A 141,154-nucleotide genomic window follows, 5' to 3' on the forward strand; every position below is an offset into this window, starting at 1 on the left:
TCTGTGACCAAAGCCATTGACTCATTCTATGGTTTCTCATTGCCGTGCAACAGGAACTTCTTCACTTGTTCACCATTGTCGGTAATGGAAAACTACAGTTAACAAACCTTGAATGCCTGGCTCTGAACTGCAGTGTCCAGCAGATATATTGGTTTAAATAACCTGAAAACATAATACCCATCTTTAGAGCTAGAGCAGTATGCAACCTTATTTTTGGTGCTGCTGGACACACAGTTGTGCCACAGCACTCAAGAAGCAGAGCCGACATTAGGAAAGCTTGTGGGAATACCATAGCGAGTTTGGCAACAGAACACTCTGCACCACCAAACCACATCCCCACATATAGGCATACACAAAGCCACCTTGCATTGCTTGCCAGTGCCTACCAGTTTGTGAACTGAGATAAACTCCACCGTATCATTCTCCCAGAACAGGCTTACCCATTGTTCCTTCCACATAAATCAATTCCTGAATATGCCATACAAGGTCTTTAACACCCTGAGTCAAAGAAAAGGTTAACTATAGTGCAAATTACATAACTGGGTGAGGATAAACTGGCTGAAAACATGAATGGTTCAAAGCAATGTATTTGTTAGCCTGCAGTTGCTATTTTTATTGTTTATAAGCATTCTCCTATAAACAACTTCTCACTGTAATACTACAAATAAAACCAACAGACATAAGTCAAAATGAATACAACTAAAAACTGAAAATAAAAATGAGGATCACTTTGCATGAGATACTTGTAGGTCAGGGGAAGCCACCAGTCATGCACACTTGGCAACAGCTCTGGGCTGCTCTGTTTTCAACTCAGAAATCTGTGTTCAAACCGTTCTTGATAAATGAGCTCAGCTCATTCTGTGCAGGAAACTTTGCAGAAGCCTGTTCTTTGCACATGAAAAAGAATCACTGCCAGCAATTACAGCAAGAGCAAAAGGTAATTTTAAATACTTCTCTTTTGACTTCGTATTCTGGACCTTACACACTCCGAGTCCTGACTGCTTCTAGACATGTTAGGATAAAAGTTTCTATTGCAGTTCTTTCACGCAAAAAGCTCCAACTCAAAATTTATCACAACTCAAGTAATAGAAATCAGAACACCAAACATGTACAGACAGATTTTATTTACATCTGCATTTTCTCACGTACTATCACTAAGAGACATTTGTTTCATGTAAAATCCTGAGCTCGCAGTCTTGAGAGCCTGACAGAAGTTTGCCTGTACTGCACAGGACCAGCAGAGCAGCTTCACTTGTTGAAGCTTCTACAGAAGTTGAAGTCATCTGATTAAAACTTACACTGTAGGATAACCTCATTCGCATGTTTTTAGAAACAAGAATGTTTTCACCAGCTTTTATAAATAAACAGTATAAGGTAGCTACAGTTATAAGTGTGTTACTTCTTACAGTACTTTCTTACCAGCTGAACTATTTGTAGTAGTTTCAGCTACCTGTTTTCTTTTGCATTTTTTAAGTCTTTTTGTTTCCACAGATTTCCAAGCACAATGCCTATGAAGAGCAGAACTCCAACAGTACGATTTGAAGCAAATTTCTTCCAACAGTCTTCAGGTTTGTCTATGTCCAAAGTGTAAATCTGCAAAAGCACAGTGTAACATTCTAGCATTAGTCTACAGACTTATAAATGTTTCACACACCACAAGACACAGTAAAGTCTGTACCTTCAAAAAGTGAATCTCAAATTCTAAAGTCTACCTTTTGCTCCACAAGAAACAGGAATACACTATGCTTACAAATGATTTTTTGCATAACTGGCATCTGTGTTTACTTCACAAATTTATTCAACATACAGCAGGAAAGTCAAGGATCACGTAAGAACACAATTCCCAGACTGTCTCCATGAAGGACTGTATAAACAGCCTGGTGTCTTTGGTTTGACAGTAAAAAATGTAAAAATATCTGGGCATGTGTTGTGGTTTAAGCCCAGTCAGCAACTAAGTACCACACAGCCACTCACTCACTCTCCCTGTGGGTTAATATGAGAATGGTTTAATAATGGAAATAGAGAGAAATATAATAATGACAACAGCAACAACAACAATAAAATTAAATAGAGAGAAGAACATAACGAACAAACAAAAAAGCCTAAGTGATGCACAATACAACTGCACAACATCTGCTGACCAATGGATGCCCGGCCCATCCCTGAGCAGCAATCAACCCCTACTTGCCAGCTCCCCCCAGTTTATACACTGAGCATGATGTTCAGCTGTCCTGTCTATGCTCCCTCTCGGCTTCTTGTGCCCCCCTTTACTGGCACAGCATGGGAAACTTCAAGTCTTTGACTTAGTATAAACACTACGCAGCAAAAACTAAATAATTGATGCATTATCAACATTATTCTCAGACTGAACCCAAAACACAGCACAGAAAATTAACTCTATCGCAGCTGAAACCAGGAGAGCATGTAAGTAAGTCTTTTTGAGATTTTCCTCTGTAGGTAGCCAACTAATTCTTCAATGGGAACTCTAAATAAAATTAAGCCCCCCCAAAACCTGCCTGCAGCTTTAAATCTCTGCTGCTAGGTGTTGCTCTATGTTCCAGTAAAGACAAGGCACTGGAGAGCCAGCAGTGACCCAGGCTAACTGGAATGCACAGGAAGGTGCTCAGCCCTGCCTACTCACACATGGCTGGTTCAGTCCAGTCCCTCTTAGCTATGTCCATTCAACTCTCTTGCAAAAAAAGAACCAGGATACCTGCAACAACAGCTAGAAGCAAGGCCTGCCCAGCTTGGTAGCTGTGTGCTGTGAGACAGGTAAAGGTGAAAAACCAACTCACACAATGCAGCCAGAGCAAAGTTACTGAAAAGTATTCCTGGAAACAAAACTTGGTGAAAAAGTCTCGAGAAGGATGACAAGAAGAAATGTTAAGCAAAACAAATGAAAAGGTTAATGGAAAAGTACCCCCAAAACCTCAAAACTTGCAATTCAGCCTCTGAAGAAGTAAAACCAGAATGTATTGGACACAAAGAAGTGGAATCTTCCTTGGAAAACCTGCTCCTCTGCCATGTGTAGTCGTACAGAGGCGACACGTCTGGGTTCTGATTAATCTGAAATGGTGCCACAAGCTTCTAAGACAGGATGTTGTCCACACCCTTGAGAACCTGTCAGCCCCTCAAGCACAGGGAACTGAAAACACTGAACTGACAAATGAAACCCAAGAGCAGCCAAACCATGAGGTATACCTTCAGAAATGCAAAGTAAATAAAAGATGTTATTTTTCTATCAGTGAACTTCTTGGGTGGGATAGAAATTTGACATCTTCATGACCCAAACTCCTGTCTCAGGCAAAAATTCAATGAATTAAGTAAAACTTAGTCCTCATGCAGCATACTCAGCTTTCTAAACTCAGATAGTTAAGAACACATTCAGAAATCTTCAACACGAAGGTAAGCATGAGAACGTTTGGCAGAACCAAAAATAATCATTCAAAAAGGAAGCTACTCTGTGGTACACAGAACCACGGGCTCTTGGAAATCCACACAATTGTTGTGCACATTTCACCACATACATTCTGCATTCTCATTTACAGAAACCCTACCTGAAGAAAAGTAATTTCCATTTGTGCTGAAACTACAATGTAAGGCCTCTCTGACAATTCAAACAGTAAATGATTGTGCAGCAGATACTGAGGTAGATCTAGCTTGCAGCTGCTACTGGAAACGAAATGAAAACCATTCCCTTGAGATGACAGCTTAACGTGAGGCAGAGTTTCTGGTTGGGAACAGACCGAAAAACAGTGCTCTACAGTCTGTAGACCAGTGGAGGTCTCTTCAAACAAAAGGTCTGCAAAAGGTATTTAAGTGAAGTAAGCTTATTGTCAGAAGACTTAAGTTCTCTATAAAGAGACTCCTCGTAGTTGGCAAATTGATGGGAGTTGAAAAGCACTCTGATTTCTTATCAAGAACTTCCACATGGAAAAAGTATGAAATACATCAAACCTGATGTGCTAGGTGAGCCCCTACAGCAGCCACAGCTGAGTAATATGGAAATGTCTGGTTACAGTTCATTCCTGCCATGCACAAACTCAAGAGCATTGCAAGGCTGAAGCCACTGAGCCACTGCTTCGTATCCTCCTTGAACTGTAATGCTGTTGACTTCACACCGACCATGATGTCGTCCCTCTTATCCTAGAATGAAATGATGAATCAGAAAAAAAAAAAAAAAAAATCACAACCCAACCACCACTTCATAAGGTAAATAAAAAGTGGGCCCTTGCTTAAATTTCCAATGCTTCTTATTAGGAGCCCAATTTAAGTTCATTTGTAGGTCTCTACATTAAAACTGAAATTAGAAGGTCAGTCGTTAGATCTGCTTTAGCGGCCAAGAGCTAATACCAACACTGAAGTTATTTATACAATGCAAATGCATAAGCAAAGTACACTATACTTCCAGCTTTCCACCTGATATATAAAACATTTGCAAGCAGCAATAAAAGGTCTGAGGGCTGGGGTTTCTTTGGTACCGTTTTAGCTCAGCTGAGGGTAAAGCACTGCAACACGTTAACACTGCTGTTTGACAACAAAGCTGTAAATTAAACACACAAACATGCAGTGATATCTTAAATTTCCCACTGCTACTCTACCTGGTGCGCATAAATGGTATCGTATACCAGAGTCCACATTACTCCAGCTAAGTACAAGGGCAAACACACAGACCATTCACATGACCCTCTGATGGCAGACCAGCCAAGAAGGGCTCCCCAGTTAAATGTAAGTCCTAAAAACACAGAAAGAGTAAAAGAAAAAAAAGTTACAAGATTGCCAGGAGCTATCTATATTGCATGTATATAATCCACTACTATTTGTTCCAGCGTATATCATAACAGTAGCTTTTTGTACATTACCAACATCTCTATTTTTCTACCACTTATTTTCAGGAAGGTAATAAATACAAGTAATTTGACATTAAATACTCTGGACGTACGAGGTGAAATACATACAGCCATGCATTTTCCCCCAGTATAAATTTTACTTCATTAGCACAGGGAAATATTTGTACAAAACTAGTCCAGCATACCCATACAACAGGTCTAAAGTTACAAAAATGTCAGTACAACAAAAGATGTCAGTGTAACTGACTGCACAGCAGCCAACTATGGTACTTCAAGGCTGAAAACGACAATTTTGGTTGAGAAAGCTGAAGGTAGCTGTGCCCTGGATTCACACAGCTGGAATGTGAAGGCTAAGATTCAAAGATACATTTTAGTAGCTCAACCTGAAATACAAGCACCATCAGTTTCTGCACAGGAATCATTTTAGAGGCTGAAGATTGAAATGCAGAACAAATGCATGTGTAAGACAGGTTCTGAGATAAGCCCAAAACTAAAGCAGATCCTCAAATGTCAAATATTTATTTTCTCCCTCCTTTTCTCCCTCCCCTCACTCCATCAAATTAAGGAACAGATTTTTAACAAAAAAACCCTAACCCAAACATCAACTCTTACATGCATTATAAATTGCTTAAGAAGCTTCTGACACAATAGAATTTCATCTATAAGGTATTTTTATTTTAATGTAAAGTTATACAAAATCAGACGGCTCAAGTTCAACTACTGATTTGTAAAACACCCCAAAAACTCAACCCAAAGAAAAAAAAAATAGCAAAAATATTTCCAGCTCACCCAAAACTAATTGTGGCCAATATGTTATTCTCTTCATCAGAGGGTAGGTGACCACAAGAGACAAAGAGGCTGCTCCCAGAGCGATACTGTAAAACATACCATGAGGTTTATTGTTTGCCAGTCTAAAGATGCAGTGTGGCATTACAGGAGAGGTAAAGATTACTGAACTAATTCTTTTACTTTGAAATACACCTCCACAACTAATAACCTCCTCCCCCTGCCCCCAGAGACTTTTCTGCTGAAAATCTCTGTGCTTGACTGTGGACCTAGAATCAAATTTTAAAAAGCAAAACATAACTTGTATGTCACCTATAGTAATTCAGACACAGAAGCACACAAAGTGCCAAGCTTAGTTGTCCACCAAGAAAAACAAAGGACTGGAAAGTGGAGATATCTCCAGCTGCCAGGGGCCTGCTTGCCGTCCTCGCCACCTGAAAATAGAAAGAATAATGTTAATACCAAATCCAACGTAACACACTCCAATGGATCTTAAAACTAAAAGTCACACCATTGGCATATAGCAGAAAAATAAACAGAAACAGGTCACAGAATGTATGAGATAGGGTTACTTCAAAGATACAAACCTAGTGTATCTTCACAGACACGACCTGTATTTCTAAACAGCAGTGCTTATACTAGAAGCATGCAGGCTTTAAAACCTACAGCAGGAATAAAGTGCCATTTATGTGTAACAAGGCTGACTAGCAACACTGCAGACATCTTGTATATGAACTTTATTACCTTAGAGGAAAAAAATAATCAGACTTAAAAACTGAGCTGACTATTCCAATTTCAAGGAGCACTTCTGTGCTCAAACACTTTAAAGTGATTACTATGCAAAACATTGTAAAGACGCAGGGCTCCTCTAACACATGTAACCATTGTTAATGACTATGAAAGGACAATTAATTTAATCCTAGTCTGAGTACAGTGGAGTTTAGAAACTCTGTCTGGAATAGGAAATCATAAAAGGTAAACTAAAAGAAGAAAGAAATATCTGAAGCAAGTTAAACTGAGGTATTTGCCAAAGGTGACCGCTGCCAAAAGGGAAAAAATCCCACAGAACCCAAACATCTTGCACATTGATGAAAATGGTGTAAAGTCTATTCAAAGAGGTTCAAAATCCAACTTTTTACAGAATACTCTGTGGGCATAAAGTGTTCTGCACATGCTTTAATGATGTGAATTTAAATAAAGTTTTTCAGATTAGGTTAAATGTCAAATTCTGCTGCTGCAGTTTAAACATGCTCTTGACATATCTGTGACCAATTCCACTGCATATTGCAGCCAAACATCGGATGTTTCATTTAAACAGAAGAAAATACTTACTAAATAATCCATAACATAAAACGTAAAACCCCAACCCATTACCACCAGCTCAAGACAACATCCTGCTACTGACCCAGCCCCTATCACGCTTGTTTTAAAGATATCCTTTAAGATATGTAATACTGTGACAGGAATGTCGAAAGCTTCACATTTAATCACATTAAGGCATAAATCAATTAATTATATTGAAAAGTCCCTATTACTAATCACACGCCCCACCCTGGCAAATATTTTTAGCATACGTAGTTGTTAGTAACCTCCAAACACTAAACCATCCAAAACTGCCACAAAACCTGAACTGATTCATTCACTGCCTTCCCAACAGCACAGATACACCAGTGCTGTAATAACTTCATGGGCTGGCTCATTCTCCTGTCTCTCACCAGCGCCGAAACCCAAAGCCCCACACAATATAGAAGCAGAAAACAGGACAAGCAAACAGTGACGCATCGCCAGGACACTCCCCTCCAAGCCTGCACCTGTGGACATTACAACATCTGACACCGGGCACTGCCTTCTGCTCATTTCCCTCTTCTGAACAAAAAGAAGAGGGAAACTACAGCACAATGGAAGAGGATTAGCTCCAGGCTGGGTATGACACTCTTAACAGCCATTTTCATGAACAAGTTAAAAATACTCAAGGAAACCTGGCTCCTGAAAATTAAATAAACAAAGTGTTTCTTGGGTAGATCGTAACTGGCAAGTGTAGCAAAAAAAAAGTGTTATTTTCTTGTGTCATGCAAAACTGTGCTGTAAAATAAACTTCAAGTACTACCTACAGCTGACAACCACATGTATTTTATCTTACACAGAAGTAAGTGCTCTAGAAGACTTACTACAGCCCTAGACAGAGAAGTGTTACACAAAAATGAAACTATTTCTACTGTTCTAGGAGGAGATGTAGACGAATTAATTGCACGCATCTCGGACAGAATGGAGGAATTACTGAACCTGGAGCCCTATGCCTGCACTCAGCAGGTACCCACTGGTGATGTGGGAGATGAGCGGACACGTACTTTGCACACAGATCTTGTCAAGCCCACGGGGGTCGCTCTACCTTTCTGTCATAGTCGCGATCCCACATGTCGTTGATCGTGCAGCCGGCTCCGCGCATGAGCACCGCCCCGAGGCCGAACAGGGACAGCATGTGGCAGTCGGGGAGGCAGCCCGGCTCGGCCGCCAAGCCGATGCTCCATGTGCACGGCAGGTACAGCAGCCACGTCCCTGAGGGGAGAGAAGACCCGCGGGTGGCCTGAGGAGCGAAACGAGGAGCGGGGTGGGGGGGGGCAGAGTCGCCGCGGTTACCGCGTCATTACGGCAGCGCCTCGCCGCGCTCACCGGCGGGCTGGTGCAGCCGCATGAGGCGCAGGTATGGCTGCAGCGGCACCGGCGCGGCGCGCACCAGCTCGGACGCTGAAAAGCTGAGCAGGCGCGGCCGTCCCGACGGCGCGGAGGGGCGGCGCAGAGGCGGAGCAGCGGCGGCGGCGAGAGGCAGGCGGGAGACGCGGAGGCCGGGAGCACCCCGACACAGCCGCGCCAGGAGCGCCGCCATCTTGCCGCCTCGCTTCCGGCGTGGCGGTGACACGTGGGGTCACACATGCGTGAACCCACCCCTCCCGTCTGAGGGAGCGGAGCGGGGCCGGGCTTGCGGTGCGGTGGGGTTGGGTTCGGAGGTTCCCTGCCTCGTCCTTCCTTCGTGTGCTGCCTCGCTCCCGGGAATCGAAACTGCGGGTCAGGCCGGGCGGAGCCCGCCCCCCGCGGCTCTCAGGGAGCTGTTTCCGCAGGGGCAAGCAGGGCTCAGCGGGGATCCGTCCTGGCGCAGGTACAAAGGGCGGTGGCCAAGGCCTGGCTCGGTGCGTGCGGGAGGCTGGAGCTTTGCCTGCCGTCAGGCTTCAAGAGGTGAATGCTGACAGAGCCCCCGAGGGGGACCGATCGCTCAGTGGCAGGATGCACACGTTTAATAACTCCTGTAATCTTTAGTTGCTGTACCTCAGCACCGCACAAGAAACACGTGTGCTGGTTTTGCTGTTAACATTTCTGTGAAGTCTCCCATGCTGTTCGTTGAAATCCCATAGGTGACTTTATATCGTCAAACATACCATCATGTTCGTGCATCCTCAGCATGTCTCGTCTGCTAAACCTCCCAGTCTGTACTTAGGAAAAAATACTAGGATTGTATAGGACCTTTTGTCCTGGATTCAGCTGGGACAGAGCTCATTTTCTTCGCGGTATCTGGTGTAGTGCTGTGTTTTGGATTTAGCCTGATAACACCGATGTTTTAGTTGTTGCTCAGTAGCTCTTTCCATGATCAAGGACTTTTCAGTCTCTCAGATTCTGCCCGTGAGAAGGGGCATGGGAAGCTGAGAGGGAGCAGAGACAGGACACCTGACCCAAACTAGCCAAAGGGGTATTCCATACCACAGTATGTCATACTTGGTGTATAAACTGGGAATTACCCGGAAGGAACTGATTGCTGCTCAGGCTGGGCTGTTTATCAGTCAGCAGGTAGTGAGCAATTGTACTGTGCATCACTTTTTTGGAGGATGGGGTTTATTCCTTCTTCTCTGTCTCTATTTCCTAATGTTGTTGTATTGATAAAATTTACTTTTATTTCAATTATTAAACTTTTTATATCAACCTGTGGGTTTTTAACTTTTTATCTGATTCTCATTTGTGTCCCACTGCAGGGATTTAGGAGGGATGGGGAGTGAGTGTGAGGCTGTGTGGTACTTAGTTGCCAGCTGGGGTTAAACTATGACATCTTTGGATCTCTGTCCTCATTCACTTAGTTCTCCCGGCGTCTTCTGTGAGTTACTGCATAAAAATGGGGAGGCAGAGGAGCTTTGGACAGAGCCATAAACACTTTGTCTTGCATGGTTTCAGTGATAAAATGTCCTCAAGTTTGCTGCTGAAAGATTTCTTGGAGAATCCAGTGACCATGTAGTGTGTAACTTCTCTCTCATTGCACATTTCCTTCAGTTGGAACACCTTGTACACTGACAAAAAAAAACAAGGGAAACCATTTTAGAGTTTCATTTCCCAAAAAGTTGACTGCCAAGAGGAAGTAAAAAACCAGTGTGATGGAGAAGAGAGTTTCACATTTTTCCACTTGCTGTAGCAGGACTGCACAGCAGTAACACAATTTGCTCAGGACCGTAAGAGAAACAGATGCTCAGCTCTGATGAAGTGTAACTAGAATATTTTTTCTTGTGTGACCTTGGCTGTTTCATTCTGTTGAGATCAGTCACTATGGGCTTTATTCAGGTATGGATGAGTGCTTGAGGTGTGTTTGAACAGTGTATCTTGGAGGGCAGCAACAGCCTTGCACGCTTACTTTGCCTGTATTTATATTCATTGTAAGGTAGCCTAGCTCCTCACTGAAGAAGAAAACCAAAACCCAAAGCCTCAGAAATCTAGAGAATATCACATTTCAGACCTGAAAAATCACCAAAAGCTATTAAGTCCCTACTGTCATTTTTGACTAATGTCTGAGTCAATGGTCAAAATGTCCCTGATTCAAAGGAGATTATCGGTTTCCTTATTTTTACAAGCATTAAATGATCCCCTATACAAAGGTCTCATGATGCAATGTACTCCACCTTCCAGGAACTGGTACACAGTAAATCCAAGGTGAGCAATCCAAGCTCAAAAATGCAAAAGCAAATTGGAACATGTGTGAGAGAATTGTTCCTGGTCTCAGATAAATCTCTGTGTGTGTGTGTGTGTGTGTATACACACATATTTAAGTTCAAGACCCCAAATTTTACAGCATTCACAGAGGGGAAAAAACCCTTGGATAAGGTGTTCATGGGGCCTGTGCTGCTGCAGATGTGCAGGTGGGGCCTGCAAGGGTGGTATTCAACTCTGGGTCTGACCATACCTGTCCTGCTATGCTAGGATCCAGTGTCACTTACTACGTTTGTCTCCCTCCTGCTTTGTTTATACAGAGCTAACAGTAGCTATCAGCTTAATATACAACACTTCGTAAAGAAAAGTCACTTTGTGAAGAAGCTCAACATGACCCAGCAGTGTGCTCTTGCAGCCCAGAAAGCCAACCGTATGCTGGCCTGCATCAAAAGGAGCGTGACCAGCAGGTCGAGAGAGGTGATTCTCCCTCTCTACTCCACTCTCATGAGACTTCACCTGCAGTACTGCATTCAGCTCTGGGGCTCCAGCATGAGAGGTATAGAGCTGTAGAAATGAGTCCAGAGGAGAGTCACAAAGATGCTCCGAGGGCTGGAGGATCTATCCTATGAAGAGAGGCTGAGAGAGCTGTTCAGCCTCAAGAGCAGAAGGCTCAGGGGAGACCTTACAGCAGCCTTCCAATGCCTAAAGAGGGCCTATAGGAAAGCTGGAGAGACATTTTTTTTTTATAAGAGCAAGTAGTGATAGGAAAAGGGGGAATGGCTTTAAACTGAAACAGGGGAGATTTACATTAGATATTAGGAAGAAATTCTTCATTGAGACTTAGAACAGGTTGCCCAGAGAAGCTGGGGCTGCAACATCTCTAGGAATGTTCAAGGCCAGGTTGGACAGGGCTTGGAGCAACCTGGTCTAGTGGAGGGTGTCCCTGCCCATGGCATGGGGTTGGAAATAAATGATCTTTAAGGTCCCTTCCAACATAAATGATTCTATGATGCAATGCCACTTGGGTGTGTGTAGAGCTTTTTAAGTCAAAAGCAGTTACACGAGCTGTGAATGATACCTCTCACCACCCCGCCATTTGAAGAACCAGGCTGTATGCTCAGAGGAGACGTATCTGGGAGGGGAAGCCAGAGCAGCTGTCACTTGCACACCTGGACCTCCCTGTACCGCTCCTAGTAGTTCTTGCATGCTAATCAGCCCATGTACTGTGTCTGAGTCAAACAGTGAGGTGGAGGTGACCCCTCTGTCTGACTCAGTGCAACTGAAACACACCAGCCTGGGTACGATTTAATTTTTACTTACTCAGGTTACTCTTGTTGAAAATCATGCAAAATGTAGATGATGTGTGACCAAAAGGAATGGAGGGATTTTTTGTGGTATCAGTATGTGAAAAAAAGAGTCTTGAGAAAAAGGAAGATTGCCAAAAACTGGTATAAATCATTTTAATTAAAACCGTCAAATATAAAAGTCACAAGCATTGGAACAAACAAAACTGTTAGAAAAGTTCTAAAAAGAAGCTACCAGGCAAACAATCATTTTGATGTCTTAGTTGTAAATTGTTATGATAATTCTATAATACTAACTTTAAGTAGACAGTATGTAAGACTTCCCACTTCATTTTATGCTATCTTATCTTATTGAACTTGGACAATATAAATTTAGCATTCCTTATTCTCATTTCTGATCTATATTACTTTCTGATACATAACTCTTTGGAGAATGTATCTGCACTGTGGGTGCAAACACTTCTTTGACATGCTGAACTTAAATATAACATCTTTATTGTGCAACTTTTCATCACAGCGTCAGAAGTTTGTCTGTTTTTAAAGTCTTCTCGTTAAAACATGTCCCCTCCCTCCCTGTGTTGAAACCCCGTGTAGCTGGTGGCATCCTCTTAAAGCTTAAGAAGTGAAATACAGTGGTGTGTTGTTGTTTTCCCCTGCTGTGCTCAAAATACCATGAGGCATTGACAGTGGCACGGGTTATATGCCTTCAAGAAAAGTAGATGCAAGTCAACACATGCAGGAGGAGCCCGCAGGTATTCTCTGAGGGGTTTTGCTCCCCTGCAGACCAGCAGCCGACAGGGCAGAGGAAAGCAGGCAGTGGCACAGTAAGCTGCAGCAGGGTGTGCATGGGGAAGGCACGGTTGGGGAAGAAAAGGCACCACCAACACAGCTTTCTGGCCAAAACTGCTGTTTGCCCTGCAAGAGGAATGTCAGCCTGATGGGCAGGTTTGTCCCCTGAATTGTCTAAGGCCACCGATGCCCCTCTGATGGTCAAGGGGTGGGTGGTTTGCTCAGTCTCTTTACTATCCCATGTCCTCCAGAACCTGAGCGATTTAGGGAGTGTGAAGCAGAGCTCCACCTACAGATAGGGTCAAGGAAGTCCCTTCCAGCTGAACCTCCTGCGGGGTGGTGGAGATTGAATGAGCGCTCATTTGCCGGCACGTCATTTATCGAAAGCTCGCCTTTGGAAAGTACGTAGCTATAGCTCCATCTTGTGACCGAACCTCCCAGGTTGGAACAAACGTAAAGCGCTGCCCTAATCCCTGCGGAGAGCCTGTTTTCTCGGCAAGGCGTTTTCCCCTGCAGCTAACCCCAACCTCGGTTTGCTTTGTGTCCCTGATTTCCATCCCAGGATGCCCTCAGCAATCACAGCCCCTCCTTGGGCTTCCCCACATGGTGCAGGCAAAATCATAACTGTACAGCTAAAATAAACCCCTTGCTCATCCTTTCTGAAAGCAAGCTTTCGAAGGAACTGCTTTGAAAACTGTGCTTGCAGAAATGAGAGGAGAGTGGAGGCTACAATTATTGCCTGGCAAAGCCCCAAGGGCAGCCTGAGAAGCTGATGCAGCTCTGCACATAGCGTGGAGAAGGGCCCCGTGCTCAAGTGCAATGATCCAGGCTGGATCAAGAGCAAAACCAACCCCTGCCTGGGCTTTCTCTACCTGGATAATTTTCCCAGGATCTTAACAAGCATCATTCATGTACCTATTACCCAGTGGGACCTCATGTCTTCGCCAGCACAGAGATCGTACTGGTGCTATCACACTTGCATCCCTTGCCAGAATTAAATCTCATGGTAGAAACGTGAATTTCTAGGATTAGACTTCCCTACTAGCCAAGTGCTTTACATTTATCCTGCGTGCATTAACCATTTAAATGCAAGCAACAGCTTTGGTGTTTTTGATAACATAAAAGCCATAAGAGAAGGCTGGAAGGCTGAGGATGCTGCCGGGACCAAGGGGTTTTTCAGTAAGCTCTGGCAGTGTTTTGTCATCCACCATCTGTAGCACACGGCTGTTCAGCTCAATAGACCTGGAGAGGGACAGAGACACTGTTTGGGCAGCTGTGTTCTGTTTGCTATCAAGCACAAACAGCTCTGAATCCGAGTATAAACATAAACTCAGCCCAAAGCCAAATTAAACTTCCCTTGAGGGTTTATGTGTGCTCACACACAGCATCTGCAGCACTCCCTCTGCAAGGGCTCCTTTAGAGTCATAAGCACATGCAAGTTGAAAAGTATATGTTTCTTACTCTTCTGGTGAGGGTAACAGCAGAACAGGCTTTGAAAAGTACAAGTTTTAATTGTTTTTGCTCCTGCAAATATTAAGATGTCTTCTATTCCCACAGAGCAGATCCTTCCTGTGCTGATGCATTAGCAGTAAGAATAAAAAGAAACCACACAAAGCCTGAACACCTTGCTGTAAATGAGGAGCCAGCACTTGGGAAAGCAATATACCTGTGCTTGTGCCAAAAAAAAGGACTTCAGCAGCTGGTCCAGACCCCTGAAGCCTGCTAGGAAAAAGCTTCCCAATTAACATCAAACAAGTATCTTCATACCTCAGCAAGCTTTCAGCAGCCTCATTTTTTTGAGAACTGATTTACCAGAAGTCAGACCTTATCAGAAAAAGCTCCAGATCGCCCTAACCATTCTGTGATTCCATGACTGAATGATAACCTCTTCCTGCCACCCCCCACCTTCCACATCAAACAAGGTGAGGTTTCAGAGGACACCGAAGTCTACTCACGATCCTTTCTACAGAGACAGGAGAAACTGCACTTACCTGGAAAGGATATTCGCTTTGCCATGAGGCAGTAAGAGGTACTGATCCACATGCTTGCTCAATAAGTAATTTGGCAGCTGCAAATGTTGGGTAACATTGTAGAGGTTTAAGGCAAACAGCGTCACATCCCCTTCTCTGTATTTTGGGCTGCAAGGCAAGAGTAGATGATGGTGTCAATTAGGAGAGAAAGGTTTCACAGATATAGGGCATCCTTCTGCTGTCCCAGATTGCTTTTGTTGGCCTGGGGATGGCCATGGGCTCAGGTTCTGGGATATTTCACCCTTTCTGATGGCTTACTGGAGGGGGTTTGTGCAGTGGAGGTAGACACGGAGCTTCCTCTCATCAGCTCCTGTCAGGCCAACCTGCAGCACCTTGGTACCCACCAGCTTCTTGTAGAGCAGTGAGAGCCAGTAGTCCTGGGAGGCACAAAACCACACGTGAGCACTTTTGTACATGCCAGATACTCCACACAGTGCTTAACAGCATTAATTTTGCTGGTAATTTCAGGATTTTTTTTCCCCCATACACTTTTTCTTTTCCAAGGTTTTCACTGTATCTGTTCAAGTTCCTACAAACAGCACAGCTAAGCAGAAAACCCTGTTCCAGGCTGCAGAGCAGCTGTGTTTACAAGGTACCTTGGAGTGATTTTCCACTTCACATGCAAATCTCTGTGGAGGAGAGACAGTCTGCATTCCAGAAACTCCCTTTTGCAAGGCACAGAGCACTGCAAGGCTGAACCCACAGGGGATGAGCTGCCCTGCCAGCAGGAAAGCTTGCACCCAGTTCACAGGCACAATGCCAGGAGGAGGCCCACAACAACTTCCATGCCTTTCACTAACACTGTGCTTTTGAACAGGTCTCAGGATTAATTGCTGAACACCAGTTATGGAGTTAATCCTCTGACACTCCAGGATAGTGCCTGAGAGCAGGGTGATGCCCAGTGCAGGCTTGTTTTCCAGGTCTGCTTTCTTTTACACCTTCACCACTACTTTTTCTCCATGAAGTCTGTGAGCTTGCATGCTCAGCTCCTCTGCAAGCCTCTTGACACTGCTGTGATTCTTCATTTCCCTGCTAACTAACACTGATGGAACTGAATTTAGATTTCCCTGCCTCTAAAGCATTATTCACTTGATTAGCGTATGTACTGCCTGTAGGTGAGGAACAAAGGCATGTCCTTTCAGTCCAAATTTAATCTATTTTAAATGAGGAAATAAAAACCCCAAAGTAACAAGCAACCCAGTCCCTGGCATAGGGACCAGATGAACAGGCAGGACAGAAAACCCCTGAATGCTGGGTTTCCTCTCAGATGGTCTCTATGAACCTGTGAAAATCGTGACTTGGAAGCAAAAGAATGAGTGGAAAGCTAAGAAGAAAGATGCTATCCTCTCACCCCAAGGTAAGTGTTACTAGCAGAAAGAAACATGCTCTTCAAATAATGATGTTTCATCACAGCAGAATGTTATTTCCTATTAAATCCAACTATATTAAATGCATGTTTTCATTTAATTATCCTTCAGCCACTACTGAGGGCTTAATGTGTTCATGACCTAAGAAATGGTTGAGTCTTGACTTGATATTGGCTTGCTTTCACATGGAATATAATTATTATAATATCTCCTATCACTTCTATTTAGAAACTACTTATTGCTCAGCTGAGGAGTACTCAAACCAAAACAGTCCATGCAGAAAAGCCTTGTGAACTCCAGAAGTGATGCTCTGATTTGTATGCAGACATGTCCCAGCAATCAGTCTCTGCTATGCTGAAGACTAGCTGCATCCCTGTGGTTACAGTAAACATCTTGTATCTATAGATATATAACACATGAACCTATAATGAAACATGAGCTAACTTTAGGTACAAGGATAACTGTGACTATGCTACAAAAAAAAAAGGTGTTGTTAAAGTAGCTGACTTGTATCTCCACATCCAGTGTTGCCTGTGCAGAAATACACACACCATTCAGATGGTATTAGCGGGGTTGCATACATACCGGCAAAGGCTCAAAGTTGGCATCCACCAGGTGATAGGTCCCTGCCCCGAAGAAAACCTGCCTCATCACCACATCAATCCCCTGCCTGGCTGAAAGCCCAAGTTTGTCCAACCACCTGACAAAAAAGATAAGGCAAACATCACGCAGATGGAATTGCTGACCTCAGCTGACCACCATTGCCCCTCTCCAACCAGAGCGGGAAGTAGGAAAGAAGGAATTAGGGCAGGATACTGACTTCCTTAAGAATCACGCAGCTGATTTCAGTTGAAGTCTTGCACTGATTACCTTAAAATACAGTCCCAGACCACCTCTGGAGGTCAGAGTTGGTGGGAACAGTTGCTCCTCTCCCCTATTTGCAGGCAGTGGAAACTAGGAGTGGCAGTGGATGCTCCTGAACTGGCCAAGGGCCTGAGGGCTGAGAGAAATCATTGCAACAGCAAGGTTGCCTGCTACTACCAGGCTTTGACTTGCTGACTCACAAGGCCCCGATGAGAATATCATCATGCCTCATAGGAGGGTGAAAAAATACATTGCATCTATGGTTTTGGTTCATTTTCAAAGCATGGACTATACATTTCCATGCAATTTTATCTCCCTCAATCTACAAACTGACCAAAGTGATAAGAAAAGCCTGATTTCTTTCACTTCAACGGGTTTCTGCAACTGGAGTCCTTGGGGAAAATGATTTTTATAGCTAAATTTCCATTGGGTTAGTTATCTCACAGTGATAAAACAATGACTGTGGAAAAGGATACCCATCCTGTGAATGACTTTCCATAATCACAAAAGGATGGAGTTTGCGTTTGCAGATTCAAGGGCAGAAATACAACTTTATAATGCTTCTTACCTCCCATTTGTTGTAGGAATCTGCTATAACTTGGGCCTACATTGAACCTTAGGCATGGGGGAAGCATACAGAGAGCAGTGGGAGGATTATGATACTCAACCCACTCATTGCCTGTGCTCCCCCGGAAGCCTGAGGGAAGCATTCCTCCCATGGGGCAGGTATAAACCCCCTTCAGCCTGTAAAATATGACATTTCCCCATACCTGTGACATGGTACTCACATAAAGCCAGCAATGTAAGTGTTGGACAGCCTGGGAGCTCCCCCTCCATAGGCAGAGCTCGTCTCTCCCAGCCAGACCTTCTTATTGGGCACAGTCCCACCAACAATCTGGCCAATGTGGCATAGGGAAGAAGAGGAAGGGACAACAGGTAAGTTTGCTGGCTATGGAAATATTGGGCAATCAAAATTTTATGCTTTAGCCAAATGCCTACATATGAGGTTTGCATTTAAGGGATAACACCAACTGGGGTGGGATGTCACACAAATTTTGATCAAAACGACTGGAAGCAGATTTGCTTTCCCCCCTCCAAAAATACCCAGATCTGTGCAAGCAGAATGAGGCAAACATTGCTGAAAGCCTGGTTCTGTAAGTCTTACGCTGTGTAGTGGTATACTCTAAGTTACACTGTTCTCAGGATCTCAAAATGCAAAGAAATCAGGGAGGGATGGAGTTATGACCATAAATTACATCCCTGAGTAATAAATACATTGATAAATGAGAATGTTGTAGGTTTATGATGCATCTGGCACCCTTCTTTTGGTTTTGATTTACAGTGGCAGCAGCACCCAGGCTTTGAGGATCCCCATTTATTGCTAGTGAGAAACCCTACTTTATTCTGGATTCTCTGCTAACACTCTGGAAATTGAACATGGGAATGAACAAACAGGACAAAGCACCTCCAGGACTTCATGTACAGCTGTGGCAAAGGTATCCAGCACTTTAGGGCTCAAGAAATCCTCCCTTGTTGCACTTCGTCCGTTCACATAGTAACTGGAAATGGAAAAAACCCACACAAAATGAAGAAAAAAATATCAGCACTGGCACAAAACACCACCAAAAGTATTCAGTTGCTTGATACATTTATTCACAGCACTGGTTTTCTGTTCAGTTCTTTTCCCAGATGTGTGTGTTGTTTGTATTTAAGGGATTACCAGGTATTACCTTGATGGAGCCAGGGTATCACAGAAGTAGCAGGGGTTTTTTTGCATCAACTTATTTAGAACAAGGAAAATACCACTAAAAGCCAGCTTCTCTAAGTCTTCTCTTGCTGAAGAGTCTGACACTCATATGTGATTACTCACTATACTGTATCAAGTTATATATTAAAAACCAGATCCCTGTTTCTGTCCCTCCATAGGAGTATTTTGGCTATCTACCTAGAGGGGAACTGGAATGAGGCATCCTTGTGGGATGAAGGTTGCCCTCCACCATGAGCTGAAGAGCTCTTAAGTCTGGTTTGTCCATGTAAAGAACAGGAAATTGGGATCCCTGCAGTTTTTACATTTCATCACACTAACACTCAGTCCTACCAGAAGTAGCTGAAGTCTTCCAACCGCAAGAGGAAGCTAAAACCTGATAATCCTAAATTAGTAAAGAAAATAACTCATGCCCATTTAAAGCAAAAACAACCAAAGGGCAAGAACAGCCCAGGAAAGGGAGAGGACACATTTTATGCCTGCTGGCTGCTCAAAAGAAATAGATAAGTCATATATTTATACATATATATAATATAAGCATGTGCATCTTTTTCTACTGTTACTGACCCCTGCATGTCAGATCTGCATTCAGTTCTGGGAATAAAACCACCTTCACATAGAAATCACTTTCAATCACATGGAGTTAATGGCAGGTGTCCTGGGGACAGCTTGCCCCATTGCGCACCTGAGCACTTTAAAACTGCTTCTCTAAGCCATGAGACAAGAGGAAAGGGCTTGTGCCAGCGCTGTTTGCCCTGCAGCTGGGATCTGAGGGCAAGTTATACACACACAGCCCAAACTGACTTGGAGAGCAAATGTAAGGGAACAGGAGAAGCTGCTAGCACTTTCCTATGGGTAAGGGTCAGCCAGACCTGCAGAGCTTTCTGTTTGTATCAAAAAGACATAAATATAGAGGGAAAAAAAGCAGCATGTAACACATCAGCTAACAGGGCTTCTGCTGTACTTTTCACAGGGAGTTGGGTGCATTTGCAGCAGGGTCATCAGTGACTCCCTGAATTTGTTTTAAGGGAGCAAAGCTTTCACTCAATCCGGTTCAACCTTTCTAATGCCAAACCACCAACGTTAGGGGTACTGACTCCATTTCCAAGCCCAGCCACCCATGGGTTGTTTAAACCTTGTGTTAAAAACCTTCTCTCATGCACAAGTTCAGCAGAGGCATCTCTGCCAGGTAAGTCTGAGCTACCCGCTTTTCCTTTTATATGACACCCCCTTCTTCCCATGGGAAAGTGCATTTTGTTTGCAACGGTTGGCAACTTGAAGCTTTGAGACAACTGGGACTGCTGCTCAGATCTCACCAGCTTTTGGTATGTCAAAACACAGCTTGTGCAAAAAGGCTCAACCGTTGCAGATACTCTCATCATGCAGGGGAAAGCTGTGATACCCCCTCACACTCTTCTGAGAAATAAAGCTGCGGTGCCATCCTTTTCTCCACATCCCACTTATGTTTTTCTCAATGCATATATTTAGCAGGCAAAATGACAGTCTGGCACGTGTTGCATTCCCTGCTGCTGTGCTTACGTTACAACCCCCCAGCACTGCTTTTGGGTCTGTGCACCAAGTAGCCTCTTTGGAGAACTTCTGCATTTCTGTAGCGCACTCCCTCAATCCATCTCTTATTGTGAGTGGAGCAATTTGAGGAGAGGCACCTGAGGAACTGCTGAGAGGGGTGTTGCACCCCCTCTTTCCTCTTGAGGTGCTCAAACTGACATTTTGTAAAGAAAACAGGCAGTAAGCAGAGCAAGGATGGTATCTGAGCGGTACTTACTGGTGCCATGTGACAGAGTCGATCACCTTCCCTCCTGATTTCAGGAAGCTGCAACCAGAAGGGATGAAGTGGAGAGCGGAGAGGTTAGTACTGGTGATGGGTCACAGCCTCCCTTGAGCAAACTGCCCTGCACAGCCTTCTCCTCTCCCCCCAGCTGGCAGTAGTGATGGCGAATTGCCTTGGGGCCATGCTTGTGATGGCTTTTAAATGGGCTTTGGGCAGCCCGGCTGCCTCAGCAGGTTGCTGGGAGAGTGAATTAATGCTTGTGTAATACACAGAGATTTCTAGTATGAAAAGCCCATGTCAACACAGCCAGTGCTCAGTTGAGAGGTGTGTGGATCACTGAAGTACTGCTAGCATTTTTGTTTCAACTGGCTGAGCATTTAAGCCTTGAGCTCATGCATGCAGGTAAGATTTTAGTCATCCCCTGTCCCTGTCAAGGGGAAAAAAAACAATCCATGCTTCTAATTCAAAGGAAAATCAGGAAATTAGTTCTCAAATAGGATGTATCCAGTTGTACATTGTTAGTATTGATTTGGAGCAGAAAACTCTCAAAACACTGCCCAGATGCCTCCTCATGTCCATACTGCATCTGGGTGCAGACAAGCCACTGCTACCCACAGCTGCCCACCCCGGGCGTGCTGCAGGGCCCCACAGCCCTACCTCCTCAGCAGTCTCTGTGTGTGCTTCCGGGGCTGCCCAACATCAGGACCATAGAGCTTGGCTTGCCTGTAGAGGGTATAGCTACTGAGGAGGTGGCGCAAGTGAACGAAGTCTTGCCCCAGCTGGAAGCCGTCGATGTAGACACCGGATTTCTTCCTGAAGCTGTTGGGCTCTGGGGAAGAAATGTGTGCATCAGCATCCTGCTCCAGTTTTGGGGCACAAAATAGGGCAGCTTGTTCCACTGGGAGAGTACCAACCCTCTATGCCTGAGCTGGCATGGTACAGGTGAGATGTCTGAAGGCAACGAGCATGACACCAAAAGCCTGGGTGACTGGAGAGTGTGCTGCTCTCCAGTACTCTGTCCAAGGTGACATCCTGTACCTTGAACAGCATCATTCACCTCATCTCAGAGCAAAATTATCTCAACTGGCTCATTCATTGGGCCTTCTGTGCAATCCCTCCTCGCAAATGAAGACCTTATTTTTTCCTCAATAAAGCATCACCTTGCCTTTATGGACTGTCATCCAAAACATCCAAAATTGCCAGCCCATAGCCTGTGGTGGTGCCTTTCAGGTGACTGCTGGCCTGGCCCGCAAGCTGGCTTCACACTCACCATTCCCGAGCTCCCAGGAGATGTTGTACCTCCGTGAGGAGCAGTAGTCCAGCAGTGCCTGGGCATTGGAGCTGTCCCACTGCAAGCCATCTTTCCGCAGCAAGGCATTGAGCCCAAAGACCAGGTGAAACCCTGAGCAGTTTGCAAAGCTGTAGAGAATGTCCAGGGTATTCCCTGCACAGAGGGAAAGAGGGGGATGTTTATATCAAGGTTATGGTGTGCTAGTTGAGCTCCAGCCAAGTGACGATCTTTACTGCCTGTATTTATTTAGCCTGGCACTGCAGATGTGCCTAGCTCTCCCAGCTGGACAAAACAGCCCAGACCTTGCTACACACCATCCTGCAAGGCGCTGAGATCCTCCCAAGTCCTGCAGCAGCAGGATGCTATTAACTATGAGGTGTCAGACAGTATAAGATTTCTTTGAATATTTTCTTCAAGACCAGGTTGGACGGGGCTTGGAGCAACCTGGTCTAGTGGAAGGTGTCCCTGCCCATGGCAGGGGGTTGGAACTGGATGAGCTTTAAGGTCCCTTCCAACCCAAACCATTCTGTGACTCTATGATTGTTCTAAGTGGGTGAAATGTTTATTTTACAGTGGCTTCAGCTCCTAACAGCCTGTGATCCTTTTACCACAGGGCAGAGATTTGCAACCCCCTGTTATAAACCCTAGCAGAGAAATCCATTGAGGTCTTACTTGTAATGGTGGTGTTTTTGTGCTTTTTCCGGTTATGCTCCGCAAGAATCAGCTTCTCCTGGCTGGGCCACTGGGCCAGCAGCAGCCTCTCAACAGCAGCAAATGCAGGCCTCGAGCCACAAGCCTCTGCAGGGGAGAAGAAGGTTTGATAGCAATTAAGCTCTCATGTTCACAGCCAGAGGCAAGCATGCAAAGGGATATATCCCTCAGGAGGAAGCCCAATGGCTTGGTGCCAGGCTGAGAGCCAGTTGTGCACTTCAGTGAAGTGCATCCCTACTTCCACAATGTTAACTATATAGAAAAAGAGGTCTGGCTTTGTGCATAAATACATATTATAAATATATGGTGCATAAGTATGTATGTGATGTATCTTTCCCAGTTTAGGGTGATGGAAATGGTAGAGTGGAGGAAGACCAAGCTCTGCTTCTCGAGGCAGCTACTGTGGCGTTGCTACATGATAAACTGTTTTAGCTGGAGCATCAGCCAGAAACCCTTGTTCCAGTGAGCTGACAAAGCATGGGCTGCCATGCCCGAGGAGCAGATAAGCCACCCCAGCTTGCAGTGGCACAGCAGGGCCCACCTTGCTGTGAGCAGATATGGTGCAATGCTTCCTGAACTGCCTGTCTCATGCAGGGGAAAGCACTGACTGCCTCGTATGGCTCTAAAAACACCACCAGCAGGAGTCATAAGACACCAGTTCTTCAAAGCTCATGTCTTTTCTCAGCATGTAAATCAGGAACAAGCCATAACCAGAGAGGAAGGCATGAGCTAGAGTCACAGCTCATGATCTCAGAGAGGAGGCAGCCACTCAGCAGAGTGGAACAGGGGTAAAAGTACCACTTGACTTCAAAACTGAGCATCACCGTACAGTGATGTACAATTGTGCTGTCATGCGGGAATAGATGGGAATCCTTTCTCCTTAAACACCTCTAGAAAGGTTTATGTGCCTTTGCTAAGTTTAAAGAATAAATGGACTTTAATGCAGTGGGAAACCTCACGCACCAGGACCAAGCTCAAGCAGTTGACAGTGTTCTGTGGGTTTGCACTTGGCATGTCGAAGCAACAGGAGTGCAAGGCTGTGCCCCCAGCCTAGCTCTGGCTTTGGCCAAGATAGAGAAAATGGACACTCTGTTCTCATCAGATTACTCCTTCTGTCCATGACTTGATTTTCACAATGAAACCACAGCTTTTGGGCTGGCTGTGTCTGTGTCCCAGGCAGCAGGGGAGCTACCAAGGCTGCTGCACGGAGCACGGGGCAGCAAAGGGGGAGTCCCAGCAGAAGCCAGGGTGGATGTGATATCCCCCCCACACCCTTCCTGGCTTTCCCATGGCTGACACAGCTCCTCCCACAGACAGTGCTGAAGATGCACAGACCTCTCCACAGAGAACAATGCTGACTTTGTAGAGGACTCCCAGCACTGCTGCTGTGCCCTTGTGGCATCCCCACCCTGCATCAAAGTCATCTCCTAAACCAAGGATGGTTTCGAGTCTAATACATTGATGCCAGCTTTACCTTGCTGGGCCTGAAGTTCCCAGATGATTCTTTCTTCCAATGTTGAATCCTTATTGGGATCAAAGATGAGAAAATCTGTCTCGGTGCCACCAAACCTCAGGAAGCCTGGGGACAGGGCTGTTGCCAGGGCATGCAGTTTGGGATTGCTGAGGAAGGGAAACCAGGAAACAGAAAAACACTGTATTCATGCAGACTATGTCTTTGGGGTAGAGACTAAACATGGCAAGTGCTCAGAGGAAGTGCTGCAGTAGGTGACCTGGGGTTACCCCGTAGCGAGGAGCAGATGTGGAACATCTAGGGAACACGGTCACAGACAGGGAATCAAATCTCTGGGCAAAGTAAGGCCATACTCCAAAATAGGGGTTGGGTTTTTTGTGCCAAGCATCCTTCTCCCCTAGATTTTTTGGTTTTGTTTATACCAAACTAACATACCTGTCCCATGAGAAGGTGGGTATATAACTGACTTCACACCATCAGTCCCGTTTCCATCAATGAGACCCAAAGCAATCGCTTTTCTACCCAAGAGAGATTAAAAGTCCATGCTGGACACTTGCTAGCTTTAGCAAAGCAGGTCCGTAAAATAACTCAACACGCAGCACTGACACCAGCCTTCACTGGGAGAAACCACAAGGCGTCAGAGGACACCAGGCACACCAGCACTATCTGCTTGGTGGTGACAGACAGCAGATTAGAGACCACCAAGTACTTCCCACTCCCCGTGGCGGCAGGGGTGGCCCCAAACCCAACCCCAAGGTGTTTGGTTGGGGTTGGAGACCCAAGTGAGCACTCTCCAATAAAGCTGGTGTCACCTTTCTCACTGGAAAAGTATTGTAGGGTTGAAAAATGGGATCAGACAGATGAAAAGGAAAGAATGAAGATTGCCCCATGAAAAGGTACAGTCAAAAGGAAGTGTACAAAAAAAAAAGTAGAAAAAAAGCAGGGAAGAAAAGGCAGGAGAGGTCAGAGCCAAAAGAACAGGCAGGGAACAACCATCACTTGGCAGTTTCAGCATTACCCAAGGGGATAAAAAAGGCTTCATTTTTAGGATCTCCTGATTCAGCTTTGATAGTGACAGATCTTCAGCATTTATTTGACTTTATGTTGACAGTGCCTCGCAAATGTTTGCAAAGCCGGGCGGCAGGACTAGCAGCTCTGCCACTTGTAACCCTTCTGCTCGAAGGCTGCCTTCTCTTTTTCTGCTCACAAAGCAGCTCCTCTCTCTTAGTTTATCCCCGTGCTGCTTCCAGCGAGTACCACCCGAGCTGCGCCTTCCCTCCACCCACCGGCCCTGCCGCTCATTCCCCCAGCACCCACGGCAGGGATGGCCTTGCTGCTGCTCCGGGAGAGCGAAATCAGGGCATCCTGAAGCAGGAGGTTGCAGCAGCCGGCTCCGGCTCCGGCTCCAGCTCCAGGGATGGGGTTCCCCCGTTTCCCCCCCGCTCCCCTCTCCGCAGCAGCAGCGCCTTCGCCGACTCCCAGCCGGGATGCCTGGGCTCTCTTCCCCGTGTCTGCGGAGCTTTGCTCCCGTCCTGGACCGCCGCCCTGGGGGACCCCTCTACTGCTCCCCATCCTCGTGTTCCTTTCTCCTTTGCCCAGAGGGGGCGGGAGACGGCTCACCTGAGCAGAGCGACATAGCGCGGGTCGCGGGCCAGGCTGGCGTCCAGGGTGAGGGAGAGGAAAGCGGGGCTCACCTCGCCGCGGGGGGTGCCCCGCAGCCCCAGCCGCAGCACCGCCGCCTGCCCCTCCGAGAGCAGCAGCAGCGGCAGCAGCCGCGGCAGCAGCATCCTCCGCTCCCGGCCGCCGCTCCCGGCCGGTGCCCACCCCCTAGGAGGGCGGGCCTGTGCCGGGGTGTGTGTGCTGGGTGGGTGCGCACCCTCCGCTCCCCGCCGGGACGGAGACACGGACGGAGGCAGCGTGAGCAGTGAGCGCCGGGGCCCGCCTCACCCCCTGAAAGGGGCTTCGGGATGCAACAGCATCTTGGAAGCGCAGCCCCGCTGCCGCGCGGTGTATCAAAGCAGCGCCAAGGCAGCTGAAGCGCAGGGTTACTCTGCCAACACCTTCAACCATTACAAAACAAACCTGGGATTCAAGCTGGTTCTTTGCCTGCTTTGACCTTTCGGGCATTGCAGCACGACCAAACAACTTCTGCAGCTTTCTGCGTTGCCTGTGCAACCCTGGGCAGCTGCGTGCAAAACCAGTGGGCTGGAAAATCACTGCACGCTGAATATTGCTACTGCTACCACTGAAGGTTGAGATGTTCAGCCTGACACCCCAGCCACGGGCCTCTGCTGCTGAAAACCGAGTCACAGCAGAACACAGCAAGCCTGTGACAAACAACATGGGGCAACCACGGCGCTTCAGGCTGAAGCTCACCTTCCCCCCCTCCCGCTGCAGCACTGTTGCAATAAGGGTATTTCTTAATTACAGCCAACATGCAACGTGGAATTGCTGTTACAACAAAAAAGACTTGGGCCTGCTTTGGATCTGTATCCCAGGGACTCCCTGCAGAATCCATCCCATGCCAAAAACTCTTCCCCTTTGGAAGCCCTGCTTCCAAAAACTCTTCCCCTGCAGCAGGGAAACAGCCTGCTGCAGATTAATATGCATGCTGTTGAATCATCAGCAGAGTTTCTAAACTCTGGAAGTGTTTATCCCTGGCAGTGTTCAAGGCCAGGTTGGACACGGCTTTGAGCAACCTGGTCTAGTGGAACGTGTCACTGCCCATGGCATCTTTAAGGTTTCTTGCAACCCAAACCATTCTATAAGTCTATGAAGCAATTACACTTAACAACACTATTACATTTCCCTATCTGCATCAGTTCATCCTGAAGCATAAATGTTTCTTATCAAGTTTGTTGCAAATTGTTCAGTCCTTATCTGCTACTTTATTCGGGCACAGTGCTTCCCACACTCACTGAGGCTGGGGTATTAATCAGTGTGGCTCAAGTGCTCCCTTGCCTGGCCCTTCCTGTTCCTACTTGCTCTATGTTTTTATACTATTAAGTAACTGGCCACCAGAACGAGAAGAACTAGACCAAATGAACTCTGCTTTTGATAAACACAGCCATAGCTCTGCCAGAAAGGAAACACCAGTGACACTCCTGACTGTCTCAGTATCTTAGCCAGCATAATGCTTCCCATTCCGGGGTACACCACCAATTATATGCCTACACCCACAGGAAGGGCTGGGGTGACTATCTGCCAGAGGAATAATTTATCTATCAGCAGATGACTGGATCACCATGCTGACTACCCCTGAGTGAACCAAGGATTTAAGAATGCAGCTCAGCACGTGGCAAATCACTGCTGCAAATCAGGTTAAGGTCATTACGGGCAGGTAGAGAAAATGTTAATAGCTGTCAGGCGAGATGCAGCTTGTGCACAATTGTTTTGTGCTGGAATTCACTGCTTTTCCCCTTATGTGCTTCCTTGAAGAGAAGCACTTAGAATTACTTGCCCCTGTACCGTATTTCTCATGGCAGAGGCACAAGGTGTGCATTTCAAATAATCAGTGCTACATTCTGGATTCAATTGCTGTGTGCACATGTGTGTACAAAAGGTGTAGCATGTGCTATGCTTTTAGCAGCCCACAAAACCTTTGTATCTGGAACATAATGCCTTCCACCAGTAACACCTGAAGAGCTACAGGTACTAAATGGGAATATGGGTAGCTTTTGCCTGGGCATTTTCCGCATTGTATTATACCCATTTTTAAATATGGCAAAGCAGGGGAGAAAAAAAAACAGAGGTATTTGGACTTTCATGGAAATGAGGGCAGAAACTGTGAGCTACAAGGGGAAGGTGTAAGGATCAGGACTAGGGTTAAATCCACATGCATGTTATTAGAAGCCAGCTCCGTACCAGCACCCCCTCCCGCTCCCGCACTCCACAGAAGGCCTAGCCCCTGCCTTGTGGTATTCAAATGCTGTGGTCACAGAGCTCCTATCAGTGCTTCTCCCATGCCAGCGATGTCGTTAACAGACACATTGTGCTCACCAGGTTTTCACAACTAGGAAGAGCTAAAAATAAAGCTTTCCAGGAATTTCAACTGTTAGCAGCAGTATGTTATTGCTAATAGCAACCTTGCTGCTGTTCCTAGGCAAGAACCAAGAACTGATGTATCTATCTATGCATATCTATACCTATCTGTGCATATTAAGGGAATTAGAAGGGAAGAACTGTCTGTATAAAAGGCAAACAATTCTTGCGACATAGCAGCATTTGGGCAGATGAACAGAGGTGGCCCATGTCAGAGTAACACTTAACCTATATTTCTGTGTGAGAAGCCTCAGGAAGATGAAATTAAGACTAAGATGATGCCAAGAAAGCCTGAAAACTGTAAAAACAGATGTATGTATCAAGGTGTTTTTGTAAGCTATCCTTACTCCCTGCCCCCAGATCCCCAACCAGACCTGGTCCTGACAGCGCTCTTTGGACTCCCAGCTGGTTTTATTTCTGAACCCAGCTGGTTGTGACTCTCAGCACACACTGTTTCTTCAGAGATGAAAATGACACTTGGGGTCTAGGTTTTAGGAGTTGTCTTTGAAGTGCACATAGCTTTATAGATACTGCTAAAAGACTGTTTCCACTGAGTCTGCAGCTGAGAAATTCAGGTACCAGGGGAGCTGCTGAGCTCCAGCACACAAAAGAGAGCACCACAAAATCACTCAGCCTCCCTTCCATCCACAACAAAACTTTTAAGTGATAATATCTGACTGTCAGTACAACCAATACTCAGTGCTAGACCACCATGCTGAAAAAGATCAAACGAAGCTCTAAAAGGATGAACAAAGTGAGAGCTGCCTAGGCAGGACTAGCTCACTGGAAGCAGCTTTCCAGAATATAGGAATACAATAGGTCTTTTCACACAATGAAAGTGAACAGCTAAACGTTAACCTAAGCCTGACCCTTTTACCAGGCTTTCCAGAGAGACAGTTTTCAGTAAGTTTTTACATTTCAGGCATTCCTGAAAATACAGAATTATGGACCCAGGGAAAGGAAGGGAAGGGAATGACATAAACTCAAGAACTAGTCTGTGCAGGCACGTCAGGAAGTAAATAGGCGTAAACACTAAGAAATATGCTCCAAGGTTTTTGGTCAGAACACTTGCTCTGTACTAGGTGCAGCCTGAAGAGACAAACACATAGTACTGATTCAAGTTACTGTGGGATATGAAGAAATTAGCATGAACATCTTACGGAGCATATTTTTACAACCTACCTTTGCTTTGAAGCATTTATCATTTCACATAGATAAGCCAAAAATTGTTCTTTCCCTTTAACACAGCCTTTAGCATATAAATATCCCATTAAAGCAAGAAATATTTGCCTTCCAAAACATTCTGATTCCATCCTTAGCACAAGCTTTCCTGTAGTACAGCCACCTGTAGCAGACATTCACCAAGCCCAACATATACCCATTCCGACACCTGCACATGATGCAGCATTGTAAGAACACAGGACTGCACTTGATGCTGCAGCGTATCAGCATCATACAGCAGCACAAAAATACTGACTAGCATCTGTTACATACTTTTTTCCCCTCTCTCAGGGAAAAAGCCCAGGTAACAGAGCTTTCCAATTTCAGAAAAACAAGGCAAGCTACATATAGCAAAGTTTTAGTGCAGATCACTGGAGTTTCACCTCTAACGTTATTAAAGGTCAAAGAAAAGCATTGGAGGAGTTGCACTCATCCATCTGGCAAAGCACAGCCTGTAAAACAGAGCAGCAGAGACAACAAATGTCATCCACTCCCTCTTTCCAGACCAGCATCACACAGACCTGAAGCCACCTACTTGTTTCAAACCAGCTTTTGCTACCATTTCAAAGGGAATCTACCGTTTGTAGGGAATACTTGACTTCATTCCTAAACATGCATTGCACCAAAACCTAGTCTTGCTACAGCGCTGGTAGTTTCAGTGATGTCCAAGTGTGAGGATAGGCAACTGACAACCAGCAATGGACAGCTGCCAGAAACAATTTTTCCTCCTGTTCCCCTCTACAATATAAAACTAAACCCATACACTTTAAAATTAGCATGCAAGTACGAATATCATGGGAAGTATTGTGAAACTCCTGTAATTAATGTAGCAATGAATGAACTATTTCCATAAGTTATTGTAATAACTCAGTACTCACAGTAAATAATTTTAGAGTAATTTGCTGTGGGTTCCCCCTCACCCCCCAGATCCATGCGTTTCAGTCTTTGGAGAAACACTCACATTGAGCACCAGTAAATCTTTACAGCAACTGGTTGGGCTTTACAGGCATCACTGAAATTTTCCTACGTGCATCAACTGCTTAGATACGTACTCACACTGGAGTGGGCATCATCTGTCTTTTGACAATAATGCAAATAAACCAATAGAGAAATTCTCATTATTTATCATTTGGTCAAAAATATGTATCTATCTTGATTAAAAGGGGAAGGCGTAAATAACCTCAAGTCATGGCAAATACTGCTTCTGCACTTGAGGGCAAATAATACCTTGCTGTTAGAGCCAGCTGAACATGTTCTCATGTTTCCAAAACCATTTCTGCCTCAGGCACTTCAATATCAGCACCAGGATTTCCCTGCAGGCACTGAATCTAGCAAGGCAAATGAATCATCCTGCCTCTAAAAAGTGCTGGTTTTAAGTTCTTAAGTTTAACAATAAATGCATTCAAATATCTCACTTATCCAAACTTTGTAAAAGCCTCTGTAAAGTATCATAATTATAGTCTTAGAGACATGATTCTGCTAAAGAAGGCTTATAAAAATCCATTCAATTGCTACTTATGATTTCTCTAATGCAACAACAAAACAAGCAGTAAAATACAACACAACCATAAATTGAGTAAAAAAAAGACAGTTTAACTAAGGTTTATCTTTCTCTTTACTGAGAAGGGACCCCCAAATTTACACAGAAATGCCGTATTTAATTCTGCCAGGGTGCTGGCTACCATGATTTAACTCAGCAGTCTATCACAGCTTTCTAGTTGTTCTTAACATGCAGGGCCCTAGCATTGTTACGTACTACAGAACAGCTTGGAAAAGGAATTCTCTGTATCACAATTAAGGAAGCTTCAAGCATCTTCAAAATTACTTTCACAAAGCCTAGCTTTATGCTAGAGCAAAACTGGTTCAGGTACCTTCTCAAATTCTAACTAATGTGACTGATATTGCCTATGGAGCCTCAGAACTTAAAATCATAGAATAGTTATGGTTGGAAAGGACCCCCATAGGCAGGGACACCTCACACAAAACTGTGTCACCCAAAGCTCTGTCCAATCCGGCCTTGAAAACTGCCAGGGATGGAGCATTCACAACTTCCCTGGGCAAACCATCCCAGTGCCTCACCACCCTCACAATAAAAAATGTCTTCCTTATATCCAATCTAAACTTCCCCTGTTTAAGTTTGAACCCATTACCCCTTGTCCTGTCACTACAGTCCCAAATGAAGAGTGCCTCCCCAGCATCCCTATAGGCCCCCTTCAGATACTGGAAGGCTGCTATGAGGTCTCCACGCAGCCTTCTCTTCTCCAGGCTGAACAGCCCCAACTTCCTCAGCCCGTCTTGATGCGGGAGGTGCTCCAGTCCCCTGATCATCCTCATGGCCCTCCCCTCTGGACTCATTCCAACAGTTCCATGACCTTTTTATGTTGAGGACACCAGAACTGCACACAACACTCCAGGTGAGGTCTCACGAGAGCAGAGTAGAGGGGCAGGATCACCTCCTTCGACCTGCTGGTCACGCTCCTTTTGATGCAGCCCAGCATACGGTTGGCTTTCTGGGCTGCGAGCGCACACTGAAGCCGGCTCAAGCTCAGTTTCTCATCGACCAACAGCCCCAAGTCCTTCTCCGCAGGGCTGCTCTGAATCTCTTCTCTGCCCAACCTGTAGCTGTGCCTAGGATTGCTCTGACCCAGGTGTAGGACCTTGCACTTGGCTTGGTTGAACTTCATGAGATTGGCATCAGTCCCCCTCACAAGCGTGTCAAGGTCCCTCTGGATGGCATTCCTTCCCTCCAGCATATCAACTGAACCACACAGCTTGGTGTCATCGGCAAACTTGCTGAGGGCGCACTCGATCCCACTGTCCATGTCACCACCAAAGATATTAAACAAGACCGGTCCCAACACCGATCCCTGAGGGACACCACTCGTTACTGGTCTCCATCTGGACACTGAGCCATTGACCACAACTCTTTGCATGTGGCCATTCAGCCAGTTCTTTATCCACTGAGTGGTCTCTTGATATGGCTTCTCAAAAATCAATTTCAAGCCTTTGTCTTTTAGTCTTCACATTTAGGCATGAAATTAAAAAATATTAAAAAAAAAAACCCATTGGCTTTGTTTGGAAAACTGCTACAGAAACATCCTGAAAATTCTCTCTTGGGAACTGCCAGAGACTGAATGTGAATTCAATATTGGCATCTTTTAACATGGCTTAAGCTAGGCATCATTTACAATTCCTTATACAAATCCGGGACCACTTTGTCATGAGTTGCAACTCACTCTCTCTTTCCATTAGGTTACACCTAGAGTACAGTAATTCCTGCAAATAGCAATTTTGGATGAGCTCACTCAAACATGTGTCCTAAAGGGAATATCCAACATATACACATTATTTAAGCCAGCTATGAACCCAGTCTCTAAGCAGAAGTACACACCAGGTAGTTAGTCCAGTCCTCAAAGCACTCGAAGGGCTATTTCTAAAACCAGGAATGAATTAAGAGGAATCTTTTGATTCTAGCCTCTTGCTCAACATGTTCAATCAAAACCTCCAAATGAAGTCAACTTCCCAAGACACATTCTGAACTCACACTAAAATGAGGTATACAAAAGATATAAATATTTATTATCATTACAGCAGCGTCACATAGCAAAGTTAAAAATTTTAAAATATGCCAATTTCTGCATTCATGATTTTTCTTCATGGTCAGTAGGTTGCTGGGATATCTGTAGGCACCTTTAAGAGTTCTTCAACTTCTTCTTGTAAAGCCTCAGCTTTTTCACTCAGCAGCATCTATAATGGGAAAAAATAAAATGAACACAAAAGCCCCCTGAAAAAATGAATATAAGCATTAGCTATAGGTTAGGTTAAAACATCAATGTTTCTTTCCAAGCTTGCATCTAGTCGGTAAAAAACTTGTATTGCTGCTGCTCACAGAACTACGGTACCTTTGCCTCAAAGGACTAACATTTTCACAAGTACTACCAGCAGCATTTTTTACTTTTTAGTGTATACCCATATGAAAAACACTAACACAAAAATTAATACTGTACACACAGCTGGTTTTCTCAGTTCTGCCATCACTTAATATGCTAAATAAAACAGAATATGAACAGCTTTGTCTAGAACTGTTAGCAGAGGCATCTATAACAGATATTTGTCTTCCACGCTGCAATAAACATCTGTAAGTAGTGCCTGCCAAGTTACCAAATTCTTGCTTTATACAAAATTTCTTACTACAGCATTTTACATCAGACATATAGGGACCCCTGATATTAGTAACTATTTAATCCACTACCCTGAGCTGTTTGTTGCTGACAGCTGGCGTATTAACAGTTCCCCAGTAGCATGCATAGCATAACACATACAAGTATTCTTAACTTCCCAGTTAGAGAAAACTCCATCAGTTTAATATCTGAGCATGAGAATAAGCTAGATTGCTGCATTTGGCACTGATGAGGAATCTGCATATATCCCTTTTTTTTTGGCTCATACAGCGACAAAAAAGCAGTAAGAAGCCTACAACAACTATAAACAGCCATGATCTAAAATTACTTTTACTCCGTGAGAATATATAAACCAAGACTTTGTTATTGCCTGCATAGTTTTTTCCACACTACCCACCCATTCATTTATTCTAGACATTCCCTTACTTTACCAAAAGCTTGAAGGTCAGCAACTGCTCAATTTGTTACTCTTAACCATCTTAAATAAATTATATTGTCAAGAAAATATTTCAATATTCTTAATACATATTCTTATTTGGATCACAAATGTCCATTAATGCCTTTATTAGTAATTTGAATCCTTCACTTTTAATGTCACTCAAACACCCACTTTCGACATACTGAAGTTCTGAAGCAGGTTTTTATAGCTTTGTTTCTAACTTACCTTTGCAGATGAAACAATTTGTTTGGCTTGACGTCGTGACAAATGATCAATCATCTTGACTAGAGTTTCTGGATCTGCATTAGCCAAGTGCGCTAAAGTTTTGTACCCTGCATTATAAAGCTGTTTTGCTCGTGCCTGAAAGTTCAAAGTTGTGTTAGCTTATTAGAATAGGCAATAAGAACTGCCATTAAGTGCCAGTCTGTGCCAACCTAAAACATATAATCTCTGCTTATTAATCCAATTCTGATTTATTTTCCTAAGAACACGAATACTCCCTGAGAATCATACCTCCCCAAAATACAGCTTTACTGCTAAGATTTATCTCCCAATAAAATCTCATCCAGCTCTTCAGAACCCAGTTGTCACCATTTTCTCTGAGCCTAGATGATACTGACTCTAATGTCCTCTCTTTGTTATCATGTTCTCTGCATTCACTACCACTGACAGGAATGATTGTCACATTATTTGATGATGTCCAAGTGAAAGATTTTGTCCATATTTTTTCCCACCCACAGAATTTTCACATAACAGAGCTTTCAGAGAATTCCAGAAGACTATGCTTCCCCATTTTAAGCTTATAAATTATTTCTTTTAGTTTAACAGTATCTTTTTTACTTCTCTAGTTTTGTGTGACGTCATTTCTGTGATCTCACACATACCAGAAAGATACACATACCAGAAGAGACTGTCTAGAACTTGATTATCACCAGTATAAGGGTTTGTGCACTACCTGCTTCTCTTGACTTGGCTTGATCCCGCTGTTATGTAAGGTAGCCATGCAGTATTTGCTTAACAGAGGGCCTTTGGGCAAACATTTCCTTTGCAAAACAAGTACTGCTAGAACTTCACAAAGTTTAAATTAAAATGCATTTCTACACTAGTAGTGGAGTAATTTGTATACCCAAGGCTTTCATATCCTGAGTTATGAAATAATACCCATTTGATGAGCAACTATTGCACCTCCACACATCTGGTCAATTACCTTTTGTCCCCCCCCCCCCCCTTGCCTCTTTTAGAGGCAAGAAGGAATAGAAAGACATTTATTTGATGACATATGTGTTTCTTCAGCATCTAACAGGTAATGACTTACAATACATTATCTTCCTCCAGGGTAACTGAGGACTATGCATGTTCACTGATGTGAACCAGGTGTCATTAATCTCACTACCAATTGCCAGCAAATATTTTCTGTGACCTATTTGGCTGCTATATGCATATTATGACTGATGACACAGAATCCTTCTTCACTAACGACTTTCTCCATGAAAAGGTTTTAGATTGCTCTTTGAAAACTGTACAAGTAAGCATGCCGAAAACTCTTTCACTACAGTAATCTCAAGATTGATTTTATCATTTCCTCCAAGGAAATTTAAGCAAATAATGTCTGTTCAAGTTGACAATTTAATCTGCTACAGGTATCAGCTGTGGCACAGTTTTAACTCCAGTGCAGAAATACTTTAATTATAGCAGTAATTTTCAAGAGTCATCTTTAAAATAAAATTTTCATAGAATCACACTGTTGAGGCTGGTTTAGCCCTTACACAGAAATATTCCCCTATGGAATGAGCCATCAAAAAGACTACTTGCCTCCTGCATCTAATTCAGAAAATCCAATTACAAAAGACACCATTAAGCTCTAAGTCTTCACTGTTTTGTTCCTTGGAATAAAGCCTTACTGCCACCAAATTCAATGGTTGCTGACAAACTGATTCTACAACAGGTAGTACAAGCTAGTTAGGTAATTTTGCAAAGGAGTCCAGTAATTATTTATAACCTTGCCCTGAAGCCCAAAAAGATTTTCTACTTTCATAGGAGTCTTAGATTCAGAGACCAAGTAAGCTTCTTACTTAGAACATATGCAACACTGCAAGTGATTGTACAAGCCCAAGTTCCCAAAAGGACTTCACATATTTCTGTGAGGATCTTGTAATGTAACTAAATATGTAAATTATTGTTCCTCTTTACGCAAGAATCCTTTACCACAAGAAACCTGGACTCTGTTTTCTAACAGAGTATACAGCTAGATTATTGTTCAAATACAGGATTTTTCACTGTTGGCTGTGGCAGCAGCCCGAAGAAAAACAGCCTTGGCTCCAGCTCACATTTCCTCAATAGACCACTTTTCCCCCAGCCTCCAGGACTGTCGTGGGATATCTGCACTATGCCAAATTCTCAAAAAAACAACTAGCTTGGTCTTCCAGATAAGGCACAGTAACATATTGCATACTAGTTTATATTGGGAAAATCTCATAAAGCCAGGTTTACTAACCTCTAGAACACCTGCTACCTCCATCAGAGGGATGAGTTCTGTCTTAACACAGTATGTCAGCTGCTTGGTAAGTTCTGTCAGCAAAGCTTTGTAAACCCAGAATTCTTCCAATTCCTGCAGAGATAAATAAAATTAAAAATCAAATCCTGAATCCTGTACTGGGGGGTATGACTAATAAGAGCTCTGCTATGGCAACATGCATATATTTGGCTTTCAGACAGGGGAAGCATTGCTGTTTCTAGTTATCCTTTCAGAGCTGCAGAGCTGTGTTCAGCACTCTTCAACTGAACATCCCAGAGCTGTTTTCCCGAGATGACATTCCACAACCAGATGGCCTTATTTCCAAGAGAAAGGTAAAACTGTCAGTGCACTGTACACTTTGTATATTTTCTCTGTATATAAAGCTTACTTTTAATGTAAGAAATATCACTGTATGAGCATGCTTTACTGAATAGGAAAAATAACTTTGAACAGGAAAGGTGAAATACAACACCTGCATTCAGTTCTAATGTAAGAGAACAAGACTCCAGGTCTTGCAAATCCCAAAGAATTTATTAGAATTTATTAACATGCTACCTCACAGAAGCGTAGAACACAGGAGGCGAATGAGGCAGCAGAATTAAGGAGATTTTGCACATATCCCCGGGACATATTAAATTTCTCTGAAACGCTCCATATATTGGTCTCTTTCAGTAGTGTGTAAAGGACAAATGACAGGTAGAGCCTGTTTACCACAGCACTGTCCACATTCTAGGAATAAAGCAAGTCAGAATTCAGAGCCAGTATCATATTCAAGATACTCTGTTAGTGCTACAAGGAAGTTCTTTTCCCCTCTACTCCTTCATGTCTTTCAAACATGACTATATTATACCCAATGACATTAAACAACACTAAGAAAATCAACCAATGAGGTTAAAAGAAACTTAGTAAGTACAATAGCAATAAAGAACACCAGCAGAAAAATAATCTAGAATTTGTAAATAACCAAATGAAATGACTTAACTGTGATATTAGGTATGAGAAATCTCCAGCCTACCTTTCTGATGGCTTGGCCAGAAGCTTTTTTTGTAATAAAGCTTTCGGGTACTCCCACAATATCTGCTACTTTTTGCTCTGCTCCACTTAGCTGGTTGAACTAAAACAAGATTTTATAAAGAATTTTCAGATACTTAATTCTCTTAATATTATAGAAAACCTAAGTCTACTACTTGAAGTGAATAATGTTTTGTAACATATATAGTACTTGAGTCACTAGACTAGTAGTCACTAAAGTCAGATCTGCAACTTCTTTGCCTACTTGTCTGAATTATCTGTAACTGTCAATCTCTGAATGCTACATTTTAACAAAACTAAATAGGTATTAGTGCTACCCTTAGTATACAGCACTTTACAATAAAGAGAGGAATTGAACTATGGCAGGATCTTACAGAGTGTGCAAGACTAGGTTAAGGGCTGTGCTGCTAGGCATAAGTAGTGTGTGCTGCTAGGCATAAGCATAAGTAGTCTGTAGGAAGGTATTGGTCACAGCGTAACAGTTACAATCATGGCTGGAGTTAAGCATTAGACTTACATCAAGGATCAAGACCTAACATTCTGTAGTGGATTTTGCTCCCAAAATTACAGATTAAATGAGAGAGCATTACAAGGTAAATATGGCTCTTGATGCATTTAACAGTGGCTTTCTTGCAGTCTACCACGATGTGGTTACATATGAAAAGCACTGATTTAGGATTAACCAGACCCCAGTGATGGCAAGGCTAGGCCCAAGGCTAGAATCAGGATTTGGAGTACTGGCAACTCAAAAGATGTGTTTCTGCCACTGTTTCCCCCAAATAGGATCAAATATTACAGATGCAGAAGAGAACTTAGGTTTTTATGCAATAAAAGACAGCACTTCTGCCCTGTGAGTGAAAATAAAGTAGCATATCTTAACTTTTCATCAAATTGCTACCCCACTATCTGCATTTCTTATATGTATAAACTTACTTAAAATGCAATAATCAGTATTACTACACATCCCGATGCATGTTTGCTAGTAAACTCTCACCTGCCTCAAGTATATCATCCAATCTGGGCTACAGTTAGAAGTTGTATCATACGGAGTTGTCAGGTACAGAAGATGAAGATTGCTCTCAAGAATCAGCCCTTCCAAACCTTTCTTCAGTTCTCTATAGAGAAGATTGCAGTATGCCAAGTCTATAGACCCTATAATAAGCACACAATGTACTGCAACTTTAAACAGGCATACACAGTTAACGTAATAGACTTTAACATAGAATCAACATCTCCTTTATCTTCCACAACAGCTTGTTATGCCGTCTGAATTGAAGATGGACAGTTGTAACCTGAATAATTGCCCTAACCTGAGCAGTGAAACAAGAACTGATGAAAGACAGTCATCTATTTCCACCTATGTCCATTCAGGGTGTGGTTTTGGAGTGTTTGTGAATTGCCTTGGCTTTAAAGAAATCCTGGAACAAACCTTGTAGACTGAAGGAATCTGTTTCAGAGACTTACTCTATTCCAATGGCATTCCATACCCTGTATCTTTATGCTATGACAGGAAAACAGAACTTCCTGATATACTCACTTCTTTATTACAGCTGGTCTACGTGTCACATGTTTCCTTTCCCTCCTAAGCTTCCCTCTAGGTCAAGATATCCCCCTGTTCACAATAACTGTCCATAACAATGAATTAAAAGATGAGGTTGTGAGGCATTTTGAGTACAACCACTAAATCAAATCTTTAAATCACTTTTTTGGGGGTAGAGTTCTGGTTTTACTCTCACTGTGATCAATGTTACTACACTTCATTCCCATCATGTTCAGCCCAGCACATTATTTAGCAATCAAATCTGTCTCTCTACAACTTATTTTTCATTACAGTTTCAGACCAAAGATGGGAAAACATACTAAATTGAAATAAGGCTGATATGAAAGGGTTTGTTGAAATAAAGATTATAACAAGAATCGAAAAAAAGTCTTACCTTTATATGTAGCTTTACCCAGCGGTGTGACTGTTAGTGTACATTTGGAAGGGTTGTCTTTCTCATATATTCTTCCTTTTAGGAGTCCTTTTTCCATTAATTTTTCTAGCCCATCCTTAATTATCTCTGAGAGGCTCCTCTCCTTAGACAGCAGCTGCTTCTGAACACCCAGCAATGTACTGCACATAAAATTGTTGACCTCTTCATAGGTAACAGCCATCTGCATCAGTTTTGCAAGAGATTAGAATGTTAAAAGGTGTCATTTTACACATTCTATAAGCTATATGAAAAAAACTCTACAGAAGCAGCTGGATATCCTGTTAATGTGTTTCTATAGAAATACATGGGAACAAATAAAATGATAGACAATTTATGATGGACCTGATGGATTGCTCTCCATCTGTTCTATTATTCTACCTACTGCATCATGTTAATTTGTTTCTAGTTTGAATCAAGTATCAGAAATGGAAATGTTATTAATACTATAATGTATCATAAGGTAGCTTTGTTTTTTACACATAAGGAAATTATCAATTAATTATGTAACATGACATCTGAGACTAATCAAATCTTTGTTCTTTTTATCCAACTAGAAGCTGTTCTGAGTTTGTAAGCCAATATGTTTAAAAGGTCTATTTTTTCCCCCTGAAGAATCAACAGATAAGATTTTCTTTGTATTCCCAAGCACTTAAGTTACTCACACAGAAGAGTTAACTGATACCTTCAATCCAACCAAAGACAATAACAGAGTCTGCATTCCCTTGGTCAACTCCAGCAGAAGATTGCTGTAACAATTCTCCAAAGGACTGTGAATTAAATCCTGAACCTAAAAAGAGCAAGAAATATAGTAGTTCAGAGAAAAGATTTATGCACTAGTTTCACACATTTAAAAATATTGATATGCATGATTCAGCTTTAAAGAAAATAAGTATAGGCATCTAAAAGTTTACAGTTCACATCTGAAAACAAACCACATAAAGGCAGGTTACAGGTATTATTACATAAGTCAAATACGTGCAACATTAAGAAGTGAAAAAAAACTGAGCTAGGCATTTCAGCTCCTCCTGTTTATCCCACCAGCTTAATCCAATAATTTAAATTATCAATAGCTTTATAAAAATTACCAAGTGTTTGTCTTTCTCTTGCACTATGAGAATACTTTCTCCAGCACTGTCAATACCAGCTCGCCCAGCTCTGCCAATCATTTGTTTATACTGGTTCTTCTTCAGGAAGTCATTAGCAACATAAGGAGCTCTGAGAATAACCCTGTGAAGAAGTCTTCAATAAGTTATGCTTTATATTAGAATTACTAAGTAGCAATAAAATTTTAAATACATTCTTTATATATGCCCCTTGCTTAATAAATAATTAAAACCAAATGCACTTGTTTGAACAGAAAACTCTTTAACAATTTAAGATTTACTGAAAAACAAGCCATGTTTATTACGTCTTGCAGAACCTTTGGAACTAGTCTTTACTCAAAGCCCTGAGTTTAAGATGAAAACCACTGAGATATGAAATAAACCCTACACAAAACATAAGCTACACTGATCATACAACAGTTATGCTAGTAAGACAATACTTGGCTGTATTAATTTTTCTGCCTCCCCTCAAGTGCATCATTCCAACATACATGCACACAAATATGAATTCTTAATAAACAGTCTTTGGTCAGAGTACAGCAGCCATGTCTTCAGCACTTGGTAAGAAAATATTAAATATTTTTTGTGTTAAAACATATTCAAACGGTATCTCCTTAGAAAAATGTCACAAATTAAACATTGTTCTTAGGACAATATCCAAGAAACCACCATGAATTCCTTACTCTTCTGGATAACATTATAAAATACTGAAGCATATCCTTGATTTCTTCACGTTTTCTTAATTCATTTATTTAAGTGCCCTTCAGCTATGCATTCTGAGCAACTTGATACTGATTCACATTTTCCTGTGTAAAAGCTTTGCAGTTTTGTGTCCCAAGTTGAACACTAAATCCCCTATGCATCTAACTTGTTAGTAAAAGCAGAACACACTTTAAATAGCATCAATATTTCCAACTTACTAAAGAAACCTTTTTATAAAGCAAGAAAAATCAATGCAACAATGAAATATGTTTCAGTTACTAACCTTCTGGCTGGCAGGTTGACTCCAGCAGCTAAGGTAGCTGTGCAAGCAAGCAGACACAGGACACCTGCAGAATATGCTTCCTCTATAATTTTTCTTTCATCGTTTGTAAGGCCACTATGGTGATAGGCAATACCAAAAGGAATTGTTTGCTTCAGAACAGGACAGACACTTCCATTTCCAATATACTTTAGGTTCTTGATGAGATCTTGTTTCTCTTTCTCCCTGTGAGCTCTAAATTCTCTTGGAGGAGGAAAAGCATTTACTTAGACTTATCTAGTTTTTCAGATCAATCATTAACTACTTAGAAAATAAAATTAAAAAATAAAATCAAGAGACATGCTTACTGTCTATTTCTGTTCATTATCCATTCCTCTAACACCTATGTCAGAGAAATAGTTATTCTCAGTAATTTTGAAATAGCAAGACACAGGACAGTGATTAAGTCACAACAGAACTCTTTTCTTGTTTGTAAGCACAGGTACAGAAGTGATTAAATTCTGACTGGATGTGAGCATCAAGTGCACTGAAGGAAACAGGGCCAGTATCAGCTTGTAGTGGATGTTACAGATACATCAAAATGGTTTCAACTTTAATAGTGAGGGAGAGTTATCATTTATTTGAATATAATTTGTTCCTACATAAAATTTAACTTGGCTAGACTATCATGAGTTGATCAAATCACAATTAAATGATACCATATGTGAGTCTTATTTTCTTTATTAACAAAGCCTGGTTTAGATTTTACAACTTATATATACCCGGCTATAGAGAAAATGTTAGTTCTCTAAGCCTGTAGAGACCGGGGCCAAAGGGGCACAAGGTTAGATTAGTGTAGTATGCTTTTCGTTTTTTATTTGCTCTCTAATAACCATTTTATTAACTAGTTGTTGTTTTTTTTTAAATAAGGGGCTTTGCTCGTTAAAACATTTGTTTAATAAGCCTTGAGCAGTTTGCTATCATTTATGCACTTAGTACCTTTACATGATTCCATATTCAAAATATTTACTTCTGATCACCAGGGAAAGTCACCTGCAAACTAGTGAAGTTACATTTATTCCATATATCTAATTTTAAAAACCATGAGAGATACTTACTTCTTGAGGTACTTGCATACCATTGAAGCCACATTTTCACAGTTCTTTTTGGTGGGACAAAAGATTAGGCAGGAATATTTAGGAATAACTTCAGTAACCAGGGCAATAATGTGGTCAGGATCTGCTTTCTCCAGATTACTAGAATACTGTCATAAATGGATATTGACAAACATTCAAACTTAGAAATTAAATCATAAACTAAGTATTCAATACTTGCTCTCAACCTTTGCTAGAAAACCGTATTTGCATTAACACAACATAAATGCAAGAAACTGCGGGATAAGTTCTCCAAATCCTCACTTGAAATAGTTTATTAACACATCTACCCGGAACTGAAGAATACATAGACGTAAGAATCAAACACTTTGCTTTTTCTCCTCAAAACTTCAAATTCTTTTAGCAACACCACAGTGATGTTACTTGTGTTATTACTGGCCGTCTACTATAACAGGCATTTTTCTTTTTAAAGGTTGAAATTAGTTCATGAAAGACAATAATGGAAAAGAAAACAAAACCCAAACAAACAAAAAAAAAAACAACCCTGAAAGATGTCTTCTTTCAGTATCAGGTCAAGTCCAAAAGATCAACTGGTGAGAAAATCTATCCCAAACCATAAAGCACTAGGTACATATAATACTCAAACCCATTCCTCTTCATATATCAAAATATTGAAGAAGCCTCTACCTTAAAGAGCAGTAAAGAAGTGAAAATCAAGTTAAGTATTCAGTGTTTTAAAGGAAATTTTTCTCCACAAAGCCTAACATTTTCTTTCTCATATGTATTACAAAAGAAATATCTTATTTAAATAATTTCTTTGTAGAATATTGTCGTGGTTTAAACCCAGTCAGGTAATTCGTTCGCTCACTTCCCCCCCCTTTCTTGCCCTCCCCCTGCTCTCGGAGGGATGGAGAGGAGAATTGAAAAGAATGCAACTCCCACGGGTTGAGATAAGAACAGTTTAGTAACTAAGGTATAACACAAATCACTACTGCTACCACCAATGATAATAATGATAAAGGAAATAACAAGGGAAGAGAATACAACACCTCAGCACCAGCTGACCGATAACTCGGCCCCCAAGCCCGACCAAGCTCCGACCGATACCTCCTCCAACCCTCTCCCAGCCCTTCCAGCTCACTCCCAGTTAGGTCCTGGGCATGACGTGCTGTGGTATGGAATACCTCTTTGGTCAGTTTGGGTCAGGTGTCCTATCTCTGCTTCCTCCCGGCTTCCCCTCCCCCCTGGCAGAGCATGAGGCTCACAAAGTCCTTGGCCAAACCAAAACATCATTGTTATCAGCTCTGTTCCCGAGCTGAAAGTCAAAACACAGCACTGCACCAGCTACCAAGAAGGAGAAAAATGACTGCTACTGCTGAACCCAGGACAAATATCTGTAAACAAATCTGTGTAAAATAGCACATTTCATAACTATACTTCAAAGAAACTATAAGCACTTCAGGTTTACCTTGAAATTAAGGAGACGTGAAAAAGTAAAGCCATTTTCCGTTTTGCTGTCAACTGCATAAATGGTGTCTCGTATCTTTATGTATTCTTTTAATTCTACCTAGGGAGAGAAAAGCCATGAACAAAAACTTCAGTTAAGCCTTCTCTAAAGGTTAAGCTATTACTGATGTCTTTTCTAAGGATCACATTTCATATACATACATACACGCATGCACACAAGAACACACTCCACCCATCAAGAATTTTTTAGAGTTCATTGTTTTAATTGCCTGCCCTGAGAAAACATCTGATTATAATGAAGAATACAAGAAGTGTTGTTTCCCATGAACTATTCATAAACCAGTCATGGCAGTGTTCAACCACCAGTAGTACAAATTCCAGTTCTATCAAATGAACTATAATGATTTATCAAAGTAGTTACAATTTAGGAATTGGTTTAGTTAAACTGACACAAGGGGCTTAACATGATATAAGGGTACCTGCATTTGTGCATTTAAAAGTGCATTGATATTAGTACAACTGCAAGCATTAGCAGGCATTATATTACACTGTGAAATTAAGCTTAAAGCTGTGATACAATCCTAAATAGACATGCTATAATTTTAATTTCAAATATCTTTACTAGTTTATGGTATCTTCTATACAGACCGGTCTAAAATTATTAGTATAGTACTCCGCTTGCAGGAACTTCTGCAGGTCTCCAACATTATTTAAGGTTGCACTCATTCCAATGATTTGAGTGTTTTCTGTAAAACAGAAGTTGACATGAATTTATTATTGCCATGCTCACAATTTTAAACACTTCTGCTCAATATTGAATTCAAAAGCCTGCTTCTTTATTGTTAGTCTTCTTAAATGCCAAAGTAGCAAGTCTGAAGTGGGATATAACTAAGAAATACTAGTCGAGATGTACACATAAAAAAGCAACCTTTCTCTATGGAAGCTTTTAACTGAAATGGCTAAGATACTCCTACAAAGAAATGGAAGGCATTTGTCAACCCTCAGGATTTCCCAGAGAAGTATCAAAAAGCTTCAGAAACACCTGGTCCACCATTACAGGGTCAAAGGACTAACAAATAAGTAAACACTGTCACTGCATGGAGTCATTCCTAGTTTTTCAAAAGCAGCCAGAACACCACAAATCCTGAAAGGCAAAGTATATCTCTCTAAAGATGCCATTGCTACAATATTTTAGTAACATTAACTGCAGCCGTGACTTACTACTAGCATAAAGAACTTTTGCAAGAGTCATTTCCAGTGTTGCTCCACGACTTCCCTCACCGAGCATATGCAACTGTGCACAGAAAGGAAAGAGAAAATGCAAGAATGTTACTGAGTTAAGAGTATTTCTAAAACGCACAACATTTTTTTAAAGTCCTAAATAAATATTACAGGATATGCCTATTACAGAGGGATTATCATGGACTTCCTCATTATATCCCTCTGGCAAATTCTGACTGCCAAGCTCCTTCCACAAGTATAGCCTCACTGAAACAACATTTAATCATCACAGAAAACCAGACCCAAGGGCAAACACAGAAAACAAGATTTACCTCCCATTTAATTAGACCATTAGTGATACACTTAACTCCTGATACTAAACAGTCAGCATAGAGATCTTTGGGCTCACCAGCCTCAAGCAAACTGTTTTAAGGAACGCTTACAGTGGAAGTTAATATAAAAAGATTTCTAGCAGTCAGCTACTTCCAGAAAAACAAGTTAGTCCTTAAACTGTCTTCTGTTTTGAAGCTACTGAAGTAAACTCAGTTAGGATGAAGTATTCCATGAATTAAACATCTCTGTTAGATGTTATACATGTGATGCAACCCTTAGCAGCACAACTTGGCTGAACCACTTAAGAGCAGAATAAGGGGCAATTCTCCCAGTCAAATATTACTTCATTCAGTCATTATCAGTACCAGTCACGTTTTCGACATTTAAGAGTCCAGTTGTGGGATTCATACAATACATTCTCCATTATTATCTATGTTTCTAATCAATTAGAAATGTCTAATTGACAAGTACCTATCAGTAATTCATCACTAACAGTAGATCTCTCAATACAGAATCCATTGTCCTGATAGAGCAACAAATGCTTCAGTTAAAGAAAAATAACTTTCAATATTACATGTTTACGTACCAATGCAGACAAGTTAAGTAGTGATGATGAACACCCAAAGCAAAACCAAGTAATCAAAAAATGCTCTTTGCTAATAATGGCATATTATAAAGATTAAAGTTTGCAGATTATAAACCTTAGTAAGTCTTGTAGCATACCTCATCTACTACAATGAGACCGAGGTCATCAATTCTTTCTGTTTCAATTAAAGAATTCACTAGAGCATGTCCTTTTTCTATAGTAGCAATATAAAGAGACTTTTTTATTCTCCTCTTGATTGGTGGAAATCTTCCTTTACTTCCCGCATATTCTTCAACCAGGAAGCCCAACTCTATCCCAAAACTTGATAAACCCCTAACCTGTTTAAAGAAATTTAAACAAACAAAAAAAATCAATCAGAGAGCAAACTCTGACTGAGCTGCCTGAAGAACTCAACGTGCATATAACCAACCCACACAGTAATCAACTGCTTGGATTAGTGAAAACATATTAGCTATGACCACCTTTTCCACCTGCAAAGCTGAAATGTTTACAAATATTATCAAGCTTGAGTTGCATCTATTCTCTAAATTAACTTTTCCTTTATGCCAAGAGGATAACTGCAGAACTACACATAACATTGTAACAAGCTATTATTTCAAAATTCAGCATGCTTTATTTTCTGGCTCAGCATCCTCACCTTTGTAAGTCTCTTTTACAACAAAATTACTGACCCTGTGAGCAGCATTTAGGAGAAAAGAATATATTTATAAAAGTCATGCAGTTTGCTAAAATTAGTGTTAAAACCAGCCAAGTAGGAAGGCATAGCAGAGAATATAAGCACTATTAGAAATACTGTATCCAGACCTTTTCCTGGACAATGGCAACATATGGCAGGATCATCAGAACATCTTTCTGTCTGCAGAGTAATTCTTGTAGAATTATTATTTCAGCTACAAGTGTTTTTCCACCACTAGTTGGCAATGAGTATATTAAATTCCTTCTTTGTTGTAGAGATTCTAACATTAAGCAATCATGCTGCCAATCTGCAAAATTAAGAAAGAAGTATTAGCAGCCCCAGAAGCATATTAATCAATATAAAAAAATGCCTATGCTTCCTATAGACTACTTTAAGTCCAGTGTTTGAGTTCTTCTTCAACAGAACACTAAAAGCTGTTAGTGATTGAGCCTTCTAAAGTATTCTATAGACTGTATCAAACTTTCCTACCCACCTAAACACCCAAAATTACCACTTAATAAAACAACCACTTTCCAACATGGTTTACATTAAATAGTACCTTAACTTAAATATTTTTACAGTGTTAAGGGTAAAACGGGCAACTCTTCACTAGTATTTCTTTCTCAACAATTAGTTACATTACCATAAAGCATCTCAATCCCTCGAAATTGCCTGAACAGATCTTTAACTTTGCTAGGTAATCCATAGAAAGGGCCTATATCAACAGAAGAAGATTCAATAGTTTTTCTAGCAACACAAATCTCTTCAGATAAAACAGCTTCTTGAAGCTGCTTGGTTTTAGAGACCTGCAGAGTCTGGGCTTTGGCATTTCCAGTCATAGCACTTTTTATATGATCTTTAAGACTTTCAGTTTTAAATAAATCACTCTTGGAGTCTGAGGAAGAGTCAGTAGGTCTGTTTCTGTGTTCAGCATCATGACAAAAAGATGATGTACTCCTGATTTTCTCTAAGGAAGAATTCACACATCTGTTCCTCCCTTCCGAGGCTGGAGATATTCTAGAAGCAAAAGATAGTTCATCCATTTTCTCAAAATACAAAAGTTGTGATGATGGCAATTCATCTAAAATAGAGTCAGTCTGCTCTTGATTGTTATCCACTACATCCCTTTCACTCACTTGGGAAACATCCTCCTTGTCAGCTTTAAGGATAGCCATATTTTCTGGAATAGAAAAATTATCTTGTTTCTTCTGTGGAAGTCCTGGCTGAAGATTCCCAGGTATGATTTCTCCAGGTGCTTTAATAACCAGCTTTTCATCCTGCAGGTATTTGTGCTCTATATCATCAACTTGAGCTAGCAAAGAATCATTTCCACAAAGGCTGTCATAGTCACCAAACATATCTTCTTCGCTATCATTATCACACTGTAAAAAAAATAAAAAGTATTAGTACCCCAAAGTAAGACCAAGGAAGGCAGCACATCTTGCACAACACATACGAGATGCAAACCATTTAAGCCTTTCCCAACTTCAGAAGAAACGTATATGATTTTCTGATGTTATGAGGAAAACCTAGCTTCACTTCTAAGTGAACTCGCAGCGAGTGAAGCTTAACCTACAAGTAGGCATAATGCCGGCTAAAGTCAAACTACATTCCCTCTCATACAAAGTAAGACACTCCCTGATAGACACCGCACAGGCTGAGGCTGGGCCAAGCCATCCTCCCAGGTGGTGTTCCCTCCACCTCTATACGCCCGCCCGCACCCTGCCACCCCCGTACCGAGATCTCCGCCGGGGGCCCTTCTGCGGAGCTCAGTCTCTTACGAGCCACCGGTGAGCAAACGGCGCTAGGTTGCACCGAGGCCCGGCTCCGCTTGCGGACAGAACCGGGGCAGCTCTTCCTCCGCACCGCGAGTCGGGGCTCAGCCATCACCGCCACCCCGTGAAGCTGAGGGACGTAGAGCCTCCGGCCGGCGCTGCGAAGAAGCGGTACGGAGAGCGTCACGGCCGCAGCAGATTACGACAAGGGACGGCCGAACAGCCAAGAACGAATGTGACCGCCATGAAACGACTAGCACCTCTAACAGAGGCAAACATTACTTCCGCCAATACCCTGCTAAGACACAGAACCCGCGGCCAGGCAACGACCAATTGGCTGCCTCCAGCTGGGCGGGCCGCGGTCCCATTGGCCAGCTAATCGCATCTGTGAGGGCGGTCGGGCAGGCGAATGACCTATAGTCGGAGATGACGCTTGTGGGCTGCAGGGGACAACATGGCGGCGCGGGTTTTGGCGGCTCGGCCCTGGCGGACACTGAGGCCTGGTGTGTTCCTTTAGAACGCTCCTTTAGAGCGAGGTGGCTGTGGGGAGGAAAGTTGCGAGCTGGTCTCTCCTGCTGTGCTGCCGCTAACTGTGACTCTTTATCCCTTACAGCGGCGTTGTGGGTGCGGCCGCACCGCCTCCAGCATGAGCAGCTGCCCGAGCAGTCCGACCAGGTGAGGTAGCCCCCCCGAACTCCGCGTCCTCTGCCTGCGCCCAGGCTGCTGCCGCCCTCGCCAAGAGGGGCTCAGGTCGGGCAGCGGAGGTGTCCGAAAGTGCCTTGGTTTTCGCGTAACTTGGGCTCCCGAAAAGCCCCCCTGAACTCAAGTAACTAGGGCTTCTAAAAGAAAACCGACTCTGAATTCAGTTACTTGGGGTGTTACAGAGCAGGGACCCAGTGCTGAGGGAAGACACCAGGTATTCCAGGTGAAGGTGCCGTTGAGCTATAGCCCAGGATCTTAACTGTGGTCATGTAAATCAGCTGTCCGAGTAACACAAATGTGGAGCAAAATTTGTGGAGCAAAAAGTTTGGCAGAACTGATTTCTTGCATGTAGCTGAGAAATAAGGGCATGTAGTGATAAGAGAAGGGGGAATGGCCTTAAGCTGACAGAAGAGATTTAAATTACATACTAGGAAAAAAATTCTTTATTATGAGTGTGGTGAGGCACTGGCAAATGTTGCCCAGAGAAGCTGTGGCTGCCTCATCCCTGGCAGTGTTCAAGGCCAGATTGGATGGGGCTTGAGCAACCTGGGCTAGTGGAAGGTATCTCTGCCCATGGTAGGGGTTTAGAACTGGATGGTCTTTAAGGTCCCTTCCAACACAAACCATTCCATGAACAGACTAAAGCGAATTCATTGCATGTAGTTATGTCATAAAAAAGTGTTGTCCTGTACAAGCAAAAACTTTTAAGATACTGTTTCTCTGCCCAATTCTACCTATGCCTGTATTTTTTTTTCTTTCTCATATCTTGTTCTGAAGCTTGATGAGCTATTCAGGGCTTAGTAAATATTTGAGAATCTCTCTGTTAAAGTGTGTGGACAGGAGCTCCCTCAGGCCATTTGCTTTGAATTTATATTCAGAAAAGTCTCTTCAGACTTACCAGGCAGAATTACCTTACTACCAGCTTCCCTGGATATTGTTTTCTAAAGTAAAGGGTGTAAGCACTATCTATTAATTAGACTAGAATATTTAGTTAAGGTTGGAAAGGACTTTCAGATCATCTAGTTCCAACCCCCTGCCATGGGCAGGGTCACCTCACACTAAACCGTGTCACCAAGGCTCTGTCCAACCTGGCTTTGAACACCGCCAGGGATGGAACATTCACAATTGCCCAAGGCAACCCATTCCAGTGCCTCACCACCTTAATTAATTGGCTTGTTACATTATTACTAATATATAAAAGGCTGTGTAGGTGTGTAAAGCCTTTTAGATTGCTAGATGACTGTGTTAAGAGAAATAGAGATAAGTTATTGAAAAACTTCATTGATGCACTAAATACCTCTTGCTTTCAAGGCATGTTTTGCCCAAAGAATAAAAATATAAAATATTTCTTAGTTTCTTGTGAAGCTTACAGGTGTTAATAGATCTCTTAATTTCAGCCCATACAAATGGAGAATCCCTATAAAGAGCCTCCAAAAAGATGTGTCTTATGTGGGATAAATGTGGACTACAAGAATGTGCAGGTGAGTTAAAAAATTCCTGTTCTTAAATGATGGAAACTGGTTTACTAATTTTAAGTGTGTATAGGAAGTCTACCATGATAAAAAAATAAGAATTTATTCATACGTGTAGGGGTTTAAAATTTAAGAGCAAGAATGTGTGCAGATAATGGTCAAATAATGTAGTTGTGCTAAACTGTTCAATCTACTAGACTTGTGTGCTGGTGTTAAAAATTTACTTTATCAACTAGTTCTTGGTTCTAATACCACTTAAATGCTGTGGCATAGAAAATACTGTAGCTCTAAATTATACTTTTTCTTGTCTCTAGTTTAAGAGCATTAAAGAAAGAAAACCAGAATGCAAGTAATAAACTAAAGCTGTCTTAAAGTTCTTAAACTGATTTTGGATTTCTTCATTTTAAGTAGCTTCTTTCCCAGTTTGTTTCTCCGCATACTGGCCGCATTTATGGCAGGCATATAACAGGTATGTGAAATATTAAATCACTAAATACTCATGTTAATGGGTTTGTGAGTCAGAGTAACTGTATACTGGTTATCTTTCCAGAAGTAACTACTACCAACTCCATACATTCTGTAAGAGTACTCCTCTGACTTAGTGGCCTGCTTCAAGGAATGAAAATAGTCCTTAATTATATGCATTTCGTATTTAATAGTATAAGCTCACATGCATTTGTCTAGGAAGACCTAGGCAAAGCTAGAGGGAATTGCCAGTAATATCCCTTTCACCCTTTAAACTAATGGTTTGGTAGTTGTTGATTTAAGAAGCTGACAATGATTCATCTCTTTAGGCTTGTGCAACAAGAAGCAGAAAGAAATTACGAAAGCCATTAAAAGAGCTCAAGTAATTGGTAAGTATGACTATGCTTTTGAATTTTCTCAGTCAGGCTTACTTTTCTATTAAGAAAAACCTCCATCTTATCTTTTTACAGGATTTATGCCAGTTATGTTTAAGAACCCAGCATTTCTCACAGACCCCAAGATATGTAATATTAAGTATCCAGAGTAATACACTGTAAAGAAATAAACAATAAAACTACTTTTTATGATCATATGCTTGTTTACTGGAAATGCAGTTGGCTAGTACCAATGCATTGCTGACTGAAGGGTGGATGTCAGTTTTTTTTATGTTTTTTTGTTGTTTTTTTTCTTTTTTTTTTTTGCTTGTTTTTATGAAGTGCCACATCTCTAAAATACATTGTCAGAAGTACAGAAGATGAAAGCAACAACAGAAATTGGCAGCTGCATGGACCGCTTCTTCCACTTAAAGTCTTGCCAAAGTTGAGGTGGCTGTTCTTTCCCTTGTAGGATTGGAAAGGGGAGGAATAAACAAGTACTAGATACCTAAAGAGAGATTAAAGTAGTTAAATTGTGACAGTTTATGCAAACAGAATTCTGGTAAGCATGTTACCACTTCTCCAGCAGCAGCTTCAAGTTGTATTACTCTGAGGCAGTATGTGATATGGTTATATGACTAATAACATACTGCTACTATAGTCTTTAAACCCTGAGAGAATACAGATCTAGCCCTGTAAGGCAAAATGAGGGAATGTCATCTGGACTTGTCTCTGTGCCAAACAGGATTCATCCATTGGAGTTAAAAAAAAACAACTGTTTTGCAAAAATGCACTATGATACTTTCATCCCTGCAGTACTATAAATCGATATGTCACTTGAGTACGCTGGCAGTAGCTCTTGGTGGAAGGTCTGGATCTGGACAAATCTTTAATGGATCAGAAAGTAGGAGATTGTGGGTATTCATTTGTGTCTGTCTTCTCAAATGAATCCTCATCTGTTCCAGTACTACTCAGTGTAAGCTTCCTTTCCTGGTCAGTGTCCTCTTGGTCTTGAAGTAATTTTTGGTGAAGCTGCAGTGATCTGGATTTCTTGAATGACTTTGATCCTGTTGTGGTCCACCTGACTTTACGCTTGGTTAAGTGTCTTGTTTCAGCTTCAGTGACGTCTTTTTCCTCTACCATGAGAGTTAGTTTGTCCTTGACATTAATGTTATGGTCAATGTTACAGCAGTTCTTTGGTATATGTTGGCCTTTCAAGGAAACAATACATGCCTGAAGTCCAGAATTGGGGAAAAAAGTTTGCAGTGCCTGACAAAGGAGAACATTCTCCTGTGGCTCTCCTGCGCAGTCTGTGACTTCTGGAAAAAAACGAAAAAGTACTAGAGTTGCAGTCCCTCTTGTACATTACTACCACTACTGTTTTGGCTGCCTCAAGATTGGAATTGGCTTCTGCCAATTGAATCCATTTTGGAAGTCTTACTGAGACTGGTGTTACATTTATTTAACTTACCTGAACAAGTCTGTTGCTTTTTCCTCTTGATTTCTTCTTTTAATTGGCTCACCTCTGCTAAGAGTTTCTCTACAGATCGTTCACTGACTTCTACTGTAGAGCATATTTTCTGCAAGGAAAAGAGCATTCAGTGGGATTAACAGTATCCACAGGTGAATTTAACCTTGTTGCAATACCCTTAACGGTACTTGCAAGTTGGACACAAAGTAGCGAAAAGTTTAAGTAATGAGGCAGATTCTAGAGGTAACTTAAACCTTGTATGAGGTGCAAGATACCTTATTTGTTCCGTCTAAGCAAAGGAGATGTAACAAACTACAGGTGATTAGTCCTTCAAAATAATCCTACTGTGAGAACTTAGTGGGCTTGAGGATTTGTCAGTGTACTTTTTCATCAAGTGCAAACTGAACTCTTCAGCTTTGAGAACTTGATAGCAAATGCACTTCTCTGATCTTTCAAAGACAGCTTTAGTTCTTTAGTGAAAGATGGCGTACCCTTTGCTTGACTTATTTTTGTAGTACTGCTGAAAGTAATGGTATTGGCAGATGTGCCTGACTTACCTTCAGTTCCTCCTGCAAGGTGGCATACATCTCATTTATCTTGTGAACCTCTTGTAAGGACCCATCTTCATGAAAGAATTCTGACCTGTAGACCAAGATGATAATTGTGTAATTGCAACTTTATGACCTCAGTGCTTGCTTAGTAGGAGATACGATATATAAAGAAGCTTTCTGAGCTTCAACAATAGGTGCCGATGTTGAGACAGACAGCTCTCATGACAAAGTATGGGACTGAACCAAGTACCTTAGAAAGGAAAATAGTTGCAGGAAACAGGTCAAAAAAGTGAGCAGGGTATGGCTGTAGCATTTGCAAAAGCACTTAAAAAAAATACTTCCATAGAAAGATGACTGAACTGAAATCTACAGCTATCAATGAATAAGGTATATATGGTACCTGTGTTGTCTCACTGCTCTCACAAACCCTGACGATACACAGGAGCCAGATACTGTTCTGTAACCTTGCTGTTCTGCCATACCCAAGTTGGTAACCACCAAAGGAACTTTCTGGAAAAGACTTAAAAAGCGGAAGTACAAAAATATGATTTATTAAACATCCAGAGGCCTCTCTGATAAAGTTTCTTGACCATTAAGCATCCCAGATAGTTTTACAGTGTAGTCAGTTCTTGCTAAATGCATTAGATAACACATAAATGACTGCTAAAGGCAAACTGCAAGAGCAATAAGATCTGATCAATGCCTCTAGTTTTTTTCCCATTTCTGTATGAGTCACAGAAACATGATAGTTGTTTGTTACACCCAGCCTAGGGGCAGCAGGTTTCTGAAGAAAACTGCAAGTTACCACCAGTTTAAATATTTCAGTGATATGTGAAGATGAACACCATGGATAGTTGAAGTCCAATACATTAAATTGATCAAGAACATAAATCGATCATTTATGTGCATAAAGTGTCTGCCTATTGACACTAGCACTACAAATAGTTATAAAGCAAAATCTCTGAACAGAGCTCCAGTGTAAGATTTCAGCTGGGCTCTAGCAATATAAGGAATAAAGTTATTTAATGTATAAGTTTCAGGGGTAAAATAAAGTGTTACCAGTAACTCAGCTGCAATGAAGAAAACAAACTGTGTTAAGTTATAGCACATCTGTGCTACTGCTTCATTAGAACCAGAGAACAAACAAGTTACCCTTCTTGTGGCCGATGTAAGGCATGTTCCAGTCTGTAAGTAGAACAACTTTCTGTCATAACACTAGAAGTTAATAACAGGAATACAAGGCCCTGGTTTGATAGGTGTGACTGTAAATTCTTATGAAGAAGTCTTTCCCGGAATGTCATGGCCTGGTCTGTGTTACGTCTGAATTTGTACCATCCTATTACATTCTGCAGGAAGAAGAAAATTTATTGCTGTTGATTAATGCTGCTTCTGTGTGTCAGGAAGCAAGTTAGATCATTCAGTACAAAATCACAGATCTGAACTATTCCATGCCTTGTACATATTCAAACATCTTGTTACCTTGAAAACCTTAAAACATCTAAGCTGAACTCTAGGATGACAACTTCCCTCTTTCCTTCAAAACCATGTGTTGAACTGGCCTGTTTTCTGAGCTTGTGCTCAAGCTGAAACTCTGCAAATTTTGTTCTGTTATTTTGCTGTGTGCCTCTTTCCAGCTTGTACTTTCACCTTGAGAAACTTTATTCTGTGGAGAAAACTAACTCTATTTTGATCAAGTGGTGCTTTAACCACTTGAATGAGCTGACTTCAACTGAGCTTAATCTAGAAGTCAGTAGAACACCTTTGGGATATTTGAACTGTTTACTTGAAAACAAATAAGAACAAAGTTGTGACATATGCAGGCAAACCATAGTCAAAAATAACCTCATCTGTTTGTTTTAGGGTTAAAAATGATGCAGCTACCTTGACCAGCAGTGTGAGTGACTAGATACAAAATTTTTTAAAAGGGGGGGAGGGGGAAAGCTTGATTCCACAGGTGTCCAGAATCGCCCTCAAAATCTGAGTGAGCTCCATGGTATGGTTTAAGCTTGAAAATAAAATACCTTCTTACAGCCTGATAATATTTTCTTCAGTGCAAGTTCGTCCAGTTCTCCTGCAGAATTATAAAAGCTAGAAGAAAATTAGAACAATTAGAGGAAAAAAGAATGCAACTGTAGAAATAATTATTCCCTAGCAGTCTGGCAGTCCTCTCAATAGCTTTTTTTACCCTGTTAGGCATAAAGATATGCTGACACAGCTTCTCTTATAAGACAGTACAGTTAATTTCATTACTCAAATAGCTATGTAGGTGGTCTTGTACAGCCCAGATGCTGTCCTAGCATCAGTGCTACTGGGACACGTTAAAGGTAGCATCTGTGTTCTCTCAAACCAAAATATGCCTTCAATTTGATATGAAATGTCTAATAACATCTGGGTTTATTAATTTTCAGAAAGATTTGAGGATGAGACTGTTGTGATTTTGCTCTCACAGGGGTGTAAACTTGCCCTGCTGTATCTAAGTAACTAGTCCTTGAAACTGCTCCTGCCACGGCTCTAACAAGCATTGTGTTTTCTGACCCACTTAAAAGCCTCCAGCTGATGCTTTTTCTTTTTTTTTTTTTTTTTTTTTTATGGTGACACAGTGGGATGTATGGTTTTTGAAAAGCAATGCATTTTATTTATTTTTTTTTTAGTATGTTGACATTATTGTGTAGTTTAGATGGTATCATAACTCACCAGAAGGTAGAGAATGGCATATCTCTTTCTGTATGCAGAGACAAACACCAAAAAGGGGCATGATACACCAGAATAGGAATAACAAGGCATTTCGAGAGGTTGATATGGCTACTGTAGTTACAGCCAGGTGATTTTCTCAGTAATGTAATGTAAGTTTAAATCTTGAAGAGTTCAAGTTAGAGTTAATTTAAAAATTTTCATATTTGCTCATTTAAGTGTCTCACCTGAACAACTGGTAGCATGGAATATGCTTCTGTATGTCTGGAAAGAGAAGGTAATATTACTTTGGGTTCATCAGTTCAAGATGTGTATTCTTCTGTATACTATGGTCAGAATTACACTGGTAGAAGACAAAGAATTCTATATAATTTCTTAAAATAAAATACTTTGGCATCTGATTAAATAAGGTTAAGAAAGGAAATATTTTAAAATATTCTAATTTTTCAAATGTAAAAGGAACCGTTTATGAACTATTTTTAATACATTTTAAGTGAAAAATCAAACTGGGCAGTTTATTTTTCCCTTTGTTCTGGCCAGTACAGGAATAGTATGTAATACAAAATATTTCACTTCAGTTCACTTCACTGCAGCAAGGCATGGATGCTCTTAGTGAGATGAGGCTGGGGAACAGAAACCTGTAGTGTAAATGGTGAGAACTGGAAGACTGACTACCAGAAGGAAAAACACTAAGTGATCTAATGGCATGATAAATCTTTTCCTTTACCTAAATTCACCACTTCCATTTTCACCTTTAACCTGATAAGATACTTGGCAAAGGAGCTGTTAAAGAAACTAAGAGCTAGTATTTTTGTTCAGTTATATTTTCTACAGTAAAATTGGCTTGGTGCTTTTTTTGTGGGTGGGTTATTTTTTTTATTGTGTAATTAAAATGTTACAAAATAATCCCTTTGGTGTTTGTTTTTTTGGGTTTGTTTTTTTTTTTTTTTTTCATCGACCTGGATCCCCGGTTCTAGCAGTTTTGATCACTTTCTAAGATGTTGACTGCCCTAATTGAAAACTAAGCAGTCGTATATTGTGTAAAACCAAGCATGGTATTAAAAATGCAGACAGACTGACCGATTGTATACACAACTTCGACATCATCCATTTGTGAGTCAGTAATGCTGTTCTTGGCTTCACCTTTCACATCTCCAAGGAGAAAACCTTCCTTTATAGGGGAAGAGAGAAAGAAGTTCACATTAACAGCACCACTGAACGGGACTTTGTCTAATGTTAACAGCGTATGTGCTGTCTTTCCTTCAGGAAAGTAAAAAAAACTGTCAAGATCAACTGTTTTTCTTAGATTCTCTCGCGTTTTTCTGTATCTGCTCATGTTTAAGGAAGAAAAAGGCTGGAATGTGCACTCAGCTGTTTCCCATTCCTCTTGTTTTCACTCGCAAGTGAACAGTTTGGGACTGTACAGGCGATGCCCAGCTCCGAGGCTTAGGCCAGGCAGCCTCACCAGCATTCCGGTCAGCCCTTGGCAGGCACGGCGCTGCTGCCACCACAGCAGCGTTCGGCGGCCTGCACCGCCTCGTTTGGAAACAGCCACGCTTTCCCGCCATGCAGCACGGAATGCAACCTCCACGGCAGCCGGGTGCACCGGGGAAGGAGAACGCTGCAACACCGCGTCCCAGCACAGCAAGCCGTGAGGACCTCCCAGCACCAGGGTCCAAGCAGGCAGCAGTGCGCCCGCCCAACGGGGACGGGAGAACCCGACGGTGGGCCCGGCCATGGCGGCGGCGGCGCCCCTCCTTCTGCTCCCCCCGCCCGCGATGTCCGCTTCGCCCCGCCCTGTCCCCTCCCGCCTCTCGTGACAGAGGTGGCCGTGGCACTCACCGTGTCCGAGTCGGTGCTGAGGTGTTGGAAGGCGAGGGCGCCGAAGACGAAGCCCGACAACAAGGCCGACGTGCTCTCGCCCTCCATGCCCCCGACAATGGCGGGCCGAGCCGCCGCGGCGGGAGCCCCCAGCGGCCGCCGCCGGCAGGGCAGGGCCGGAACGGGCACATCCCGTTGGTGAGAGCGCCGGAGGTGTGCGGGGCCCGGGCAGCGGCCTGGCCCGGGCCTATCCAGAGGGGCGCGGGCTGTACTCAGCCCTCGTCTCCACCGTGCCCGCTTCAGCGCTCCTTAATTGTCCCGTTCTCTTTCCGCCACCTGCCCGGCGAGGATCAGTGCAAACCTGCCGTTTCAGTTTGCCTTGAGTGGCGTAATTCTTAAGCCTACATTTCTGTTTTGTTTTTACCGTGTAAACAATGCTCAGATTTAGGAAGGCAGTTCAGTCGCCCTGCAGTGTCATGTGTGGCTTCTGGGGGTAAGGACTGCAGATGCAGCAGCAAGGGGTTGTTCCTGGGGGCAAGGTGAGGTGACCTGGCCTCAGTGGTGCCTGGCTGGTCACATGCCTGCAAGCCTCAGGATGTATGTCTCTGTCCTCAAGTCAGGATCTGAGCTTATTGGAAACACCTCACTGGTCTGTACTAAGAGGTTTAGTGAAGCATCAAACCAGCATTGAAACAGAACTGCCTGATCCACATTGCCTGTCTGGGAGTGTGGGTGGAGAAAGCTGGGTTCATGTCTTTGGAGTGGGAAGATTGTGTCATGCCAGCCTGCAATATGAAAAGGCAGGGCACTGGCTACTGGCACTCCTATCTGTAACAAGGTTGTACGTTTTGAAACAGGACAATGAAGCTGTATGTCTGTAGGTGCATTGTATTGTTTAGGGTCGTGGTGAGAGTCTTCTGAGTTAGTAACCTAATAAATTGCGATAAGGAAGTAATAAAGGGAGAGATAAAAGTGGCGGTGTGCTTTGAAACGTGATCAGAGATCTAGTCTAAACTCCCTTTCACTTCAGAAGAGCAATGTTTGATTTCATCCCTCACCAGGACTATAGCTAAGTATATTCTTAGCCTGACTCTTGAAATAGGATGTGTGCTCTTTTGGTCTTTCAAGAGGTATTCCCATGACTTTGGGATCTCATGGCTGTATTTTTAGGTTGCATATAAAATTGACCTTTTTAGTGCAGTAAGAAATCCAGGAGGTTCCTGGATTATTTCCTGGGTATCTTCCTTCTCCAGGTGATAGGGAAGCTAATGAGAAAAGGTGCCATGCTGGATCTTGTCCTCACCAACAAGGAGGAGCTGGTGGAGAATGTGGCCCTGCAGTGACCATGAGATGGTGGAGTTCAAGGTCCTTAGGGTGGAGAGGAGCATGCACAGCCAGCTTGCTACCCTGGACTTAGGAGAGCTGGCTTTGGCCTCTTCAGGGATCTGCTTGGTAGAGTACTGAGGCATAAAGCCTTGGAAGAAGAAGGGCTCAAGAAATCTGGTGACCCTGCACATGGCAGGGAGATTGGAACTAGGTGATCTTTAGGGTTGCTTCCAACCCAAACAATTCTGTGATCTCTGAATAAGGGGGTAATGAGTCTCCAGATGATACAGAATGGTGACAAGATTAATGGAAAAGAGCTGGTATGCATTTCTTGCGGTGCAGGCCATGTGATGCTAAACAAATGGGTAATAAGTACAACACAACCGAAGTGGTACATTGCAACAAATGACTCTGCTATGAGCCATGTTGCTGTGGTGGAGGCAACAAGAACATGGATAAGGCCAGTTTCCACAGCTGTTGGTGGACAAAATGGTGAATGCTGGCATCTTTCAGAATTGCCTCAAGTGACCCTGTGCTGTGGTTGCACTCACTTCTAAGCCAGAGCTGTGAGAAAATTTTACACATTTAATCAATTCAATAAATGTTGGGCAGGTGCTGACAGATTATTCTGTGGCATACACAAACCATATACAAGATTTATAGTGACAATGTATGAGATACATACTGGCCGTCATGTAATGCCTACACATCTGGTGTGTATCTATACACTCTGAGGCAAACATGCAGTGAGAACATGTAGTGGACTTCCCATTTTTGTGACACAAAGATGCAAGCTTGCAACGCTACAGAATATGATAAAAAAGTTTCTGTAATTGTTGCATTTATCTTGGGTGGAAACAATAACACTTGTTGTCATGTGTTGCAGTCATCCTGATAAGTGATACAATACTTAAACATACTTCTTCAGTATTTTCCTAGTTCAACTGTTGCTATCCAAAGATAAACCATAAATAGCACAATCTTTTTGCAGTCAGTTATAAACACAGATCTGTGTAGATGGGTGATCATTGTAGATCAGTGGTATAGATGGGATCTGTGCGGGCCTGAAGAGCAGCAGACATAGATCAGTTAGAGTATGAATGCAGAGAAGGGGGTATTTGCACTTTAGTGTGTGCAGACAGTGTGCTTTCCATAAATGCATATTGCACCTGACATTGCTTATCATGCAATAGGTGAGCTTCAAGGTTATTCTGACCTTTTGGAGGGTTTTTCACAAGTGAAGCATGAGCCTCAGTCTTGATATAAATGGAAACAAAACTACCAGAGATGTCACCCTTGATTAGCAATCAGGAGGAGTTTGCTGAATGTAAGGTTGAAACATTGAGAAGATATAAGCAAAAACTAAAAGGGCCTTTTTATTTGGTTGGTTAGTTAGTTTTAAACAGCAGGTAAAAATTTAATTGAAAAGGAGGTATTCTGAGTTGTTTTCATGTGTGAGTACACACATCACAATTACCAGAGTGTAGAATGCTCTGGTCTGTTTGAAAGACTTTCCTATCCTACAAAACATAATGTTGGTACCTCTGAATGTTAAGAGATGCTGGGAAATCAGCCCAGGTTTGCTTCCATGACTTTGTGTCATTGACTTAAAGGGCTTTTCTAAGTAGATCAGTCTGTTTTGCAGGCTTTGTAACATGGCAAAACTTGAATGGAAATACCAGGGAGCCCTCCAGCTGACGGCAAAAGAACAATTTTAGCAGTATTAACACCTTCGTGTACCTACTGACAACGCTAGGGTGTACTTCTAGATATAAGCAGCTTTTAATCATGTTACAGCTCAAAATGAGTAAACAATATACTGTGTATATTTGTGTAAAAAAAGTCAACTGATAGGAGATTGGCTATGATTGATAGTTGTGGAGCCTGTTTTCATTTGCCTCAGGTAGAAATACCTCTGTTAACCCGTAGAAGATGTATTACTTGAATGTCAGAAGCACCACCTGTGTTATTGATGTGTCAGTGCTCTTTTGGAACTGTATCTGCTAGGAACATACGGTGTTCTGGTAGTTTGATAAGAAAGGCATTACAAGAAAGCAGGCCGGTAGCAGCTGCAGACTCTCCTCTCTGTGACATCCCTCCGCGCAGCTTTTGGAGTCACTGGAGTAGCCACTCTTGTTTATACCTGATTTAATCCTTCCATATGAGGCACTACAGATAGCCAGAGGTCAGTGCTATGTTTGTTTCTCCTTGCAGTGAAAAAAGAAATGAGTCATAATTCCAGTTCCCTCAGACACTTGCAAAACATTGCCCAATAAGAAATTAATAGAATGACCTCAAGGATAGAGAGCCAAGAGTAGGCAGCTGACACCCACTCCATCTCATTTCTCTAGGAGACCAGGGATATCTTCATTGTTTCAAGTGAATTTCCTATGATGACAGATGTCAATTTGAGATTTGTTAAATTGAAGGGAGCTTTTCTCTTAAATTAGTCCTGTGTCACCAGCATCCCTTTTTTTCTTAAGTTGTATTTCATTCTTTCAAATGAAGACAGTTTTGCACATTGTCTAGTGACTTTTCCTGACATATAAGGTACTTCATCATAAAGAATTGTGTGTAGTTATTTGGTAGAAATTCATCAGCTGTTACTTACTGGATCTTAAAAATGATCAAAATTACATTCTGTTGTCTGTTTATTTGAATTATTTGCAACACCTTCACACGTCTGGATCAAGTAGCTCTTTCAGCTTCAAAACAGACATGATTACAGCAGGCTGGCTATGGGTAAGAGGGGTAAATGCGAGAAGGGTAGAGGAATGACATGGAGAAGCTCTGTTTAGTTGGTGGATGGCAGAGCTAAATCTTAAAGAAGTTACTGTGCTGAGGAATTTTGTGTAGCGCCATCACAAACTATTTATTCAGTCAACGTTCATGGTGTTGGATGCATGTCTGTCCATACTGGAATCTGACAAACATGTACATTTCAGTGGTTCTTTTGAAATAATAATAATAAAATAAATAAATAAATTAGTGATTGTGGTGGGAGCATAAAAAGCTATGCCAACTTTCTGACTGGAAAAGAGGAAGCAGTGTTATGAACTGCCTGAAGAAATAAAGAATTTCCTTTCTTCTTCACATTGAGAGCAAGTGCATCACCTTCATACAGGGCAGAGATACATTTCAAGTCCAGATTTACTTCTAATAGCAATCCTGAGTGCTTTGGAGTTAAGATGTAGACTTGCTTTGACCATTTGGCTCAGTTGTTTCCATGCTCATGATCCCAAGAGCAGAAAGATATTTTATAAGCTTTGCCATCTACTTTTGGCATAAAATTAACCAAGACTGAACTCCTGGAGTGCTGCTGGAGTGGCAGGGAATGTGACTTTGTATGGGTTAGACATGCAGTGCAAACGGTAATGTGTCACAGGATGGAAAACCATTCTCCCTCATACAGGAGAGGAACCTCTCCTTCCTCTCTCCCAGGGTACAGAAGGCTGTTTTTCCCTCTCTCCTTATGAGAAATATCCCTCTTTCGTGTGCTTAGGCTCATTGCTGAGGCGTCTCATTAGCACAGTCACTACACCTCCCTGGTGTGCTCCACTTCACCCACCTTTCCTGCCTCAAATCAGATCCCAGAAACTACCTCCACCCTCCCGCCTACGAAGTTTTTTAGTGCCCAGCTGACACACATACCAGTCCCCTGTGCCGAGGCTGAAGGCAGCTCTTCAGAGATGTGCTGCCTTGTGCCAGAGGGTCAACACCCACTTACCCAGCTTTCTACTCTATGGCACCCTAGGGAACGTGTTAGCAGGGCAGGCTGCTCGAGGAAGAGACCAGAAATGAGAATGTAAGGAATGTTAGCTAAACACAAATGGGTGAGTAAAGCTGTTGCACAATGAAACATTGTTCCTAGATAAGCCTAGAACTACAGCCTTTTGGTGAGGAAGGTGAGGAATAGTGGGTAATGGTGTGCCTGGCAGCAGAAGTGTAATGGGATAGAGGGGCTTGCAGTTGCCGTTGAGAGAAAAAGCAATGGGAAGGCAGAAAGAATTAAAAATCAAACCCATGAGGTTTTGTAGAACATACAGAAGGCTCAGAAACAGGTCAGCAACAGAAGGGAAGGTAAAGTAGGCAAGCAATGAAAAAAAAAAATGCAAAAGAGAAGTCAGATTGCTGAAGAAGATGTGTAGTTACAGAGACCTGAGGGATGGTATTCAGCAGCAAAACTGAAGGTACAAAAGCTACTTGACTCAGTATATGGCACAAGAAGCGCGTCATGGTATCCTGTGAGCTTGCAACATGTCAAGAGCCTGCTTGTTGGTGCCTGGGTACATGGTATAAACTAGAGGACTTAGTGGTGGTGCAGCTCACTCTGCTATCTCTGCTTCTGTTACTGACTTGAGAATGTTGGCTACTCTTTCTGCAGAGGATCTTTGCGTCTGCTTTCATTTCTAAGGAATCCAGTGTGTATGTACTGTGGTTGCTCCAGAACACAAGGCAAACAATGGTATGGGGATATTTGAAAAGGACAGCCCTGGCTTTAGACAGACATGCTAATATAAACATGTGCAAAGGTAAGATATTTCATGGACCTTTCGTAGGCTATCACGTGGATCTTTCATGGATCTTTCGTAGCATATCACTATCTTGGAAGTTATGCCCTAAATGCTTATGCCACCAAGGTTAGTTAATTTATTCCGTGATAAGGTGGTAAATGAGCAGCTGGTTGGCTCCTCTTAGGTTCCAGAGATAGTTATTCACCTTTGTTTCTTCTGTGATGCATACAAAAAGGCACAAGAGGGGTTGGTGTAATTGGCTGAACTATGTGTCTCCTAAAAAAACACTGAATGAAATTATTGGCATTTTATAGGATAGAAGGAGGCACCTGCTTATCTATTGTATTTGTATTATGTAATCAAATAGATATAAAGGTGGGTGACTTGTTACTTCACCACAGTGCATTTTGTAACCCTGTAATACAGTTTGGCTAATTTCTTGTAGAGCAGTGGAGGGAACAGGTTTTATTGTATTGTCAATTCCTGCCTGATGAAATTTACATCTTGATTACACAGGTGTTATTAAAATAAAATAGTTAATTTAAATATTAAAATGAAATTAAAAAGTCTGACTTGCACCTCAAGCTTCAGTTTGGTTCCTTTGGTCAAATACCAAAACAAGGCAGCTGTTTTGCCGTGAAGTAGAAAGTCTGACTAAATAAGTCGCCGATTTGAGCAAATGTTAGTTTGAGAAGTGTTTCATGTGTATTGAATGAGTTTTAGAAGAGAAGATTTTAGGCAATCTGAAAGCAACACCTACTTAATTCTGTATTGTAATTCACTGGTAGGACACCTTGTGAAAGCTAGTTGACACATTGACAAGTTACTTTATTGGCAGTACCTTATTACTTGGCATATAATATTACTTATGGTTTTTCTTTCTTCTCCCATGTATTATATCTGATGAATAAATGCTTATCAATTAAAAAGTGGGTGGAGTTAGGGCGGGACAGGGTTTAGAAATTACATTATCATTGAGAGCTTCTGTGGTGTCAGGCTTCAGAGGGCAGCAGCCTTCTCCTAAAGGCAGCTTGGGCTCTTAGAATGTTCACGTTTTCTTTGTCTCTTGGAGCTTGCTGGATTCTCCACTACAGATGATCTCATATTGTCAGGAAGGCAGCAGGTTGGCATTTTGAAGGGGCAAACATGGAAGAAAATACAGAGGGCCACGGTTTTGCAGAGGGCAAGATTTTGTTTATCTGGACAATTTTGTTTGTGGCGTTAGTTTTGTTGCCTTCAGTATTTCGAGTGTCACTGGGGATTGCTCATTTCTATGTGAAAATTCTAATAACAATGTTTGAGGTAAGTTGAGAATTGGGTTTAAAAGTTGTATGTTTGCCTCAGGACATGTTTAATAAAAAACCAAAAATCTGTACATTTGACATGGATGCCATAAAAGTCAGCAGAAAGAATTCCATTAATTTGGATGTTTTGTTTGCAGCTTTAACTTACAGGATGGTTCTTTGAATGGTGTCTTTAATCTAGTTATGCACCAGGTTATAACAAGTACTTTTCATTTTGCATCAGGCTATAGCATGTACCAGTTTGAAGTCTGCTTGGGTCAAGCAGAGATTCCATGTTATATTGGTTCTAGATAAAGCTGGCTAGAATACTTCATGACAAGTCAAATATAAATAAAAAGATGTATTAGTTTATGAGGATTGGTAATAAGAATATGTATTTTAGATGTAGATAAGTTTCAGTGTTTTTTGGGGTTATTTTAATGACATGGTATTAATGAATACTGTTGTAGGTAAGAATTCTAATTTTGTGTGTTTGCTTCTTCCAGTTAAAATCTGAGGCATCCAGCAGTCACAAGTTCTGCTGGTGATACTTGAGGAATCAATGCAGCCTTCTAAAACTGTAATTTTTCTAGAGATGAACAGGTCATGGCTAAGATCCTGATTCTGCTGATATCAGTAGAAGTGTTTTGGAGCTTTTACTAAGCCAGAACTACATTTAATTTTTGAAGTCTCACTTTTCATATCCATCAGTGGCCAAAAGTAGATGTTGTGAATTCGTCATATTGAACAGTGTTATATTTCCATTTTCCAGTTGATTAATATTGTCTTTTTTTGGCATAAACCTTCTTTTTGTGAATATACTTTCTGTTTTGTGGCAGAAAACATATTGCTAGTATTGTCACTATTATTAAGCTGTTTGAGCCATTCATTTGTGCAGTACAGCATGTCTGTAACAATGTGATATATTTAATATGATTGTCTTACCTTGCCAATTCTGTCTTATTTCTGTTTTATAATTATTCTCTCTCTCTCTCAATACCGATTAATTTAGCATAGTGTACCTGACAGTTAACTTGCGGGGTTACTTTTTTTCTGATACTGAAATGGGAAATGGGTCCCTGCAGTGGCTATATGTAATATCGGCTTTTATATGTAATTTTTTTTTGTGTTTTAGATCAGCCAGTGTTATGCTGATTACGTTCTTGTTGGTGCCCTGATTAAGAGGCTTGTGGCATTTAGAATTGATTTCATCAGGCGCTCTCATATCAAACACAAACCTGAGGTGTTGCTGGACAGCTTTGCTGCTGCAGTTGGCAGGCATGAAAATCATTCCTGTATTTTTGTTCCTCCTGTGTATTTTCCAGCTTTGAAGGACTTGTGACCCACTCAGTGGTACTTTATGTAGGCAGGTACTTCTCTTTGGAAAAGCATGTTAAATGTTTTTCTTTCTGCAGTTTTTCTAACAAGGTATGAGCATGAAGACTTTGTGTTCACACTGTGGAGGATTAATTTATCAAAAAAAAGAAGTAATTAAGCTGTTGCATAGTCACCTGAGATCTTGCTAATGAGGTAATGCACAAAGACCATCTTTGGTTCCTGTCGTTAGCCTAAATGGTGAAATAAGATGCCTTACTGGACAGCTAGCTCAAAATGCTAACACGGATGCTTAGTCATGTGTTAACACACTACTTACTATATTGCAGGAATGTCAGTGTTCTAGGAAGTACCAAACAACTGTTTGATGTTCCATCGATAATCCATCCTTGAGCACTATGTCAGATTCTCCATTTCATTGCAGTTATTTTAGTCCATTATGTAGACTAAAAAAATTAGTACCAAAGTTCTTACCTTACATTTTTTATTTGCTTCTTAGAGCTATAAATGACTATGCAAAATAGGAGGCAGAGGGAAAACATGTTTTATTTTCCTCATGTTTTGTCAATTTGAAAAATATGAGAGTAGAGGCTGAAATCAAGTATTTTTAAAATCAAAAGATATTTTTTCCAAACCTGTGTTTTCAAGGGAAGCATAGCTGTAGCCCTTTCGGAATTTGCTACGAGCTCCATGTGTTTTAGGATAAAGTCCAAGTTTGCAGATGTATTACTAAGCAATGAGTAATGGTGGCATATGATAAGTAATTTTGATTTCCTGACTTCACAGAAGTGTTTTAGCAGTGTGAACAGTGACTGGAGCAAACACTGGGTAATCTATGTATAGTAATGTTGTAGTGATAGAACAAGGAGTAATAGGTTTAAACCTAAACAGGGGAAGTTCAGGTTAGATATAAGGAAGAAGTTCTTTACTGTGAGGGTGGTGAGGCACTGGAATGGGTTGCCCAGGGAAGCTGTGAATGCTCCACCCCTGGCAGTGTTCAAGGCCAGGTTGGACAGAGCCTTGGGCGACATGGTCTAGTGTGAGGTGTCCCTGTCCATGGCAGGAGGGTTGGAACTGGATGATCTTAAGGTTCCATCGGGGAATCTAGATATCTTTTTGTTTTGTTTTGTTTGTTTGTTTTTGTTTTGGTTTCTTGTTGTTTTTTTTCTTAAGAGCAAACCAATTTTTTTACAAAAGCAAGACCTAAGGTTTGGAAAATTGGGGGGTGGTTGTTTTTATTTGTGGGGTTTTAGGTTTTGTGAGGCTTTTGTGTTTGTCGTGGGTTTTTTTTTTTCATGTTGTGGCTTTTGGGGGGCTTATTTTTCAGGTTATATGGATGGTATGATAGTAGAAGATCTCCAAGACAGTAATTTCTCAATTTAATAATTGCTAGCTCATAATTACTATTATTACCCTTCCTTTATCCATTACATATTTCTGGAAATGATAACAAAGAATTTAGTTTGTTTTCTTATAGGGTTATTCTTTCCTATATGATTGTAAGCTTTTATTGTGAAATAATGTGTTTTCTCTAAGCTTTTATTTGCTTGTCCGTAATGAGGTTTGGTGGAAATGACACTACTAGCAAAACTGTGCTAGGAACATGATTCCAGCCCTTTAGCACTGCAGCTGCAAAGGAAAATATGTTTATTAGGATGAAATCTACACCATGATCTTTTAGTCCTGTGGAGAGTCAAATGCACATGTTGAACAGCTGTAGCTCCACGTGCCCAGAATCTTCTGAAATTTCATGGGATCTGAGCTTCTGTAGGCAGTTGGAGTATTGTTGTTCCGTGAGAAATACGCACATGTAGGAAAGACATCAGCCAACTAATAATTGTGGATTTTCTTTGAGCTGATAGCTCACTTGTACACTGAGGTAGCTAATATGCTGTAAACTCCCATTGCAGCATGGGCACATGTTGCAGACATCTAAGCTAGTGGAAGAAACTCACTGCTGTGCTTTCAAATACATGGTTATCCTGAGCTAGCCAGTGCATCACAACCATCTCAAACAAATGTTTGGGACCCTTCTCAACCTGTTTCATTTCCCTCACTAGAATGGCCAGGAGATTTGTCAGTGCTTTTCACTCTTTGATTGTGGACAGACACTGCTTGCACTTCCTCTCATACATTCAGTATCATACAGAGATCATTTGATCTGGGTTCTCATCTGGGACCTGAGAGGAGAAATGACACCAGGCACAAAAGACTGTTGGATGAAAAGCTCCTAAGTGCTTGATCTTAGGTGGTGATTTTTACTGACTTTCTGTTTGTATAGGAAGACTTTAAATGGAGTAATTGCCCCAAGGCCTTTGTCACACATGAGAACAAAGCCAAGAAAAGGATTGAAAAATGCCAGTGTAATGAGTGATTAGAAAAAACCTCTGTGAGAAGAGAGAGAAGAGGCAGTAGAATGTGGGATGTAGAAGAAGAGAGGCAAAAAAGAATTATTATATAGTATGGAAAAATGGAATACCAAACAACACACTGAACTGTACTTAAAAGGAAAATGGGAGGAAAAAACAAATGCTATTTTAAAAAATGAACATTCCATATTGTACAGTTTTTCATGTCATGTCCTATGAAGAAAATAGTTTAATGAAGTATTTGGCACCCTTATTTTGTTCAGAACTTAATTACAGGAAGCCTCAAACAAATGGACTGTTCAAATTAAGCTGCCAAGGCTTCACAGTTTCAGCTGGCATCACTCATTGGATATTTGGACTTCTTGTGTCCTTATCACTTCAGAAATGGGAAGGAGAAAAGCACAGCACCTGAGTTCTCATTCGGTCAGCAAACTTAGGAAATTAAGTTGCTCTATTTAATGCTTAAATTCTGTGTTAGTTGCAACATCTCTGTTTTTGTAAGGTATTTAAAACATCCTTTCATTACTGTTTTGCAACAAAGACCAGCATGACAGCTGTGTCTCAATACTGTGCAAAACAAAGGTGATCACAAAGCCTTATTTCATTTTTAAAAACAAATTGAACATACAGATGCTACCAAATGCAGAACAGCATAGAAGCTGCTCTGCCGGGTCAGTGCGGAGTTTGACCCAGATGGGCAGCCTGGCTTTGACAGGCGTCAACTCAATTGCTTGATGAAAAGCCTAAGAGCTGCATGATTGTACAGTCCTATTGCCAGGAATGCCCTCCCAGCTGCTTGTTACTTCAGCCGCCAGTGCCAGTTCATGGATTTGGAGAGTTTTGTGTCCCGTGATGATTTTCATCTGAGTTTTTATGTAACTCTTCCCATTTCAGGTGATCTCTGGCAATATGTCCTGGACAATGCGCTCCATAACTTGTGTTTTGTGGAAAGATAGTACCTTTTTCTTGCTTATATATTCTGCCCAACACTTTCCTATGGTGCTCCCCAGTTCTTGTACTAGAAGAGAAAATGTTAACTGCTCCTTATGCACCTGCTTTGTGCCAGTCCAGATTTGCAGACTTTTGTTATATGCTGTCTTAGCCAGCTCTCCTCCAAGCAAACAAGCTTTGTGTAAGCATTCACCTGTTGAAAGCTCTTATCTACTTTGTCCTCTGCTTGGCTGACTATTTAATTATACACTGGCACTTTTGTCCCAGTTTCTCTGTGCTACAAAGCAGGAGCTTTTATTTGTGAACTTTATAAATTTTTGTTGGTTTTGACTTGTCTTGCTCATTTGAATTAGTTAGAATACATTTGGTGAGTCAGCAGTCAGTGATTATCACCCTTTTCTACCTGGGATTCAAAAGCCAGCCTCCTTGATGTATTCCAAATTGTTTGAGACAGTATGAACAAATTAATTTCTGGAGGTACTTGCCAACTGGCAGGTGCATAATCATGTAGGAGGACCCTGATGAGCAAGATAAGAGTGGTAGACAAGGGAACGCAAAGTAGAGAGTAAGGCAAAAGGCTTTATTTGTCAACCTAGATGATTTTTATTTTATTCCTCCCTCATGTCATACAACTCTCCTAGAGGATATTGGGAAAGGGTTGAGGGACAACAGTGCATTATAAAGAGGTTAGGTTTGCCTCATGTCTGCCTTTACTCTCTTTTGCAACATTCTTGTTCCTCTGCCATATATTCTTTCTTATCTCAGTGTGTGGGCTGCTGTTTTCATGACATCTTCTGACTCCCCAGTTCTGAATGACTCTCCATGTGTTGCAAAATACTGAGAGATGGCATATGGTTTGCCTTTCCTAGGGAACAGTTGGAAACTATAGACAAGGCGAAGATCTGTGGTGTTTGTTTGGTGGTGGGGTTTTTTGTGTTGTTTTCAATATGGTGCTGTAGTAGATAGTTTGCATGAAGCTTAAAATACCACATCACTACCTATTCTGCTTACTCTTTTTTTTTAATTTTCTTTTAAAATGGCAGGTAAAAAAAAAGTCAGCTAAGGGTAACGGTAATATCTTATTTATGCCATGATAAAATATCCGTTTTTATTACTGACTTAAACTTCAATAGCTACAGAAGGAGATGGTAGAAAGCATGTGAAACCTAATGATGGCAAAAAAGCTAGTTGGTGTTAGCATATGCAGCATGTTGTAATGTGGTGATGACTATTTGAGGTCAAGCTTCATGGTAACTTCAGTGGCTGCGCATGTCAGTAAGAGCGAATAAACTGTTTAGCAAGAGTTTATCCTGAAACAAACAGATATGTCCTTATCTGTTGTAGGTGGGAAGCCTTAATAGCAGGAATACAGGAATATCTAGTACTCATGAGAGCTACTATTTATGTCTATATAATTATGATGAAAATATTCCAAACTATGAAAACTTCAAAAATTAGTCATATTGGTATATTTGATTTTGCTAATGGAGGAGTTTTATGCTACTCTCCACAGGGAGGAGAAACTTGTTTTAACTCAGAAAGGTAAAAGACAGGGAAAGGTGAAAGCTACTTCAGAAATGCTATGGATACGAAATGCTCTCCTCTGTTTTCTGTTAACAGAAACTGCATGAATGCCCTAAAACTGAGGTAATCTTCTTTTATTATTCAAAGTTATTTTTTAAATCTATTTTTTCCGGCATGTCTGTAATGTCAGTGATAGCATTTCTCATCATTCTGTTGCCCGAAGGTAACTGGGGAAAAGAGAGGTTTGGACCCAAGGATCTCACAGAGTCTCTTAGGTAGCTCAGTAATTTGTGGGGCCCAGGGAAAAAAACCTACCTGCTTGTGCTACACCATTTTTCCTGCAAATGGCAAAATCTATGTAACAAATGAAAAGGAGTCATGCAGGGTAGTCTGTGCTGAAAATCTAAGAACTGGCTTCAATAAAAGAGGCTCAGACAATTCACCTAAGGTAATTATAGAATGTCTGGAAATAATGAAATGAAAACCATCAACATCTGCCTTTCTTGTTTTGGGAACAGTGGGCCACCCTGCAGATCGAGGAGGGAGTAAAAAAGCAGAAGGCGATGGCACTTGAAAATTTAATCTCCACTGGTAAGATCTCTGACTGAAGGTGACACAGCACTATTCATCTTGTTCAAAGGAAACTATTTTAAAATCTTACCTAGAAAAGAGTAAACAGGAATATAAATATGCATCTGATGTTTTTTAAGTAAGAAAACTGGAATGGTGAAAATAGAGTTTGATGGGCAAATAACTTCCGAAGTAACAAACCTACAAAAGAGATTTTAAGTACATTATAAGCAAGGTAATTGGTGAATGGGTGAGTCTTCTGACTAAAAGTGTTACAGACTAGTGTAGGTATAGAAAGATGTTACTGATAAGCATTTGAGAAGCTGTCCTTGTTCTCATGAGTATTTAGTACTTGACTCAATCAGCTCGCTCTCTCTCTACAACATTAGGAGGAATGAGTATTCTTTGCCTTTGATGTTGGTGTGTATGGATTCTCTCATGCTTCTTGTAACTTCTAGCATGCAAAAAGGTGGGGTCTGTCAAGTAAAGAAGCTAACCATCCCACAGATCAGTTACAATTTGCATCCTTCTCTAGGCATGGGAATAAAGTCTGAGAGAGTAGTAATTTTTTTCTTCCTAACTACTTTTCCTTTCTTCTTTGACCAAAGGGGACTGGGCTAAGTTCTCATAGTGATCCTTTTACTTGTAGTGCCATGTTTAGTCATGTAGGCTGCTTGGGTTCTCAGCTAGTGAACTTAGGTCTGATGATTTCTTGGACATTGAAGGTTTGACTGAAGTGCAGCCGGATGAAAGTTTATGATTGTGATGGGGGCTAGTATGTTAAGATAATTTAAATGTACACAATGCTTCTACGTTACACAATGTGTAACTCGGGGCGGGGGGGGGAATCTAGACACTTAGAAGTTTCTTTATAGTGAAGTGACTCTAAAGGAAAAAGGGTTGGGGGAGAGAGAAAAACATCAGAGGAAGGTGTTTGCAACAACTGGGAAAAAAAGTAAAACTAAATAGCAGCAATAACAACAACTATACAAACACTGCCTGGAGCTGAGTCAAGGCACCAGGAGGACTCTGCAGTCTTGGCAGTACACTGTTGCCATTTCTAGGTGTGTACATACATGTTGTAGGTACTGTGGCCAAGGTTTTATTTGAAGCTTGCTCTGAATGCTCTTTGCCTTTCTTCAATCATTTAGTGGTATTATATGGCCTGGCATTAGAGAAGTGACTTCTGGGATTAAATGCCAGTACATAAATGAGACATAATGATGAAATTATAGTGCTTGGAGTAGGAGGAGAGCTATTTCTAAAAAGCACATGTATTTTACTCTCTTTGGAATCCATACTGTCCATTCCACTGTGTCAAAGGAAGACTCATTTCTTCATGCAGGGATCATCCAGAGAGAGAAAACCTCCATGGAAGAGGAGCTTGCTGGCCAGCGTGGAGGGTGCTTCAACCTTGCTGATGTTATATACTTCTTCAAGAAGGGGTGTGAGGCAATTGCAGAAGATGAAGTCACCCAGCGGTTCTCCTCTGAGGAACTGGTGTCCTGGAATCTCCTCAGCAGAACCAATGCTAACTTGCACCATGTCAGCTGGCAGCTGACTGTTGTGTGGGTCATTGGGATCTTAATTCGGTATTGCCTCCTGATGCCCTTTCGGTAAGCCAGATGTAATTCGCTGGGATCTGTTTTTCATGTTGCTTTTTACAAAAGATGTGAAATAATACACTATTGACTAGTGCAGAATGAAGAACCTGGCAGGACTTTATTTTCCAAGACGCCATCAAAACTCAAATATCCCTAAAAGAAAAAAAGGTGATGAAGATGCACATTTCTCATGTTCAGGATGTTAGTAATTAATTTGGTTTTAAAATCCTGATATGCATAGAAATGATCTGGAGATCTTTTTGTTATGTAAAGGAACAACTGTTTCTGCTGAAAGGATCAGTCTCTGTATGCTGAACACTTGGGATGTGAAACAAAGGCAATGTTCAGGAAGCACAGGGCTGGATGGAGAGACATCTATATAGAATGTATTAGATTTTCAAACTTTTAAAATTGTCTATTAAGCAAAACCCAGCCTTTATCGTATTGACCCAACGGTTACAAGAATCACAGTTAAAAAAATTCATCTGTTCTTGTGAAGAGCAAGTGCTTTTAAAATGTCTTATTCCTTTGGAAGGACGGAATGTTTAAATCATACCAGTCAATCACATAGCAGAGCACGTATCCTGCTTCCATTTACATATGCAGCTTAAAAAGACAACATTTATGTAGAAATGGCTTCAATATTGGGTTTGCTCAGTCATTAGTAATCAATGTTATTTAATTTTTGTGATTATATAGTACCTTACTGCTTGGAGTGGAAGCATGTTCTGAAATTTCTGGATAGGTTTAAAAAATTGAAATGAACCGTGCCTTTTGGCACAGAGAAATCTTATCTGCATTAAAGAACACCAGCCACTACTCACCATCCTCTTTGAACACGATGGCTTCTTTACCACATGAGAGCTTCAGATCAGGGTGTGATGCTTTTTGGAAGATAGACTGCAGGCAGCATGAGGTTTTGTGTACTCAGTGCGGAATTAATTGCAGGAAAACATATGCTCGTATTATCCTGTTGGCCTTAGCTGCTTTTTATTGCTATTTAGATGGTATTAGTGACAGAAGGAAGCATTGTGAAATGGATCAAAGGGTTAAAGAACATATTTTCTTGATTGCTCTTCCAATTTTCCTTCTTGGCATTTAATTAAGATTATTTTCCTTTGTAGCATCTGCTTGGCTGTTTTCACCATCCTCTTGCTAATATCAGCCACTACAGTAGTAGGACAGTTTCCTAATGGGAGGTAGGTATTTTCTGAGGGCTCTTTCCATTCCTTTTTTATTTCTTTAAAGATTTTGATTACTGTGTTGAAATTTAAATCTGCTTGAGTCCAGAGGATTAATGTGGACAATCATGGGGTGACTTTTTCTCCACTGTAAACTCATAGAGCACTACCAGAGAGAGTATGGCAATGGCATCTGGAAGTGGACATGCAATGGAAGCCAGATAGATACTGCTGGAAGCATGTCTTAGAGTGGAAAACAGAGTATGCTCTACTTGAGTCATAATAGGGCAAGTAAATCATCTGTCCTGAGCAATTCTGTATTAGTCCTATGAGATTGTTATGTCCTGTCAGTGCAAAAAATGCATATGTGATTCATCAGCTAAATATTTTTCTATTAAAGTAATGTTAATGAATGAGTCAATAGTGGTTATTTCCAAAGAAAATCTATAAAACAAACTCCTGACTATTATCTTCTCTGCTTCGAATCTTGTGCGCTTTGAATAGATTACAGTAGAAGACTGGAACAAGAATATCTTTGATACCTGATAAGCTTCTCTTGCATGGCATTGTTAGTGCAGTGAATCTTAGTATGGTCTTTCTAATCACAGCTATTGGGAATAATTTGGGGAGTTTACATTATAATGTTCTGTGAATGACTACATAGATGTGGAAATGTATGTTCATTTCATTTCTTTCAGAGTTAAACACTGGCTGGCCAACCAGGTTCAGATGATATGTGCCACATTAGGTATCCGATGCCTGAGTGGACTTGTTCATTTCCACAACAGGTGAGTGGTGCCACCCTCCTCTTGTTGGGTGGGTATTGATTTCTGACAGTACTCAATGTCTCAAGTTGCAGAGTGGGATTCTTATTCCATTACTGCACAGATGCTCTGAAGGTACAACTTGATCCAAGAAACTGTGGATCATCAAGACTCTGTCAAGGTGTTTGCATGCACTACTGTGTTTTCTGTTGTGTGTTGGCAGAGTATGTGAAGGTGAAGTAGTACTATGTTCTCAATTAAACATACACTTAGACATTTTTCTCAATGCTTGCCATCCATGCGTTATAATCACATGCAAGAACATCATCATATTCAGGTGTCCTATCAGACAATTTTTTTGGTAACTAGTTCTTCATGCTTCTCCTAAAGTGGGTTATGGATGGTATTTCAGGAAGTTTTTGTAATATCTTGCTTGCTTAGTGATGGAGCTTTATGTAATGGGGGCTTCTGAAGTATTTTTTTGTTTATGCTTTAGAAAGCAAGAAAAAACATGCTCTAGTGTCTTTGCTTTTAGAGTTTTAGTGTCCAGCTATTCTTTGATATATGCCTCTGAGTGTTAATTTATGCACCTAAAATGCCTATACAAATGAAGTCTTGTATCCTCAGCTAAAAGGAAACTGGTTTTGGTGAAATACCAAAACTACTGAAATATGAAAGGACCCTTGAAAGTACAAGGAAAAATGATTTATCTGCTGTAATGAACTCCCAGAAGTTTTAGTATGTATTATACTAATGTTTAGTATTTTAAAATGTTTTTGTCCTTCTACTTCCTATGGATCTGCAGATAGGCTGTATGCATGAAATACTTTTGTCAGTGAGAGTCTCAGTTGTGGATGTACGCTCACTGGATGGGTCACCTAATAGGTGTAGCCTGTAGTCTGCAGAATAAACATTAAGTAATTACTTTTGTGGCTGTCACTGCAGAGAAAACCGACCACAGGAAGGTGGCATCTGTGTAGCCAACCACACATCTCCATTAGATGTTCTAATCCTGGCCAGTGATGGATGCTATTCCCTGGTACGAACAAGAGAGTTGGTAAATATTGGTAATGTTGGTATGCCCTTAGATGTAGTGTTGGGTAAGAGGATAAACCTACTGGTGGAAAGAGTCGGATTTGATAGCATTCAAACTAGCATTCTGGGCTACAAAATAATAGACACAGGCAAGTGCGTGAACACTTTTGAGCAAAAAGATTGGTATAATTTGTGAATGAGCTTAGAAACTGATGCATTTGTGTTCAGAATTTTATCATTTATGTGTAGTAGTTATGCATAGTAACCAGTTCCTTTTGGGCTTGCAGGTTGGCCAGACACATGGAGGGTTTTTGGGACTTATTCAAAAATCTTGCATGCAAGCCACTCAGCATGTTTTGTTTGAACGCTCAGAAATGAAAGACCGTCATCTGGTGAGGAAAAAGTAAGGTAGTGAGGTGTTGCTTGTTTGCTTAATTGTCCTGTCAGGCCTCTTAATGGTGAGGTCCAAGCTTGAGGCTGTTTTCATCCTGCTTCTCCTTTTGGTGGGCAGCTGTAGGTTGTCATCAGTGTAAGGTTTGGAACTGTGCCATCAATGAAGGTGCAGGGTGTAGCAAGGATCTGCTGAACTTCTGATTGCTTGCCCCGTAACCTTTGGGAATTTCCACATTGCCACAGTTGCCTTGTCTGCCACAGGCAGGATTGAGGAATGTCAGGACAGAAATGGGAATTCTGTCAGTACACCTGCTTCCCAGGTCATGCTACATTTTTCATCAGCTATGAACACTGAAGATGGTTATATCTCCTGTGAATAAAGGGTAAAAGGAGGCTGACTGTAGCAAAAAAAAACCCAAACCAAACAAAACCCAGGAGGCTGGTGCTACCATCTCACTGCTAGAAGCTGGAAGACCACCCTGGAAAAGTGTAGTCTGTTTAGTGCTTATACTGCTATCCAGGCCTGAAATACTGATTCTTGGCAGAGACAGCTTGTTGGACTTTAAGGACATGAACAGGATTGACAGCATGGCAATTCTTACATTCTCAGGTGCTCACAGAGACTGTTCTTAGACATCCTAAATCTTCATGCAGTAGAGTGCAATGCAGCCAACGTTAAGTAAATGTCTGTGACAGTTTGTCCTTAGAAAAATGGAGAGGGTCCCCAGATGCTTTTTTTCTTTTTGATATCTGATGTTTTGGTTTTGTTCTTTAATGCAGATTGGAGGAGAACTGCATGCTCTTGAGTCATAGGAGAAAAGACAGGAAAATGACAGATTTTGTATGTCAGTAACCTGCTTAGGGGTAATAGGGTTTTAAGTGATGCAGAAAATATGGGAAAATAGTGGCATATTTCCGCTATGTGCAGAGAATCATTAGATACATACAAAATGTGAAATATGGCATATATGTCAGTCCAAAGAAGAATTTGACTGTGTTCATAGCTGAAACCTGTCAAAGATAAGGAAGTGATTTTTACATGATTCAAGTACCACCATTCTCTGGCTTCATGATAACTGGGTTAAAATGGTAGTTTTGTAAAAAACCTGTGTTTGCAGTTAGCAAGAGAGAACCTTGAGATAAAGACTTGAAACTAACGTATATCTTGGCTGAGGCTAGGGTAGCAAAGAGCAATTGGGCAAGGCTTTTCTTGTCCTAAGTAAGAGGTAATGGGTGTTTAGGTTCTTGGCCAAATAAAAATATGAAGTGTACACTGAGATTTTATTTTCTCTCCACAGAATTAGAGAACACATTGCAGATAAGGCCAAATTACCCATTTTAATTTTCCCAGAAGGTAGGAAACAACTATATTGATTTTATTGCTCTTCTTACTTTTTGCCACTGAGTGCAGTTTATTATACCCAGTCTTTATAAGTGAGGTGTTTAGTTGGTTTTAGTCTGTAGAATTAATTAGCTCTTGTGAGATATTAGAAGTCAGATTCTATTACTTTACAACAGCTTTTTGACAGTCTATTTTCTTTAGTTTATAGTATGGAAGAGAGAATAGGCCCTGGGATTATGTTTCAGAACTAAAGCTTATTTCTCCTCTAGCAACTTAGGTCTCCGTGAGGACAGCTTTTAGGATTCATTCGCTGATACTATTCTTTGAGTAGATTCAACTTTTAATCTGTTTTAATTCTGGCCAGGTACCTGCATAAACAACACATCAGTAATGATGTTTAAGAAGGGAAGCTTTGAGGTAGGAGGAACCATCCATCCGGTAGCAATCAAGGTAACGTATCTGCAGTTTTCCAAACATGGCAGGACTATTAGCAGAAGCTTCTCATGTCAGAGAAGCTGTTCATGTGTAAACCTTAAAAAGGGGTTGTTCTGTGTGAATAAGGTACTGAATAAGCCCTGAGAAAACAGACTCTTTTCATTTGAGCAGTGTCTTGCAGTTCAGTACAGTATGGAAAATGTTTTGCTGAGTGTCTTTACAGCTGGCTAGGAGGAACCTGAAAAGCACAGTTGCAATTGCTGTGCTGCATGTTCAGCTCAGCCTGTTCTTTCTGTCCTAGAGCTTCTTGGTCTTGTGTGCTTTGGGTATGAAGACTCTTTTCTTGGCACTTCCAAAGCTTTCTGAGTAAACCTAGCTCTAGATACCTTAGTTGCTTTTTCTGCAACTGTAATGTTGCGTTTCTTATGGAAATTCTCATGGAAATTGTTAAAACCGGTGTGAGCATTACCAAGGAAACCTTTGTATTCAACATATCTGTAGATAACAAGTCTTTACATTTTTAATAGATCTGTTGAGATTTTTTCAGTGTGTCTGTCACAGTTTGTGGTCTGTGCTGCTTGTGGAGGTCAACTTAAAAACTTGTAATGAATCCTGAAATGTGGATTTGAATTTACTGCTGCTTTTTGGAGGTGTTATTTGCCCCTAATTTAACAAGTTGAAGTGTTACTTTGTGGCCAAAAAAAAGCAGCTTATGTGATTTAAACTAAGGTAGCAGATCATGCCCTTTTGCTTATTCTTGTTTTTCAGTATGACCCCCGCTTTGGAGATGCATTCTGGAACAGCACAAAGCATTCCATGATGACCTATATTTTTAATATGCTTACCAGCTGGGCTATTGTCTGTAATGTGTGGTACCTGCCACCAATGGTCAAAGAGGTACTTACGTTGTCACATGCTTTGAAAATGCTCATAAAATGTTGTCTGGGGGGAAGTCTGCATTACTACGCATGGTGTGTTGGCATTATGTTTGCAAGCCTTTATTGACGGCTTAATGGATAAAGGCCAGAAAGCAACACTGTGGTCTGAAAATTAAGTGAGCACAGATTTATTTGGGTTAATTATCTTCAAGTAAAAATTACTCTTGTAGGTATTCAGACATTTCTGCATCATGCTCCCTATTGCTCCCAAACAGCATCTTTACTTGGGTGCAGCTGCCTTGCTTTCCTCTGCTTGCAGAGACTAAAAGAGATGTTCAAATGTGGTTTTATGCTGCAGGAGTAGTCCCCCTCAGCCTGGCACAGACCTCCCTTTTTTACTCCACAAGTAACACATAGATTCAGGCCTTCTCCTCACTCCATACGGGGGTGCTTTTGCCATGTCTCCCCACACTACCTTCATCTGCACAGCTTCCTTTTACTTCCTTGTTTCTCAGCCCTGCAGAATACCCAGCTTATCTTTTGCCAGCAGCTTTACCCCACAGCTGAAGTACTGGGAGCAGATGTATTTCCAGTTCTGGACAGACCTATGACCTCATGCTGTGTATTGTTTGAGACTGCCCCAGAAAACAGAGCCTTAGTTCTTTTTGGCATCAAATGGTAGCAAAGCAGGCAGTTTTCCCTAGGACCATCTGGAACTGCCCTGCAGGTCACATTTGGCTTGAGGGCCTGGCATGAGCCCAAGTGCCTGCTGTCTAACAAGAAGTATCCTTATAAGTAAGACACACAGGAAATGTTTCAGTTGCAAAGCAAGTAATTCATTCTTTGTCAGGAAGAAGAAGATGCTGTTCGCTTTGCCAACAGAGTCAAGGCTGTCATTGCTGCTCGAGCAGGAATGTCTGTTCTTCCTTGGTAAGAAGCAACACCTTTGAGGTTGGGTTTAAAGCATTTTTAGGTGTTCTGAAATGTTAGCTTGGAATCCTTTAAAAATTCTTCCAAATTTGCTTTGCTTGCACTTTAGTCCATCATCCTTCATGACTTTGAATCAGAAAATACTACTTTATTCCTTGAGCAATTTCACTAGGATAAATAGAATAATAAAGTATAAAAAGAGAAATGGATCTGACAGGTGAATGTAGCCGGGAGGTAGTATTTGGTGAAAAGAAATTATTTGCTTGTTAAATATGAGGTTAAAGGCAAGGCATTGCTTGTGTTGTGTACATCTTTACAGTACAAATCATTTAGCATTGTATTGCAAAAGCCAACATTTGGGGTGAAAACTGCTTTGACTATGTAGTCTAAATAGTGTAATGTTTTTCTGCCTTTTTCACCCTGAAGTGAGCTCAAGGCTGTTTCTTTTCTGTATCTTTCAGGGATGGGGGACTGAAAAGGAAAAAGGTCAAAGAGTCTTTCAAGGAAGAGCAACAGAAAAAATACTGCCAGTTGGTAATAGAAAATGGATCTGTGGGAAATGGAAATGTTTGTTAAATGGTATTTATTTTATCTCATTTCTTAAATTACTTAATCTCTACCAGAAAATGGGCTATTTTTTACATTAAACCTGACATGTTCTCTTTCTGTCCCTGTAAGATACTTTGCAAATGACACAGCAGGGAAACCATAAAGAGCTAATATTTTGTATTAAACAAAGATATCATTTATGTAAGTAGGAAGATTTACAGTATATTAGTAAAATTCTCACTGATGTTGAATGAGAAGAGTCTGGAATAAATTATGAGATTCATTAAACTACCTTTTTTAAATCTTTGCATTACACTGAAGGCTTAAACAGTAACTTCTGAAGTTGTAATAAACCACTTCTATGCCTGGATTGGTGGTTTTCCTGTGAGCCACAGTCAGTGTTGTGCTGTAGAGGCAGCTCTCCTGATTTTAGAAGATATTAGGACATCAAGCAGTTCACCAAAATATGTTTTCCAAATTACAAGTTGAAAAGAAGTGTTGGATGTCAAAGGGAAAGAGGCAGTCACTGACTTCACCCTCCATGTCACAGGGATGGAAGCTGGGGTGGAACTGGTGGTTGCCTACGACAGTGGACAGGATGTGTTAGAGAGACCCTCCCACACAGGAGGTTCAAGAAGGACCCCCTTGCTTTCCAGCTGATCCTCAGATACCAGAGGTGCATCTGGATTCAATCCTAGTCAATGGCTTATGTCTAAAAGGATTGTGTAGTGCTTGCACCTCCATGTCTAAATTTGTCCCGCATGCCAATCAGTTTTACTGTCATGTTGCAAGGGGGGTGTCCTCAAACCCTTTACATTTGACCAGCCTCACAGTTTCCTAAGAAAGTTGGGACTCTTGTGTCTGACTGGCCCATCCAGTGCCTCATTAAGGGGACCTCACTTTACAGCCCACCAAATTGGAGTGTGATTCAACCAACCTGTTCAGAGACGTGCACTGACAGCATCCCCCAGTTAAATCCCTTATTACAATTATTCAAGTCTCTGGAGACTCATACAAAAGGGACTTCAGCTGGAGATTTATACAAAACACAAGTTTGTGAGAAGATAAGGTTCAGAGATTGCTGGTGATAAGATACTGTCTGCAAAAACAAGCTTGAATTGATACACAACCAGACTATAATCGCTAGCTAGTGTGAGTTAGTCATTCAACACGCATAATATAAAGTTCTTGCCCAAGAGGTGTCCCTGTGGGGCAGAAGACAGGTTCAGCATGTCAACTGATCCCAGAGGTTACAATGGAGTCTTCTCCAGCTCCTCCCCTCTTCTATACATCTATACTTCACTTTCAGGTGGAGCTTGAGTGACTGTAGTCATCCATTCTTTTACTATTGATTGGTGTAAAATTCTCTCACTTTTAAAGATATAGCCAATGAAATATATAAAGTGTGTGCTCAGAGAGGGGTGGTCATACCTTGGAGGTGGGTAACTTTGGGGTGGAGGTGTGTGTTACTATTACAACAACATCATAATGAGCAAGGTTCACTTAAGGAAAGTGATTTTGCCATAGTTGCTGACTCAGCAACAGGCATCTCTTATATTTCCCTTTTGACAACTGTCACGTGGCTTATCAGCTGTGTGGTACCATCCAGGCAGGTTGTCTCACCTAGGGAACCATGGTGGAGCAGATTCTGTGCATGCCAAGCATCCTGAAAGGGGCAACTCTATTTCACCCAAAAAAGGTTTCTGTAATACTACAACTTCTGCCAGATCCCAGTTTTCTCTTATCCCTCCCCCCGCACTGATTTTCACACAGACTTTCCAGGGTCCCACTGACAAACAGCAGAACAGCATCCCTGATGCCTGTGTGTGTGACAGTGGGATAAACTAGTTGCAGCCAAGGACAATGTCATAGCAAAACACATCTTATCTTTTGTACTGTGTCTTCTTATTTTGCTGTATTCCTTACTGTGTCTGTTTGTATGCATCACACAAATTAAAGAAAACCTGTGACCTGACCTCTGTTATCCTCTGTTGTAATTATTTCTGGATAATTTGTGCCAAGTGATAGGCTTGGATGGAAGAGAATGAATATTTCAGTGGATCAGGCACTCAAAAAAACAAGCTGAAACTTAAAAAAAACCCAATCTGTCAGCGTAAGTAATGCTTTTGGGCTTATTTATTTATTTGTTTTCTAGCTGTGCAAGCTACACAGACAAGTTGCATCACCATCTTAGAGAAGCCTGTGGCTCTGTCTTCTTCAAGATGACAAACTACTGTTTACCACTTAACGTGTCTTCCTTTCAGATCCTTACCCAATGGGCCTTGCACTTTTAATTGACTGGGTGGCCTCTTCTCCAAAAGAAATATGAGGGCCTTCAGATATGGCTAATCAGTGTAGGGGAGACCTACACTGTAAAGCACAGCCTTGCTTTGTAACTTGGTGCTGCTTTCTGATACCTACATATGAATCATCTAAGTGATGTTAACTGTTGCTGGATTCCCTAATTCTCTTGACTCCAAATGTTTTTTTCTACAGCTATGTCTTATCTTTGGGAATGTCTGAAATGCTCTTCTCTCTCCAACTTCTGCTGACCTGCTTTACGTTATTGGCAGACCCATCTTTTTCTTGACTCGCTGTTTTTTAAGATGCGTTTCAGTAATTCTACATCCATGCAGGACGAGAAATGTGAGCAGCATGCCATCTAGTGGCACCTAGTTAGCGGTAGCGATCTCTCCCTTGCAGGGTTGCCTAATTCCGAGGAATTAATCTTTCATTTCTCCTACATTTCCAGGAAAACATGAAAACGTAGAAATAACTCCGTATATCCCAAACACAGGATCTTTGATTATCAGTCATGGTGTACCACCAGCAAAGCATGTGCTTGTTCTAAGTTTCAGCAGCCTGTGTTCTGTGCAGTTTCCCCAGGCTGCCTCTTCCCTATAGAATCATAGAATCGTTAGGGTTGGAAAGGACCTTAAGATCATCTAGTTCCAACCTCCCCTGCCGTGGGGCAGGGACACCTTATGCTAAATCATATCACCCAAGGCCTCATCCAACCTGGCCTTGAACACTGCCAGGGATGGAGCATTCAGAACCTCCCTGGGCAACCCATCCCAGTGCCTCACCACCCTAACAGGAAAGAATTTCCTTCTTATAGCCAACCTAAACTTCCCCTGTTTAAGTTTTAACCCAGTACCTTGACATTGTTCCTGACCAGGGGCTGGGGACACTGTCAGAAGAAAACATGTTTTTCAGGATAATGAGGCAGATGTTCTGAACTTATATTCTACCTACACAGATTTCCTTAAGCTGTAGTAAGAACAGTGAGCAGTTAGTGCTGAATTCCACAACCCAGCATTTTATGCAAACTCTTCCTTGTGCAGCCTGCCTTGAACAAAAGCAAGAAAAGCAGCCTGGGCAGCTCTTCATCTGCTGTTTGTTTTTAACCTCAAGGCACTCTATGGAACATGTTTTGGTTATGTGTGCAGTTTGAGGCCTGATTTCAAGTAAGCCAATAGAGATAGGTCACAGATGCATTACAGGTGGGACCTCCAGGTTTTTTAGCCTCTCTGCAGGATCTGCTTTTGGCAATGTTTGTGCTGAGGTGAAATACCCATTGCTCAGGTTTTTTTGAACATTTTTCCCAGCTGTGGTGCAGATTGTGGAGATGGTCTTTGAGGCATTCACAGGTTCATTTGATTTTGGAAAAGTTGGCTTAGAAATTAGTGGACATACGGTAGAGAAAGAGGCCTTCCTGGCTCATTGCTATTTTATTGTTGCTGTACAGATGGGAAGGATCTTAACATTTCTCCTCTCCCATCCTCCTCCTCCTATATTTATTATTCTATTTAACACTGGCTCCTCAATTAGTGTACCGGACTCCTTTGTGAGCAGGGTTCATTGTGATCAATTGTCATCAAGGCTAGCATTTAGTACATCCAATCAATGATGTTCTATGTAATGGTTGTGGTATTGACTGATTTTTAATTTTACAGTATGTTGAGCCCTGTTGAACTCTTTTAATATGATAATTGCTTTACTAATCAGTAGTCATGGTCTGTGTGCAATTGCAGATTATTGACATCAGTTAATATCCCCTGATATTCGTATTTGACTATATGAAAGATGCATGTGGTGAAAGATAGATAATATCTACACAGTGGATATTAAATAGAGTAATATTGAGGGAAATACTGCATCTCTGCATATCAGAATTTTAAGAAATAGGTTATTAAGTAATTTAGGAAGGTATATTTATTTTTATATGGCATAGCTATTAAATACTATCTTCTAAGTTTATGCAAACATCTATTAAACAGCTTACTTCATAACTAAATCATAAGCATTCATTTGTTCATATATTATATACTGTGTTTATCAATGGTATAATTGATTTAAACCAAAAAAAATGGTCATCAGATATGGCCATGGGCAGTTTTCTTTACTCATATAATCTATAACTTTACGTACAATATAAGTATGTACACACATTCAATAAAATAAACTGTATATTATACTTCAAATAACCACTTTGTTTGTCATGTTTTTTATTATCATTTTATAACATACACCCACAAGGTATTATAAGGACAGGTATCTATATAAAATGTACATTTATGTTAGATTTGAGTTGAGGCCCATTTCTGTCCAGATGCTGGTTTACACAGTTTTAAGTTACTCTTTGCATGTTGCACCTTCACCCTTTGCATTGTACTTGTGACACAGGCATCTGAAGGGTGCATCAAATGCAGACATTACACTCCAGTCTGCTTCGTACGTCAAGCAGGGACGAGCGGCTCTTGCTGTGGACCAGGAGGTGGCAGCGCTGTATGCTTGGCTAACGCTGCCAGGTGAAATAGAACCTTACTTAATGCCCTTTTGGGAAGTACAGGCTTTAATATCACTTAAGAAAAAAAAAAAAAGAAAATATGAAAAGGTAAGTTGATTTACTGTACATTCAGCATGTTTTGTCCTTCCTTAAAGTACTGGCATGAACAGAAAAGTACAGTATCATTTTAAGTGGTAATTTTGTTATATAGGAAGCTTCAATCAATATGCAGATAATAAAGTTCTGGAGTAAGACATATACACTCTTTTTCTTCACTGTTTCTCCTCTCCAAGCACACTGGAAAGCCAGACTGCCAGGCCTGGTTGTGGTGCGCAGTACGGTGCCATCCTTGTGGTGTGCTCCTTGTATTAATACTGCAGATTCTCATGTCTGCTGGGTTTACTGTAGCATTTTTGCCCTGAAGATGCTGTCTGCATCTCCTCCTGTGCTTGGTGCAAAGATCCGTTCAGATACTCAACCCCCTCCCACATTAACAGAGTGGTGAAGTTTTCTAATTTCTAGGTGATTTGTTGAGTTGAGTGCAGATGCTTTTAAGGTCATGATGGGAAAACCATTGCTAAATTGCCTTCTGGTGCTCCTCTACCACTACAGAACCAATTTCAGTATGCACTTATTTTGTCATATAGATTCCAGCATATTTGGTAACTTGCAGAAACAAGCACAGAGACATCTCACTTTAAAATGTGCAAGTGTATTGCTTGCTGGAAAGGTCTCAAGATCCTGTTTCCAAGACTAATGAGGAGTCTCAGCTGTTATGTTCCAAGTGATAAAATCCTGCTGTAGATGGGAGGCCAAATGACCACACCCCTGTGCTTAGGGTATCCAAATGAAAAGTGCTGGATGCTGAACACCTGGAAAACATTTGCTCCTGGGATTTGTTCGTATGACCATTGCATTAGACCATTCTCTTTCCTCTCCCCACTTCAGCAGTACAGACTCCGTCTCTCACCGAGTCACCCCAGCACAAGCACCTCTAAGACACCCAAGGCTGTGTGGGGCATTTGTTCAGTTTCTAAGGCCTGCAGCTGCCTCCACTGCAGCGTATTTCCTGCTAGCTGTTTTAGCTTGAATACTGTTTGTTTCCACTTGCTTCCATTAATGTCCTTCATGCGTGTTCACATTTTCCCTCTCATTGTAAGGAGAAAGTAAGCTCAGGTCTTTTAAGAGGGTTTTAATTGTAGCTGTATTGTTGAACTCCTAGAAACCTAGATTTCTAAATCATGGAAGTTATTTTTTTTGAGATGGGGCATGGCTGGGTGCTGTGTTTATGAAGTGCACAGTGCTTATGAGTCTTTGTCTTTCCTGGATAGAGCCCACAAGACTGCAGCTCCGTCAATCCACACTGCTAGGCTTAAAGGGTCTGTGGAAGTCAGGCTCCCTGCACTCATTTTCAGTGTAGTAACAACTAGAGGTCCATGACAGCAGAAGGTGAAATTCCACTTAAGCTCCTAGATACAAAGTGAAGCTGAAAACATCTGACTCCTTGTATAAAGGGTATCAATTCTTACAGGAGTTATAGCAAATGCAATGGTAGAGAGAAAGCATGACCTGCCTGCAGCCCAAAGACAGATGAGAGTGCAGAATTCCCCCAAGTGGTTTGCTGGCTACCTGCCATGCCTCAACAGCAGAAGATAAAAGGGAGTACTAGGATAACTACCCTGACCCTATTTATTTCCAATAAAATACAGATATTTACATAAGATGAAACTGTTTTATATGCTGAAGCTGCCTGGCTCCAGTGACAGGAGACAAATGAAAAGCCGTTTTTTTATTAGATCTGACCTACTAGAAGCCAATAACATGTACATTAACTTAGCAAAGGGAGAATGACTGCCACATGAGGTGACACTGTCCAGGCTCTCTTTCCAAGTCAGTTCAACAAGATTTCCCTCATCTTGGAGACCAGGTTTGCAGTGCTCCATACTGCCAAAACTTGGTAGCCTCTGATAAGTAGGCAGGATAACATAAGTGTAGCCAAAGGAACATAAAAATAAATCATTCAGAAAAGCAGTGTGGTAAGACTGATGAGAATTTCACACATGCTTTTTCTCAGTCTTTGATTCAATCCAAACCTCTGTTAAAATCATGCATTACATTATATAGCTGTGCATGTTAAGGCAATAAATGTAAATGCATTCTTACAACAGACATAAAAATATAGTATTACTAGTGTTCATAGAACAAAACTTAAGAATCTTGATAACTTTTCATGAAGATAAAAAACAAACCAAACCTTTTTTGATCCATTTGGAGCATGTGATTTAGATAAACTTGTAGCATATAATTTTAACTGAAGCTTTTTTTGCACGCACTGTACTTTGTGAAATAAATTGAAAATAAAGATATATTAAAATGTTTTCTTCCAAGTTTATCAACTCTGATATATTCTCATGGGGTGTTTCTTTCTCATGGCTTGCCTGTTTTACTGGAGAATACTCCACTAGAAAGCATGACTACATGTAGCCTTTGTACAGAAAATGGCCTTCAAAAAATGAAAGCACAGAAAATTGTTAGATCTAGCATTTTTTCTGTCTTCAGTGAACTCACGTTGTCTTACCTGTGATGAAAGTATGGTCCTAGTACTTGAAAGAAAAACATTCTTTTTTAGGAAAACAGGCTAACTGGTAAAAGTTTGGCAGAGAAATTGCGTGTTCTTGCAGGCTACAGCACAAGCAAACAAAATGTAATGATGAAATTAATTCAAAACTAATTTATCAGTAGATAGGTGATCAGTGTTTTATGACAGTTATATCTTTTTAGATGATAAAGGCCACTTGGCAAAGAAAGCAAGCTCTTTGGTTGTTATTTTTTAAGTCAGCCAACAGTTTTTGCAGTTACCAGCTACTCTTTGATGGGAGCGCAAGACAGGTGCAAAAGATGAACTTTAGCATGTTCACAATAAGACTTTGCCTGTAGGTCTATCACTAGGAGGAAGCTGTCAGGTTAGCAGACATGTTTTCTCCCTGAGGTCCCAGACAGAGAAGATGGCTTTTCAAGGAACTCAAGAACAGAATTGATTTTTTTTCCTATTTAGCATTAATGGCTTTGTGAATTATTCATGCAAGTGTGAAGGGAAAACAGGGATGCAATAAGCCAAGAGTTTCTGTTTACATGTAAGTCTTGCCTCTGTCCTGCTTCTGTTCAGCTGATACAGAATGGCTGCCTCCTGTTAAAATACCTTTTTGCTAGTGTTTTTTCCCCACTGGTGTATAATGCCAGCAGAGATCAAAACAATCACCTTCTACTCTAAACACAAATGTTGCTAGGGACTGCTCATTTACTACTGTTTGTTCATGCAGCCTGTGGACAGTGGCAGTAGGTCCACTAGCCAGGCTATTGCAGCAGAAAAGCAATGCCTTAATTCCATTATGGCGTTATGAGATGTTCAGAATTTTCCTTTGATGCTTTGTGGACACTAGTGGATTTCAGCCTTCTGAGACTCAGGAATTTGCCATATGCCACCAATTTTGACATGCAAAATGCCACCATGCTGAGTCAAGACTTTTCTACATTTTACTAAAGCAGAGGTTAACAAGTACGTGGACCAAGTCAAACAAATTCTTTCTTTTTAGTTTTCAAGATTTTGCAGCAAACACAAAAAGCTTTGCCTTGCCAGGATTATCTGTATTGTAATTCTTCCTTCAGGTGTCAATTTTAGATGAAGATATTGAAACATAATGGAGATATCTGTATAGCACGTTACTGTATTGTTTTCCTCAGCAGCAAAACAGCATCCACTGTTGCTGCCTGGGCTACATCTGTCCTTTGGGTGGAGACCTCTGCTCCTTTCTGCCAGGTAAAACCAAACAAACCAAGCCTTTGGCCTCTGCTATTTGCACCTCAAATGAAAATTCATGAGCAAGAAGTAAATGCCCTGTATCTTCCTGCTTGTGAAGCAACAGAAAAAGTACAAATTTAAAATAAGCCAAACAAGTGTGTATGCATTGTGAATAACACACAGTTTGGAAAGTAATGATTTTTTGATTTGTTTCTATTCCAGGATTTGGACACTCATAATTGACTTGGATCCACACATCCTTGCAATATTTGAAAACCACTGTAGTACAGCTCTTTGGTGTAGACATTACAATGTGTATGGCACAGAGAGGGTGCTGCCTTTAGTCCTAACTGGGCCTTTTAAGCATGATCATAACTAAACAGTTAGAGGGATGAAAACACTGAACTGCTGGCTGGAAGTGCGAGAGCTAGCTGGAAGGTTGTTTCTGCAGTTGTGCCCAGAGGCTTCATCAGGGGTTATCCTATCTCTGCCTCAGAGAAATTATCTAACTAGATGAAGCAGAGAGTGGGAGGAGAGGTGAGAGCCTGAGAGCAGGGAAGACTTGTCCAAGATGACAGAGTGCCAGAGCCAAAAATAGGAGCCAGAATGCAAGGGCCTTGTCCATATGACTGCCCTAGAAATAGTTCTTAAGTCCTTGGAGTCTAGTTCAGGTTTTTCCTTGGATCCTAAGCACTTGGCTCTTAGATATATTTCTGACCTCTCAAATATGGACAGGGAAATCAAATGTCCCTTTTTTAGAAAACCCCTATGAAAGATGCATGTGGTCACTAGGTTAAGTCCTTTTCCCCGGGGGATAATGTTCCTCCTTTCCGACAGGATGCTTCAGCAAGGATGCCATCTTCAGCCTCTTTCTGCTAACACCACTTTTTGTGTCACACCAAGTGCTATACGACTGCCATGTACAGGCCTGGGCAGATAATCCCTCCTTTAGCGGTTTCACAGTTTCATTTCTCTTGGTGTGTGCCTAATACCTGGTAAGGTACACCCTTACAGTCCTGGTCTCCCAGTGAGCGCCACCTCCCAGCTGAAGGCACAAGACACAACACAGACGGACCAGGTCTCTCACTGGCTGAAATGCAGACCTTGCCCCTTTTTGCTTTTTAAACCGTCCTTATCTACTTTACTATTCCTAAATCCAGGAGCTTTTCACACTTTTCCTTTTCTCTTTTACTTCCTGAATTGCTGTTTTGGGGCTTCCTATGGCTTTCCTGCCCATGCAGCACTGCTGACGCTGGACCAGTTTTGTCCTAAGTGAGAAGTTTTTAGGCCTGTTTTCAGCTGCTTTCCACCCCCTCAAGCAGTACCTCGGAGGCAAAGCCTCACCCCCGTAGCCCTGTGTTGCCCAAAGGATGTGCTCGGCAAGCTGCACCCGGATCACTTCCCGAAGGTACTAAACCAATCCCCCCCCCCATAGCCCTCTTTAACTTCACTCTGCGGCGGGGCGGTGCTGTCCTTGCCCGGCCCAGGCCGGGCGGGGCGGGGCGGGGCCGGGCCGGCCTCGGGGCTTTAGGGCGGTGGGAGCAAAAGTCCGCCCTTTCAGTACCGGGGGCGTCGGTGGAGGCGCCGGGCAGTGCCCGCGATGGAGGATGTGTGGTCGGTCGTGTTGCGGGTGGGCACGGCATGGGTGGTGCTGGTGTTCACCCTCATCGTGCTGCCCTCGGCGCTGGGCGTCTCGCTGGGCATCTCCGAGGCCTATTTATGGGTCCTGGTGAAGACGTTGGAGGTAGGTGGAGGCCACCGTCCCCTCAAACGGGTGGGGGGACTCAAAATGGCTTCCCCTGTGAGGTGTCGCTTGAGGGCGGCGTGGGGCGGGGGGCACCCCGGCGGGGCTTGGCCTGCCTACCCTTCTCCTGGCCCGGGCTGTTTCTCTCCGCTCGGTGACGCCGGCGTGTCTGTTCCTCGTCCCTCAGGAGGCTTGGTGGGATCCGCTGGCCGGGGCTCGGCTCCCTCCGGATGGCGGAAGCGTAATTGCGCCTCCGCCGCCGCCCTGGGCGTGAAGGCCCAGCGGGCAGGTGTGAGGGGGTGGGCAGCCCAGAGAAACGCTGTCCTTTGGGGGGCGCGGTCTTGGGAGGAGTAGGTTATGTGCTGCCCGGCTGTGTTCCTCTCTAGTTTTGGTGTTCAGGCCCTTTGGCAGAAACCTGAATGTGTATGAATTTAGTGGTTGTGCAGACTCCGGCGTGCGCTCCTCTGGACCTGCAGGAGTGTGAAGTAAACTGCGTTACCTAAGGCTGTACCATGTCCTGGGTGTGGTTGTTTCTGCATGGTGTCAATTGCACCCTACCTGAGAGAAACTGTGCTGGGTCATGTTCTTGGAGGGTATAAATATATGGCAGCATGCCCAGTGCCTGTGACTGCAAATGTACAGAGTGCTGATGCTCAGAAATCTGAGTGCCCATCCTATTGACCGTGTCCAGCACCTCAGTCTCCATCTTCCCCAAAATCTCTGGGGAGATGAGTTTCTCACGAAGGAGTTGCTTTCCTGACGGGCATAGTTCAGTGTGTGTGAAAGTGCTCTCTCTGAAGCCCAGAGTGGTGGTGAGGAAGTGTTTCAAAATGGTCTTATTTAAATCTTCATTGTGCTTTTTACCAAGAAGGAGGAGAACCTAACCCAGCAAAACAGTCGTAAGGAGAAGTAAAATGGCACAAGGAGCACCTGTGGCAATGCAATATACATTGATGTGTTACTATGGAAAATAGCTGTAGTCTAATTTAATCATGTTCTATGAGCTTTTTCAGTCAAACCTTGCTAATGTTCTTCTGTGCCTTCAGGATCATTGGTGCTCAGCTAAAAAAACCCACCAGCCACTAATAAAAATGTTGTCTATTAAATGTACCTTTAAGTTAAAATGCTGTAAGGTTTTGGGTGAGAATGAACCTGCTTGAAGGAGTTTCTGGGGCCTTGGATTGCGTGAGGATAACCGTTAGGGGTAGAAGACACAGCTGTTGCTGGAAAAGAAATTTTGGATAGCAGAAGCTGAGGTGATGAAGGTCACACTGGCCTGAGGGAGCAAGCCAGATGGCCTAGTAAGATAGTCTTGTTTGGATGACTTGCCTTCACCTGTGATTAACCATTTAGCAATTTACATTCTTTATTGTTAGATCATTAATAGGTATTTTTATAGTGTCATCAAGTGTTGCAACAAGAGGTGATTCAAAATGTCTTGGGCAGAAGTATGAAGAAGCAGCTGATGGCATATCAATAATAGTGACTTGTAAGAATTCTTGTGATGCCTAAGGGAGGAAGTAATGACTTATCTTGATAGTTGCCATTAATTTTTCATGACATAATTTCTGGCATTATGAGCCATTCATTCATATATGAAAAATGTGATATTAATAGTCTGTATATAAATATCATATATAATGTTATGTATACATAAACAAAACGCCAGTGACAAATTGGAAAGTGTTCTGAGGAAGAGAGTGGATTTGCTGCAGGAAAGTGAAGAAGTGCAATCCACCTAGGTAATGCACTTATCTCAACTTCGGCTTGCTTTGCCTGTGAATTCTTTATGCCCTCAGAATACCTGTAGGGAGAGAATCCCTGAAATAGGTTTTGTTTGTTTTTTTTTGTGTGTGTGGTTTTTTGTTTTGTTTGTGTTTTTTTTTTTTTTGGTGTGAAATGCTTCTTATTTCTTGGCTCACAAGTCTGCCTTGGTTAGCAACCTGACAGAGACAGGCTGATAGTCTGCTGACCAGTTCCAAGCAGTGCCTGCAAGAGTGCCTGAAAATGTGTTGTCACAGTTGACTTTTCCCTGCCGAAAAGCACATTAGCATCAAGTGTTAAATACATAGCTGCTAGCCTTGTGCTTGCCTGGGTGTCTGAAACTTCTGGGATGTTGAACTGAGTATGCAGACATTTTCGTGAGAAGCAGTGGTCCATTTTGTGGATGAGTCATAGGATGCTGCAATACCTGATGGCTAAAACTTTTCAGCACACAGATTAACTTAATAGCTTCCCTAAGCTTCCAGCCCTGGATCTCTCAGGCAGTCTTCCTTGTCTTTTCAGGAGCATAGACTCTCGAGCCTGCAGGACACTCAGTAAGATGGTGATGGTGCTGCTGCCTTGGTTTCCTCTTTGGTGGGTTATTATCACCTGAGCTGTCTGCAGAGTGGTAGATGTTTTTGCATGCCAGCTGAATGCCATGTTGCTCTCTGGCTTTGCCTGTTTATATCCCACATGTTGGCATAGTGGGAGAATACAGTGGCTATGAGGTTTGTTTCTTACACAGCAGTTGTCAGGTAACAGTATGTGTTTTGTTAAAGCTAATCTGTTGTGAGGGTCCAAGTCTGTCAACTTGGGTACCATAGTCCAGGGACTGTGTAGATGGAGGGTCTACAGTCTGCTAATCCACTGTCATGTCAGATGAAATAGGCATATAAAAATGAGTCTGTGGTGTTTAGTTGTTATCTAGGCTGTGGCAGGGAGCAAGTTGAGGATGATACTGGACTAATACTTGAGGGTTTTTTTTCTTGCCAGTAAAAATAAATCTGTTCCTGCAGGCATGGCCCAAGAAAAGGGAGGAGAAAAGCTTCTTTTAGGAACAAAGTGTTCTTGTACTTCAATTGTCTGATGTTACTGACAAGGGAGATCAGTTAGTGCATAATAGCTTTTTCACTGTGCTGGGATGCCTCTGCAAGGCACGTGCTTCTAAGCAAAATGCAGCTTGTGCAGACAGCAAGTGTTGAGGATGTGATTCTCCTGGCTTGCTTTGGGGCTTGCATTTGACTCTGAAGTACTGTGCTAGGGATGACCAGCTTTATATGGAGAGTATTTTTTTCCTGTGTGGTAAGGGGGAGAAAAGAGCAGAAAAGGATGACCAGCTAGTCCAATACAAGGAAGGCAGTATGACAGGCAGACTACTTTCTATTAGAAAACTGGCTTCCCCCATCACATTGATATTCCTTAAAGTATATTAACTTGCTTCTGAATTGCCTTACCAAACTAAACAAACTTTTAGGACACTGCTCCCTTGTGCCTGTGGGTTCCCTTTCTGTGCTAATAAAAGGATCTTTGGCACCATGTTAGCATGTTTTGTTTTTTTTCTTAAATGCTGAATTATTTTTGCAAAAGCATATCCAGCAGCAGTTTGTTCCTATGAGGAACTAGTCTGGGTTAGTCATCTGCCATGCTGATGCTTGTGAAATCACTTGCCACAGAAATTTTTCTTATTGCTGAAGTGCTGGGGACTGCCTCCTGCAACCATGATGCATTTCTGCTTGTTTTTAGACATCATCAGATAGCTTCCAATTTTAAATTTAGTGTGTCTTTATCTCTTGGTCGCATTTTTCCTCTTAGTTAATTTACTTTTTTATAATGTCTGCTATGAGTTAGGGCTGATAAGGCCCCTGCAGGCATGCCATTTGAGCTCTCCTGACAAGCAGTGGAGAAATCCAGCCTTTCAGAAAGTGATTTGTTTCATTAAGGCCCATAGAACAGCCGCTACCATGGAGCAGTTTCCATTAGTTTGTAGAAAATCTGTAGGACTAGTTTAGACTGTGTGCCTATATATGTGGTGATGAGTGTCCCCCCCCCAAGGGATGATTGCTGCTTCACAGATTTGTAGCTCACCTTGTTAAGAACTAGTTCCAATACTCTTCTTGGATTTGGTGTTTTTTTTTCTTTTAGTCTGCTGGGGTTTTTGGGTGTTCTTGAGACAGAAGGGTTGACTTGTCAGTCACGCTTGTACAGACTGCCCTGCCTGTTCTTTCTAGTGGAAGAACACTTGTAGTTTTAAACTGTGTGATGTGTGTTACTTGTGAATATTAAGAAATGAGCTAGTCTGAGGGAAGCGAAGTTATTGGGTCGCACTTGTATTAAGAAACAGCCTGGCTATAAACTAACATCGTGTTATTGTGTATTTTTGGGCTAATGGTTTGCTGATGACTGCCAGCGCTTTGAATGCACACACACCTTCTCTCTGATCTCTTGAGGCTCTTTGACTGTGGGGCTTGCAGTTAACAGGAAAAGCATTTCTTGGGTGTTTGCTTAGGGTTGTAATGCACATTAGATGCTTGAAGTCATTGGTGGTTTTTTTGTAACTAGTCCATCTGGGTTTAATAGTGGCCCGTTGTAACAGAAGCACTTTCTAATAGCTGCTTATGCAAATATACTTTTGCTAGATAAGGGTGTAACGTTATTCAGTAGCTGGGAGGTGAAGCAAAAGTTAACTTGCATTGCAGAAGACTCTGGCAGTGTGGCTGTCCTGTTCCAAGTATGTCAGACTACAGCCTTCTTCCTGTGAGCCACCATCAGTATTGCAGGTGGTGCTAGGTATAAGGGCGGGGAAGGGAAAAGGACAATGTGTAAGCTAATAAATAAGCGAATCATTTTTGACTGTTTCTTCTTTAACTCACTGGCCTCTGAAGCAGGCTTTGCTGACTAATGTCGTTGCTCAGTGACAATGAAGGCCTCTGTGTAATTGATATCCTGCAAGGACTGCTGGGCAGAGGAAGAAATGGAGAGGTCTGAAGTGAGACAGTAACTCTGAAGGCTGCCAGCTCAGATATTAACAAGAAGCATGTCTTGGAGATGTGCCTTATGTGAATTGAGGTACCCTTGTTTACAGGGCTTGAACTGTCTTTCGGAATAGTATTTCAGCAAATCTGCTGCATGATCTTGAAGTAAATCCCTGGGCTGTATTAACTTAGACCCCAGTCCTATGAAGGCCATTATGTGTGTTTTCATCAAGGCTCCTTGCACATAAGTAAGGTTGGCACAGCTGGGGTTGCATCATTAGTTAACACAGCATCTTTCTGGTTTGCAACTCTGATCTGAACTTGCTCTCAATTTCACAGCATGTGAATACTGGGATTTCTGATATTAAGTAAATGCTGTTAAAATAACACCAGCTGTATACAGAGCTTACCTTAAAGTAACAATTTGTGATGCTGGCGTAAAAGAAGCTGCTTGGCATTTCTGTTGCTGATCCCCTTGTTTCTTTTTCCTGCTGGACTCTATTGTTCTTTGGATACCTGTTGACCAGGAAGGACTTGTTATACAACTTGTGTGCAGAAGAATTTGGAAAGCTGCTTTGAGACAGTGGTAATGATGTCCCATCAGAATGAGGAAAAGATGTCATGGGAGACCACAAAGACCTTTTGCTCTCTCAGGAATGGTTGCTCCTCTTGGTGGTGATGGTTTCCTCTCCTCACACAAAACAACCCAATAATTGGCCTGCAGATTTTGCTGTGTTAATGTAGCATGGCGTGGGAGGTGCTGTGAAGTCTTTGTTACTGAAGTTTGGAGAACCTCCAAGGAGGAGCACTTACCTAAGCTAGCTGTCCTGGGTTCAGCAGTAGCAGTCATGTTTCTCCTTCATGGTAGCTGGTGCAGTGCTGTGTTTTGACTTCCAGCCTGGGAACAGTGTTGGTGAAACCGATGTTTTCGGTTGTTGCTAACTGATGTTTACCCTGACCAAGGACTTTGTGAGGCTCATGGTCTGCCAGGGAGGAGGGGAAGCCAGGAGGAAGCAGAGACCTGACCCAGGCTAGCCAAGGAGGTATTCCATACCACAGCACGTCATGCCCGGGGTGGGGGGTAACTGGGAGTTACCTGGAAGGACACGGGCTTCTGGGTGGGACTCGTTTCTTGGCTGGTGGTATTGTATTCTCTTCCCTTGTTATTTTCTCTTATCATTGTTGTAGTTGATAGTAGTGGTGGTGATTTGTGTTGTACATTGGTTGTTGGACTGTTCTTGTCTCAACCCGTAGGAGTTGCACCCTTTCAATCCTCCTCCCCGTTCCTCCGGGAGCGGGGAAGCAGAGAGCCCCGGGGGGGGGCCTTGATTGTTGTCAGCCCGGCACCACTCACTGGGAGTGAGCAAACAAGTTGCCTGACTGGGTTTAAACCACGACACTAGCATATAAACTTTTGCCCTGAACATGACCTGGCAGTCCCTTTAAGTAGGGGAGCATCAGTGATCTGACTCCACATGACTGTGGATTTCAGTTATTGTAAATAATTCCTCTTCTGAATAATGTCAAGCATTGCTTATTAAGCCAGAGGTGATGTAAAGGTGATAAATAGGGTGAAAGGCAAAGGTCCATCTGTTAGTGAAATGTGGGAAGTTCCTGAAGTGTTCATAATAACTTGGCTTGTGATTGATCCTAACAAAGTATCTCTAGATGTGCTTTCATGAAACAGCATGTCAAGCTTGCCTTTGGAAATAGTTGCCTATCTGATAAATATCTTATCTGGAGATGAGTTGTTTTGTTTGGTTTTTGTTTTTTACATCTCTTGTAAATAATGTGTGTATTGTTTGGCCTCTGTGATCTAACTGGATATTTCTGAAGTGCTGCAGAAGACCTGTATATGTGGGAATTGCTTAGTGATGTGTAAATGAAATTTCTCATTGGCTGTTTTGTATAGCCTGATAACTTGCTGTTTGGTTGTTTTTATGGTGCTGATAAATTAGAAGCCTTTTCTATGGGGTTGAGGAGCGAAATCTTTGCAGGGAAAGGTTCATATGTTTTCCTTGCTTAGTGAAGTGTGGTGTCTTCAGACCATGTCTTGTGTAATTAAAGCACTGAAGCTACTTTGTCTTGAGCAGTTGGAATACCAAAATTTCAAAATCAGACCTGTGGTGGTGTTTGTGTAGTTTCTATGATCATGCTGCTTTCTAACTTTGTGTTAGTTCAGTGGGTAACCCCAGCTGCAGGACTACTTTTAATCTGTTCAGGAGCCTGTTGCTTTATACTCATTCTCCAAAACCGCTTCAGGAATCCACGATAAAGACTTAGGTCTGCTTCAAGGTATTTGGGACTGCCTGCTCAGCACCAGCCCGCAAACTGGGAGAAGCCACTTAAGATACCAGTCAGTGTTACTGGTAAGTGATAAATCCAAAAGACCTGCCAGTCTGCTTTTGCTCATCTTCTGAGTAGAATGGAGTCTGTGCCTTACTTCGTTCTGTGTTTTGATCTGTAATACATAAACACATTGTTTTCCCTTCTGTGTGATGGATCATCTTACATTATGATAGCTCTTTGTAGTATAAAGCTTTTCTTTAGTGTAGGATCTGGTTGAAGTGGTGATGGATGGTGCAAATTCCTGTCTAGCAGGAAGGAAGGGAAATTACTCACATGCTGCATGTGATGTCTCTCTTGTTTTCCAGACTGGGTATAAACAAGCTTTTCACTTGATCAAATATCAAATTTTGCCTTTGATGATAGTGCCTTTTTTAGGTGCCTGGGAATAAGTGGAAGGATTAGTTTAAGTTAAGTAAAAATGTCTGTTTTGCTTGGTTGCTGGAACATACAATTTTTGAAAATATGATACAGGAAATATATGAAATTGAGGGAAGAAGAAAGCTGACATAGAGAACTTAAAACTTATTTGCTGTAGCTTCTGATAGATGTGGGCCCTTATGAAGCCTCAAAGGCTCCTGGCCAAGAGGGGAGCCAGTCTCACCCTTGCTGGTTTTATGGAGTGTGCTTAAATCCCCAGGGAGATCTGGCACTAGAAGTAAAATTGCCTTAGCACAAGTAATCTGTTCCCTGGAATGCTCTGTGCAACCTTTGTACTAGATGCCATGCTGGTGTCAAGCTTGCGGTGGTGCTTGCATCTCCTGGGAGGGCATGTGTAGAGGTCAAAGGGAACTAGCCTTTCCATTCTTTCTCTTTGCCCCTATCCCTCACATGGGCCAGGTGGCGTGCTGCAACTTTATGGAGTTATAGGAACCTGTGGATCAAAGGTCAGACTACTTTAGAAGCAATAGGATAGATAAATGCATCTAAGCAGTAGAAATGTACTTGGGTTACATGACTGCAATTTCTCCTTTTGGAGGAGTTCGCTGCCTTCTTTGTGTAGAAAAATGTCAAGATACTACAGTATAGTAGGATTTGCAAGCTTTTGAGACATTACAAAGGCATGTTGCAGTAGCTTGTGTCTTCATGGCTTGTGCTGAGGCTCAAACTTTTTGACATTGTCTAATGTGAACTTGTAACTGCAAGATTTCTGCAGCAAGAGCATTGTGTAGGGAATGTTTTATGCTTTTTCTGAGCACCAAACAGAAACTGTTCTTCCAGGTTTTGCAAAGCAAAAGGTGGCAGTGCTAGGTTTTGATTACCAGTTTGAGAGGATTTGGAAGATGGAAAGTTCCTTTCTCAGCTAGTGTATACATGGCTGAGACCATAGCCAAGTATGTTCTTACTCTTCTATGTAATAAGTAACTTACAAGCTTGTGGAGATTTTAGTTCATTGAATACAGTGGTTCAAGTCTGGTGAGAGAATGATTGCATAATGCATTCATTGGTCTGCCTGTACCCCCAAATCCATTCAGTAGAAGAAATGTAGAAATTGAGGTATTATGAGTAGTTGCTTTCTTGAACAATATTTTGTTTTGGCATTTCCCAGAGCTTTCATGGCCATAGCACTGCTGAGAATGGGGTGTAGCCACAAAGTACTGAATTACTCCTACAGGTAAAATTAGCTCCTGGAATTGCTGTTGCCTTAGCAGCAGCAGAACTGAAAACAGCCCCAAGTGAATATTTTGGCAGGGTAGGTTGGGATTAAGCAAGACCTGAAACAGTAAGCAGTCCTAGCTGCTGAGGAGTTACATGGTGGAGGTAATGCCATGAGACAGGATATTGACCTTTTAAAAGAGAATTGTGTCCCCAAATGCCCTACAGCTCTGTTGGAGAGGAGAGATGGAAACCACATGGTTTAGCATTGGTCCGAGTCCTTTCCTATGCAGACCAGTGAGGACCATCTGTATGCTGTTAAAACAAAGCATGCCTTTGATACTGCTGAAGTTGTTCATGTTTGAACAGGGTAATAACCTGGTCTTTGGATGTGAGCTCATTTCAGCCAGGTCACCTGTCTTGGAAACACCTATTGTAACAGTATTCCTAGAAATAGTATTAAGTCTCATGGGTGAAGAATTAATGTTAATAATGAGGAACCACAAAGTCAGTTGTCTTTGGCTGAGCTTTCCATCCCTTCACAAAGCTGCCACATGGGGAAAGGAAGGATCCAGGTCAGAAGGGCTACTCTGTCATCATGGTCAGGCTTTGGGGTGGCAAAGGGGTTGTGATTGTTTACCCAGTAAAAAGGAAACCTGATGTAGGCGGTGGAAAGGCTATTTAAAAGCAGTCTGTGGAACTGAGTCAGCTGAAGGTCAAGACAGCCATTTGGCCTGAGAACAGGTTAAACTGGCTTCAGCTGCATCAGGGCTCGAGATGAGAGGAAGTGTCCTGATGCCTGTGTGTCCCTGCCATAGAGGTTTGTGGTGAGTGTAGCTAGTGAGAAGCTTGGACACTCCTTGGAGAGCGGAGCTTACTTTATCACCTATTTCAGTTTCCCTCTTCCAGCCCACCTGCTAGAAAAGAGCAGGTTAACCCCAATGAGCTGGCAGCCCTTCCCAAGGGCAGGAGAAGGGGCTGCAGCTCTGCACTAGAGGTGGTGATTTGTCCTGTTTTCCTGCTGCTCAGAGCTTTAAAATGCTAAGAAATGAGCAGCTGCAGTGTAAGGGAAATTTCAGTTTTGCTCAGCTTGGAAAAATATTGGGGCAATCTTATTTTAAATGAGACTGAACTTAAAATGGACTTCCTATGACTGCAAATGCTATTTTGCTTTGTTTAGCTGAGTTGTGGTGCGTCTGTTGGCTCTGTGAATGTGTGCTGTTGTGCTCAGGAGCTGCTGTCTTTCTCATCTCCTGGAGCTTCCCATGCATCCGTGATTTGGTGGCTGGTGTGCGAGTAGCAAGGCTGGCAGAGGCCTATCTCAGGCTCTTGGTGGCTGTGTATCTGAGCAGGAACTGAAACATCTGTGGATCACAGTCAGCTCTGAAGGCTGCAAGCAGTTGGGAGGTACTGACTGGCACTGAGGTTCCTTTTGATAAAGTACACTGGGGCAGTGTTTCTTTGGAGGAGCTGTCCGGACCCAGCTGAGGAAGATGAGTGATGATTGCCTGGTGAAGATATTCTTTGAAAATCACAACCTGTCTTTGATTAACTGCTGCTTTTTTTTCAAGTGGCTTTTATCTTAAGTGAATACTGCATTTGTGAAATTAATATTTTCTTTCTCTTCAACAGTGGGCAACTATACGGATAGAAAAAGGTGTCAAAAAGCCACAGCCACAGATAAAGACTTCTGCTACTAATGGTGAGAGCTTGGGGTAAAGTTGTATTGATAAGTTTAATGTTTCAAAGTAGCACTGAGACGTTTTCAAATGAAGTTAGATGTGTACCTGAGAGAACTGGAAAAGCTATTTCTTGCATTTAATTGTTTTGCAATGCTACTAGCACCAGAACTGTTCCTGCAGAATGATACCAGTAAAAGCTGGCTTGTGCTGAATGGTTGAAAAATCAAGGGATGAGGAAATGAAGGGTGTGAAATAACATTAAGTTTAACAAAACAAAGTAGAGCTTATGATGGAGGCTGTCTTCAGTTGAGGGAATTTTTAGAGTTACAATACAAGCTTGGATTTTGTTTTGAACCCTGAAGGCTGCTGCTTGCAGGGCTGCTGGCCAGCTATCTTGGTCCGAACTGCATTTGAGTGCACTTAATGTCTGGGAACATCTGAATGTTTAGTGGACAGCAGTTTTCTTTCCCAAGCTCAGTGCTTTTTCTCTTTTAGGACTGTTGGAAGTATGTGGTGCTACACTAGTTCTCTTTTTTTTTTTTTCTCAGTCATCTGCTATTTATCTTTTGACCCTGGAGTTACCTCAGTGTTTGCCAGGCAAACTTCTTGTACTCAGCATTTGTAGAACAACAGCTGAAGAGTTGCTTCATGTTTCTTCCTTTAGCCTAATTTTGAAATTAGTTCTTTTACTGTATCCTAACCCATACTGTGCATGTTGTGCTAGGCTGTACTAGGTTAGAGTTGGCTGTAAGAGTTGGGAGCAGTAAGCACAGTGAAAGCAGTCTGAGTTTGCCCAGGAAGTATGAGAATGATGAACAAGGCATTGCAGCTAGTGCTTGGTTATCTCCTGATTTCTGACTGCCTTGCTGTTGCTATTGATTTGCTCATTTCTTGACAGTATTTGACAGCAGCATCAGCATTTTCTGTGTGCTGTCTCATGAGGCAGCACAGCTGGAAGCAGGACCACCTTGCCAGTTAGTAGACAAGTCAATTGTTACCTGATTCTACAAATTAGCTCATACAAACATGATGCAGTAATAGGGACTGAACTGCTGAGCTGGTTGCGTGCCTTTCATCTCCAGAGGAGTATCCTTATCAATACTGTAAACACTGGTATTGCGCTATCTGCAGGCCAGGCATGAAACAGTCTCTGATGGTAGCGCATGCTACTGTCAGTTAGCATGTGTAATAATAAACTGGAGGTACTGCACAGCAGCTCTTGAAACAGGTTAAAATTTGTCTTATTTAATTACTGACTTCAAAGTGGCTTTCAAAGTATTGCTCATGAATGTCCTGAAAGTTTTGGGTTTGGGTTCATTCTTCTGGGGGATGGGGAGGAGGTAAGGCAAGTGATCCTTCCAGATAATGTCACTGCCCTGCTGTTTCACAGGTTGTCAGGGATGCAGCAAGATATCCTTTTTCTTCCTGTAAGGGTGATAGTAGCCCATCATGTCATGGGTCAGTGAGTGGGCAAGAGATCCAAATGTACTGCTTTAGCTGCACAGGAGGAGCTTTTGTCTTCTTAGACATCTGATCATTCTGGCATGTAGCTTTTTTTTTCTCTAGAAAAAAAGAAAGGTAAAGGGAGAGCGACCCGCCTAGTAGTTTATGTTCTATGAGCTATCTTTCCATAAAACCACAAGTGCCTGTTCCCCCTGTATGTGTGACAGAGTGGGTGTATAGTGCTAATATGTGCTACAGTTCAGAACTTAATCTGAGTGCACTCAGCTGTCTGAAGCATTAGTGCTAGTTAGTAAAAATGGGCTGAAGTCATTTATATAGATCATTGCATGCAGGCTTTGTTCAAGCGATCTTATGGATAAAGGTACACAATTGCAGTGGTGTCATGAAGCACACTTTTAATATCTTTTTCAGATTTGAAATTAAAAATAAAAATCTTTTTCCCCTGTAGATGACTTCCTGCAGTAAGCTGTTCCCTTCAACTATTCCTCACTTGAGAAGGTATGAGGAGTAGGCGAGATGTGGAGTCAGCAGTGCCAAGTTGCATTCTGTATATTGCTTTTGGGAGTTTTTTAAGCATAGGACTGACTTGTGATTAGGATTCTGGATTCCTGTATGTGGATGAAAGTACAGGAGGGCCAGGGCAGGTGTAGACCTAAAAGTGCAGTATATAAATTGGCATTCCCTGAGGTGACAGACCGAGAGCAGGTGGAGAGGCCCAGTAGTGTTTTGCAGTATTTACTGAGGGAGAATAAAATCCTGGTGATAATGAATTATGGAGTAGCGAGTAAAACAGGGTGCATGTAAATGTCTGTGTGTGCGTTACACACGTGCTGAAGGGGAATGGTAGCACCTCTTCAATCTTTCCTCGCTGCCCAGTCCTCAGCAGGAGGTAGGTCAGTATAGTAGGGAGCATTGCATAGCATTACGCAATTTTTCTTGTTCCCAGGCAGTGCAAAAATGGTCTTTCTGAAAGACCTTAAAATCTAGTGTCCCTCAATATGAAAGATGAGAGAGCATGACTGAGGGGACACTACCTTTCTCTGCAGTACCAAATCCAGTGTATTTCACATCTTTTGGCAGAAATGCAACCAGTGCCCCGGTGTTGGAGGTGTGATAAGGAACAGTTCCAAGAAAAATGTTGGCTGGTGTAGTTGCTATGTGGGAATTACCTGGTGCTGCCACCTTAAGGTCTTCTGGTATTAGAGGGTAGCGTGTTTATGTGCCAAGTCCAATGGTAGGTAGCTATTGGCTGAGTGGGTACTGGGAGGCTAGAAGTCTATCTCATTGCAGCTAAATAACCAGATTTCAGCTGTCAGTGTGGGTGTTGGCTGTGTGGAAAGGCAGTTCTCTTCAAGTTGGTGGGTTTAAAAGCCACAAAAATGCTGCCAGTTCAGAGTTCTGAAAGTGACATCCACTAAAAGAAAAGCTTATGCAAATAGTGTGGTTGTAAGTAGGTAGTGTAAAATTTGAGCCTGGTATGATTTAGCTGACTAGAGTGTGTGAGCTTTAAGGCTTGGGGCTTGTGCTGTGACACTGAGTAAAGTAGCGGCTGCAGGTTTTTTTGTTTGAGTGATGTTTGTTGTACTCCTGTCTAATTACTCCTGCTGCTCCCCTTTCATCTGTCTTTGGCAAGCTCAGCTCTGCTCATGGCCAATGGATTAAAGGCCATTAAATGTTACTTCTGATCATAAGAAGGCTAAGTATATCATCCTAGCAGCATGTGTGTTAATTCTATTCATAACCCCTTCAGGTGCTGCTGAGATCTTGGCTCTTGGAGTAGCTTGTCCTAAGCCTGAAAGGCAGCTTGTGCACGGGGATGTTGCATGACAACAGCACAGGCTGCTAAAGCAAGTCATTAGAGCTGTGCTCTTGGCTGTGCCAGCAGCGTGTTAAACTCTAACCCTGGGCTGGTTTCAGCCAAGAAGAGCCAGGGGAGCTAACTGCTTGGTTGATGCTGAACTGGGGGCTGAATAAGGGGGAAGGATTCCCAGTTTTCCTGGGAACTGGAGAGAAGAGAGGTACTTTATACCTGTGTAATGGGTGCTGGAGAATTATCCTGATGTGTGTTTTGGCTATACGACCAGTCTCCTACCCCAGGAGCAGCCTGGATCAGACAGGTTGGGCTGATTCACCTGCAGTCCTGGATGTTTCACAATGTACAGATTTAAGGGGCTGAAGGAGAAAAATGGAACCACAAACTAGAACTCTGGTTTGGATTTCAAATGCAACACAAGTGTACTTCATCCTGCTAAATGTTTGATATGATGCATGTTTGTATAATTTAGATCCCAACAGGCATGTGGGTGTTTGGGTGTCGTATTAATGATTTATATTTATAGGCTAGTGATAGGACAATGCACTGAGATTGTCTGCTGGTGGAATTGCTAATTGTGGCTGTCAAGTTCAGAGCTGAAGGTGCTAACAGATTTTGTTGCAGTGTGGCATCTGTTGCATGTTGTTCTTTTAGTGTTTACCTCAGTGATCTGTGGGACTTGTATCTTGGAGCTTCTTGCATTGCTCCGTATGTATGCTATAATGCAATACAAAGATTTTCCATGTCACTTATAATTTAAATGTTGCATGTCACTTATAATTTAAATGTTGCCTGTGATTTGCACAGCAAATATATTCACAGAATTTTTCTGCTGGCTTACATTCCTTGGGATGCAGATTTGCACATGGCGGGATGTGTATTTGCAGGAAATGCCTAGTAGCTTGAAGCAGTTGGGTGCTTCCTTTTTTTCCCATTTTTTCATCTCAACATGGAAGTAGAGATTATGCAATTTGCCAGAGGGTGTCTGATAAAGTGACAACCTGAACTTGGATCTCTGTAATCCTAGTTGATTGTCTCATGGGATGGTTTTTCTGATTAAATGTTACTCTAGATTTCTTCAGTCATCAGTTTCTAGAACCAGACTTGATTGTCAGAATGCAGCTACTTGATCTTTATATTTAACTTACACAATTTGTTCTTGCCTTTGAAAGCTCTTAGAGATTCATTCTTATCAGACCGTAAGAATAAAAAACAAAAAGGGAAAAGAGAGAATACTTGTAGTGCAATTCTGAACTGTCCAGGTTTTTTTTTCTATTGCCAGGCTTATGTGGACAGAGTTCAACTGAAACACAACTGTTAGTGCCAAACTACATTATATCAAGGCACCACTAGGCAGAACTTTCTTTGACATTGTGTGTGCTGGAGTGTTTGATTTGAAATAAAACAAAAATTACTGTGGTCCTGTCTGTGCTTACAGAGGAGACTTGTGCTGTGAAGGGAGAGAGGTGTATTTGGTTCAGAGCTGGTCTGTGCACAGATGTGAGATAGCTGTTGCAGCCTGGGGGTTTGGCAGGTAGCAGTAGAGCATATCTCAGCTGAATGTGGCTGTGGGACACCAGATCTAACTGTCTGTTGTCCCACAACAGATCTGGTTGTCTAACAAGAGGTGGGCCTAGGTAACAGAGAAGCCTCCATGGGAAAGACTGAATGCCCTTAAATACACAGAGCACTGGAAGGGAATGAAAAGGGCAAGGGTTTGCTTGGTTTCCTTTGGAAGCATAAGATGGTCTTGGATGAATTTGTGGAGTTAAGGACTTCTCAGATGGTGGGAAAGGCTTTGTTTTCTTGCTTCATCTTCAGTGGGCAACATAACTTGGTATATTTGCTGCACAAGGTGTCCATGCGAGGAAGAAGAGCTAGATCTAGCCTGTTGAAGACTATTCTGTGTTCAATTACCCATCTGGTCTTGTTATCATATAAGGAGCTCTGAGAGTAAATTTGTCTCCTTGAATAATGTGATGTGGCAAGTGGTTTGGAGGATTATGGTTACCGTATAGAGTGTTTTCCTTATATATTTATTCTTACCTTCCCAAGGTATCATTGAAAGAGATGAAACGCCTATGGAGAAAGAAATTGTGCATCCACATCGAGTAGACTTTGAATTCTCTGACATATTCTACTTCTGCAGAAAAGGGTTTGAGGCCATTGTGGAAGATGAAGTCACCCAAAGATTTTCCTCCGAAGAGCTGGTTTCCTGGAATCTCCTAACAAGGACTAATGTCAACTTCCACTACATCAGCCTCAGGCTAACTATTGTGTGGGTCATTGGGGTTATAGTGCGATACTGCTTCCTGCTGCCCCTGCGGTAAGCTCATGGGTGCTGAGGAATTTTGCCAGTCTGGGAACACCAAATTTTGTATTTTCTTGGGAAATGTCATCTCATCTTTTTTAACCTAAAAGCAGCATTAGCAGATACAGACGATTAACCTGCTTAAACTCTCCTTCAAATGGTCAAGAAGCCAGTCAGAACACTTTTAGCTCGCTGTCTACTTTGGGAGTAAGGCTAATGGCCATCTTTTCTGTGAATTCTTCCGAGTCACGTGTATTGGCAACCTAAGTATATGTTGGGTGATCTCTAAAACTCTGACAGCATTGGGCTGTCTGAATCTGCTGCTTCTGCTAGACTACGATTTTGAGCAATGTCAAGGAATTCTTAAGCAATGCCAGGGAACTACTGGGTTAAAGAGAACTGAGGAATAACTGAATTCCTGCAATCCCTTTCCATTTAAAAATCAAAATAATATTAAAATGAACAAAACTACTTATCTTGATGTAATGTCCATTTTGTCTGTAGCATTACCCTTGCTGCCATTGGGATTACCTCCATGATTGTGGGGACAATGATTGTAGGACAGCTGCCTAACAGCAGGTAGGTACTGTGTGTGGTATGTGAGGTGAATTTGCCAAGTTGCATCAGTGCAAACAGCTCAATATTAGGACTGGACAGATTTTTGCAAGTCATAGACTTCTATAGTCTGCCCACAAGCTTGTGGCCTTGCTTTTAGTGATGTTTTGAACTTGGGCTGAGGCTGATTTCTTGCCAGGCTTGGCACTGAGTTTGGTGATTCCTGATGGGCTCCTCTTGCTGTCATGAGAGACTCAAAGAGAGCACTGTAGGGAAGATAACAGTGCTGTGATAAAATAAACCCAGTGAGGAGTTGACAGCCTTTCCCATGTAAGTGAGACCACTGGTATGGCATGTCTTGGTTGAGCTGCTGTATCAAATGAGTAGTAGAGCTGGGAATAACCTTCTGCTCCAGCATACTGGGAAAATTCAGCCCTGAGTTGTGCTGAATAGGGTGGAGAATATTGTGTGTGTCTAGCTGCTTTACAGGATGCTCCAGATGCCTGTGATTTCTTTCAGTGTGAAAAACTATCTGAGTGAAGTGGTCCACCTCACATGCTCCCGCATCCTTGTCAGAGCTCTGTCTGGTACTATCCATTACCATAACAAGTGAGTGAGCTGACCTTATGATAGCAAAAGTGTGTGTATACTTCTGTGTATGTGAGTATTCCATTTGAAGTGGGGCAGTTCTTCCCTGATGTGCAGGTTAATATCAGCGAAGTATTGACTTGCCTGACACCTTTATGAAACTGTTGTGTTTGTAATGTGGCGTTTAGCACACTGGTAGTCTAACAAAAATGTATGTAATTGCAGGGAAAACAAACCTCAGAAAGGAGGAATTTGTGTTGCCAACCACACATCACCGATAGATGCGATCATTTTGACAAATGATGGATGCTATGCAATGGTATGAGGAGACCCATGGTCACCACAGCAGAGGGAGAGAGACCAGGAAAGAGAAAGATTGTGGGGTATTGGTTGTGGAGTTCATTACTGAACTTTCACAGTAGAGATGTTAACTTCAACACTAGTCAGTGGGGAAAAGTATAAGTTATGTTGAAACTGGTCTACCAGTAACAAATTTCTGGCAGTGTCAATGCTAGGCTCTTCATCTGATGAAATACTTGAGATCAGGCTTCCATGCATGTGTCTAGATCCTTTCAAGTGAATGCATTTAACTAGCTTTATGGGCACTGGCCAGTCCTGGTTTGCAGTGTGTTTGGGTTTTTTCTGAGGGGCACGAAGAAGAGAAAGTTCTGTTTTTCAGGTGTCTCACATGCTGATGTGCCTTACTGGGCTTGCAGGTTGGCCAGGCTCACGGTGGACTAATGGGAATTATTCAGAGAGCCACAGTCAAGGCCTGTCCTCATGTCTGGTTTGAACGCTCTGAAGTCAAAGACCGCCATCTAGTGACAAAAAGGTGAGGTGTGGATTGGAGCCGGGGGATTGATGGCTTGGCTTCGCGAGCGAAGATTTGGGAAGGGCTTTAACCATGCTTACTACAAGCACGATGACCAAGGGCATGTGGGATATGCAAATCTGGTTGGAAAAAAGGGCGCTTAGGCAATCAGGAAATGTCCGACCACGACTGTCAACTCCTGAGCTAACTCGAGCTACCCATGTGCTGGTCCACCCACATGCAATGTTGGATCTGCAGCTTTCCATGCACCTTGTCACCTACCGTTTAGAACCCTCGCTCGTCCATACAGACAAGTGAGAGTAAGCTCTTCCAGCCTGCGCAGTGGATTTTTTAGGTGAAGCACAGCTTGCACAGAACTGGCCCCACCCTTTACACCTGAGGTTTAACTGCCATGGCCTAGTTAGCTAGGATGGTGACAGCAAAGTCCGCAGGTCGTAGGCTTTGTAAGAGTGTCCTTCTCTTTGATGGAAGACCATACAAGGCCAGATGAGCTCCATCAGCCTGGGTTTGAAGGTAGGAGTTTTCCTTCTCCTATGAGGATTGCAGCACTAGTATAACCCCAGTACCTACCGGTGCCTTAGAAGCCATGTCTGGGTGTGTAATCCCCGAAGAGTCATTGAATAATCAAAGACCCAGATAAGGAATTAAATCTTCAGAAAGACAGAAGTCAAGAAGCTAATGAGGTTACAAATGAAATGGGAAACTTGTACCCTTGGGATCTCAGGAGGGCAAAAGACTCACTTGCAAAAGCATCTGCTTTTAGGAAGAGCCATATATAATTGTCTTATTCTAAATAATGACTGCTGCTTATAAATACTAATTGCAAAGATACAAGTTATCTGCAATTCTACATTACTGTAGGTTGGAGTGATGTGGGGTATTGCAAATTGGTAGATGTAAATAGGGTTGGAAGCAATCAATATACTAGTAGCTCAACAGCAGTTCTTGAAGTGAGCTGGAGAGGTGGTGTGCAGCAAACTGGATCATTCAGAATGACCAGAATGTACTTGCCTGTGTGGGCTTTGGTATAGTAGACCGGTCAAAATGCCAGGTTCCCAGCTCACCAATGAAGGCTTGAAAAGGTTATACACGATGAAATGGTTCAGACCAAAGGCCATGCAGACTCAAACCAAATCTCATCTGGGTAGCCATCAGCTTAATAACTAATGTCTGATGTATTCAAATATACATTTTGAAAGGATGTGAAGATAATCAGTATTTCTCTTCAAGAGAAAGTTGCAGAATTTTAATTAAAAAGTGGGCTTTGTGTGACACAAACTATCTTGACTTCATTTGAAACTGTTGAGCCACTAGAAATAACAAGCATTGCTTTTTTGGATGGGGGGAAAAAATGCGTCTAGTTATAAAACTGAACTGCTTACAAAGGCAGTTTACTGTAGAATGTCACCAATGACATACCCATGAGCAGTGTAGCACACCGACAAATTCTTCTGAATTTTTAAAGAACTTTTAGGTTAATTCTGACAGGTTAACTTCTTCATCACCTTACTGGCCTCCACGCAGCAGGGCAGCTTTGCCAAGTCATCTGAGTATTACTCAGGTAGTGTGAGCTGTAGGCATTTAGGGGTCCTTTTAAAGAAACCTGCTGTTAAGTAAGGAGCGCCTGGACACATCACTGTGCAAGACTGTTTTCTTATGTAGGCAATTTATTTCAGGTTGAGTTGATTAGAGTTAATTGGACTGACTGAGTGGCATACATTTGCTAGCTTCCCTGACAGGCATTAATAACTTGGAAGAAAGAAAACAGGATGTTACCTCAGTGTAATCTGCTAGGGACCTAAGGAGTGGCTTGCACAAAACTTCATGTTTCTTAGAAACACAAAAGCATGTGCAAATTGCCGTCCAGTAAAAGGTTTTGGTGTTAAGCAAATGTGTTCTATGTAAAGATATTTTTAATGCATATGCCTGGGGAAGGAATAGTGGAAAAGAGCTGTTTTAATCTTTCCTTTTGCTTCCACAGACTCAGGGAACATGTGGCGGATAAAAACAAGCTTCCTATCTTAATTTTTCCAGAAGGTAAGAAGCTGAAATGTTCCTTATCTCTGTTCAGTGTAGATGTCATGCCTGCTCTCTTTTCATAGCTTCTGTTGCTCAAATATATCTTAACCTCTGGGTTAGATTTTATTAGGGCATTCCTATTTTTCATCTTTAAAGAGGTTACACTAAGAACACAGTACTGTTTGATGAAGTTGTTGGGTCTTCTGGCAGAAGCTTTGGTTGGAGAATGTGAAGATTGGTTCTTTTACCTCGTGAATATCAATTCACTGTCCTATGGATCTAACCTCAGCCTAGTGGTTGTTTTTTTTTTGTACATGTTCTGGCTTCAGTCAGTCACCAGACAAAGAATAAAAGCAAGCAGGGGAGAGATGCGTAACATACCCGTAAAGGGTCTGCATTTCCTCCTCAGTGAGTCTAAGACGTGCTCACTGGTGGAGTGTTGCTATCAAAATGTCATAGGTTGTGTGAGGTAATGACTTCAGTTTCTCTTCTGGACAGGCACCTGCATAAACAATACTTCTGTGATGATGTTCAAGAAGGGGAGCTTTGAAATAGGAGGGACAATCTATCCTGTTGCAATCAAAGTAAGTGGAAATAGCTGTCATCCAAATTTCAAAGTTTGGGATCTGTTTTTGTCAGGGTGGTAGGAAGCTGTCTTGGTACAGCTGCTAATGAAAGCATCATAGCTTTGGCAATTGGCTACATGCTGTGGAAGACTCCTAGAGTAGAAGTGGCTGAAATGAAAGTGAAGTCCTTCAGCCTGTAGAGCATGGTTGGTAGGACCTGGTGGGCTCAGCCTCTTCCTTCAGAAAGCTGGGAGGAAGGGAGGTCTAACTAATCCTTGCAAGTGCTGAAGAGAAGCATGCAGCTTGCAGCAGACTTAGCTCTTTTGGCTGTTAGGGCAAATGGGTAACATGTGCTCCTGGTTCTGTCATGTTAGCAGCACTAATAAGCAAGATTTATTGTTCTAAAGCCCCATTCTGAGCAAACGGATCAGTTGTCAATTTACTCTAGCATGCGACTGAAAGCATCCACCTCAGATCTGAGATAGGCTGTGATGGTCTGTGAGGAAAAGGTTTTATTGTATGTTTTTTGTGATCTCTTACAGTATGATCCTCAGTTTGGAGATGCATTCTGGAACAGCAGCAAATTTAACATCGTGAGCTATCTGCTGCGAATAATGACCAGCTGGGCCATTGTTTGCAATGTGTGGTACATGCCACCAATGGTTAGACAGGTAATGTAGCATCTGGTTGACTGACCACTATTTAAGACCCTGGCTGTGTCTGCAAATGCCTCTCCGTTTCCCCCAAACCCCTACCTACCCTGTGTTTCCAAATCAGAGTTTTATACTGGACTTCTGTTAGTGTTGACTTTGTATGATTGGACTAGCTTTTCCTGATGCAGCTTAGCACCATCAGCAGCGCATCAAATATGCAAAGGATAGCAGTAAATATAGTGCTGTTCACAGTAGCAGTGCTTTTAATGTTCGATCCTGTTGGAGCAAAATTTGCCCTTAATTTCAACCCTTTAGGGGGAAAATGAGCTAAATCATCATCACATTAGAACATCGGATTGTGTTGGTATGATAAGGGAAGGATCATTTGGTGGTGAGCTAATTTGATGAGGCAGCAAATGAAAAGTGCTGTGGAAGTCTGTTTCGATTTACTTCTCTCTGCTTTGACCATATTGAATTTATGACCCTTAAAGGAAGGTGAAGATGCTGTTCAGTTTGCCAACAGAGTGAAGTCAGCCATTGCTCGCCAAGGAGGACTGACTGAACTTCCCTGGTGAGTGATGCCATCCTTGTTAGAGTTCATGGACTATCTGTTGTTTGATTGAGAGGGGCTTCCTCCCTGAGCTTTGTGATAGATAGCATTCAATATAACTTCATTCCACTCAGGAGAAAACAAGTGAGTAACTTCACATGTGTGTATGTAAAAGTAAAAATAAGATGCATGAAGTCCTTGGAGCATGTAGCTCTTATGCAGTGAGTTTAACCTAAAGGCTTCATACTTTCAAAGAGGGCTCCTTCACAGTTGTTTCTCATGTTGAGGCTCATGCAAAGATTAAGGAGCAGAAGTGAAGTTACTCTGCAAAACTGACAACAAAATGTGAAACACGGACTTGACTTTCTGCTTGGACATTTTCATGTCCTACCTCAGTAAGTAGCAGTATAATGCCTAGATTTGCTAGGACTGTATGAAGAAAACTTGAGAGCAAGATTCAGATGAAGAGAATCCACAAACTATCTGAGTGAAGTAAGGCAAGAAACAGCCATACTGTTGCGCAAGTTTGACTGCCTCTACAGTCTAGGGAAATAGCATCTCGGATTGGCAAAGACTTTGATGGTGGGTGCAACCTGTTATAAACATGATTAGGTTTCTTTAATGGGCTAAACTCAAAATTTGGACTGAATAAACATTATGGCTTAAGGCAAATGTTTTAATCAACATGCTTAACTTGGATGTTCTAGAAGTCCTGAAGAAAGCCTTTTTAGTAATCTAGGTTATGACTCTAGAATTGGCTTCAGATATTATTATAGAGCTTGATAACAACAGTGGTAATAATCATGATGGGTTACTTTTTTCTCTTTCTCTGTTCCAGGGATGGAGGGCTGAAACGAGCGAAAGTCAAAGATACTTTCAAGGAAGAACAGCAGAAAAACTTCAGCAAGATGCTAGTGAGAAATGGATCAGTAGGAAACCTGTCTGCAGGAACAGAGTCAGACTGAATGGTGGTTCTTGAAAACTAGTTTTGCACAACCAGCCTTAGCAGGAATAGTGTTTTTTAATTAAAAACAAACAAAACCCACCACCAGAAAATAAAACCAAACCACAAACTGGAAAAACAAAATCTGTCTCACCTGTATGCATATTCTCTGTATGGCTGGTACAGAGCCTGCCAAGGACAGTGTGTCTGTACCACTCCCTCCCTTTTCACTCATCTTGCTCTCTTGCCCTGATTCATGTGATGATGCACTGCAGCTCGTGGTATTCTTAAGCTGAATGTGTGGGGACTTGAGACAAAAGTTAAAAAGCATCAGTTTTTTTCTGAGCTTGTAAGGTGAAGGGAAATAACATTGAACAGATGCTGTTGGGACACTGGTTGTGAAAATACCTCTTGCTCATGGTACTTTGAAGGTTTAAACATAACAAAATTTTACCTTTCCCGGTTGCTCAGACTTTTAGTTGTAGATGACTTAATTAACATGTTTTAGGATGTTGTCAGAACTGTAATACTGACTTCTTTGATTGGCTTGCACCTGGATGTACAAGGTGGGGAGGCAAGCAAGGGCTGCAGACCCTAAAGGGTGGGAAAGGAGCTGCCCTGCCAAAAGCACAGTTTATGGACCATGGAGATTGTGGTGGCCTTATAACATGGTATTGCCTTTATTGAGAACTGCTACCTGAAGAAGGGAAGATAAAGGGCAAATCCTTGATCTCTCTGTCCACTGCTACTGTCAAAATTGCTTTCTTGAGATCTGGAGCTGTAAAGTTAAGATACCACAAGCAGCTGTTTAACATAGGCTACGACAGATGACTTTTTGAGGTGAGTTTTCAAGATTACCCTTCTGCAAAAATGGCTGCTAATGGCTTTTAAAGATCTTGAGAGAGCCACTCCAGAAACACGTTTTGTGTTGATCTGGGCTAGAAATAGCTATCACAACTATAAACATAGGATCCATAAGTCACCTGTGATACAAGTGTGGCATGTTTGAATCTGCAATATACTATTGTCTGAATGTAAAGAGAAATAAATTCTATATTTCTAATGGGTCTCGTGTGGTGTTTATAATCTTCTCTAAATGTGTATAAATAAACCAGTTGTACTTCCTTGAAAACTTAAAATTAGGGTAATGGAAACTTAAGTTACTGTGACTAAAGGAGCGATTATTGTTGAGCTGTTACCAGATTTCTAACCTGACTAGTTTCCCTTTTTCCACCCCCTTCCTTTGACAGTAGGGAACATCCATGGCTTTGTTTTTCCTTTTTAAGGAAGGAATGACTCATCATGCAGACTGAACTTGAAATTACAACATGAAGTCACATCAGGTAGATTCAATTAATCTGTAATTGACTGGAAAACAACAGTGAGCTTCTAAATTTTTAACAAACTGAATTAATTTTTAAGTAGTCTTTTCGTGTACCAAAGGTACTTTCAGTTTGCTGAAAAAAACACCAACCTGTTCCATAGCTGATGATCAAGTTTAACAATCTGTTAGAACATATCTTACACAAAAAGGTTCCTGATCAGTTTTCTGTTATCCTGCAGTCTGTGCACTTTCACAAGGACAAATATATATTTATTCATTGAGTATTATATAGGCATGTAGTATATCATGCCTTGTATTGGAAATCTGGTTGTGAAGCCTGATGTGGAGGTATGTGGCCTTGGAAGAAACACACTGGGAAGGGGCTTTTGGAGAAATGTTTTCAGGTTTAGCATGGCCTTTAAGAACAAGATTATTTTTTTTTTTACATTAAAAGGGTTAGAGTGGTAAAACAAGTGAGACAAAGGTTTGTTTTTTTTTTGCCTAATGTGAATGTAGTTCAACTTTGAACTGAATTATATTACTATTAAGATGAGTAAATTAAAGTCTATTACATATAAGTACTCAGGTGTGTGTATATAGAATATTTCTTCTATGCTATACATTGTGATGTCTTCCTCTGCAGATGGAATAGATAATTGGTTTGATGAAGGCTTAAATACATGATTCTGAAGAGAATCTTTGTAGTTGGTTTATGGCTGACATCCCTCTATTTCTTCCTGCTTTTGGAGCTGATGGTCAGTAATTGAACTGCAGTGGTTTTTGAAGTCTCAGCTGTGCCCACTGGATGCCCTGTTAGGTGGACATGGTTACAGGAGCAGGACTGTGATCTCTGGGAGAAATGCTAAAGACTGATGTTTGCTTCTTGCTTAGGGCAAAATTGGCTTTTAAGGAAAAAAGCCCTGCTTAAGTCAAAGGATGATGACAATATGGCAGTACAATGACCTTGAGGAAACTCCATTGCCAATTCTATTGGCAAACCAAATGTAGTTTTGTGACTTCAAAAAACTGACTTCAACAGATTTGCAAATAACATCTACTGAACTTGTTCAACAAAATCTGCCTTACTTTGGACATAAATTATCAAGACAACAAATAGATTAGCTGTAGAAGTTGAGATTATCTGTATGGCCATGAGAAGAGCCATCACTCGGTTATTGCATGAGTGGAGAAGATGTAGGTGAATAAGCTGATGAGGTTTTTTGATCCTGCAGTTGCTCATGTATCTTTACCAAGCAAAATGTTATCTTGCTTGTTCTTAGACTCTGTTCCTGGCAAGACTTGTTAGGTTTTTGATGGTGTATCCCTTGCCTTCTTATGTATCTCTGAAAATGTTGCGTTCAAGGAGGCTGTGTGAGCATTGGTGACTAATAATAGACTGTTCTGGACCATATCACAGATTTGTTGCAGGTATGAGGTCTGCATTCTTTGAGTGACTTGGAAATGTGTCTGTTAACTTTGGAGAAGTATTTTTACAGGGCAGTGATATATATCATACGTTAGCCTATATGGCTAATAGCAGAAGGCCTAGGATAGAAGATATAACTTGGCTCAATGCCAGTTACTCTCGTCTTTCTACTGCTTTGGGAAGGCCTTTTGTACTTATATTCCCCCCCCCCCCCTTTTTTTTTTCCACTGGCAGACCTTGGAAATGTTGCAGCTGAATTGGATCAGCAGAGGCAGCTCTGGAAATCCATGGAGCAGTTGGAGCTTGAAGTTTTGTTCCTAGTGCTGGGCATATAGAACATTGATTCTTATTTAAGGGTATAAGTACTTTTTTTGTTTAGATTTAGAGGAACACCTTTGAGTTTAGAGAAGAGCTGCCCCCCTTTTGAACTCTTTAAGAAAACAAGTATGTTCCTCACAGGGTTTGGACAAAAAAAACAGGTTGTTGGTGTTGGGTGGTAATGGAATCCAACTTAAGTCATTAATTCTTTTCCTCTTGGTGAAACCTAGATACTGTTTTCTACCTTGAGCACAGCTGGTAGAGCCAGGGGTTCTGTTTGTATGTTAAGTTGTTCTGCCTCTAATACATTAAGCATATGCAGGCTGTCACAATAGGAAACTCACACTTGACATGGAGACTAGAGAAAACACTCAAGAGTCCTCGGAAGCTTGTTATGAAAAACTCAGTATTGGCTCTGGAAGCTCCCAAAGCAAAATCCAATCTATGTTTTACCATGAGCTTTAAGATACTTAAAAATGGCCTTGTTCTCTACACTACTAAACAAGTTGATGAAGGTTTCTGGTTAAGATTTAGGTTTTCCCCTCTGGTCCCCAGTATTCATCCGAATATAAGATTAAAGTCATAGAATCATAGAATAGTTAGGGTTGGAAAGGACCTTAAAGTCATCTAGTTCCAACCTCCCTGCCATGGGAGGACACCTCACACTAAACCATGTTACCCAAGGCTCTGTGCAACCAGGTCTTGAACACTGTCAGGGATGGAGCATTCACAGCCTCCCTGGGGAGCCCATTCCAGTGCCTCACCACCCTCACAGGAAAGAATTTCTTCCTTACATCCAATCTAAACCTACCCGTTGTCCTGTCACTACAGTCCTTAATGAAGAGTCCCTCTCCAGCATCCTTGTAGGCCCCCTTCAGATACTGGAAGGCTGCTATGAGGTCTCCACGCAGCCTTCTCTTCTTCAAGCTGAACAGCCCCAACTTCCTCAGCCTTTCTTCATACGGGAGGTGCTCCAGTCCCCTGATCATCCTCGTGGTCCTCCTCTGGACTCATTCCAACAGTTCCATGTCCTTTTTATGTTGAGGACACCAGAACTGCACACAATACTCCAGGTGAGGTCTCACAAGAGCAGAGCAGAGGGGCAGGATCACCTCCTTTGACCTGCTGGTCACGCTCCTTTTGATGCAGCCCAGGATACGGTTGGCGCTCTGGGCTGCAAGCGCACACTGAAGCCAGCTCATGTTCATTTTCTCATCAACCAGCACCCCCAAGTCCTTCTCCGCAGGGCTGCTCTGAATCTCTTCTCTGCCCAACCTGTAGCTGTGCCTGGGATTGCTCTGACCCAGGTGAAGGACCTTACACTTGGCATGGTTAAACTTCATAAGGTTGGCATCAGTCCCCCTCACAAGCGTGTCAAGGTCCCTCTGGATGGCATTCCTTCCCTCCAGCGTATCAACCGAACCACACAGCTTGGTGACATCGGCAAACTCGCTGGGGGCGCACTCGATCCCACTGTCCATGTCAGCGACGAAGATGCTGAACAGGCTCAGTCCCAACCCTGACCCCTGAGGGACACTGCTCATTATTGGTCTCCAGCCGGACATTGAGCCATTGACCACAGCTCTTTGTGTGTGGCCATCCAGCCAGTTCTTTATTCACTGACCTATCAAATTGATGTCTCTCCCATTTATAGACAAGGATGTCGTGAGGGACAGTGTCTTGTAGAAGGCTTTCAGCTCAAGGCTGGCCTATGTGATATGTTCCTGTTCATCTTTGTTTTGACTAGATCTTCTTAAGCATTGGATGGTTCAGATATTATCCAGTTTGCAAGGAGGAATGGAAAGGATTTTAAGCAGTATAGAAGTATTTAATGAAAGGGTGAAAGAATAGCCTGAAGACACATAATTAGAGTGAAAATGGACTTCAACTATGAAGCCTTGTCCAAAGTACTAGTACTAATGCCCTAGAAGGAGGTTCCTAGTTACTGACTTTTTTTTTCCTGTGGGTGCTGGATATTAAGTAACTGTTGGATAAACAAACAAAAAATCAGTACTAGCACTAATGTAGCCTGATTTTATATGCAATTGTGCCTCAACTTAGGCTGCAAGCTCTAATTGAATTTGTGGTATAATATGTTTCCATAGAATGGCTTGGTTTGGAAGGGAAGTTTAAAGGTCACTTAGTCCAACCCCCCTGAAATGAGCAGGGGTATCTTCAACTAGATCAGGTTGCTCATAGCATCCTGTTCAAACTGATCTTGAATGTTTCCAGGGGAGGGCATCTACCACCTCTCTGACCAACCCGTTTCAGTTTTCACTACTCTCAAAAAAAAAAATCTTCATAGTATCTAGTCTGAATCTACCCTCTGATAGTTTAAAACCTTTACTTCTTGTCCTATTACTGCAGGCCCTACTAAAAATTCTGTCCCTGTCTGTCTTAAAAGCCCCTTTTAAATACTGAAAGGTTGCAAGGTCTCCCTGGAGCCTCCCTGAGGCTGACCAACCCCAACTTTCTTAGCCTGTCCCAGAGGCCTGGAACATCTCTCCTGATCATCTTCATGGCATTCCTCTGGACCTGCTTCAGCTGAAACTGGGGTTGCCCTGACCCAGGTGCTGGACTTTGCACTTGATCTTGTTGAACATCATGAAGTTCATGTGGGCCCATTTCTTGAGCTTGTCCAGGTCCTTCCGGATGGCATTCTGTCCCTTGGGTGCATCACTGCACCCGTCAGCTTGGTGTCATCCGCAAATCTGCTGAGAGTGTGCTTGATCCCAATATGTCATTGATGAAGATATTAAACGGTCGTGATCCCAGTCTGGTCCCCTGAGGGACACCACTTGGAGGATGGATGCAGATGATTATGTGCTGCAAAACGTGGATGTTGACTTAGCCATCTGTGAGCATATGCAGCTGGACTAGGAAGCTGCTAAAAAATCTCTGGGATTTTTAATATTGATTCAGATGACACACTAGCTCTTCAAGTCTAACAGTGAAAGTGAACTGATTTTGTTTCAGCTGTGCTTTTTGGCACTGCTGCCCCTGAAGAATGTGTCCATGCTATTACCAGCTCTGATTTTTTCTATCATGGATGTTGGTGTTTTTTTGTTGTTTCCCTGAAAAGAGCATAATCAAAAATGCAGAAATGTGGCCTCAAGAGTCAAGATACAGGCTCCAATGATTGTTCACTGTCTCAATCTTTTTATTAGATTTTATGAGGCTGGTTTTTTCCCCAGATTTGATGGATAAAATCCATACAAATGCAATACAAGCACAGTCAGTAAATAATAATGAAAAGGTAAATTCATTTTACAGAGAAGCCAGTGAATGTAAGACATCATCTGGAATGATGGTGATTTTTTTTTTTTTGTTTTGCACAGATTACAAAGCTATTACAGTTTTTCAGAATTAGTATCTGGCTTTTAGGCCTATAATGGTTTGTGTGACCTCTTCTTACCCTTTGACTAGTAAGGAAAATGATATTGGTTTTAAATACAAGATCAACATAAGGTACGGTAATTCCAGGGGTAAGACTGATAACTTCTGTGCAATAATGTGGAATGGGCGAGTGCTTGGATCAATTTTCCAAATTGCAGGCTGGTGGTGGGACCACCTTTGGGGCAGGGTGGGTATGGAGATGTCTGTATCCAAGCTTCAGTGGGGCTGCCCCACAACATGGTGACGAGGCACAGAGAAATTTCCCTGCCAGCCTCCTGCCTCTCCTGTGTAGGCCAGGCACAGCACAGGGATAGAAACTCAGCTAGAGGTAGCTAGGTTGCAATTTGTGCATCTCTGTGCTGGGAAGGGATACCTGGCCTGGACCTAGTCCCACTGATTTCCAGGGTGTTTCAGCATTCCTATCAGCAGCAGTGACTCCATCATGTCCTTATGCCATGGTAGTGTGCAACTTTACAGGCTGGTCTGTATCCAGTTTTTTTTTGCACACCAGATGACATTCTGTGTGCACTGAGTGTTTCAGAAACCTAACTTTGTCTGTATTTTAATTTCAGAGCATGAGAAATTAATAACCATTACCTGCCATGCATTGCTCTGTCATGTGATGTCTTGACACTATTCCACTAGTGTAACTTGGTTCATTTTTCTGGAGTTTTGTCAGTTTAAAACAAAAATAAAACCTAGTTTTGTTCTTTTTTAAATGTTCTATGGTTGTGCAATTGCATGTCTGGTGATTTTTTTCTTTTTCTTTTTTTTTTCTTTTCCAAAAGAAGGCACAAGTTTTATCACTGAAGAATAATGTCTATGTGTGCTTTCAGGTCTGATTTTCTTACCTTGGTTGCCTGTGGGCTCTGTCTCTCTGTCTCTCTACCTCCATTCCCATACAATAGCAAGTCACTGTCTTCTGCAATTAGTTACACAGGAGAAAGATAAGATTGGCTCTGTGTTCTCCTCACTTCATCCTAGGATAATGGATTAGTAAAGATGCTTGACAGCATTGCATAAAGTAAGCGTGATGGAGTGCAAACCCATGTGGGGACAGCTCCAGCACAAAACAACCCTTGCATGGCATCCTCTAATTTTCTTCCTTATGCTTCATCTCATGTAGTGGTTCCACTTAATTATTGTGCTGTGGAAGTCAGCTGCCTGGTCAGGGATTAATCCTTTCCAACAATTGCAATCAAACTTCCACTCATGCACTCGACTCATAATGCTGGGTTCGTGCTTAGGGAATAGTATGGGAATTCAGAAACATGGTCTCTTAGCAGCAGGAGAAATCTCTTCCTTGTCTTGCTCAACAATAATATGATGCCATTTTTTGGGGAGGGAGAGGAATAATCTTGTTTAGGAGGTAGTATATCCTCAAGTTAGCCATATGAAAAAAACAGTGATCAGCTGAAGTACTAATCCCACCTGTTTATTTAGCTGGGCTGTCTTAGGGAAATGTAAGCATTTGGTTTGGGTTTTTTGTGAGGTATAAGGGAGTGACGGAGATGTCTTAGGTTTATAGGTTTGTTAAGTGCCTTGTGGGTATTAGATGCTGTCTTGGAACATCTAAAATACTTGTATCTTAACCTTCAGATGCTGAAGTATCTTTGGAAATGGTCCCTGACACCTTGAGAAAGCTAGCACCCAAATATAAGTCTTCAATCTTAATAACTTAAAAAATTGCACTTGCTCACAGACCAGTTCTATCAAACTATAGATAACATGTGAATTAAAAAGAAGACATTACTGGGGAGAGAGTGCAGTTATGGATTCTGCTGCTCAGAAAGGTAGTGCTGAAGCTAGACTGCATCCTTAGGTTTTACTCACCTCAGTATCTTTTGGAGCTCTGCTGGGCAGTTTAATGACCATCTCTTCATGCACCAAAGGGGCAAAACCTTTGCCTTTGTTTGAGCTTGAGATGTTTCCTCAGTTTTGAATGTGTTTTGATTGGGATTCACTCATGCTCCTACTTCAGTCAGTATAGGATTTACTGTGTTTCAAAGGAGCTTAAAATAAACCTTGAGAATGGCAGCAGTGTTTGTCTTGCATCCCTCTCCTCCTTTGAAATCACATGCAATCATTTGTCTCTTCAAGAAAACTCATGGGGAGTTGATAATTGGTGCTATCTCAGTGCTAGGACTTCCAATTTCCATAGACAAGTTAATTTCTGATCCTTAATTTATATGGACAGGGTATTTACTGCTGTATTTGCAGAGGGTTTCAAAGTACACTGAGAGGGCTGAAGTGGTTTGGCAAAAGGGCTAAGGTTTGTACTAAAGTCTAAGACTGAGAGTTAACTTTTACCCAGAGTGGCATTACTGTCATGTTACTATATAGTGTATAGGAAAGATTAAGGTTAGATGCATGTGTGCGCTCACTAGCAAGTACTAACCAGCCTGGCTTATTTAATCACCACTAGAGATGCCATCTCTAATTGCCAAAATTGAAGCATGCTGTTACTTTCTTAAAATTACTGTTATCATTTTTATACAGTAATCAACCTCTAGCATAACTACATTTCTGTCAAATGAATTTCACACCCTTTTAAATTGAATACACTCCTCATTTTAGGTACTTTTCAGATACTGCATCTTCCAGCAGGACATTGGCAATGAATGTCTGGCTTTTTCTCTCTCTCTCTCTCGCTCTCTCTCCACACATATATATATATGTAAGCAGAGAGAGAGAAATGTGTTTCAAGTTCCACTTACTGGGCTATTTCACACAGTTTAAAGTGGTTATGAACTGAAATCACTGCCAGAATCCTGTGGCAAAATCTCAGACCATAAACTGTGATAGCAAGTTTTACTGCTTCGCATCCTCCATGTTTCATGAAAGATGAGTATGCCTTTGACATAAATATTATTGTATGCGGTGTAAAATGACCAGGCTCCATTTTCACATCTTGCCTGATTGCTTAGCAAAAAGCTGCTGGAAATATGTGTTATATCTTTTTCTGATAGTACTCTGAGGTAAAAAAACATCCCAAGTCACTGGGACCATTGAGATTTATTAGCAACCTTTCCAGCTTTTTAGGTAGACAAGTTTTGGGGACATGATTAGTTGTAAGTTTTCTTGAAAAAGAATAACTGTATGTCATTTGGCAAAAACAGATCCACATGCTTCCGTGTGGCCTCAGGGCTTACACCAATGACATTCAGATTCCTGGGATCTCTTGAGGCTTTAGAAAAACAAAATCCAACAAATGCCCCTAAACCTCTGAACCCCAATTACGTGCACCAATAATTTAAAGGCAAAGGTACAAGTAGTGTGGCAGAGGATCAGATACATAGGAAAATGGGGATTTTTCATACTCTAGGGTTACTCCAATTTGTACTTATGTCATAGTTTAAACCTGAAATCAGGGCAACGTAGCAAATCGGTCCTTGCTTCTCTGATGAGCTGGGAGTTTTACAGTTGTTGCTGATGGGAGCACCAGAACTAGTACCTGCGCTGCTTTGGGGATACTGCTTCACTCACACTGGGCTTTACTTCACAGGAACAAATGAGACCATTTGGCTCCTCCTGGTGGAAATACACACTAGCTTTTTGCATAGAGTTTGAGTTTGATCTGGCTAAATGATGGTACACTGTTACTAAAAAAAAAAATCAGTTTAGCAAGCCAGCCAAGAACACGCTTACTGTAAAAAAGATAAAATTATTTAGCTAGACCTGTGTTTTACAGCTTTGCACAATTGAAGTGGCTTAAAAATCTGGGACCTTAAACTGGATTAATCTCGGCTTGAGATAGTTTTATTTGCCTTGCTTTATCACCAGCTGAAATGAAGTTGGGGAAACATGGAATACGTGTAAATGGGCCCACTGTTGAGGCTTGCATGTTGTTGCATTTTAGCCCCCACTACATACAGCTGCCTCCCTTATGGCTAATTGTGTTACTTCTGCAGGTTCTCTGGGCTTGTTGCAGGCTTGTTGCTGTCCTTGGGTTTTTCCGTCAGAAAGGCAGTCTTCCTCATCTTATCTGCTGTTCTGTTCTGTCCGTGGAGCATCTTTTCCTGTAGGCTTAAAAAAAAAAATAAATAAAGAGACTGGTCAGTAAATAGGTAAAGAATAAGATTGCTTGGCTATGTCACTGTGGTTCTTTAAGAAGATGGACTCTGTAGGGAGTAAAACTCTGAGCCATTAAGAAAATTACTATTTGAATTGGTTGTGACCCAGAGAAAAAGCAGAAGAAATACATCCCAGGACGCGACAGGAGAAGTGCTGTCTCGAGAATGCCCTTGATAGCCCTATTGTTTTGGTTTTTTTTTCTTCATGGGGATGTGATGACAATTCCAGCAGACCTCATTACAGCTTGCAGAATTCCCTTACTGCAGCATCTCAGACAGCCTTCTAATTGTGTGCATTTGTCTGGGTGTTCTGAATTGAGAGCAGACATTTTGCACTGTTCTATCAGCACAAAGGTAAAATAAACTCATAAGGATACTGTTTCAAGAAGGCTATTATGCTGTTGAACATTATGTTACTTTTCACAAGGATTCGCTCATTGTTTTCAAAACTGTCTGAAGAGGATGCTTTTTGTTGCATATAGCTGCTTATTAAGTAACAAACCGCTTTTTTTCTCCACTCTTTTGCTTTAAAGGTTTCAGTTCTAATGCTTTCAGTTCTTGAAGTTAGAGATGTACAATATTGAAACAGGAAGGGTGTTTTTTTTTAAAGGCAAAAGTGCTGATGCCTGGATTTAGCTTAGAAATCAGTTACCTGCAAAAAATGTGAAGGGAGTGTAAGGGTCAGCTTCCTGTTCGGAGCACACTTCCCTGTTTGGAGCAGTTGAACACCCAGGTTTGGCTTCTCACATTTCTTAGGTATGTGTGTCAAGATTTAGTGTTAAAAGCAGTAATGGTTTGTCTTCTGTGCTTCAAATACAGCATAACTATAATAATTATATTACAATTATGAATTATAATGTTATGAATATAACATATACTATATAATACATACTATAGAATAAGTAATACATGATGTATACTATAATACACAATTCTAATATATTACAATTATTAACTATAATAATTGTATTTATTACCTCTTTCCAAGGTGCTTCAAACCCCATCCTCCCCTAGCAACAACATGACTAACATAAAAATAGCAATAACAGAAAAAACCCTGAACACAACCCCAAAGACCCCAAGCACACACAGCCCAAAAGCCTGAACTATGCTGTGACATCAGAGATGGATTCAACGCCATAAAAAGAGCTGGAGCACTTGCGATCTTGAAAAATCACATACTTCATTTTAAGTCCTTCTGTAGGTGCTTTTATGTATTTTACCCCAAGTCCTGGCAACACTGACAAGTGTGGCAGTAAAGTAAGGATTGCATCATAAGTTTTAGGTAACCAATGGAAAGATGGAGCTGTCTATCGAAGTTGTCTATAAAGCCAAGCGTAGAGTCCTACTACATGGGCAGAAAGCCCAAGCTTTTGGCCAAAAATATACTTGGGCTATAGCCAGAGATCTGGGAAACTCAGTCCCTGCAGGTGACTACTTGACAGCAATAATCCTGTCTGTTGTGAGCAAACAATGGGAAGATCAGTCAGGATGAACGGGACCCGGGAAGGCCAGATTTCTGTGGATGTATGAATTGTATCTTGTGGTCTGGTGGGTGCATGCCCACTGCATGAATACAGTCACCACCCACTATGTGAATACTCCCATGTGGCTGGGGTATGCAGAGCTGTGGAACACTGGCAGGAAAAAAGCTTCAACTCTCAAACCACTTCACTGTGTAGCAGCCTCGTGTCTCCAGCCAGCCACAGTACATCCATTGCTCTGCAGCTGTAGCTTTGCATGCCCCATTTCTTGTAACTAACCTTGAATCTGCTTTCTGAGACACGTTTGTGGGCTTTCTGCACCTGAAATTACTGAGTAGAAAGCTGATTAAGAGCTGCTATTGGGCACATTTGGTCTCTGCTACTTTTGCGTCCCCTCCAAAGAGTTTGGAATCGAGCTGGTATTTCACAGTACAGGCAGCTAGGGGCCAGCACTAGCTCACGTTTGCGTTTGCCAAACCAGTGTCTTCCTCAGCCGTGCCCTAAGCAACGGCATCTCCTCTATATAGTGAACTATTTGCATACTCTAACGAGATGGGCTATAATTGGCCTTCATCGATTTTGTTTTCATTGAGCTAAAATAGAGTCAGAGCTTCTTAGGCAGGAAGAGCTGATTGATTTGTGGCAGGATTCAGGACTATTCAGTTGAAGTAATAATTAATTATGTTCTTATTTAGTAATTGTCAGGGTCTAAGTTTACTCTTACCTTTCAAGTAGACACTGCTGAGTTTTCTCTCTAGACTGTGTCTCTCCTTTTAAAAGCTGGGATAAAGTGCCAACGTACGGAAGACAGTTCACAGGAAATGCTCAACTCATTTCCTTCTCTGTCCCTTCATTGCCACTTCTTTTTCTTCTTGCTCTTACTCCCTGCTTATCCATATGCATGCTGTTCTTTCGTGGTGTTGATTGATCAGCTCCATTCCCTGGTAATTTTCTTTCAAACGATTCCAGTAAAACAGCTTTTTAACCAAAACTTGGAAAACAAAAGAAAAAATAATTACGTTAGAAACTTTGAACGGTAACATGCTGTTAAGATTTTTATGGTTTTCTTTTCTATTTAAGTCAAGCTCTTGCCCTACTGAAACACTTTCTTGTGTTGAGTATGGGTATTAAACAAATACACCTGCATAGCACAGCAGCTGCGATGTGTTGATTGTGTGCTGTTACACACTCATAAACTGGAAACAGCGGATGTATTTGTGTGCGAGTGAGCGAATAATGGTCTTGCTGAAACTGGAAGGGCACTTGTCCTTCCTTGTGCTTTTCTTATGAAGTGTCCATTTAATTAAACATTAACACTGTGTGAGCAGACAGTACTATATATGACAGAGCCAGGGTTTATGAGCTGTTTCAGTAGAGTTGAAAGCAAGGTTACAGTGGCCACATACAGCAAAGTTAGCATTAGCACATATGTAACAAGGGTGATGTTTAGTACATTTTCTCCTTCTCTTATCTTGTGCTTGCAGCATAATACGGTGGCAACATTTGCTAGTGCTTTTTAAGTGGTGGATCGTATTATGAATATGATGTTAAGCTCTAATGAATTGAGTCCAAGTGGTTTCTGTGCTGCTGCCAGGAGTGCAGTGCTCAGTAAGTACCTTGCACCAAGCAAGTAAATGGTGAAGGAACTCACTGGGCAAGCAACAACCAAATGCAAGAGATTGTTCTTTGTAACAAATTAGTTCTTAAATAGAAGGGTCTTCCAGCAGCTTCACTGGATGAAACCTCCTGGTTCAATGAGTGTACTGAAGTGGACACAATTGTCAGTAACAAGTAGGACACAACCCATGAGTACCCTCGAGTCCGTTTTTGGTATGTAGTGGTGGGAAAACCAGAGGAGAAAATTACTGAAAACATAATAGGAGGTGAGGTTGTCTTGGCCACTGGCTCTGAGTAATGGGCCAAGTCTAGCTCTGAAGGGAAACTGTCCAGCAGCTCCAGTCTCTGCTGGGCAGGTGAAGACAAAGACTATTTGGTGGCCTGTGCAGCAACTTCCATGTTAGGAACTGTGCTGTGGCTGGGATACAAAATTCCATGGGAGGCCTTGGAGACTGGAGTCTGAAAGAAGGAAGGTTTGAGGGGCAAAAGGAAGTAGGAGACAGCTGTGTAGTCTTGTGGTGGTAAATCAAAGTCTGTGCTGACCAGCATGTTCCTTTGAATTGGACACTCCTATTACATCATCTAAGTTACTCTCTTTTTGGCAGTGACTCTTCTCTAAACAGTGCCCTGTATTACTTTGGATGGTCATGTTTTGAGAGCTTAAAGTCACAGGCTTTGCTGTTTCCATAGAGTTTGGTTTTTTTTTTCTACTTGTTGCTGACCTGTTTTAAGGAGCAGAAATGCATTGCAGCACCTTTCTTCCTGGAGAATCTTTGTAAAATTGTGATGGTTCATTGTAAACTACCTTTTTATTTATAAAGTGAACAGGTGCACCATGACACAAGACAATTCACATCGCTTTATGTGTGTGTTTTTTCTAGTAGGGAATTGACTTACATGCGTACTTCCTGGGATTTCTGTGATTTGTGCTGCCATCTTGCTACTCGTTCTGTGTCAGAAGTCACAGATTATTTCAGAGCAAGGAAGGCAGGAGATGGGGTATTTTGCACGTGTACTTTATAGCTTTCATACACCAGAAGCCTGAAGCACTTCTTGCCTACATTCATTTTACTGAAGGCAGCTTTCTTCACTGCATATGCATCTTTTAGATTGGATTCTCATATATTTCTGCCCTGGGAGAGAGGTAGTGCTCTAGGGGCAGACCAGTGCATTTGTAAAGGTTACCTGATGTTGTCAGTATTGTGAAATGAACCTGAATTCCAAGCGGTCAAAGAGAGTTTTCCTTTTGCTTTCAGTGAAAGCAGGGTGTGATCTTAAACCTGTTTAAGATCAAACATGTGTTTACAGCCCTCTTCATGTGTTTAAGGTGGGCCAGAGCTTCAAACACTTGTCATGTCTACTAGGCTGATTGCCTTGAAAAATGAAGAATTTTCTATACTAATATTCTCTGGGTAATGAATGATCAGCTTAGGAGAGGATGAGCACCTTGGGGGATTGTAAGGATTATTAGACTGCCTTACCCTGGAGCTTCAGCTATTGCATTGTAAAGATAATAAATGATTAATTGATCTCATACTTTGTACTTAACTTAATTGGTATCAGTGCTTTGGCTGCACTGGCTGCTCTAGCAGCTTAGCCTCAGAGATGTATTTATTCTGAGTCAAAAATATTAATAAAAAAATTAAAAAATACAGTGAAGGGGCATGGACAAGGAAAAGAAAGTGCCACCTCACAGGACCATGCAATTGTTGTGGGTAAAATGGGAGTAACGGGAAGAGCTGGGATAGGGACTGCAGCAGGAATGCTCCCAGGTGGGAAGATGTGGAAACTCCCTTTCTGGAGAGAAGACTTTGCATTGCATCCTCCCTTACCAGTGGAGATCTCAGTTCTCTTTTCACAAGAGTGCAAAACTATGTTAAATGTCTCTAGTTTCTCTCCCACATAATATCTCTGTACCAGCCTCTATCTAGAAAGAGGCTGACCCAGGCGTCTCTCCTTGGTGTCTGATCCTTCAAAAATGAATTTATTGTAACAAGCTCCAGCTACAAGGGCTTGTTACTGCTGATGTATTTCCTCTTCCTGGCATTACTGCTTCCTTGTTCTGTGTCCTTGGTGGATTATTAAACCCTGTACTCCTGTGTTTCAAGGCATGACTTACAGAAATAAGTGGCTGTTAAAAGAGGCGGTCGGCTACTGTAAGTCCATGTCAGACATTAATTTAGTTCCTGTTAGTCTTGCCTTTGTAATCAGTAAATCCCTATTTTCTGCCACTGTTTGTGTGGTATGCAAAATAACTTGCCAGGTCTAAAGAGAACACTGGCAGCCATGCAGCTCTAATCTTGTGTGCAACAAGGGAGAGTCACAATCACAATTTTTCTAACAGTCTGCCAGAAACCATCACACATTCATTTCACAAAGTCGAAGGAAAAAGCTCTGCAACTCCTCGATGTAAACTAGGGAACAAGCTGTAGAACGACATTGCCTTTTCTCCTTCGTGATGTAAGGAGAAAAGACCCTGTAATGACTCACATCAAAATAAGATGCTGAAATAGATGTTTTCTGTGTTGTTCACCCATCATCTTGCCAGGTAAACCTCAGTCTCAATGGAGGTGGTGGTAGTAGCATATAATGGTTAGAATTGTTCCTCTTGCTGAAACTTCTCACTACTTTGGAAAAAGGCTGAAGTAAAGCTAGTGAAATTGCACTTGAAAATGAAAATACAGACACTACGTTGTGGATAAGTGGTTGGATGGGTAGAATATGAACTTGTCAATTTTGTGCAGCAACCTTTATGACCAGGGTACAGACAGGCAAAAATCCTGTTTATGGGAATTTAAGTCAATTTTCTAATGTGCTGTTTCTGCTTTTGCGACATAGAAATAATTGTCAGTTTAAGAGTGGGCAAGATACAAGTGAGTATGCTGTGGTGTTAGCAAATCGAGCTTATGTTAATCTTGGTATGAAGAGTCCATGTATGTCAATAATGATCAAATAAAATTGCTCATTAATAATCATCATAAGTAAATTTATCTCCACAGCACTTTCCACCCAGATGCTCCAAAACGTTTCATGAAGCTTTGAAAATCACAACAAGATGAGGTAAAAAACTGTGTCTAGGCAGCGGTGGGGGGAAATGAAATCTGGGGTCATAGTGACTTGAAAAATTTCAGTGAACAAAGCTGAGTTGTCCTGAGAATTACTGAGATTTCTTGACATGGTCTGATGCATGAAGATACATGTTCACTGACCTTGCTGGAGAGTGAGTGGCTGTCTTTTGGGTTAACTGCAGTCAGAGAACTGCAACAAAACTTAGTAGCAGTGCGCACCGCTTCTGCTGCTAAGGAACAACTTCTTCTTTATATCTTCTTTGGTGTGATGCCCTCAGAAGACAGCAAGTATTGTGTATTTCATAGCAATAATGTGTGAAAAATCTTTCAGGCTGTTTTTTTAATTTGTATCTACTTCAATTAAGTTTTTAAACTGCATGTCTTGTCTCACAGAATGATGAACGCTTTCCAATTTATTGAAGCAATGGTTCTATAAAAGAACAATATGCTTGAGCAACTCTTTGTACTGATACATCATCATCAACCTTAGTAATGAGTGGGAGAGATAGGGCTGGTTTTGGCTCCATTGAAAACATTTGTAGATTTTATCTGGAACAGATTTTATTAAAATTGCAGCAAACTTTATAAAGCCCAATATATGCTTCATTAAGGGAACATTACCTTACAATTATGATTAATTAGATTAAACTTATGAAAGTGTGTTATTTGTTCAAATCAAAAGGGTGGTGGGGGAGAATGATGGATGATGAAAGACTGTGATAAATGAAGAAAGCAGCTGAACTAAATTGAATGTGTATTCATCCGTTTTCACTTCATAACTAATGATAAATTGAGCATGTCACATTTAACAATACATGTCTGAGCTTAAGCACAGGCCCAGCTCCTGTAGTCTAATGTCTTTTGTCAGGTAGCTGTATTCAGGGGTCCTGATATTTTGTTTGGAGAAACCTATGCAGTTCATTATCTATCTGTCCCCACAGCTAAAATCACAAATGAAAGCTCTTGCTCTCTCTTGAAATAAAATCAGGGAAGTCTCAATTAGGGTAGAGTTGTCTAGGAAGCAGAATCTGACTGTGAAGTGTTAATTCGACTCGAAAAGCAAGTGATGTATTGAAAATTGTGTGTTGTTGACAAGAATACATTTTGGGATAATTGCGAACTTGAGCAAGCCTGTGAGGGTCAGAGTCTAACTCACAGGCTCACAATCACTTGTGCAGCCACTTAAGAAAGGTGCTACTCAGCACTAGCTGAAATGTCTGGGTTTGGCCCCAAAGACTCAGGGACTTTGTGTAGGCAATGCCTGGGTACTTTGGGGTGGCTTTGCAGGCTTCTGAACTTGTGCTGTGTTTTCTTCCGGGATCACTGATTTTTCCTTCTGCCAGTCAATCTAGGAAACAGTCTTTCCAATGGTAATCAACAGTTCTGCTTCTATTCTTGGCTGTAATAGATGTGAAGCAGCATGAAAGCAACAAGTAAGTACTGTGGAGAGGATCTTAATTTTGTTATCATCAAAACCAAAAAGGAAGACATTTTGTTCAGGGATCACTAGAAGCTGTGGTTAACATTTCATACAAGAAATGTTGTTTTAGCTGACTTTGTTGTTCTGTTCCTGTTCCAAAACTATTTAAACATGTTAGGCCAAATTTGGTCATGACAGATTGAACTGCTGAGCTACACCACAGATGAATTTTGGGCATGAGCTGGTTAGCATTTTCAGGAATAGTTCAGCTGTTATCCTGCAAATGCTTGTATCCTGTAGATCAGAGAGTGAGAAAAAGTGGTTGTAGAGATGTATAGATTTGAGGAGCAATAGGAAGCAACTGCAGAAGAGCTGAATACGTGAAATGACATCTGTAGTCTTCCAAAACTGAAATGGAAGAATGTACTTCATGTCTTAAGAGCACTGAGCATAAAGAGATGTGCTGTAAACACGTAAAGAACGAAACTGAGGAACTAAGCATGCGCATGAATATCACATATAGCAGTAGCTAAAGAGTGTAGGGAAAGGGTATTCTCTTTCTCAGGCAATTAGGAGGGGGTATTGTAGCTTGACCAAAGACCGCTTTTGCTCTCTGTGCTGTTTCCAAAACATTGTGTTGTCCCCTGCTTGTGATCAAGTCTCTTGACATGGAAACTGCATGCCTTGCCCCATCCTTGTCTCCTGCTAGAAGCACCATGTGGAGTTTGAATGACAGTCATATTTTTGAGCATCTGAGTCAGGAGTGAACCAAACTTCATTCCTATCCAGTGCTGCCTGTAGACTGGATATTAAGGACTGGATATTAAATGGGTCCTGGGCAATTAAAGTAATTTAAGAAAGTGAGATTAAACTTTGCCAGCCTCTCTAAACTTAATTAAACTTAATGATGGGAGGAAAGGTGTTTGCATGGGCAAAATTTAAGAAAAAATCAAAGAGTACCAAATGAAGGGAAGCAAACTGTAATGTTACATTTTTCAGTCAGTTTTAATAAAGACATTGTTCTCCCCTAGGGTAACACCAGTGTTTAAAAAGGCTGTAGTGTTGTTTAGCCCTGGCCTCAGGTGGCTGGGCACTTTGTGGTTATGTGCCAGACATCACACCTGGATGGGATGGATGTGAGGGAACTTCTGTGAAGTTGTCTCTGCTTTTCCTTTATCTGTTTCCCAGGAATGCTGTAAAATGTTTTAGTTTATTTGACTGAGGAGTGCACTAGAGAAATTCTTGGTGCGTAAAGAAGTAATCTATTTACAGTGGTAACCACTGTCTATAAAACTAGAACTTATGTTTAACTATTAAAGTATTATCCTTTTGGGAAGGCTGTGATAACAGGTAGAATTGGCTGTCACAGTCAGGTTAGTAGTAGGATTCTGTTTAAATAATGGGCTTTGTAGTGAAATTAATTCTGCAGTTTAATTGTGTAATTACTGGCAACAAAAGTTTAAGGAATGTAATGGAAATCCTGGAAAAGTAGCAGTTTTATTCCTCATTCCATGAAAGGAGTTTGGTGTTTTTTTTTAATGTAGCAGACACATGAAGAGCTAAGTTTGTGCTTATTCCTGGCTATTATTAGTAATGCTTTTCAAATAGTAGTAAATGGCTGCTACAGAGATATTTCTGGCTGTGACTTGATTGATTGAGATGGACTTTCTGAGAAATGATCTATGCTATGAAGATATATAAGACCCTAGGAGCTGGAGGTAAGTGGACAACGTGGACTGTTTTGGCCATCTGAAGCTTCAGTATCTCAATACCTCATTTTTACAGTGAGGCTAGATTTGGGTGAGAAAAGAGGACGTGAGGTGCTGAGTTTCTTTTTTGAATATTCCCACAGATTCTTTGGGTTGCATGTCCTCAGTGTGATGCATTTGCATCTCTATATTGCTACCTCTGCAAGCTGCTTACCTGTGAGCTACGCTCTGTTTAAGCTGCTGCATTCTCTTGTAGAAAACAGTGAATTTGCTGAGCAAGATGAGAAGGTGACTTCTGGAGGAAATGCTGAAGACTGTGCAGCCCCCTTGAGGAGAGCACTTGGTGTGCCGTCATCTTGGGTAGACCAGTTGGAGTCTACTTGAAATGAGATGGTTCCAAGTACTCTCTGATCTTCAGATTCTGTACGGCTTTGTGGTGTGAGCTCCTATAAAAGTGAGGTACTGGAAGGGACTCTCTTTCATCTTTAAAAAGCTATATAGGCCACCCTTCCCCCATGACTGTGTGTGTAGAAAGCACAGAGGAGACACGGGTGTAGGAATCATTAAAGTGAAATGTGAGTCATGTTCATTAAAGGCAAGCTAGCAGAATGTCTTATATTAGTGGCTGCGTAATGATTAGAGCTTCCTGTAATAATGATGATGGCGATTCTACTATATGAATTGAACATTCATTCTAAGTTAATTCACATCCTTTTAATTAAGCCCTTTTTAGCTCAGAATTTGAATAGGCTGGTCAGAAGAATACTGAAATAGCAACCCTTCCTCTGTACTGGGGAGATTCAATCACTAATCTGTATCTAAATTTTGTAGTGAAGGCATACTCATATATAGTTATTCATAATTCATTTTATCTCTGATAAATACTAGGCCTTCTTCCCACTGGAGATTATATGTGTGTTCACCAGCAATATGTTTCTAGTTGAGATGATGGTAAAGAGGTTTATTATGGTGTGAAATTATTTAAAGAGAACTTTGCTTTGATTTTTGTTATTCAAAGACATGTCAGGGAGATGAATGATCTACTGCTTGCCTTAAAAACACCTCCATTTTGAGCAAGGAACCATGGTCTACAAATATTTTTCATCAGGAAAAAAGATAAAAAATGGGAAAGAATTATTTATTGTATATAGGACATGAAAATATAGAACAGCAAGATGAAAAGGAGGGCAAAATGTTTAGTTTAAATACTGAAAGACAACTTTGGTAGTAGCCATGGCTTTGCAGTAGCCTCTCTGCAGGATGGAAAACCTGTGGTTAAAGCTGTTTAAAGATAGCCTAGTGGGTAAAAAAGCATATAAACTGCCCTAGCAGACTGCAAGATTGATACAGTAAGTTCAATGGTCTTTTGAGCTTGCAGCTTGGGTAATTTTGGACATCTGCAAATTGAGGACTTTAGAAGTTGTGATCACTGATGTCAACTGCTGCATGTTTCCAAATTCACCTGAGCAATTCAAGGTCTTTGAGTTAGTAAGGTGGGTTTTCTCATAGTTTTATTCAATACCTTTGCCTTGCAGTCAGAATAGGCATATCAAAGACTAATTTTGGCATAGTTAGGAATGCCTCAGTGTTTCAGTTGTGAGTGCTGCTTAGAAGCAACAACTGAATTCTTTACTGTGATTTTCCTTCTGATTAAAGGATTACATTTATTAAAATATTTCTTGCATTGCCATACATTTCAAGATTAAACTAGTCAAATTCTCAGCTCTGAACAGTGTAAAAACTTGGAGTTATTCCAAATCATGTTAACTGAGCAGTTCAAAGTGAAATTCAGATTAATATAATTTGGTATAAGCCTGGACAATACTTTCTGATGCCTTTGTACATTCAGATTTGTTCGGCTGAGTTCTAGCGTATAACAGTCTGTACAGATTAGCTTGTGCAGAGCTGCAAGCATGTAGGAATTTGTCATAGTTTACTTTATAGGTTGTGCTCCTGTTTCTGAAATTCATACTAACCTGCAAAGCCCTCAAAATCAACACTTCTATTTGAGTAATCACAGGTATCTGCTTTCTTGTAAATAATTCACTTGATGAAGACATATGGTTATTTGAGATGCAAGTCAAATTAGTTTGGAGAATGTTTCCTTTTGAATTCTGGAGAAGAAAATCCACTGAAGGAAGGCTGGCTGTCAATGGGTCTATCTTGGAGGGTCTGGAGGCTGAGGGAGCTGTCCAGCACAGTTTGAGACATGATTTTTTCGATGGTGATTTCTTAGAGTATTTCTTTTCTTAAGATGAAAACTTCCTGTTTTCACAGAATCACAGAATGGTTTGGCTTGGAAGGGACCTTGAAGATCATGTAGTTTCAAGCGAATCTTCCCTGCACTCAAAGATGCTCTGGAATAGTATTACTGGAATCTACCCCAGGTCAGGCTTGGATAATCTTTTAATAAAACAGCAAGTGTTACCTACTTTAGTTAAAATAAGCTGAAAAACTAGCACCTTACTATGCTATGATGCTGCAGATGACATTCTCGCTTGAGGGTTTAACTAACTTGAAATAATCTCTAAATATCTACAATCCCTACAAAAGGGAGGGTTCCCTCCCCCTGGCAGGGTTGCTCGAACTGGATGATCTTAAGGACCTTTATGACCCTAACCATTCTATAATTCTAATATGGCCTTCTCCTCTTCCATAGTCCTGAGAAAAAAGTCACTTAAAAATTCTTCTAAGGTTTTCTTTAGGGTTTAGGAAAACACTGCTAATCACAGGTGGGTAATTTGGAGACAAGCTACTGAAAGAAAAATATTTTTTTTCCATCTTAAAATAGTTTTTGTTCAGCTGCTTTTTAAAAGTGGTTTGTCTTCAGACTCTGCCTCTAGTTAGTTCCTCCTGCATAGCATCTGACATAAGGGATTATTTCTGGTAAGGTACTAATTTATGTAGTTTCTGAATGCCTGTAGCCATTTGCGTATGTTTGGACATGGGTCTGGAAGACATGATATATTGCACCAAAGGTTGAGTCGTTAATAATATTGACCTGGCAGACTTTTATGAATCTATTGTGAATGAGGGAGTCTAAATTCTGCTAACAGCGCACTCTTCAGTTTTGAACTTCTTGGTAGGCTTAACAGTTCTGATTTTATGCCATATTGTCTCTCTCAGAAGTGTTTATGTACTTTCGTTGACTTCAGTGATGACAATATCCAGAGTTAGCATGTACTCTGATATAAATATTGAAGGATGCAGGCTGTTCTAACCCAAAACATATGAAATAGAATATGTGGCAAGGCCTAGTATATCCTACCTAGCGCATACATGTTGCAGTGGAAGATAGCAGGATGTTAGGAAATGAATCAATAGTCAGGATGATAATGATCAAAAAGAATGTTCATGGACCATAATTAGTAATCTTCTGGCTTTATTTTTTTTGCCAACAAATGTAATGTTCTGATGAAGTTGCAGTTTAATTAACCTCAGCTTAACAGTATCCAAATAATTATTCTTTGCCGGAATCAGTCATGCCCTGTCATCTGTCTACAGTGATGTTACCATTGGTCTTGTTTGCTGTAATCTTTCTGTGTTGATTGTGAAAATTGCATTTGGCTTTACTATGAAACTCATGGAGAACTCTGCTTTTGAGCAACTCTCAAAAGAGCTTCTTATCTTTCTAGCCTGAACATTCATGTATTTGTTTGGTTCTTCAGGGAGCCACTTGGAAAAAAGAGATTTTCTCCTCCTCTTACTTCCTCCTTCCACTGCCTTTCCCAGTGCTCTTCTTTACTTTCATCTCTCTTTCATAACCCCATCTAGATACCTATTAGCTCTCTCTTTCAATAATACTGCTCTGGCTTTCACGAAAGTGCTTTTTAATGTAGGAGATGTACTTCAGCCATAACACCAGGGTCACTTTCTGAGTAACATTTTATGGGATTGATTAAACTTTAACACCATAACTGTTGACTTTATAGGCCAAGGAAGAGACACTGAGTGCTAAACTCTGGATAATTTGTGCTTCACAATTTTTAAAAAATCAGATAGAGTTAGCATTTAATGTATTTGATAAAGCAGCCCTCTATTTTTTCCATTGTTTCCTATTTTAAAAGACCCACGATATTTACCATGAAATAATTTCTTTAGCAAAAAATGAAGTAAAGTTATAGTAAATAATCATATTAAAAAAGAGAGGTGTTTAGCTCTATGGAAAGAACATGAGAAAAGATTAAATTTGCTCTCTCCTTGACTCCAAAAGTGAACATCTCATATTTTTTTGTTTTTGCTAGGAAGTGAGTGAATGGGTGCTTTTGCCTGAGAGTTGACATTGCAGAAACATGTCGTTCCTTTTCACTGCAGATTCTCTCCTTGCAGTGACTTTGGTAGGATAGAAAAAACATTGGCTTGCTGAATTAACAGAAGACTCTCATCTCTCCTTAAATTGCCTCTTTCAGTGCACAAGGGCGCTGCTGCTTAGAAATTGCTGGATGGTACTGCATCTCACCATGTACTAAGAAGAAAGATGAGTATGAAAGAGTGCTTGATGGGTGAGTGTGACTGCAGATCTGAGGACAGTTCCCAGGTTGGTTGCAGTCTCACATGACTTTAAGCAGATAATCTGTTATCTCATCACCTCACCTGACAAGTATCTAACAGGGTACTTATCTGCCAGGGTTTGCCTTTTCTTTTTTGCCTACGGGTAACTCCTCTGACTGGTGCTGAGACACTGTTCCTAGTCACACTGGTGTTTGCTCAGTGAAAGAGACATGCAGTTGCAATGTTTCCTGGAGCCTGATGAGTTAAACCCAGTGTGTTATTGACCTCAGATGGGAGGACACAGAGGCTCAGTTTCATCCTGGCTGAGGAACTCAGATGCAGGTTCCCTGGAGAGTCTGGGAACATACCTAGGCTGCTAGGATATGCTGCAGCTTATGAGACTGGTGCTTCCACGCGGTTTTTTTCTCTGTTAGGGCAAGTTAGCGTAGGGATGTTGGATAATGCTGTGCAGATCTGTATTATGAGCATGAGCTTCCACTGGAGTTTCTGGGCCTCAGGTAATAAATTATACTTAAAAGCTCTTCACAAATCCTTCAAAGTATTCAGCTAGTGCCATGGTGAAACCCAGGCGTCTTCAAGGTGAGAGAGACCTTCCCAGTTGGAAAAGATGGCTTGGTGTGGCCAGTGAGTGCAGTTATGGCCTGGCATCAGCAAATTTCCTGATGAAGTCACAGTAAAATTGCCATTTTAGAAAATCAATGACATGGTTAATTGTCTTGTCCTAACATTTCTTGAGAATGATAATTGTACAGCTTAAAAAAGAGCCAAATTTTAAAAGCCTTGTGGCTTACCATTTGAGTTGAAACATTTTAAAATTGAAAGCCAAATCATGCTTGCATTGCTAACTTCCAGAAAAAGGTTCACCTACTTGAACACCTCCTGAGACTCAAAGGAGTCATGTGAACGTGTTCCCTCTGTTCTCTGAATGTACAAGAGACCTGGTCTCCTAGGAAGGCAAATACACTGAGAGCTACTGGGATCTTAAGGTGGATTATTGCCAAGGAAGGCTAGCCTCTCCATGAGCCCTTTTTCTGCCTGGACCATTACCAATAGCACCAACCAACATCTGCCTTGTCCTTCTCCAGAGATCGGTGGTAGCGGGAAGGGGATAGCACTGAGTTAAGGGCAGCTCTCAAGAGCTGTTCAAAACAATTAGTTCATCAAAAACACAATTACATGTTGAGGAGGACTGGATATTTTAAGTGCTGCAGAAGAGGTAGCCTCTGGCTCCGGAGATCCCTGAAACATTCATTGCTCAAAGTGGGAAGCACACTCAGGAGAAAAAATGCTCCCTCTTGAGCTTATACTGTTTCCTGGGGAGTCTGTTACTTGTAGCTGTCAGAGATATGTGCAGTACTGAATGGATCTCGAGTCTGTTCTTTGTGCTTGTGGAAACCAATTCTAACTTTATAACTAAACAGTTTAATATAAGCCCCCAGGCAGCTCCAGAGCACACAAAATAAAGGTTGTTTTATTGCTTTATTTTTATTCCCAGAGTTAAGTATGTGAAATTTAGCAGACTTTTTTGTTTATTCAAATTTCTGGGTTGTTTTACTCTGGCCTCTGACTGAAAAAGAAACGAAGAAAACCCCACCCCAAAACCCAAAGAAATAGAACAGTTTGCATTTTTTTTTTCCTTTTTTTTTGGTTCCTGTTTTTTGTTTTTGGTTTGGTTTGGTTTGGTTTGGTTTTAGGGAGTCATCCACAGTTTGTGAACTTTTTTACTTGGGCATATTCATAAGCCAAACCCCATATGCTTTAAGATTAAGGAATACAGTCCAAGATCAGACAAAAGTAAAATCTCTATGAAAAAGCAAAGTGTGTACTTTCTCTGGATTACTGTGCTTTCTCAGCAGGACTCAAAAGTTGCTATTTCTGAGCATAGGCTGAATCCAGGAAAGTTCAGATTGCTTGTGGAAAATGGGGGGGATCTTGATCAGTGTTCCCCAGATGGAATTTCACAAGCTGACTATAAGGTTGCAGACGGTGGAGCCTGGACTGCTGGAATTTCACTGTGTCAGGTGCCTGCTGTCTCTGCCCTGTCATTTTCCTTCACAATACTTTTTTTTTGTTTGTTTATAAATTTTATACTTTGCCATCCCAACTTACCCAGAGATTTTCCCTCTGCTCTCATTCTCTGACTTCTTCTCATAGGGGTTTCTTTTGCCTCCTTAAACTGCATCTTTCTCACCCAGCAAAGGAGTCTAGTAAACATTGGATGTTTTTTCCTTTCCACATTGGTGACTTGATCTGTATCTTCTCCTTAAGTTGAATTTATTTCTTAGATAATTTCTCACTAGCTGTTACCCTCTTTCTCCAAATCCATACAGGATTTGTTACTTGCAATTCCCCTTCAGTATTTTCTTTGCTCTTGAGTCTCGTATCCTTCAGCATACCACTTAAACTGATCGCTGAAGTCTCAAGAGGGCCTGGCACGCAGGCAGAAAACACTGTTGCTGGTTTCTGATCTTGCCGACAGTGTATTTCTTCCAGGTAAGGCCCTGCATAATTCAAGTGAGGTCAGTCAGGACCCAGGAGCCAAACCTGTCCTTTCCAATGAATCAGCAGTGGGGTAGAAAGAATTTATGAAAACCATCAAAATGATTTTATTTGCTCATATGTTGCAGATAGGTCTCATAGTGTTGCAAACCT

The 141,154-nt window shown here is 41.6% G+C and overlaps 7 protein-coding genes across 13 annotated transcripts; 3 read left to right on the forward strand and 4 right to left on the reverse strand.

Annotated features, from left to right (window-relative positions):
• Window positions 1-1,136: 1,136 nt before the first annotated feature.
• COQ2 (coenzyme Q2, polyprenyltransferase) lies at window positions 1,137-8,554 on the reverse strand. Its single transcript, XM_061480167.1, has 7 exons — window positions 8,307-8,554; window positions 8,026-8,192; window positions 5,949-6,070; window positions 5,640-5,725; window positions 4,602-4,735; window positions 3,958-4,146; window positions 1,137-1,593 (listed from the first exon to the last, which is right to left on the reverse strand). Exons 1-7 carry the CDS (start codon window positions 8,518-8,520, stop codon window positions 1,447-1,449), a joined length of 1,059 nt encoding a protein of 352 aa, XP_061336151.1. The 5' UTR covers window positions 8,521-8,554; the 3' UTR covers window positions 1,137-1,446.
• A 3,473-nt stretch (window positions 8,555-12,027) lies between these two features.
• HPSE (heparanase) lies at window positions 12,028-25,818 on the reverse strand. The gene is made up of 12 exons (XM_061480197.1): window positions 25,600-25,818; window positions 23,983-24,128; window positions 22,470-22,595; window positions 21,777-21,950; window positions 21,164-21,335; window positions 20,501-20,548; window positions 18,415-18,508; window positions 17,738-17,844; window positions 16,671-16,785; window positions 14,977-15,095; window positions 14,680-14,826; window positions 12,028-13,930 (listed from the first exon to the last, which is right to left on the reverse strand). The coding sequence occupies exons 1-12, from the start codon at window positions 25,764-25,766 to the stop codon at window positions 13,771-13,773; spliced, it is 1,575 nt and encodes a 524-aa protein (XP_061336181.1). The 5' UTR covers window positions 25,767-25,818; the 3' UTR covers window positions 12,028-13,770.
• Window positions 25,819-32,792: 6,974 nt separating this feature from the next.
• On the reverse strand, window positions 32,793-48,884 carry HELQ (helicase, POLQ like). Of its 2 annotated transcripts, XM_061480178.1 has the most exons (18): window positions 48,602-48,884; window positions 47,508-48,246; window positions 46,993-47,171; window positions 46,305-46,505; window positions 45,249-45,321; window positions 44,676-44,773; window positions 44,029-44,127; window positions 42,564-42,709; window positions 41,470-41,709; window positions 40,467-40,608; window positions 40,064-40,168; window positions 39,343-39,562; window positions 38,403-38,560; window positions 37,392-37,490; window positions 36,932-37,105; window positions 36,356-36,469; window positions 34,087-34,221; window positions 32,793-32,988 (listed from the first exon to the last, which is right to left on the reverse strand). In XM_061480178.1, exons 1-18 carry the CDS (start codon window positions 48,749-48,751, stop codon window positions 32,902-32,904), a joined length of 3,159 nt encoding a protein of 1,052 aa, XP_061336162.1. In that variant the 5' UTR covers window positions 48,752-48,884; the 3' UTR covers window positions 32,793-32,901. The 2 variants fall into 2 exon arrangements, with proteins under 2 accessions (XP_061336162.1, XP_061336170.1); XM_061480186.1 differs by lacking the exons at window positions 46,993-47,171; window positions 48,602-48,884 and having other exon boundaries at window positions 47,508-47,718.
• Window positions 48,885-49,027: 143 nt separating this feature from the next.
• On the forward strand, window positions 49,028-51,865 carry MRPS18C (mitochondrial ribosomal protein S18C). The gene is made up of 6 exons (XM_061480210.1): window positions 49,028-49,142; window positions 49,253-49,314; window positions 50,739-50,822; window positions 51,225-51,282; window positions 51,608-51,667; window positions 51,749-51,865. Exons 1-6 carry the CDS (start codon window positions 49,094-49,096, stop codon window positions 51,823-51,825), a joined length of 390 nt encoding a protein of 129 aa, XP_061336194.1. The 5' UTR covers window positions 49,028-49,093; the 3' UTR covers window positions 51,826-51,865.
• A 568-nt stretch (window positions 51,866-52,433) lies between these two features.
• Window positions 52,434-58,356, reverse strand: ABRAXAS1 (abraxas 1, BRCA1 A complex subunit). 2 transcript variants are annotated; one of them, XM_061480235.1, is made up of 9 exons: window positions 58,208-58,356; window positions 57,446-57,536; window positions 56,593-56,629; window positions 55,696-55,762; window positions 54,827-55,020; window positions 54,075-54,194; window positions 53,681-53,765; window positions 53,124-53,232; window positions 52,434-52,971 (listed from the first exon to the last, which is right to left on the reverse strand). In XM_061480235.1, the coding sequence occupies exons 1-9, from the start codon at window positions 58,292-58,294 to the stop codon at window positions 52,550-52,552; spliced, it is 1,212 nt and encodes a 403-aa protein (XP_061336219.1). In that variant the 5' UTR covers window positions 58,295-58,356; the 3' UTR covers window positions 52,434-52,549. The 2 variants fall into 2 exon arrangements, with proteins under 2 accessions (XP_061336219.1, XP_061336228.1); XM_061480244.1 differs by lacking the exons at window positions 54,827-55,020; window positions 55,696-55,762.
• Window positions 58,357-63,005: 4,649 nt separating this feature from the next.
• LOC133283480 (glycerol-3-phosphate acyltransferase 3-like) lies at window positions 63,006-84,065 on the forward strand. Of its 4 annotated transcripts, XM_061480270.1 has the most exons (13): window positions 63,006-63,345; window positions 72,007-72,079; window positions 73,404-73,674; window positions 74,787-74,861; window positions 75,542-75,631; window positions 76,553-76,646; window positions 76,930-77,045; window positions 78,334-78,389; window positions 78,742-78,827; window positions 79,581-79,709; window positions 80,541-80,620; window positions 81,082-81,199; window positions 83,325-84,065. In XM_061480270.1, the coding sequence occupies exons 1-12, from the start codon at window positions 63,325-63,327 to the stop codon at window positions 81,194-81,196; spliced, it is 1,206 nt and encodes a 401-aa protein (XP_061336254.1). In that variant the 5' UTR covers window positions 63,006-63,324; the 3' UTR covers window positions 81,197-81,199; window positions 83,325-84,065. The 4 variants fall into 4 exon arrangements, with proteins under 4 accessions (XP_061336254.1, XP_061336243.1, XP_061336265.1 ...); XM_061480259.1 differs by lacking the exon at window positions 83,325-84,065 and having other exon boundaries at window positions 81,082-81,712; XM_061480290.1 differs by lacking the exons at window positions 63,006-63,345; window positions 83,325-84,065 and adding an exon at window positions 64,989-65,328 and having other exon boundaries at window positions 81,082-81,712.
• A 7,122-nt stretch (window positions 84,066-91,187) lies between these two features.
• LOC133283493 (glycerol-3-phosphate acyltransferase 3) lies at window positions 91,188-115,220 on the forward strand. Of its 2 annotated transcripts, XM_061480302.1 has the most exons (12): window positions 91,270-91,501; window positions 101,812-101,881; window positions 107,194-107,464; window positions 107,954-108,028; window positions 108,524-108,613; window positions 108,818-108,911; window positions 109,309-109,424; window positions 111,406-111,461; window positions 111,942-112,027; window positions 112,552-112,680; window positions 113,154-113,233; window positions 114,051-115,220. In XM_061480302.1, the coding sequence occupies exons 1-12, from the start codon at window positions 91,358-91,360 to the stop codon at window positions 114,175-114,177; spliced, it is 1,338 nt and encodes a 445-aa protein (XP_061336286.1). In that variant the 5' UTR covers window positions 91,270-91,357; the 3' UTR covers window positions 114,178-115,220. The 2 variants fall into 2 exon arrangements, with proteins under 2 accessions (XP_061336297.1, XP_061336286.1); XM_061480313.1 differs by lacking the exon at window positions 101,812-101,881 and having other exon boundaries at window positions 91,188-91,501.
• The last annotated feature ends 25,934 nt before the right edge of the window (window positions 115,221-141,154 follow it).

The sequence above is a fragment of the Pezoporus flaviventris genome, unplaced genomic scaffold (genome assembly GCF_033815535.1).
Source record: "Pezoporus flaviventris isolate CSIRO_AGI_PZ_B2104156 unplaced genomic scaffold, CSIRO_AGI_Pfla_v1 ptg000002l, whole genome shotgun sequence".
NCBI classification, from domain to species: domain Eukaryota; kingdom Metazoa; phylum Chordata; class Aves; order Psittaciformes; family Psittacidae; genus Pezoporus; species Pezoporus flaviventris.

Excerpts from the sequence above, each read along its gene's own strand:
- COQ2 (XM_061480167.1), bottom strand. The coding sequence starts at position 8,520 with ATGGCGGCGCTCCTGGCGCGGCTGTGTCGGGGTGCTCCCGGCCTCCGC. Across the intron at positions 6,071-8,025 it reads ATCGCGACTATGACAGAAAG|GTGGCGAGGACGGCAAGCAG; the intron begins GTAGAGCGACCC and ends TTCTATTTTCAG. Across the intron at positions 1,594-3,957 it reads GGGCTCACCTAGCACATCAG|ATTTACACTTTGGACATAGA; the intron begins GTTTGATGTATT and ends GTGCTTTTGCAG.
- HPSE (XM_061480197.1), bottom strand. The coding sequence starts at position 25,766 with ATGCTGCTGCCGCGGCTGCTGCCGCTGCTGCTGCTCTCGGAGGGGCAG. Across the intron at positions 20,549-21,163 it reads ACACAGAGACTGCTGAGGAG|CTTCCTGAAATCAGGAGGGA; the intron begins GTAGGGCTGTGG and ends TTCTGGTTGCAG. Across the intron at positions 18,509-20,500 it reads GACTCTGTCACATGGCACCA|TTACTATGTGAACGGACGAA; the intron begins GTAAGTACCGCT and ends TTCCATTTCCAG.
- HELQ (XM_061480178.1), bottom strand. The coding sequence starts at position 48,751 with ATGGCTGAGCCCCGACTCGCGGTGCGGAGGAAGAGCTGCCCCGGTTCT. Across the intron at positions 45,322-46,304 it reads GTCTCATTGTAGTAGATGAG|TTGCATATGCTCGGTGAGGG; the intron begins GTATGCTACAAG and ends TTCTGTGCACAG. Across the intron at positions 37,106-37,391 it reads CTGGCCAAGCCATCAGAAAG|AATGTGGACAGTGCTGTGGT; the intron begins GTAGGCTGGAGA and ends CTTTATTCCTAG.
- MRPS18C (XM_061480210.1), top strand. The coding sequence starts at position 49,094 with ATGGCGGCGCGGGTTTTGGCGGCTCGGCCCTGGCGGACACTGAGGCCT. Across the intron at positions 49,315-50,738 it reads TGCCCGAGCAGTCCGACCAG|CCCATACAAATGGAGAATCC; the intron begins GTGAGGTAGCCC and ends TCTTAATTTCAG. Across the intron at positions 50,823-51,224 it reads TGGACTACAAGAATGTGCAG|CTTCTTTCCCAGTTTGTTTC; the intron begins GTGAGTTAAAAA and ends CATTTTAAGTAG.
- ABRAXAS1 (XM_061480235.1), bottom strand. The coding sequence starts at position 58,294 with ATGGAGGGCGAGAGCACGTCGGCCTTGTTGTCGGGCTTCGTCTTCGGC. Across the intron at positions 56,630-57,445 it reads CGAAGTTGTGTATACAATCG|ACATACAGAAGCATATTCCA; the intron begins GTCAGTCTGTCT and ends TTCTCTTTCCAG. Across the intron at positions 54,195-54,826 it reads TTACATCGGCCACAAGAAGG|TCTTTTCCAGAAAGTTCCTT; the intron begins GTAACTTGTTTG and ends CCGCTTTTTAAG.
- LOC133283480 (XM_061480290.1), top strand. The coding sequence starts at position 65,173 with ATGGAAGAAAATACAGAGGGCCACGGTTTTGCAGAGGGCAAGATTTTG. Across the intron at positions 75,632-76,552 it reads CTTGTTCATTTCCACAACAG|AGAAAACCGACCACAGGAAG; the intron begins GTGAGTGGTGCC and ends CTGTCACTGCAG. Across the intron at positions 78,390-78,741 it reads CATTTTAATTTTCCCAGAAG|GTACCTGCATAAACAACACA; the intron begins GTAGGAAACAAC and ends AATTCTGGCCAG.
- LOC133283493 (XM_061480302.1), top strand. The coding sequence starts at position 91,358 with ATGGAGGATGTGTGGTCGGTCGTGTTGCGGGTGGGCACGGCATGGGTG. Across the intron at positions 107,465-107,953 it reads TGCTTCCTGCTGCCCCTGCG|CATTACCCTTGCTGCCATTG; the intron begins GTAAGCTCATGG and ends TTTTGTCTGTAG. Across the intron at positions 108,912-109,308 it reads ATGATGGATGCTATGCAATG|GTTGGCCAGGCTCACGGTGG; the intron begins GTATGAGGAGAC and ends CTGGGCTTGCAG.